Below are 144,179 nucleotides of genomic sequence, written 5' to 3'. Positions count from 1 at the left end.
AAATCCAACAACCCTGCACTCCCATTCATTCTATATAAATATAACAATATAAATCTTGAATCAACTGTTTAAATGTAGTAAGAAATATAAATGAAGACAATTGCAACAGATAAATATGTAGCTAGAACTCTAAAATCCAATTTCACAACAAAGCATAAACACCACCTACCTCCTAACGCAGAGAGGTCATCAGCCTTATTGCTGGTTACAAGCCATACGATGCATAGCTGGCTCATCGTCATCATCATAAGCCTCACGCTGTTGGTGCCGTTCCTTCCACCTCATCTCTTCCTCAATGTTGACATCATGCAAAGTGGTTTCCTCACACTCATCCAACATCATATCCGATAACTGCTTGTTTGGACTCGGTGGTAGAATTGCCTCTAAAGCCTGGAACTTGTCGGGGGAAAGAAATCCGGATTGTGGGAAATCCACATTGAAGTGGATGAAAAGCTGGCCCTTCATGAATGGCCTCTGGTGGTGTGGCATTCCCTCATTATTGATTGCCTTGGACTGACCTGTATTGTGAAAGATATGATGAACAAATATAGATTACGGGTTTCATGGAAAGATCAATCCAACAGAAAATGGGTAAATAACACAAATAGTCCACAAAGTACACTATCTATTTCAGTTTGGTCCCTAACCTTTAATTTGTATCAAATTCATCTCTAAACTTTACACATTAATTCAGTGTGATCCCTTCCAATAACTACTGTTGACTTTAGACAGAAAATGCTGATATCATGCTTATATCAAGCTTTGAAGGGTATATCTAAGCCAAATAATATTTGATCGAACAATTGACAAAATATTAGGGTTTGACACAGCACACAAAAATTGGTGTTTTGGGGTTGGATTTTAAGGATTATCTCAGCATATTAGACGAACAACGGATACAAATTAACTTCTTGTTGTGATAAGGGAGAATCAGAAAACTAATCCTCATCATTACAGTATGTACATCAGTTTTTAAAAATTAATGTGCTTGCATATGTTGAATTCTTGTGTTTGCCATATAGTTTAGTGCCTTTTTTTTTTTCTTTTAAATCCAAAATATGGGTCGTATATTATCTAATCAGCATTTCAGTCTACAGTTCATGACAGCTATAGGAGGGGACCAAATCGAATTCACGCGTGAAGTTTAAGGATGTAATTGAAACAAATTAAAAATTAGAGACCAAAATGAAATAAGTAGTTTACTTTATGGACCGTTTATGTAATTTACCCGAAAGAAAAAAAAAAAATCACGATGCTCTTCAGTCTTGTACCAGGCTTGATGATCTCGCCAGGATTTGATTTGATTAGGAGCTGTCTGCCATCAAGATGAGTTAGGGCAAACTGAAACCCACAAAGAGCTTCCGTTAAGCTGAGTGAGTGTTCTACATAGAGATCATCAAACTTCCGCTTGAACTTGGGGTGCTCCTTTTGATGCAATACAAAAACAATATCTCCCGTAACTGTATCAGGCTGTGGACCACCAAAGATAACAGAAAAGGTTAACAAATGTTGCTGCTGCAAATGAATCAACAATCACAAGAACAAAACAAATGTCAAAAAAATTGAACTTTCATCAGTCATCGGTAAGAAATTGAAAGCTGCATGTTTTGGCATTCTTTTATTAAGATGTGGTCGAAAGACACTCACGCAACATTCAAACCAAACTACGATTTTCAACACCAGATAGAACTTAAAACCATTCTCCAGTCCAGTGTAAAATATGGTTACCAGGTTTTTGGGAGTTGGACATGATTTCATGAAATTTCTGTGTTGGATAAGATAGAAGGATGAGTATCACTATTGAAACCCTGAGCAAACCAGTCAAGGCCAGTTTGTACAGCACAACACAATAAAAGAAGTCGGCTTTGGAGAGACGGAAATAATGGAAGACTATATAACTCCCTTTAGTTTCTTTGGTTACCTAAACTCTTGGGTTACGAGAGAATACTTACTTTCTTTCATTGCCTAGCCTCTCGGGTTGTGAGAAATTTTCTTTTGTAGGCTAGGTTTTGGTGATTTCCTTGTTTGATATTTTCTTTCCAAGCCCACCTTAGTCTAGGTTGGTTTTATGTGTCTCTCTCTGAGAGAAAGTTGCCACTTGGTGCATCTCGAGTCTCATTGTATATTTCTTATTTTTGGCAATAAAAAGCTTGATTAAAAAAAGAGAAGAAAAAAAGTAATTCAATAAAGATTGTGAAAATCTAAATTTTCTTACAGCCTCGTCAGCTTCTCCCTTGAACACAATCTTCTGACTATTCTGCATCCCTTTCTCAACATGCACCTCTAGCACTTTCTTTTCCTGGGTGACCTTGTTACCTTTGCATTGTGGGCATCTATCTCTCTCACTGATGACCTCTCCTGCACAGTTGAGAGACACAGCCAAGAACTTGAAAAAACAGAAATGAAAGGAGACAGAACAGAAATTGCGAAAGAAGTATGTGTTTGTTTAGCACCTGAGCCTCTACATTCAGGGCAGACATGCTGCATCTGTTGGATCATGCCTGGTGCTATCTGTCGTTTTGAAACCTTCATGCCAGTACCATGGCAGCCATAACATCTTCCAGATGTATCACTCTTAGATCCTTTCCTGATAAATTATAAATACAAATCAAAATTCAGTCACAAAAACTTATCACAAAGTTGAGCCCCAGCCAACGACCAAAAAAAAAAAGTGACAAAAACAGATTACGCAGTTAAATAGGCCTTGTATCTCACTTTATGACCACTGAAGAACAAACTTGTTCAAAGTTGTGATATAAATATAGGTAAAAGTTCTTTACTAAAATAACAGTTTTTTACGAAGTAAAAGTAAATCCTGAATATTTACTAAATTATTAGCAATGAAGTTAAATATCATAAATAATTCAGCAGCCTGCCTAACATCGTGCTGAATTTTTTTTTTAATTTTTTATGACTGATGAAAATTGCTTATTGTTATATAGTTAGTGTTAATAACTGTTTCAGGTACCCATGCAATGTTGATGTCATTTTTCCTCCATTTTTGTTTTTGCTCTTATTTTTTCCCTCTTCTATTTATTTATTCTTATTCATTTATATGATTTTTGGGGAGGCTGACGGGATTTGTGGGATGACCAACATCAGCCTTTCCACTTCTTTCGAAGGGGGTTAAAAAGATCAAACAAAAACATTTCACGTTTCTAAAAAAAAAAAAACTACTCTTCCTTGTACTCCTAGCCTTTGTAGCTAAGGTCACTTACTTTAAGATGCTATTCAAATATGAATTAAGCCACAGACAATCACACCATATCTTTAAACATGACAGTATATTTTTTATTTTTCATCAGATCCTGACCCTAATTATAAAATTTAAAAAAAAAAAGAGGGAAAAATAAATATATTAGGAAATATCATTAGTATCAGGATTTGCTATACATGCATCATGCAAGTGTTCTCAATGCTTTTACAAAAAACAAAAACAATTTTTTCTTCTATATAACCATCAATGTCCACAAATCACCACAACGATTTTAAAACAAGGACCACATGTTGATTAAACCAGACTGGAAAGAAAGGTAAAAATATGTGCCATCCAGCAGCCAACTTCATACATGCACCCACAGATTAATCCACATTAAGATTACCTTACAATAATTAAATAAATCAAAATGGACCAAACAAACATGACCAATAATAGTATAAAAATAGAATAATCAGCTGAGACAGAGATCATACCCTTTACATTTCAGGCAGAGTCTATTTCTCGAAAGAGAGAGCTTCTTACTTGTTCCATTATACAAGTCCTCTAAAGAAACCTTTAGACTATGCATTACATCTTCACCCTGTTTCTTTCTACCTCTTGAACTACTGCCTCCTACAAAATTTGGGATCATTGTAAAATAGTAACAAGTCAATATAAGAATACCAACAACCAAGCCAAAATTGAAGAAAAAACTAAATAATTAGTAGCCTCGCACCACTAAAAGCTCCACCACCAAAAAGTTGTTCGAGTATATCGAATGGATTATCAGAAGCACCAGCTGCTCCCATTCCCTCTTTAAGGGCATCTTCACCATATTGATCATAAATTTCTCTTTTCTCTGGATCATTAAGAACTTCAAAAGCTTGAGCCAGCTCTTTGAACTGATTTAGAATAAAAACAAAGTGGTAATAAATACTAGATGTTTACAGAAATGTAATTGAGGTACTAATCAAGATATAACTTTGTACATTGTTATAATCCATCTTAATTCTAGGCTTTTGTTTTTAAAACAAAAATATATTTGATTTTGATATCAAGAGCAATGTGGCCATGGGATAAAAAATTTCCAACATGTCAATGAAGCATCGCACGATCTATGGTAATAGTACATAAATTCACCTTCTCGGGATCTCCACCTTTGTCAGGATGGTTCTTTATAGCAGCTTTTCTATATGCCTTCTTGAGCTCATCTTGATTTGCACTTTTTGAAACACCAAGAATCTCATAGTACTGGGTGTTATCACTTCTCTTTGGAGCACGCCTAAACATTATGGAAGCCCGTCAATGCAATTGCAGATGAACTACAAATCAAGTTGCCAAATTTAGCTTCACTCCAAGGTAGAGTAGGAAGAATTAATACTGTGATCTTAATAACTGCAAGTCAAATAATTCATACTAGATTTAGCAAGAAGGAAAACCCAAATACTAGCTAATATGTATAAACACTAAAAAAATAGCAAGAGCTAACATTATCCTTTTCCAACTTTAACTCAAAGCCACTTTACTAATGATATATACAGCAAGAGCTGGGTACGTATCTCCTTTGGTGCATTTATAAGACTATATGGGTACGGATGCAATGGGTACGTCGATGCAATACAATCGAAAAAAGTTAGGATACGGGTGTGGGTACAGTTAGGTACGTTTGTAAAAAATGTTTATTTTAAATTTAAAGTAATGTAAAAATTAGTTAAATGATTCAGGTTGTTACGATCCAACCTACAATTCAAATTTGATGCCAAAACTAAAGGTATAAATCAAAATTAAATATCATTATATTAAATAATTTATAAACCATAGCTTAATTTTTAAAATCACGTTGAGCATAATAATAATAAATAAAAAATTCCACAAAAACTAATTTTTACCTTCGAATTAGAAAGTTAATGAAACTAATCTTATAAACGCACCAAAGTAGATACATTCCCTTTTTCCAACTTTAACTCAAAGCCATTTACTAATGATATATAACAAGAGCTACCATTCTGCTCCCAATGAAGAATTCTGCTACAATTAAAGCTAGAATCCCAAGTCTGCATGCCAAACATTTGTTGGAAGCCCACATCACCACCCGCAAACCATTAGCGCTATCTCACTTTATTCACCATTAATAATTCATGAAACAGCAAAAGCTTCAAGGAATGTCAACACCATCCAAAGTTCCAAAAGAAAACCAAATTCGATTCCACACACAAAATTTGAGCAATGCACTCTTATAAATCTCCATTCATGAAAATTAAAATCTTGTTCAAAACTCCTTTAGCCCTATCTACCAGTCTACTTAATACATTCATCAACATAGCAGACAAACACAGAATAAAAACCAAGAGCGGCATACATGCACTCCTCCATTATGTATCCCATCTAATTCAAGGTTCTTTTTGGCAATGAATTCAAAATGCTTAGATTAAACAGCAACAAAACAAAACAAATTGTAGAATCTTTGCATGCCTTTAACTCATTTAAAACCCTAAAAGCCCAACTCTGAATGCATTTTAGGGAAATTCTAATATACACCTATGTAAAAAGGGTGTACCATATGCACCCCTAACTATGTCATTTTCTTCTTTAGTTATAATCAAATTTATTCTTTAGTTATGACATTATTTTAATTATGACTCATGAGTTCTATAGTTATGCCTTATATTGTGTTTAGTTATGACCTTTTTTTTTTTTTTATTTTTTTAATTTTTTATAGTTATGACTCAAAAAATTGAAATTTATCATTTTCCCTTTCAGTTATAAGGTGCACACCCTCACCATATTGTTTCCCTGCATTTTAATGATCTCCATATCTGCTATCCTTATCAAGGACACATCAAAAACTAACATTAACCATTGAAATAAAAACTCACCAATCAGGACAGCCTCTTCAACTAGAGATAACAATTGTCTAACTATCTATTACACACTCCCCACCAAACTAAACATCATCTATATTCAAGGAGATAGGGTAACACCATCTCAAAATTTCACAGAAATTTTACTCAAAACCCAATTAAAACACATAAACGTAACCTGCAAATCAAAGAACTCGATAAAAAGAAAAGGAACAAAACCCAATTTGATTTGAATTTAGAAAAAAAAGAAGATTTAAACCAATTAAAATCAGCAATGTTTTCACATACATGAATCTAAACAACTGTAGCACCATAAAAGACTACGAATCTCAGATACATACATGTGAAAACAAAGAAAAGAACATGCAGAGAATGAATGTGATATCAAAAGAATTGAAGAGGAGATTCACATACCTTGCTTACTAAGAATTCGAGAGAGAGAGAGGGTTTGCTTTGTGATGAAGTAGTGGGATTTAGGGGGAGAATAAACGATCAAGAATGGATGGTGACATAAGTGTCTGATTTGGTCCCACTTAGCAAGACTGCCTTAATTAAGAAGTAAAAAAATAGTATAATTACATTTGATGTCTCCTATAATGAAATAAATTCCAAACAGCCCCATATTTTTATGAAATTACATTAATATTTTTTTATTAGATTTTAGGGTAAATTACACTTTGCTCCTTTTATATTTGGTCATTTTTCTACCTTGGCCCTTGAATTTTTTTCCTTCTATTTTGACCCTTAATGTTTCATGTTTTTTTCTATTTTATTTCTAAAGTTAACTTATGTTCAGAATTACACAGAAAATGCAACATTAAATATCACATAATATAAAAAAAATATTATTATATTAAAATTTGAGTTTGTGTTAGATGTGTAAGTTACATAATAAAATATTTTTATATCACTTGACTATCAATGTGTCATTTTTTTATCTAATTTTATACATAAGTTAGTTTTGAAAATAAATTAGGAAAAACTTGAAACATAAAGAATTAATGTGAGAACAAATAAATGTTAAAGGTCAAAATAGAAAAATAGAGAAATAAAAATGGGACAAACAAAGTATAATTTATCCTAGATTAGCCAAATAAAAATGGGACAAAGTATAATTTATCCTAGGTTTTAAATAAGAATTAAGTGGGAGGAAAAGTTTCTATTGCATACCTTACACCCTTTTAGTTCACATTAATTTGATTTTTTTAATTTTTTTTTTTATCAATTCACACTATTAACTTTGAAATAATATCAAAATATCTTGATTTTATTCAATTTTCAAATCCTAACCCTAACTCTTTTCCACCACCACCATTCCATGACACTGCACCACCTCTTATTCCCCTTCTTTTTCATTATTTTAATTTGGAAAATTTTCAATTCAATTGATATTTTAAAAAATAATTACAAATAAGTGACAAATTTTATAAGTATTAATTATTAAAATCATAATCTTTACCATGAAATTGTAATAATTTTTTAGAAATACCAGTGTACTAATTTCTCCTTTTAGTAATTTTATTAATTTAAATTTTGCACTTTTAATTTCGTTTTAATGTAGTCTGTCCTTTAATTGTCATTAATATTTTGAACAAAAAACAACATGAGCAAAATTAGAGGACTAACGTGAAATTCAAGAAAAAAAAAAAACTATATGAACAATAATTGCAATTTATTCATTTTTTTGGTTATGCAAAAATAATTAAAAAATTTATGTGAGTTACACGTGACTTTTTTGCCCAAAATACTGACAGGATAAAAATAAAATTCAAACTAACAAAATTCAAATTAGGAGAATCAAAATAAAATTTAAACATCACTCAACTTACATAGACAAACAATACTCAAAATATAATTTTGGATAAATTAAAAACTTGCCCCTAAGATTTTTTTAAAATATAGATTGTCCCCATATAATTTTGGAAATTATAAAGACTCCTGTAACAAAATTTGTCATTTAAAGAGTTGATAGAAAAATAAAATTCTTAACTATCCTTTTACGACAATGAATTACCAGAATTGCTAATTGAAATATATTGCTAAAATCATTAAATTTTATTAATTAACTTAACGATGAATTAATGAAAGGGATTATTTGTTATGCAATTTGAAATTTTAAGGAACATAATATAATTTTCAAAGTCACATAAAACAATTTGTATTTTAAACAAATTTCAAGATATATTTATAATTTATCTTATAGTTGGTCTCTACACCATCTATCACTTGACACTTGTAAAGTTGTTTCCCAAAAATCTAATAAAAAGTATTGACTGACACTATTTTAACCAATGAATATTAGTTGTGGTACAATATGGATTTATTCCGGGAGCAAAAAATAATTTATCCTACAACTTAAAAGTTAGATTATTTACACGGAAACCTCCTAAACTAATGAGAAATATCTTTGATCCTCTAAACTATAAAAGTGTAGAAATTGATCTTTTAAACTAATCTTTTAAACTATTGAGAAATATCACTTTGATAGTCTAAATCATAAAAGCGTACAAATGGACACCCAAAACTTTAGCATATTTCAATTTAACCACTTACGTTACACATCTTCTAAATTATTAAGAAGTATTACTTTGATCATTTAAATTACAAAAATATACAAATGGACCCCCTAAACTGTAGCGTGTTTCATTTTGACTCCTTTCGTTACTGCACGGTAAGTTAAACCAAACTTTTAAACTTTTTTGGAAAAAAAATATCTTTTAGCACTCTTTACAATTTCATTGTTATTGTTTCTTATTTATTTTTGTTTAAATATAAACATTCATCCATTATTATTGTTTTATTATTGTATTTTTAAATATTCTTTGTAAATATATTTTTATAGAAAGAATATTTAAAAATAATAATAATACTAAAAAAAATGAGAAAATGAGAAAAAATAAAAAAAAGTGTTATTGGGTGTTATATAGAGTGTTGAAAGATATTTTCATCTAAAAAATATTAAAATTTTAGTTTAACTCATAGTCCCGTAACAGAAGAGATTAAAGTAAAATATATTAATAATTTTAAATTTTTATTTATATATTTTTATAATTTAAGAGTCAAAATGATATTTCGTAATAATTTAAAAAGTTAGGCCTCGTTTGGGAACAGACTAATTTAGTAATTTTTTGGCTATTTGGCTAAAAAGGTAGGTAAAAAAAATTTGTATGTTTGGGATGACTTTTTGGCTAATTATGAAAAGATATGCAAAAAGTAGAGAGAAAAGAGAATCTTTGACTTTTTGGTATGAGTTGTTAGTTTTTTTGACTAATTTAGTAACTTTTTAACTAATTAACTAAAAAAGTAAGTACCCAAACTAGCCTATGAAGTTTACTGAGATCAAGGTAAAATCTGAGACGTCCATTGTGAAAGATCAGACGGCATTAATGTTTTGACAAAACATGGGCTGCTTCTGCATAAGAATGAACGGTGGTTACGTGGATGTTGAAACAGGCCTCCCGTGTGGTCGCCTTTGACTGCTCGACGACACAACGTCGTTTTTGGCAGGGTAGTGTTTTGGCCTATACAAGTTTAATTTCCATTAATTTTGAGTAAAATGTCGTCAAATTTATTAAAATTATATTGATTTGTATCAATTTGTATCATTTTATTTGCTAATCGCAGATTAAATTTTAAATTTTATAATTTATATTTAAAATCGTTTCGTTCCATTATAATTAATATATATATATATATATTAACTTCTAATAAAACATTAAAGTAAAATTGAGTGTGACAGATATTTAAGACATAAAATTTGTTACAAATTAGTAGTTATATATAAATATAAAATAAATGTAAAATTAGTTTATGTTATATATATGAAAAATATTATATAAATTAGTGTTATATATTATGAAAATGCTTGATAATTGATTAAGAATATTCTTTAATCCGTCGTTCCGTCCCGAACCTCGATTTGGTTAGTTGTAAATCCTCCAATCCTCATTTAATTTATAATTTTAGTCTTGAACCGTCTGAACCGTATTATGTACACACACTCCTAAGTTTCATTAACCATTGATAGACGAAAGTATCACATTATAATTTAATGGATTAATTGAACTTAACACTCTGGGGCGCACAAGTCTTTGGGCAATGCGCTATACTCCTGTCGCAAAATTCTACGAACCTTGTTGTGGACTGGATCTAGAGCCCACTTTTTACCTCGGTGGGGGTCCCTTCCTTTAGGTTAGGTTAAATCTAACTGCCAACGGATTATTCTGGAGTCAGGGCCTGTGAAAGTTATGATGCCCCCACAGAGCTTTCTTTTTTGGTTTTTGTTCAAAATTTTTTTTACACTTAACACTTATATATATATATATATATATATATATTATTTATCAAAATCTTTAGTCATTTTATTTTTAGTTGTGACAATTAATTAGGGTGCTTAGTTTCAATTTTCTAAATTTAATTTTCTGAATATTCAGTTTTTTGTTTTTCGTGTTTTTTTGTTTTTAGTGCATATTTTTAAAATTTTAAACAATTTTTTTACTTTTTTAAATGCACCTTACTTTGATGTATTTAAATAGTAAGATATTTGTGAAAAAATAATTTAAAAAATTAATAAATACACAAAAATATGAAAAATGTACTGAATTTTCATATATATATATATATATATATTGTATTTTTAGTATTTAGTGAAATTTTTTAAGATTTTTTTCACAACTATTATACTTTTTAAGTATATTTATGTGTTTGTCTAAAAATTGCTTAAAATATTAAAAAAAATCATTTAAAATAAGAAAATATGGATAATAAAAAAATAAAATTTTCTGAAAAGTGTTTTCTAGAAACCTTTATGTTAGGTGTGTCTAAAAATTGTTTAAAATATTAAAAAAAATCATTGAAAATAAGAAAATACAGAAAATAAAAAAATAAAATTTTCTGAAAAGTGTTTTCGAGAAACCAAAAACCAACAAGTTGAATATTTTTCTTCTTAAATTAAATTGTCTACCATTAATGAGATTGACATAAATTGAAAATGTAAGGACAAAAGTAAAATTGTAATAAAAGTGTAAAAATTTAAATAAGATTTTGATAAAAGAATAAGGATGCTAATGGGAGGAAAAAAATCTCACATATATGACAAATTCTATCAACCCTATTAAGTTTATATGGACAAAAGGGTGATGTTATAATTTAATTGAAAGTGTGAACGTTGACGGTAATAATTGAAATTGAGAGATCAAAATAAGATTTTAGTGAAAGTAAAATTAGTCCCAACTTAACTTTAAAGGGTTGTTTGGAATGACCTAAATAAGTGTATTTTTTGTCTTTTTATGAAAAAATATGCAGAAAAATAGAGAGATGATGTGATAAAAAAAGATAAAAAGATAAAAAGTGTGTACTTATTTAGGGTAGCTAAACTTGGCCTAAATATAAAAAATTAGCTATGACAATTAAAAATGAAGAGATTAAATTAAGATTTTAAGTATAATTAACCAACAATTTATTTGTGTAACATTTTCTAACAACTAATCATATCTGAAAAGCAAATGTCAAACTAATCCGAAAATCAAATGTAAACTTAACTTCCGCCTTACTTCAAATCATTACGATAGCATGGCCATATTCACCAACCCCCTCTATCTCTATCTCTACATCATAAGTATAAATAATAATGGAAAAATATAGTATCGATACAAAAAAAATTATAAAATAATAAAAATATAAATAATTTATGTATTAGCATCACCACATTCACCAAACCCCTCTGTCTACATGCATAAATATAAGTAGGACGAATTACAGTACCAGTCCCTATAGTTTGAGTCTTGGATCCTTAACTATTCAATTGTGACACATTTGACTCTAAATTTTAAATCTTGTAAATAAGAATAATTGAAAATACTATTACTCAATTTAAAGGACAAATTCGTCAATTTAATAAAATATAAACTAATTTAACAAAAATAAATGTCAAAAATATTTTTAAATTTTTAAAAATTATTTTTACCCACCAAGATAAAATTATGTAAAATTGATAAATCTTTTACACGTTTATTTATTTTTTTTACCAAATTAATTTTTATTATATATTTGGGTGATGATCATGTAATGAGTAGTTGTTAGGCTTTAAATGTATAGTCGACATGCTTAGTATATGAAATGTTTTTAGTTTTGAATTTTTGATTTAATGGATTTGTTTAATAATGATATAAAAACTGTCGCCATATTTGATTTTTAGAAAAATAAAAACTAATTTAATGAAAATAAAACAACCACTTATTACATGATCATCATCCAAACATATAATAAAAATTAATTTGGTAAAATAAATAAATAAATAAATGTGTAAAAGATTTATCAATTTTACATAATTTTATCATTGGTGTGTAGAAATAATTTTTAAAAATTTTAAAATATTTTTTGACATTTATTTTTGTTAAATTAATTTATATTTTATTAAATTAACGAATTTGCCCTTGAAATTAAGCAATGGAATATTCAATTGTCCTTATTTGGAACAAGATTTAAAAATCAGGGTCAAATGTGTCACAATTAAAATGTCAGGGATCAAAATAACACAAGTCTCAAATTATAGGGACATTTAGTATAATTCGCCCATATAAGTGATAATAGCAAAATATAGTATCAATACAAAATAATTATAAAATAATAAAAATATAAATAATTTATGTATTTAATTGTGTAAGTAAATAAAAATATATGAATTTTGAAAATTGTCTTCTATTCTTGAATATAAAATATATATATATATATATATGAAAACAATATCTAAAATGTATTAATGAACTTAATTTTTTTTATTAAATATAACGCCTTTCATTGGCACACTTTAAAATTGTATCATGTGAAAAAAAAAAAAAAAAATTATTTGTCATTGTTGTTATTTTGTGTTCTTTTACCTTTTTTAATAATAAGTTTCCTCCATATGTTGTCTTCTCTCCTTTTGTATTTATTCTCTTTCGATGAAGATCGTAAATATATGATTCTTCCATATGTTGTTTTCTCTCTGTTTGTATTTATTCTCTTTTGATGAAGTCGTAAATATATGAGAGGGAGAGGGAGAGGGAGAGGGAGAAGAGGGGGGGGGGGGGGGGGAAGGAGATGAAAAGAATATTAATAGAAGACAATATTTTTATATTTTTGAAATTTTATAGTGTAATTTTTGAAATTTTATAGTGTATTTTTTGATTGGACAATTATAGTTTAATTTTCAATTGAATATCATTTCTAAAATTGTCTTCTTTATTCTTGAAAAAAAAGAGAGAAGTAAATCAATGCCTAACATGCATTTGTGGAGCTATATTAGCAGATTGTTTTACTATTTTTTTTAAATAAACTATTTTTAGAAAATAATTTTGAACTATTTTCAAAGTTCTACACAGAGAGAGAGAGAGAGAGAGAGAGAGAGAGAGAGAGAAGAAGAAGAAGAAGAAGAAGAAGAAGAAGATGAAATTAAAAATAAATTTGTTAAAAAAATTGAAATTGAAAGCAAAAAATAAAAATAATACTTATACATGTTTCAATTACAGGAATTCATAAAAATTTGTGTTCATATCGTTGCAGTTTTACTAAATATTTGTGTATAATAATAAGTTAATTTATTGTCATTGTGATTTTCTACTTGAATTCATTTATCTGAATTGTAAAAATAAATTAATTTACTATTTGCATGTATTGTGAAAATTAATTCATTGTTAAATTTGTTAAGAACGTCACTTTTGAATTTATGTTGCTTCTAGTCTTTAAATATATGGCATCAAAAGAGAGTTTTTACACTATTATTGAAAATTCATATGTACATAAAATTAAATTTTGAACACAATCTGTATATAGTAAGAATATAAAACTAGTTCTACATAATAGTTTTGTTGACTATGTTGCGATCACATGTGAATTATTTGTTCAGTAAAAATCAACAATCTCACATTTGTTCACGTAGATTATTTGTTTGAGTTATGTTGGGGATCCTAAATAAATTATTAAAATTTTTACAAAACCTCACATGGGTGTGGAATCTACACACATGATTTGTGTGGATCTCACACCTATGTGAGAAATTTAATAATTTATTTAGCGTACATAGCATTTTTCTATTTGTTTTTGCAAGCAACTTCCTTTATTGATTATTTTGTTGGTAAGGAAAATTAAAGTCCACACTAATTATCCATCATTGGGACATAGGCCCTCTTTGGTAGAACTTATAAGCAGCTTATTTCAGCTTTTAACTTAATTTAAGCTGAAAACATGTGTTTGGCTTAGCTTATTTCACCAATTTATAGCTTAAATGAAGCTAATTTTCAACTTATTTGGAAAGTGGGTCTGGGGATGCTTAAGTTTATAGCTTAAGCGCGTAGCTGAGGGTTTGAGAGGTAAAATGACTTAAATGCCCCTCACCATTTCAAGTTATTACCAATGTGCCACGTATATAAGCCAAACTCACTCATTTCTCTCCCTCGCCCGAACCAGAGAGGCGATTTCCGACGAGAGAGGTGATTTTTGGCGAACCCTAACTCTGTCTGTCTCTCTCTGTCTCTGTGTATTTGGATTCAAATCTAAAGGAAGACAATCAATTGAGAGTGACAATCACCGCCCTAGAGAGGCTCGTGGTGGCGAAAGGCGACGGCATGCTGAAGATCTGGCCTTCGTCATGACAGCCTCCGTTGCGATCTAGCCTCCGGCAAGGTTTCTCTGTGTTTTTATCATCGCAATCTGAACCATCGTGATCTCAGAGCTATGGTCGTAGTGATGATCAAAGATGTTACAAAATTCTAGGTTTATCATCGCGATATGAACATTTCAACCATCGCGATTTGAACATTTCAACCCTAGCTCTCTCTCCCTCTTCGCGATTGACGCCGGCGTGACAACAGCTCTTTCTCTGTGGATCAATCTGAAACCCTAGCGCCGGAGCCAGGGTTTTTAGATTAGTTTTTTTTTCCCCAGTGTTTTTATAATTAAAAATAATAATAATTAATGAATAAAAAATAATAATGCTAATTAATTTATAATGAAAAAATGAAAAAAGAAAATTAATTAATGCTAATTAGGCCATTAATGAAAAAAAAAAAATTTTACTATAATAATATTTGTCAAATAAATTACTAAAAATGAATGACTATAATAAATAATAATAAAGAATTAATAATAATAATAATAATAATAATAATAATAATAATAATAATAATAATAATAATAATAATAATAATAATTGATGGAAAAAATGATACTAATTTTAATAACTGATGAACAAATTAATAATAATAATAATAATAATAATAATAATAATAATAATAATAATAATAATAATAATAATAATAATTGATACTAATTTTAATAATTGATGAGCAAATTGATAATAATAATAATAAAGAAAATAAATACAGATATAAATAATTAAAATGAATATATAAAAAATAATATGTAATGAAATCACAACATTAATATAAATTAGAACATGAATATTAATTTTAATGAATTAATAAATTAAACAAAATTAACACAAAAAGAAGAGAAGAAAAAAAATTAAAAAAAGAAAAGAAAATAAGGTGAAAAAGAAAAGAAAAGAAAATAAAATAAAATGAAAAAAAAAATGTATTATAAATGAAATCATAAATTTTATATCTTATGAAAAATAATAATTATACAGCAAAAAACTATTTTACAGCTTATTTACCAAATACTATTCTGCTGTTTAAATCCATAATCTCACAGCTACACCAAACAGATTACCAACTTATGTTCACAGCTGTAAGTTATAATCTATTAAATTATGATCTATAATCACTTTCTCACAGTTCTACCAAACAGTGCTATAGTATAAGTGCGATTTATAACTTCTCTCTTTTCTTCTTATATTTATTTATTTAAAAAAGAAAGAAAGAATGTCACTATCAAAATATTTGATATAACCTTTTCTTGTAGCATATAAAACAAAATTAACGTAAATGAACTAAAAAAAACTAAATAAAGAAAAGTTGGGAAGAATACTTTTTTTTTTTTTTTTTTTTTAAAAAAACTTTTATTTGTCTACTTTCAATTTGTATTATCAGAAATTCCTTATAGCTCGAGTTTTCCTTGTCTGAATTGGCTCAAACCCTCGGTGAACATACATCTCACCAACCTAAGCCACCTCATCCAGAGCCTAATCATCAAAAAGTTTGAAATTATAAATTAACCCCCAAAACTTGAAAAAATTACAAAAAATAAAATAAAATAATAAATAGTTATTAAAAAATTATATTTTCGTATAAAATTAAAATTAGTATCTATATGCGTTTAATTACAGCACTAAGAGTTAAAATAAAAGATAGTTTAGATTATAATTTTGAATTAGAAAATGAGGTAAATAGATTAAATTCTCCTTTGACTATTACCTCGGGACAATCTATATAATAAATTATAACCAAAGAATTGTTAGTATTAAAAATAAAATATCATTAGAAAAGACAAGTGTAGATTATCAACAAATTTTTTTGCAAGAATTGATATTAAATTAGATCCGTAGACTCGCAAAAGGAATTGGTATCAAAGCTTGGTTTCTTGACCTTGCCAATAACATTTGTATAAGTATTAAATATAGTAAAGAAGTAGAATCTGATGGCTTAAATAATAATACTTCTTCACAAATAATAATATAACAAAATAATACCTTAATTAGACTATTAAAAGAAATTAATGAAAAACTTAGAACTAAGCAATTAGAAATAATAAACAAAGCTAGACATTTTATGCAAGATTCAGAAAAATAAGTAGCCATTTTTTAAGAAAACAAAAAGAATTAGATCTATATCCCTATCCATATAAAAGGAATAATCCAGGGGAATCCTTTGAATTAATTTTACCTACAAACGAAAAAGATAATGGAGTTAAGTAAGTATAATTTAATAAAGTTGGAAGACATGGTTGAAAAGAAAATGATAATGAAATAAAATACAAAATAATATTACAAATAGCTGAATAATTATGGTAGATGAAGAAACAAATAATGAGATAATAGAATTAGAAGAGGATATCTATAAACAATTAGTGTTAATTAGCTTGGGAGAAATGAAACACATTTCCCTTGAAAATTTAGAACAAATAATGGGAAATAACAAGGCAAAAAAAGAAAAAAGAAAAAGAAAATATTATCTTAGAAAACCTCAAAGACGTAGAAAAAGGAAAAAAATATATATATATCTTAGAAGATTTCAAAGAAACAAATAACGTTAATGATATTGAAATGACAATGGTAAAATAAGAAGGAGTAGTTCATCCACCCCACCAAATCCAAATCACTCAGATTTTAGAAATTTTACCAGACAGCAACTAGAAAATAATAGTAGAGATTATAATTATAGAAGAAGAACGAGACACTATATTTATCTAAATAGAGAATCTTTTACTAGGGGAACATCCAATTATGCAAATTTTACCCCTAAAAATGAAATATTTTTAAGAGAAGTACTACTGAAACTAATAAGTAATACAAGATATTTATTAGACATTGATTGTGCTACAAATACAAGTGGGGTAATAAAATAATGGAAGAAAGGCATGCATAATGTCTTAATATCCATAGCAGCAGCGCATAAAGTTTTCAAAATTATATTGAACATAGTTTTATCAATATAATAGCAAGCTGGTATGACAACTTGAAAGAAAGTGACAAAAAAAATTAACAGCAGAAACTACCGCAAAAGGTATGTTAAACCTATTTGTAAAATATATTGAAGATGAATTCGTAGGAAAAGAGTGGGACAAGGATAAAAGAAAACAGAATGGGTCAAAAAATTAAGTAACATAGAAATATATAATATGGAATATATAGAAAATTACACATGCGAATACTCCTATTACTATTATCAAATAGGTAGAAATAAAATTCATTTAATTATATTTTTTCATAAATGACCATATTCTACAAATATTAATATAGAAGAAAAATATAAAAATGGTTAAAAGAATTAGAAGATGTTGCAAGTGACACCTTGGGTCATAGAATTAGATATCTAAGAGAATAGGTAGAATAGGGATGCATGAAAATGAAATAAAGAAGAAAAATGAAAAAATAATATTTACATTGCTGACAAACATATAATTCATGAGGATATGAGCCTTCAAGAAGAAAAACATACAAAAAGAAAAAGAAAACATTGAAAAATTTTAATAAATAAAGGGGAGAAAAATATAAAAGAAAATATTATAAAAAATCCTATAATTTCAACAAAAGAAGAAGATTTTTTTAAAAAAATAATTATTGTCCAGAAGGAAAAAAGATTTGTAAATGTTGGGCATGCGGAGAAATATGTCATTTTGCTAATCAATGTAAAAATAAGAAAAATAATAAAATAATAGAAGAATAGGAAGCTTGGATTACATAGAGTTAGAATAAGAAGAAGTATTAGAATTGGCTCTAGAAAATAATAAAACAATAATAGAATTAATTGAAGAGGAACTAGAAATAGAAGATAAAAATTATAGCGATGCCAATAAAGAGATAAATTTTGTGATAACAGAAGAAATAAGTATATAAAATTTAAGAGGAGAAAAATTTACCATAGAAAATTCTCAAGAAAAAAATGGATATTACCAATTATATGAAAAGACGAAATATATCAAAAATCAATATTCAAATTAAAAGTAAATATATATGTGAAAGAATGCAAGGATATATTAAAATTAAGAATTGTGAATATGATGTAGGAGAAATAAATTTAATAAATTATAAAAATGTATTAAAAAATAATAAAGATAATGAGTATAAATATATGCATATAAGGAGTGTACAAATACAAATTACACCGTTGTTTGATAAATGACAAGATATAGATATATATGTATTTTTGTGTGATATTAGATAACGAAATTTTGGAAGGTCCATAATTAATGGAATAAAAAGTATTCTATGTGGGGACCATTAGGTTTTAATTGTAGACTAGAATATTATATTATCTTAAAAGATGTATTTATAAATAGATTTTTAACTTAAAAAAAATAAAAACTGTAGGAATCGATATATAAGAAACCACCTATCCATTAAAGATATTTTGAAAAATAATACATAAGCTAGACAATATACCATAAATCCAAAAATACAACATAAAATTATAGAAGCAGATAAATTTGAACCTACTGATAGAATACCAATTGATAGAATTATACCTAAAAGAATAAATCCTAATGAGATTATGTTAGATGATCGATGGATAGCAAATTTTAATAACCCTAAAAATATTACAAAAAGAAAAAATATAATTACAATTGATAATATCGGAAATATTAAAATAGTGACTCCTAACACGATAGAAAATAATGATGAAATAGATAATGTAAGTATACCATCAAGAAGACACTCTATAGATAATTCTAGTATACAATCTGTTAGGAGTTCAGTTAGTAAAAGAATAGTAGGATATAGAATTATGAATGTGCCAATATATGAGGATGAGGAAAATCTTATGGGTTGGACAAAAGACGATGAAGAAGAGGCGTAGAAAGAATATGACACATTTGTAAAAAGATATAGCATAAAGAATGAAGAAAAAAAAATATCATTATCATATACTAATGTTAATAGTATATATATATATATATCGAAAAAATACGCATAGAAGAATTTAATACTTACAAACTATGTGTTTACTCAAACAGTGGATACTCAGCGTGTTTTGAAAAAAAGAAACTCTTTCCTAAGTATATATGGAAAAAGCAAAATCCACTATTAATAGTTCGAATAGCTAATAATAGTACGATGATACGTAATGATGCTATAGAAAACTTAGTTATAGAAATTAATTCCATCACCTTAATCATTCCTAAACTTTGGACAACTGATCAGCCATCACATGATGTAATCATATGAAATAACTTTCAAATATTATATAAGCTTTGTAATCAAACGTTACACTCTGTTATCTTTACAAATAATAATAAACCAGTTGAAGTTAAAGCTAAAAACAACTATTACACATCACAACATTGACTTCGTCCACAGCAGGTGTGGTGATGAGATAATCTCTCCAATTGGGTGCGAAACTGCACTAAGTATTAAAGAAATTATTATTCATGAAGAAATTAAAAAAGAACAACACGAAAGATGTAAAAATCTATATTGCGACAATCTCTTACAAAGATAAAAGTATAGTTAAATTAGACGTAATCGACCTTAATAAAATAATTAGAGTAAAACAAATGGTATATACTTATAATAATATATAGAATTCAGAAAAGATATGGAAAATCTCAAATGGAAAGGTCTAATCAGAGATAGTAGTAGTTCACATAATAGTCCATCCTTTATGGTTAGAAACCTTGTCGAGATTAAAAGAGAAAAAGCAGGAATGGTAATAAAATACAAAAAATTAAATGATAATATCAAAAGGGATGGTTATTTTATTCCAAATAAGCAAGTCATTTTTAACATAATACAGGGTGCTTCCTGCTTCTCAAAAATAGAATGTAAAAATGGATACTATCAAATCAAAATGGATAAAGAAAGTATATCACTAACAGCTTTTATTGCGCCACAAAGACATTATGAATGGCTGGTAATACCATTTGAGCTAAAAAAATACAGCTAAAATATTTCAAAGAAGAACAGATAACATCTTTAAGGAACTAAATAATATTTGTCTTGTTTATATAGATGATATTTTAATTTTATCTAAATTCATAGAATAACATAGAATATATACCAAAATAATAACAAAAAAATGTGAAAACCATGGAATAGTGTTATGTGAAAACAAATGTGTGTATGCACAAAAGGAAATAGAATTTTTAGGACTTAAAATCAAAACAGGATCAATAAAAATGTAAAGTCATTGTAGCTCGCTTTTCGTGCTCCTCGGAGGGGTTTAGTCTCATCGGATATGATAGCCATACAGTTCGGACTCTTGTGGTTCTGAATCTGATTTCTCAAGTGCAATGTGAAACAGAAAGAACACAAATGAGTCCAAAATCGACAAATCTTTAGAAAATTCATTTATTATTGGAGATGCCAAAAATGGACTACGTTGCTAGATTTTAAATCTAAATATTCTTGAAAAATTTAGAAAACCCGCGACTCATGCCAAATGCCACTTGTCCGTCATTACCAAAGTGTCTCTGTTCGGGAACTTAAGTGTGAGAGGGGAAGGTCATGAATTGAGCACCTCACTCACCTGATCAAAAATCGGCCTCTACTAATCATGATGTGATTTTTATATACAATATATGCTCTTGTTTTAATTATTAATGCTAACTTACTGTGTGAAACACACAAGTATAGACTAAGTCACTTACGTTGGAATGTTTTGATTTAATGTTTGTTTTGAAAAAAGTGTTTTGAAATGTGTTACTTGAAAAGGCAAGCTCATATGTACATTTAATCAAATCATCCCAACGTAAGCGAAAAAGCTTTTATCCACAGGTATTCACACTACAAGAAAAAGCATCTTTGGCGACTAAAAAGCACCTTTGGTCACTGAAAGTATAGGTTTTGGTGACTAAAAATAATTTAGTAGACAAAAAGTAAAATTTTTTGCGACTAAAAAAATTTAGTAGTCAAAAGTATAGCTTTTGGCGACTAACAATCTGTTTGGTCACCGATATAAGGCTTTTACCGACTAAAAATATTTTAGTAAAAATAATTTAGTAGCCAAAAGTGAGGCATTAGGCGACTAAAAAGATCTTTAGTAGCCAAATGTGATGCTTTTACCGACTAAAAACATTTTAGTAGCTAAAAGTGAGGCTTTTGGCTATTAAAAATAATTTAGTAGCCAAAAGTGAGGCATTGGGCAACTAAAAAGAAGTTTAGTAGCCAAATGTGATACTTTTACCGACAAATAAAATTTGAGTAGCCAAATGTGAGGCTTTTTGGCGACTAAAAAGAAGTTCGCCAAAAGTGGTAATTTTAGCGTGGGAATTAAATTTTTTAGCGACTAAAAAAATTAGTAGCCAAAAGTATAGAATTGGCGACTAAAAAGAAGTTTAGTCGCCAAAAGTGGTCTTTTTTTTTAGTAAATAATTTATTTTTACAAAAATTATGTTCAATAAAAAATTATCATATTTATATATATACTTTTATATTAATACGGGTCTATGTACTATATAAATAATATATGTTGCATATATAATCATATAGTGTTATAGAGACGTAGTGGGAAGAGTGTGTTGTATAAGGTTTATGGTGTGGGAGGTTGATGGTTTGAATCTCCACAAGAGCAAATAAGAAGCTAGTGAGTGTAATTTTGTTTTTTCACGAATGACGTTTTGGCGACTAAAAGGTTTGGTCGCCGATTCCTTGGGTTTTGGTCGGTAAATGTTTAAATGAAAACATAAAATTGACTATTGGCAACCAATAATATAGTAGCAAAAATATTTATTTTTGCCGATCAAATAAAATTTAGTAGCTAAAAGGTAACATTGCCGACTAAAAAAATTGGTAGCCAAATGTTGCACTTTCAGCGACCAAACACGCGTTTAGTCGCTAAAACATTTGCCGATAGGGTTTAGGCGACTAACTTGGCGACAAAAAAAAATCCGACCTTTGGCGACTAATATTTTGGTCTGCAAAACTGTTATTTCTTGTAGTGTCAAGAGATATATCAAATAAGCACGTAGCCTCATGGTAATATGCTTGATATGGCAACACAAACATACATGCAATATGCTAAAGCAAATATGTTCACCTAGTACTCAACCGAGGCAAGCCAAAAAGACAAAATAATTAGAAAAATGCATGCTCTAATATGCAAGTGATTAATGCAACACATACAAAATGCAACTAATAGGTTCGGTTTATTAACATGGCATATGGCTCAACTCAAAGCATGCGATAGCTCATGTATTCAATTAGATAGGAAATAACAAGAAGTTTAAAATGATGAATTGAACCCAATGCATGTAAAAATGGATATAAGGCATGACAATGATATGAAAATGTAAAACATGATACTACCATTATAAGCATATAAATACAAAGGAGAAAGAAATGGGGATTGGAAGACATACACGAATATTACAAATATGTTCTCATGCAAGAGGGTCCAAATGAATGTTCTAATTTAAACTAATTATTACAACACCAAATAAACTAATTTAACTAGCCATTATAAGTAACTAAATGTAACATGCCTAAGGGGTACCCGTGCGCGTTAAACAGTTCAGACTCTCGAGATCTCTTTGATCTAGTCTCACGAGTGCAATGTGAAATATAGATGAGAATCCACATTTGGCAACTTTATCGAAAATCTATTTTATTACAAAAATATTTGCCAGAAATGGACTGCGTCACCAAATCTCAGAGTCGCCGCCTAATATTTATTTTGGGAAAATTAAGAAACCCATGACTTGTGCCAAGGCCACTGTTCATTGTAACTAAAGTTGTCTCAGTTCGGAACCTTAGGTATGAGAGGAGAAGGTCATTAATTGAGTACCCCCGCTCACTCGATCAAAAGATCGGCCTTTACTAATCATGATATGAATTTTATTTTCTTTATATGTTCATGTTCTGATTATTTAATAAATCCTAAAATTTACTATATGAAGCATACAAGTTGTACGGGGAGGAAATAATTCTCCTTGTATAATCCTGTTGACCAATTCCACGCTCCTCCGTACGACGTCGCTTTATCACCTGAAAACACAAACGTGAGCTAGCCGGCGGGTGTGTGCCGGAAACCTCTCCGATGCCTAAGTCAGTAAGTTTGACAAATAGACAAAGTTTTATGTTCTCGGAAAGAATTATGTTCAATTACCTCCTCCAAGGTGATGCTTGTGGGCTTTTATAAGTTTTCCGTGGCACAATCCTTGTAGGACTTGTACTTCTCCATGCAGAGTCCTCCTAGGATTCATTCTCCTAAGGATAATGCTTATCCTTTTACACCCTCCCCCACTGCTTAAACCAAGTGGGATGGTTTTCTCCATGGCCGAATTACTATTTGACCGAAGTAACATTAGCTATGCCAAGCCACAAAGTGGGCCGTACTAACAGTAGTTTGGTTTTTCTTCATGCTACACCATATCTCGGTTCTCTCATACACGAACCGTGGTATGCTTGGACCGATCTACTGAGTAGCTACATTCCGACCGACCTACCCTGAATTCATCATGACCGGACTACCTTTCTTGGGACCGTACTAACTCAAGTTGTCCAAACCGAAGCAGCTTTACGATTCCTTAGCCGAAGTAACTTCATCTCTTTTGACCGTAGTAAGTCAACATCTCGGAATAAATCTATCGTTCTTCAACCGGAGTAACTTTAACAGCTTGGGCCGGAGTATCTTTTATCTCTCCTGGGCCGGAATAACCTTGCGGCCTTTTCACCAAGTCCTTGGTGCTTTGGGCCACGAAGCCCACCACATAGCTCGACCCAATTTTTACCAAAAATTACCCTCTCAATTGCCCCTTAATTCCATCTGCATTGCATGATTGGGATTACCAGTCCACCAGCCGAGCTGGCGCCTGTTTTAAGCTTTTCCAGCCGAACTAAAAATACTTTAGCCTCTCCAGCCATGCTAAAAACTCTCAAACTTTTAAGCCGAGCTAAATTTTACTTCGGGCTCCGTTTTGTCCGGTAAAAAACGTCTCTTCAATCGTAGCGTCTGTAACGCTTCCCATTCCAGTGACACGTGGCAGGCTCTGATAAGCCGTGGCCAACTGTTACGCTGCCCTGCAGAAATTTTGTACAATTCCCGCCTCTTTTTGCCGCCTTTTTCTCTCCCTTCTTTCACAAAACAACCTTTCTTTTTCTTGAATCACTTCACCTTTCATTCTTCACTTTCTCTTCTCCTCTGTTTCCTGAGCTTTTGAGCTTTGAGCTTGCTGTGTTCGTGCCTCTATTGCTGCCATTGCCTCCATCTCTTAGCTTCTCTCTTACTCGGGTAAGCAAGCGTATCCTTCTTGCTCTTTTGCCTGTGTTATCATCTGTTTCTGTTTTGTATGTTTTTTTTGAAAACACTTTTCTCCATTTGTTGCTTTGCTTTCGTACTTTTATGAAAAAACCAGTAGAACTCCATGTGTGTATGAACTATTATGTAGAAAACCACTCTTAGATCCAAAATCACATAGCAACCGAACTAGGATCCTGTTTGCCCCCAAATAGATAGATCTGTGTAGTCAATAACCGAACTAGAACTTCGGTGGTCAACCGAACTAAGCTTTAGCCAAAAGGGGTTACCAGAGTCTAACTCGCTTTAGCCGAAATAAGATCACCAAGTTTTGAATATAGCAAACTAGGAACCTCGGTGGTCAACCGAACTAAGCTTTTGGGGCCAAGTCGGCTCTCTTGGTTCCTAAACCGAACTCAGAAAGCCGCCCCCAGAGGCTTAACCGAAGTAACTCTATTCACATTGCTGCCGATTTAGGCCTTGGGGCTAAACCAGCTCTCTTAGTCTTCTAGACCGAACTCAGAAAGCTGCCCCTAGACGTTAAACCGGTCTACCGAGCAAACTGCTCAAACCGAGCTGCCAAACCTTTTGATGAACCGAGATAGAACCAGTTAATTTGAGGCCGAAGTAGGGCTCTTATACCTTGCTTTTAAATTGTAGCACGGTCCATTGATCAGTGCTTTAACCCCCTCTGTTTTTACTTTGCAGACTTAGGTTACCCAGGCACTTCTGCGTGCGCTCAACCGAGTTACTGAGCACGATTTTTGCACCGAAATAACTTATCCGTAATTTATACAACAAATGGGTAAGTATAGGTATTTAGTTGAGACCCCTGGTGGGATGGCCGAATTCAGGAAGGACTATAACATACCGGATGACGTCCATTTGACTTTGGCAAAAAAGAACGTTATTCCATGGGACAACGAAGGTTTTGTCCCGTTTACCCTACAATCCATAATAGAAACCGGACTACGGTTTCCTGTCCAACCATTGATCTGTGAGTTCCTTAGGCAAACTAGGCTATGCCCCACCCAACTGTCCACCAATACATACCGTATTATTATGGGAATAGCCGCACTAAACCACCAAACCGGATTAAACCTTGGCCTTGCCGAAATATTCCATCAATATTCCATCGGCTCGAAAGATGCTGGGTGGGTCTATTACCTTAGGATCCGCCGCCGCCGAGAGAAGATAGTTAAACACACACCGGACAAAGATCTTAATGATGATGATTTCTTCTGGGTCTCTGGGAACTTTGAGGATTTTCAAGCTCAAATTCCTGGCCGACCTATAAATTGGAAAATGGGCGAGCCTGGTAATTTAACTTCGGTCTTGTTCCTTGTATGTTATCTCGGTTTTTTTAGTCTATTGACCGAACTAACACTTCTCTTTTTTTGCAGATTTCGCCCACCTCCGTTCCCTGTATAGCTATCCCAACCTTGCGGTTTTGCGAGCCGCACTACGGATTAAAGAACGAGGTTGGGCCAAGCTTCTAAATTTTGAACCGACCTACCGATATAGCGGTCGCCGAAAAGCAAGAGTAACCGATTTCCTACTTGAGGAAGCACCAGAACCAGACCCAACCTTGCCAGAAATACGACTTGTCCCATTAACTGCTGAAGAAGAGATGGCAAAGAGAAGCAGAGTTAGGGCCCTTCTGACCTCGACAACCAGAGCCGAAGTACCAGCGACGATTGAGGAGCAGCCTGCCGTTGTGGCCCTCCCCTCTCAACGGCCTTCTTCATCTCGCCCCTCCAAACGAGCCCGATCTACATCGACCGAACAGCCACTTGTTGATGAGGTTGAATCCATCCCCCGAAGTCCTCAACCTTCCCCCCAACCGGAGCAAACTGACCGAGCTGAATCTCCAAAGTGGGCTCCGCCGCTGACCTTCAACGACCGAGACATCAAAGCTACTGACTCGGTCGTGGCTGAAAAAGACTACCAATTGGCCTTTAACCTGGCCAAAAGTGTGTGCCTCCCCAAGGACATGGAGCACCACTTGAAGCAACTGAATACCGAAATGAAGTCAATTCGGTCTGCTTCCAAGTCCATGATCTTGGTAAGTAGCTCTGTCTGTTTTTTCTGTCTAAATTTTTCCAACTTTTACTTCGGCTGAAAAGAAATCTTTGTTTTGCCAGGCCTTGCAAAAGAACAATATTACATACAAGAAAGTCCAAGAACTAAGAAAAACTACAAGGCAAGCAATGGCGGAAGCTGAGGCCAAGGCGGCCGAACTTGCGGAGGCCGAAAGGAAACTGACCGAGCTTCAAGCAGAGAACGGTCGACTTACCGATCTGGTTAGTTCGGCTGAAGCGGAGAGGCAAAAAGCGGCCATTGTAATGAAAGACAAATATCTGCGTGAGCTGCTAAAGCTAGAAAAGAGAAAGGATACCGAAATAAGCCAACTAAAAAAGAGTGTGGAGGTAGCCGAAAAGGAGGTTACAAGCAGGGCTACAAGAAGGCGGAGGAAGCCTATGTGAAACAATGTGATGCTGCCAAGGAGTTGTTCTTCAAATGTGGCTGGAGGGCGGCTGTTGAGCAGCTCGGTCATGACCAACAGACCGAGGTCTTCAACCCTCCAGACTACTTCATACCGAAGTCCCTTGCGGAGTATGCCGATACCCTGCAGCAAGAGTTTCTGGAAGACTCAGGTTCCGATGACTCCTCTTCTGAAGATACTCCGGTCGATAATGTGGACCAGCCAGTTCGGTCGGTGCCCACTGTTGAAGACCTAACTGTTGATCTTCCCAGTGAGACCGTGGTTCCAGCCGAAGTGACTCTCCTCGTTGTGAATGAGCTCCCTCCAGAAGCCGGTCTTCAAGTTGGTGGTGACGCAGGTTTTGATGCTGATATTGAAGAACTTTTTTCCTGATTTTGTACTTTTTTTTTCTTTGTAACCGAACTATGCCCCTTTGTATTGACTTTTGTTTTGAATGAAAATTTTACGCAACTCTTACTCCGGTTTTGACTTGTATGTCTGCACTTTGTAATGTCTTCTATTACTCCAACTGTTATTCCGGTTTTAGATGGTTAAACTATACTTGCCAGCCAACCACTCCTTAGTCGATATGCTTACTCCGGCTGAGGAGTACAAAGTGTTGTTTTATTCCGGCCAACCACTCTTCAGCCATGCACTTACTTTGGCTGAAGAGTAACAAGAGTTGGTTTATTCCAGCCAACCACTCTTCGGCCATACCCTTACTTCGGCTGAAGAGTAACAAGTGTTGGTTTATTCCAGCCAACCACTCTTCAGCCATACACTTACTTCGGCTGAAGAGTAACAAGTGTTGGTTTATTCCAGCCAACCACTCTTCAGCCTTGCACTTACTTCGGCTGAAGAGTAACAAGTGTTGGTTTATTCCAGCCAACCACTCTTCAGCCTTGCACTTACTTCGGCTGAAGAGTAACAAGTCTTGGTTTATTCCAGCCAACCACTCCTTAGCCATGCACTTACTTCGGCTGAAGAGTAACAAGTGTTGGTTTATTCCAGCCAACCACTCTTCAGCCTTGCACTTACTTCGGCTGAAGAGTAACAAGTCTTGGTTTATTCCAGCCAACCACTCCTTAGCCATGCACTTACTTTGGCTGAGGAGTAACAAGAGTTGGTTTATTCCAGCCAACCACTCCTTAGCCATGCACTTACTTTGGCTGAGGAGTTGCAAGAGTTGGTTTATTCCAGCCAACTATTGAAGTTAGTTTTTCCAGTTAACTTATAGTATTTGGTTATTCCGACCAAATGTCCTGCAGCCTGGATCCTTATCCTGGGCTTAGGAAGGGTGTTGGTTTAATCCAGTCAACCTCTGAGTTAGTTTTTCCAGCTAACTTAGAATAGAATGCTTGCAATATACTTAAGTCTTGAAAGCTAACTTTTACAAAGAGTAATTTGTGCTAAAAAGAATTTCTTATTTTATTGAAGGAAGAAAAAAAATACACATGTTTGAAGAAAGAAGAGCTAAAAGTAAAATAACTTGAGATTGGCCGTATTCCATGGCCTAGGGATTGCCTTGCCATCCTTGTCTTCTAGGTGGTATGCCCCTTTGCCTGCTAACCCAACCAACTTATAAGGACCTTCCCAATTTGGGCCTAACTTGCCGTCTCCTGGGATCAAGGTGTTTCCCATTACTTTGCGTAGTACCCAATCCCCAATCTTGAATTGTCTTGGATGCACCTTTTTGCTGTATTTTCTGATTAACTCTCGTTGGTATGAGGCGATGTGGACTAGCGCTCTTTCTCTTCTTTCTTCTGCAAGGTTGAGTTCTAAGGCTATGGCTTCTCCATTTAAGTCTGGATCAAAATTTTCGCTTCGAATTGTGGGGAGGCCAACTTCTAGTGGGATTACTGCTTCCATTCCATAGGCCAAGGAGAATGGTGTTTCTCCAGTTGATCGCCGAGGCGTGGTGCGGTAAGCCCATAAGACGTGAGGAAGTTCATCTGCCCACTTCCCTTTTGCTTTCTCTAGCCTTTTCTTTAGTCCATCCAAGACGACTTTATTTGATGCTTCAGCTTGCCCATTTGCTTGAGGATATGCTGGTGTAGAATTGTAGAATTCTATCTTGTATTCTTCACAAAAGCTTCTAAAGATTCTGCCGTCGAACTGAGTTCCATTGTCTGAGATCAGTGCTTTTGGTATACCGAACCGAGTGATGATATTCTGCCAAACAAACTTCTTCACGTCTTTTTCTTTGATTGATGCCAATGCTTCTGCTTCCACCCACTTTGTGAAGTAGTCTGTTGCTGCGAGAAAGAATTTTCTGCCCTCGGGCGCTGTTGGAAGTGGTCCTACTATGTTCAAGCCCCACATTGCGAAAGGCCATGGGCTAGTTAAGGGTAGGAGTTCTCTTGCTGGTTGATGTATTTGGTGTGCGAATTTCTGGCATTTTTCACACTTCTTCACATATTTCTCTGAGTCTGCTTGCATATATGGCCACCAATATCCTTGCGAAATAGCCCTGTAAGCGAGCGACCTTCCCCCTTGATGACTTCCACACACCCCTTCGTGTATTTCAAACAGGAATGTTTCTACTTTGCTGGGATGAACGCACTTGAGGTAAGGCCTAGAGAACGACTTCTTGTATAATGCCATAGATGGAGATAGCCAAAATCGCTGCGACTTTGCCCTTATTCTGTTGGCTTCTTTTTTCTCTTCTGGTAGGATGCCGTCTTTTAGGAATAGGATGATGGGATCCATCCAAGAAGGGCCTAATTCTGTGCAACATACTTCTTCTGCTTCGGGGTCTTCTATGCTTGGTCTTGGTAAGAAGTCGATGAGTAATGGATGAGGGATTGATGTATCTGCCAGTGAGGCAAGGCCTGCTAGCTCGTCCGCTCGGCTGTTTTCCTCCCTGCCAATTTGTTCTAACCTTACCACATCAAACTTCTTGATTTCTGTTCTGACTAACTCTTGGTACTTGGCCATTCTGTCGTCCTTTGCTTCGTATTCGCCATAAATTTGGTTTACCACCAGCAGGGAGTCACTGTATACCATTAGTTCGGTTGCTTTCATGAAGTGTGCTGACTTGAGTCCTGCGAGAAGTGCCTCATACTTTGCTTCATTGTTGGATGCTGGGAAGCCAAGGTTGATTGCTTGCTCCACAACCAGGCCGTCTGGTGAGATGAGGACTATGCCAAGCCCTGCGCCATGTCGGTTGGATGCTCCGTCCACAAAGAGCTTCCACATCTCTCCAACGAATAATTTCCAGCAAGTGGAAGGATCAGATGATGCCGTGAGGTCTAGAATGGTGTTTTCTTCAAGGTCCATGTTGGCTATCTGTCCTTCGTCCTCTGTTTGAACTGTTGGTGAGCCTTTGTTTGTCTCTTCCTTGTTGTCCTTAGTGTGGTTTGCCTTGGTGCTTGATTGACTACTTTTTACTAGGGGTTGCGCTATTCCGGCGTCAACTTCCGTCCCTAGTTCGGTTGTGTCAGTTAGGTCGACTGGGCAAATATGATGACTTCCAGGAGTAAATTCTGCGACGAAGTCTGCCAAGGATTGGGCTTTTATTGCGATTTTAGGTTGGAATTTGATGTCGAATTGTCCCAACTCTACTGCCCACTTCAAAATTCGCCCACTAAAGTTCGCCCTTTCAAACAGAGCTTTTAATGGAAAGGCTGTGAGGACGACTATGGTGTGGGCGTGAAAGTAATGCGCCAATTTTCTGGATGCCATCATTAATGCTAATGCTAGTTTCTCCAAGGGCAAGTACCTCGTTTCGGCTCCCAACAATGTCTTGTTGACATAAAAGATGGGCAAGTGTTGTATTCCTTCTGCACGAACCAACACTGCGCTGACTGCGTGCTGAGAGACTGCCAGGTACAAAAAGAGTTCTTCACCAGGTACTGGAGTAACGAGTAGTGGTGGGGAAGACATGTACTCCTTCAAGCTTTCCAGAGCTCGGTCGCATTCCTCATCCCATTCAAACTTGGCCTTTAAAGCTTGGAAGAATGGTCGTAGTCTGTCTGATGACCTGCTTATGAACCGGTTGAGTGCAGCCGCCATGCCAGTGAGATGTTGCACTTCTTTGACTGAGTTTGGTCTCTCCAACTCCTGGATTGCTTTAATCTGAGAGGGGTCTGCTTCTATACCTCGGTTGGTCACCAGGAAGCCCAAGAATTTGCCAGATCCAACTTCGAATGCGCATTTGGACGCATTGAGGTGCAACTTGTGTTTCTTCAGGATCTGGAACATCTCGCCTAGATCTTTAAGATGGTCATTCTCATCCTTGCTTTTGACCACCATATCGTCGATGTAAGCCTCCATTGTTCTGCCTAACAATGGTTCAAACATCTTAGTGACCATCCTTTGGAATGTCGCCCCTGCGTTCTTTAGGCCAAACGGCATGACCTTGTAGCAATATAACCCCCTTGGAGTTGTGAAGGATGTGACCTCCTGGTCTGGTTCATGTATGGCGATCTGGTGGTAGCCTCTGTACGCATCCAGAAAGCTAAGTCGGTTATGTCTTGCCGTTAGGTCCACTAGTTGATCTATCCTTGGTAGAGGAAAGCTATCTTTTGGGCATGCCTTGTTGACTGTTTTGTAGTCAACGCAGACACGCCATTTACCATTCTTTTTTGGCACTATAACTGTGTTGGAGATCCATCTTGGGTAGTGCACTTCTCTTATTGCTCCTGCCTCCAGCAGGTTGCCTACCTCTTCTGCCACTATTTCGGCGTGGTGGAGTGCCGACCTGCGTGTGCGTTGAATGACTGGTCTGGCGGTTGGGTGGACATTGAGTTGGTGACTGATGAAGTTTGGGTCAATACCTAGCATGTCGTAGGGTGTCCAGGCAAACACTTCGATATTAGAGGTCAAGAATTCCAAGACCTCTAATCTCTCAGTGCTGGACAATGATGAGCCAAGCAAGAAGAACTTATCCGGGTTCTTCTCATCTATTTTTACCTCCACCAAATCCTCCACCGCTTTCTGATCGGTCTCTTTGCCGACGTCTGCGAATAGTTCATTACTTTCTGGTTCTTCCACCGAATGAACGCATCCCTTGGCAGCTCGGCTTCCATTCGTTGTGGCGAAGCATTGTTTTGACATGATCTGATCGCCATAGACTTCTTAAATTATGCCGGTGTCGTTGGGGAACCGCATTACCTGATGGTATGATGACGCTACCGACCGCATGGCATGCAGCCATGTTCTGCCCAGGATGATGTTGTATGTGGAGGGGACTTTTAATACCCAGAACTCCACTTGTTTTGTTACACTCCCTGCTCTGACTGGAAGGATTATTTTGCCGACAGGCCACTCTGGCATGGAGTTGAATCCAATCAGGGGAGAAACTGCAGGCGCCAAGTCTTTGTCTTGCAGCTTCAGTTGTTTGAATGTATCGTAGTACATGATCTCGCATGAACTACCTTGGTCAATCAGAATCCGCTTGACGTCAAAATCCTTGACTCGGAGAGTGACGACCAAGGCATCATTATGGGGGCAATATATTCGATCCAACTCCTTATCTGAAAAGGACATGACATTTGTTGCCTCTGTCTTCCCCTTCTTGGCGGCAGGTTGGGCACTTAACACTTCCCTAAAGTGCTCAGCCTTCTTTATCGATCCCCTGAGCTCGCATACACGCTCAGGTTCAAAGACTCCATGTATTACATTGATGATGCCTTGTGGTGGGGCGTCAATTGGCATTCTGTTGGGATGATTATTATGATCTTGGGGGGCTGGTTGCGTCCCTCCTTCAATGTATTCGTCCAAGTGGCCTGCTGCCACCAATTCTTCCAAGTGCTGTCTTAGTGGCGTGCAATTCTCAGTTCGGTGCCCCTTTTCTTTGTGGAAGGTGCACCGTGATCTGTCATCGTAATTTTTCTGACCTTCCCCTAACTTGGCTGGCCACTTGACAAAAGGCTCGTCTTTTATTTCGCTCAGAATCCGATATATTGGGTTTTTGAACACCGTTGTTATGGCAGTGCAGATTCTCAACCATCTTTTGTCTGGGTCTTCACTGTTATCTCGTCTGCCACGCCCGTTTTTGTTCTGCCTATCTACTGTATTGACCTTTGCTGAGGCCTTCTTTTCTGGCACCGTGGTTGCACTAGATTTTGCTTTTGCACGTGCGCCATCCTCTTCTACCCTGATGTGCTGATGCACTCTTTCCATCAGGGCCTCCATGGTGAGGGGTGGCGTCATGGTAATCGAATCCCTTAGTCTGTTCCCTACTGGTAGGCCTCTTTTATATTGCGCAATGGCTAGATTGGTGGGGCAGTCTCCAATCTGTTTGAATGTCTCCCAGTAGCGACCGTTGTAAGATTTGAGGGTCTCTTTTTCACCCATGTCGATGGAGAGTAACTGGTCTATCTCCACCGGTGTTTTAGTGTTTGTTCAAAACCTTGTTACGAACGCTTCTGCCAATTATGCCCAGGAGGCTATGCTGCCCTCTGGGAGCTTTTCGAACCAAGTCAAGCCTAGGTCGCCAAGACTTGACGGGAAGAGTATGCACATTAAGGCCTCGTTTCGCCTGTACACAGCCATGACTTGGCGAAAGTGGCTTAAGTGTGAATACGGGTCCGTCTTCCCTTCATATGTGGTGAATTTCGGCTGAAGGAAGCCTGATGGTAGGGGCGCGTTTTCGATTGCTGGGACAAACGGTGAAGTCTGTAGTCTTGCCAACGCCTTGTCCGTTGGTTCGTAGGCCGGTCGCGGTATCGGCATTCCAACCTCGACGCTTTCATGCGTCCGAGGAGCCAACCGTTGGAAGGCTGAAACTCGGTGTGGATCCCTCGCCCTAGCGTCCTCCTTGCATCGTGCTTTTTCTTCGAGCACGGTTCGTAAGTCGGATGACCTGGGCAGCTCGGTTTGTCTAGATCTGGTTTGGTGTGAATGTGAAGGCCAATACGTGCTTCCTTCAGTGTATGATCTTTCGGATCTCGTCCTCTCAGACCTGGAGTGACGAGTCCTTGATGATAAGGAATGAGTGTCGCCTGTCCTGAGGCTTCTGCTCTCTCCTTGGGAGGGTGTAGTATTCCTACTACGATTCTCTGAGTGGCGAGGGGGCGTCTTGTGCTCGCGCCCTTCTCCTGTCGCCACCTCTTTAGTCTTCATCTGGCGTTTTAATGCTTCCATGTCCACCGCCATCTTCCGAATTAGTTCATCTTGTTCCTTCACGCGATCTTCCAGGGCTTGTGGATCAATCCTCCTCCTTTGCCTGTCAGGACTTTGAGAGTGACGAGGGCTGCTATTCCGCCTTCCCCTGCCACTCCTCCTGGAGCTATGTTGTTAGGGCTCCAGATCCGCCATAGGAGGGACAGAGGGTAATCCTTCTCGCCTTGCGCCCCCGTCAGGAGTTAGCCCGTCGACGGCGGACTGCGGTAGTTCTTCAATGTGTGCCATTGATTTTAGAAAAAGGAGAAGCTTAGTCAAGAGGTTTTTGTTCTTGTCTGTTCTTCCCACAGACGGCGCCAATTGTACGGGGAGGAAATAATTCTCCTCGTATAATCCTGTTGACCAATTCCACGCTCCTCTGTACGACGTCGCTTTATCACCTGAAAACACAAACGTGAGCTAGCCGGCGGGTGTGTGCCGGAAACCTCTCCGATGCCTAAGTCAGTAAGTTTGACAAATAGACAAAGTTTTATGTTCTCAGAAAGAATTATGTTCAATTACCTCCTCCAAGGTGATGCTTGTGGGCTTTTATAAGTTTTCCGTGGCACAATCCTAGTAGGACTTGTACTTCTCCATGCAGAGTCCTCATAGGATTCATTCTCCTAAGGATAATGCTTATCCTTTTACACCCTCCCCCACTGCTTAAACCAAGTGGGATGGTTTTCTCCATGGCCGAATTACTATTTGACCGAAGTAACATTAGCTATGCCAAGCCACAAAGTGGGCCGTACTAACAGTAGTTTGGTTTTTCTTCATGCTACACCATATCTCGGTTCTCTCATACACGAACCGTGGTATGCTTGGACCGATCTACTGAGTAGCTACATTCCGACCGACCTACCCTGAATTCATCATGACCGGACTACCTTTCTTGGGACCGTACTAACTCAAGTTGTCCAAACCGAAGCAGCTTTACGATTCCTTAGCCGAAGTAACTTCATCTCTTTTGACCGTAGTAAGTCAACATCTCGGAATAAATCTATCGTTCTTCAACCGGAGTAACTTTAACAGCTTGGGCCGGAGTATCTTTTATCTCTCCTGGGCCGGAATAACCTTGCGGCCTTTTCACCAAGTCCTTGGTGCTTTGGGCCACGAAGCCCACCACATAGCTCGGCCCAATTTTTACCAAAAATTACCCTCTCACAAGTATAGACTATGTCACTCACTTTGGAACAACTTGATTTCATGTAGTTTTGAAAGAGTTTTAGAATGTACAACCCAAATAAATTGAGTTTACGAATATGAAAATCAACACTATTCCAAATTAAGTGACACAACCTCCATCCACTAACATTCATATAGTTATATAAAGTAAGCAATAATAAGAAAAAATACACACAAACGGGATACTAAAACATAACAACTCAGATATTTACCGACATCCCGCGAACAGCTATAAAACAAAGTTAGTACAATATGCATGATCTTATATATAGAATGCTAATACAATACATACACAAGAAAGCTTCTAAAGATCCGACTTCTAAAACATGACATGTGAATCATCAAAAACATGAGGTGACGCACATAATCATATAGAAATTGATTAAATTCACAAATGCAAACTTATTTGAATTAAGATGCATGAAACATGGATGCAAAACATGGATATGCATGGCACGTCAAATATATACATATGTACAGTTAAGGAAAGCGATTAAAGAATAGGATAGAAAGAAGCGGGGTGCAGAATTATTACAATACTTTAAATATTACAGATCCAAGAGAGATGAGGAAAAAAACAAATATTACAACAAAATAAAAAAAAAATCTCACAAACACTCAAAATAAAAATAAAAATTTTAAACTCCCAGCCATTCATTAACTAGCAAAGATCCATGTGTCTTTAATGCAGCAGGCCTGCACACCAGCAAATTACCATGGGCCCAATGACCCACTTGCAACTCATCAGCACATATTATGATATGCACAAATCCTAAAAGCAAAAACAAAAACCTCAGCCCATGTACTCATCTTCAATGGAGGGCCCACCTAAGCCACTTAAAATTTGAAATTGATCAAGAACTTCAAGTGGTAATATATACACTCAAATATTATAATTAAGAGAAACTTCAAGTGGGAATATATCCACTCAAATAATATATCCACTCAAATATCCACCCATGATTCAGATATCACACATATAACATACATATAATTGAGAAAAATGGCATGACTCATATATTATAAATATAAAATATATATAAGTAAGAGAAATAGCAGGCAACACCATGACTCAAATATTATACATATAATATATATATATATATATATGTGTGTAAAGAAAATGGCATGGCTCAAATATTATACATATAAATTATATATAAGAGAAGAGAAATGGCAGATAAACGTGGGGTGGGGGACTTTTCCCATATTAAGCCTATTTTGTATTTTAATTTTTAAATTAGGCCTAGTTTGGACGGAATTTTCAAACTAGGGTAAAACGCTATTACAAATCGCGCTTTCACTGTTTGGAGACCAAAATGTGATGAATAGTGAAAGCGCTATTGCAAAGCACGATTTTAATTAAAAAAGTGTGGTTGCAAGTCACGCTTTTAACATAAATTTTTTTTCTGAAGAAACCACGCTTTCACTGTGCATCTCGTTTAATTCGTTTACTGAAGAAAGCACTATGCATATAATTTTTTTTTTTCTGAAGAAAACGTGATTGTGAATCACGCTTTCACTGTTCACCTAAAGAAGCGTGGATTGTAACCACGCTTTCATTGTTCACTACAGTAAGCGTGGATTGAAACCACGCTTTCACTGTTCATTTATTTTATTTTTTATTTTTTTTAATATTTTGTTTTTTTTCCTGTTCTCATTATTTTGGTGATAATGTAATTTATAATTTTTTTTTTGCTTTACTAAAGCCGTTCTCATGTTAATTTTTTTTTCTTTTGTCTTTGTTTTGGTTTAGAAGGTGTAATTCAGAAATTTTACATAATATGGGAAAAACCTCTTTTTTTCATATATTAATTTGTGTTACATAATATGAGAAAAACCTCTTCTTTATATACTAATTTTACATAATATTTTTAACTAATTACCAAGCATTTGGGAATTAAGCCAATTTATATATCATTTAAATTTTTATGGGAAAAGCCCCTTTTCATATATTAATTTTACATAATATTTTTCATATATATAATTTTAAAATCATGTTCATTTAGATATTATAAGGCCAATTATGTTCATTTACAAAATTCATGCTTTCACTGTTCACTATAGTAAGTATGGATTGAAACCACGCTTTCACTGTTCATTGAAATTTTATTTTATTTTTAAATTTTTTTTTCCTGTTGTCATTGGTTTGGTGATAATGCAATTCATAATTTTTTTTTGGCGTCACTAAAGGCGTTCTCATGTAAATTTTTTTTTTTCTTTTGTCTTTGTTTTGGTTTAGAAGGTGTAATTCAGAAATTTTTTTTGTCTTTACTAAAACCGTTTTCATGTAAATTTTTTTTTGTTTATTGTCTTGTCTTTGTTCGGGTTAGAAGGTGATAATGTAATTAATAATTTTTTTTTGGCTTTACTAAAGTGGTTTTCATGTAAATTTTTTTTTTCCTTTGTCTCTATTTTGGGTTAGAAGGTGTTATTCAGATAATTATTTTGGCTTTACTAAAGCCGTTTTTATTTAAATATATATATTTATTCTTTTGTCTTTGTTTTGGGTTAGAAGGTGAGAATGTAATTCAGAAAACCAGTTTAGTAAAACGTTTTGTACTCGTTTTCATTAAAAAAAATAAAAATTTTCTTTCGTCTTTGTTTTGGGTTAGAAGGTGATATGCATGCTCTACAGTCCGAAGCACACCCACACATTGTGTAGTTCGATGAGCAACGATGAAGGGTGAGACGCGAAGAGCACCGCGGAGTAGGCCAAGAAGACGAAGGCCACCGCGAGAGCTCCTAAAATAAATTTTGTCAACATTTTTGTAATAAAACTGAATACATAATATACGAAGTCACTAATTTACTAAATACTCATACAGGCATGAAAAGAACATAACTGAAGTTGCAAATGTAACAGTTTTCAGTTACATAGGTAGTACAGACATAAGTCTCCCACAAAAATACATTCTGGACACCATGAACTGAACACACATTACATACATCTTGGACACCCTGAACTGAACACACAATACATAAACATAACAGTTAGACAGACAAATATTAGGCAGACAATCTAACAAACTCATTACGGAAACACTTAGTCTAACACAGACATTACATATTAATGCATGACCTAATATTGCCGAAGTGTAGACATTAACACCTAATTCGCACTTAAATCGACAGGTGGTTCAGAGTCTAAGTAATCCGAAAGCTCAGCGTCAGAGACAAGTTCATGATCTTCCATGATACCCTTGATAGCCGCAACATTTGGTTCTGTTTTGTTCTTGTGGGCATCCTTCTTAACTATGTATAGCTGCATATCGCGGGCTAACCTACGGCGCATTTCAGAAATCTCACGTTGTAGTCTTTCACATAGTCTTTCACGTTGTAGTCTTTCACATAGTTTGGACGAAATTTTCAAACTAGGGTAAAGCGCTATTACAAATCGCGCTTTCACTGTTTGGAGCCCAAAATGTGATGAATAGTGAAAGCGCTATTGCAAAGCACGATTTTAATTAAAAAAGTGTGGTTGCAAATCACGCTTTTAACATAAATTTTTTTTCTGAAGAAACCACGCTTTCACTGTGCATCTCGTTTAATTCGTTTTCTAAAGAAAGCACTATGCATATAATTTTTTTTTTTCCTGAAGAAAACGTGATTGTGAATCACGCTTTCACTGTTCACCTAAAGAAGCGTGGATTGTAACCACGCTTTCATTGTTCACTACCGTAAGCGTGGATTGAAACCACGCTTTCACTGTTCATTTATTTTATTTTTTATTTTTTTTTAATATTTTGTTTTTTTTCCTGTTCTCATTATTTTGGTGACAATGTAATTTATAAATTTTTTTTGGCTTTACAAAAGCCGTTTTCATGTTAATTTTTTTTTTCTTTTGTCTTTGTTTTGGTTTAGAAGGTGTAATTCAAAAATTTTACATAATATGGGAAAAACCTCTTTTTTTCATATATTAATTTGTGTTACATAATATGAGAAAAGCCTCTTCTTTATATATTAATTTTACATAATATTTTTAACTAATTACCAGGCATTTGGGAATTAAGCCAATTTATATATCACTTAAATTTTTATGGGAAAAGCCCCTTTTCATATATTAATTTTACATAATATTTTTCATACATATAATTTTAAAATCATGTTCATTTAGATATTATAAGGCCAATCATGTTCATTTATAAAATTCATTAATAGCATGAAATTTAGAGTACAGGTAGATGAAGTGCACCGAGAGAGATTCGGAAGGTACAAAGTACCCCTACTACTGCTACTCACACCCAAACAACCAACCCCTCAGCCTCACAAATTTTTTAAAAGATAAAATAAAAAACAAAGGTTAAGAAGAACTTAACTCAACAAAAATCATGACACCCCACAAACAACCCCCACAAAATCTAATTAATACACACCACATATGTAAAACACCCACTAACAGAACACCCAATGGAAGACCACCCACTACCAGAACATCCAATTAACCCATTTAATACTACTATCCAAACAGAATACCCCCTAACAAGCTTCGAACACCCATAGCAACCTAATACACCCCAGGACAAACAACCAACCAAAACACCCATTGTACAAATCTTCTACTCCGGTCCAAACTCCACTCACCCACTGCAGAAGCTCCATGTTAACAACCCGAACTCCGAGATATGTTCCTCCTGGTGCAGCCCAGCACACTGCTCTTACAGCTAAGTGGTTCCATCCTTTAAATACCTCTCTTTGTCCTTAAGCTCCAGCTCAAGAATCTTCTCAACCACACCCTCTTCTTGCCCACAGAAATTAATTCCCAGCTCTTTTCCTAATTTGACAGTGGCCTGCGCTTCCTTGAGAAGATAGCTATGCGTGCTTGATTCCCCCTCGGACAGTTCAGAGTTTGCAAGGGCCACTGCTGCTGGCCTGAAAATAACCGATTTGGAGGGAAGCCTACCGAAAGCTGTAGATTGGTGACCATAAAGTCGAGCAAACCGAGAAAAGCCTTCCATCTGAACCTTCTTTTTCCCAGCTTTCTTGGTCGACCGATTTGGGTTGAGGAAGGAAGCAGGACAATGAACAGGGCCTTGATCATGTAACCTCAGAGTGCCTGACCCATTAGAGCCACCATTTAAGAGAGGCCCAGGTAATAAAGGACCTTGAACTCTTTGCTCATTATTCGGAGAGCCCAAAACAACCTCCAAATTAATTCCAGGCCCAAAACCATCTACCAACCCGCTGAGACTCTTGAACAAACCAGTTTCAGAATCGTGCTCAACACACCTCAATGAATGGTCATCTCTCTTTGGGTAGGGTGCAGACTCCTCCATCATTGCTTCTTCCCCACCTAACACAATAGGTCTGCTGACATCTACATCACATCGAGTCTCCTCAACAACTGTGTCCACCGCCTCTGAACAGTTACATTGAGACAGCTCCTTCCTTTGTGCCTCTTCAATGGAGGAAGGTAACACAGCATCAACCAAGGCAAACTTATTTGCCACTAAACCAACATCGTCCTTCCTCTTGCAAACCCCATCTGTGGAGTCTTTTTCCTCAGCTCTGCTTAATTCCACATTGGAGCTACTATTGCAATCACCCAGCCCACTTTTTCTCATCCCAGTACTCTCCACTGGATTGACACAATGTTCTTCACAAACAAAAACTGGGTGTAATTTACCCTTGCATTCCAGATGAATGGTTTTATTAATGAGCTCCATGCATGTTGTAACCACTTTAATTCTGGAGTATGAAAAAGACTTTGGTTGGCTAAGATCACCCTCCAAATGAAGAACTGACCCCCACAAAGCTCCAATGTTATTAAGGTTGCTCCTATTCCAGAGGTTTAGAGGAATACCAAGACATTTCAACCAAACACATCTCTCTTGGACTATTTGGATTCCTGGCCTCCATTCCAAAATAAACTTACTCCAATCTTTGAACCAGTCCTTGATCTTCTGAATATTTGATTGAAGCTCCTCCTGGGATTTGAAAGTCAAGATAGCATCCTTGCCGCCCCCTTGTTTGACCACCACTTGATCTAACCCGATATCCTTCAAAGCAGATCTGATACTGTTAATGGAGAAATCCGAATTGAGCCTAATAATTATGCTTTCGTAAAGCCACCCGTGACCATCTTCATTGGCTTTGACGGTCATGCCAGCTTTAACATCCACCATGTTCGAGTCCCCTTGTAGTACCTCTGCATATGATTTGTGGCCGAAAAACTGGGTTGTAACTTTACCTCTGTTTGGGTTAAAGTCTTCTCTAATGACCTGGGGCCTTCTTATGCTAAGCACACTCCTGTCATGAGTTGCATACTTGACTGCAAGTATCTCATCATCCACCAAAAGTCCATTAGTTTTCTGGACTGCCATGTCTGATGCAACATGACAGTCGAATCTCACAAAACCGAATCTTGAATTCGTCGCTTTTCTTCTTTTGAAAGGGATGAAGACATCTTTGACTACACCAAACTTATTGAAGAGTTTGAACAAAGACTTTGCATCGAAAGAACTTGGGATATTGTCCACGAACACAGTAAACAGACCACTCCTTTCGTCATAGCCCCGAGATCCACCTCCTCGCCTTTGATTCACAACCGGGATCCAACCACCATTTCTTCCTTGCTCCATAACAGATATAATTTTTTTTAAAAAAAACCCCAACAAAATGAAGAGGACTAGAAGAATTATAATGGGGGAAAGAAGATCAAAATGCAAGAGGAGGATCCTTACAGGGGCATTATTCCATTTATAAAATTCATGCTTTCACTGTTCATTGAAATTTTATTTTATTTTTAATTTTTTTTTTCTGTTGTCATTGTTTTGGTGATAATGTAATTCATAATTTTTTTTTGGCTTCACTAAAGCCGTTCTCATGTTAAATTTTTTTTTTCTTTTGTCTTTGTTTTGGTTTAGAAGGTGTAATTCAGAAATTTTTTTTGTCTTTACTAAAACCGTTTTCATGTAAATTTTTTTTGTTTATTGTCTTGTCTTTGTTTGGGTTAGAAGGTGATAATGTAATTAATAATTTTTTTTTGGCTTTACTAAAGTTGTTTTCATGTAAATTTTTTTTTTCTTTTGTCTCTATTTTGGGTTAGAAGGTGTTATTTAGATAATTATTTTGGCTTTACTAAAGCCGTTTTTATTTAAATATATATATTTATTCTTTTGTCTTTGTTTTGGGTTAGAAGGTGAGAATGTAATTCAGAAAACCAGTTTAGTAAAACGTTTTGTACTCGTTTTCATTAAAAAAAATAAAAATTTTCTTTCGTCTTTGTTTTGGGTTAGAAGGTGATATGCATGCTCTACAGTCCGAAGCACACCCACACATTGTGTAGTTCGATGAGCAACGACGAAGGGTGAGACGCGAAGAGCACCGCGGAGTAGGCCAAGAAGACGAAGGCCACCGCGAGAGCTCCTAAAATAAATTTTGTCAACATTTTTGTAATAAAACTGAATACATAATATACGAAGTCACTAATTTACTAAATACTCATACAGGCATGAAAAGAACATAACTGAAGTTGCAAATGTAACAGTTTTCAGTTACATAGGTAGTACAGACATAAGTCTCCCACAAAAATACATTCTGGACACCATGAACTGAACACACATTACATACATCTTGGACACCCTGAACTGAACACACAATACATAAACATAACAGTTAGACAGACAAATATTAGGCAGACAATCTAACAAACTCATTACGGAAACCCTTAGTCTAACACAGACATTACATATTAATGCATGACCTAATATTGCCGAAGTGTAGACATTAACACCTAATTCGCGCTTAAATCGACAGGTGGTTCAGAGTCTGAATAATCCGAAAGCTCAGCGTCAGAGACAAGTTCAGGATCTTCCACGATAGCCTTGATAGCCGCAACATTTGGTTCTGTTTTGTTCTTCTGGGCATCCTTCTTAACTATGTATAGCTGCATATCGTGGGCTAACCTACGACGCATTTGAGAAATCTCACGTTGTAGTCTTTCACGTTGTAGTCTTTCACATAGTTTGGACGGAATTTTCAAACTAGGGTAAAACGCTATTACAAATCGCGCTTTCACTGTTTGGAGCCCAAAATGTGATGAATAGTGAAAGCGCTATTGCAAAGCACGATTTTAATTAAAAAAGTGTGGTTGCAAATCACGCTTTTAACATAAATTTTTTTTCTGAAGAAACCACGCTTTCACTGTGCATCTCGTTTAATTCGTTTTCTGAAGAAAGCACTATGCATATAAATTTTTTTTTTTGAAGAAAACGTGATTGTGAATCACGCTTTCACTGTTCACCTAAAGAAGCGTGGATTGTAACCACACTTTCATTGTTCACTACAGTAAGCGTGGATTGAAACCACGCTTTCACTGTTCATTTATTTTATTTTTTATTTTTTTTAATATTTTGTTTTTTTTCCTGTTCTCATTATTTTGGTGATAATGTAATTTATAAATTTTTTTTGGCTTTACTAAAGCCGTTCTCATGTTAATTTTTTTTTTCTTTTGTCTTTGTTTTGGTTTAGAAGGTGTAATTCAGAAATTTTACATAATATGGGAAAAACCTCTTTTTTTCATATATTAATTTGTGTTACATAATATGAGAAAAGCCTCTTCTTTATATATTAATTTTACATAATATTTTTAACTAATTACCAAGCATTTGGGAATTAAGCCAATTTATATATCATTTAAATTTTTATGGGAAAAGCCTCTTTTCATATATTAATTTTACATAATATTTTTCATATATATAATTTTAAAATCATGTTCATTTAGATATTATAAGGCCAATCATGTTCATTTACAAAATTCATGCTTTCACTGTTCACTATAGTAAGTATGGATTGAAACCACGCTTTCACTGTTCATTTAAATTTTATTTTATTTTTAATTTTTTTTTCTGTTGTCATTGTTTTGGTGATAATGTAATTCATAATTTTTTTTTGGCTTCACTAAAGCTGTTCTCATGTTAAATTTTTTTTTCTTTTGTCTTTGTTTTGGTTTAGAAGGTGTAATTCAGAAATTTTTTTTGTCTTTACTAAAACCGTTTTCATATAAATTTTTTTTGTTTATTGTCTTGTCTTTGTTTGGGTTAGAAGGTGATAATGTAATTAATAATTTTTTTTGGCTTTACTAAAGTTGTTTTCATGTAAATTTTTTTTTTCTTTTGTCTTTATTTTGGGTTAGAAGGTGTTATTCAGATAATTATTTTGGTTTTACTAAAGCCGTTTTTATTTAAATATATATATTTATTCTTTTGTCTTTGTTTTGGGTTAGAAGGTGAGAATGTAATTCAGAAAACCAGTTTAGTAAAACGTTTTGTACTCGTTTTCATTAAAAAAAATAAAAATTTTCTTTCGTCTTTGTTTTGGGTTAGAAGGTGATATGCATGCTCTACAGTCCGAAGCACACCCACACATTGTGTAGTTCGATGAGCAACGACGAAGGGTGAGACGCGAAGAGCACCGCAGAGTAGGCCAAGAAGACGAAGGCCACCGTGAGAGCTCCTAAAATAAATTTTTTCAACATTTTTGTAATAAAACTGAATACATAATATATGAAGTCACTAATTTACTAAATACTCATACAGGCATGAAAAGAACATAACTGAAGTTGGAAACGTAACATTTTTCAGTTACATAGGTAGTACAGACATAAGTCTCCCACAAAAATACATTCTGGACACCATGAACTGAACACACATTACATACATCTTGGACACTCTGAACTGAACACACAATACATAAACATAACAGTTAGACAGACAAATATTAGGCAGACAATCTAACAAACTCATTACGGAAACACTTAGTCTAACACAGACATTACATATTAATGCATGACCTAATATTGCCGAAGTGTAGACATTAACACCTAATTCGCGCTTAAATCGACAGGTGGTTCAGAGTCTGAATAATCCGAAAGCTCAGCGTCAGAGACAAGTTCAGGATCTTCCATGATACCCTTGATAGCCGCAACATTTGGTTCTGTTTTGTTCTTCTGGGCATCCTTCTTAACTATGTATAACTGCATATCGCGGGCTAACCTACGGCGCATTTGAGAAATCTCACGTTGTAGTCTTTCACATAGTCTTTCACGTTGTAGTCTTTCACATAGTTTGGACAGAATTTTCAAACTAGGGTAAAGCGCTATTACAAATCGCGCTTTCACTGTTTGGAGCCCAAAATGTGATGAATAGTGAAAGCGCTATTGCAAAGCACGATTTTAATTAAAAAAGTGTGGTTGCAAATCACGCTTTTAACATAAATTTTTTTTCTGAAGAAACCACGTTTTCACTGTGCATCTCGTTTAATTCGTTTTCTGAAGAAAGCACTATGCATATAATTTTTTTTTTTCTGAAGAAAACGTGATTGTGAATCACGCTTTCACTGTTCACCTAAAGAAGCGTGGATTGTAACCACGCTTTCATTGTTCACTGCAGTAAGCGTGGATTTAAACCACGCTTTCACTGTTCATTTATTTTATTTTTTATTTTTTTTAATATTTTTTTTCCTGTTCTCATTATTTTGGTGATAATGTAATTTATAAATTTTTTTTTGGCTTTACTAAAGCGGATGCTCATGTAATTTTTTTTTTCTTTTGTCTATGTATAGCTGTATATCGCGGGCTAACCTACGGTGCATTTAAGAAATCTCACGTTGTAGTCTTTCACATAGTCGATCAACATTATCAGGATCTTCCTTTTGGATCTCAACAGAACATGCTTTTGGCATCTTAAGTTTATTCTCCCGACTTAAGGTTTCTAGTATTACCCGCTCTATAAATAGTGCGGGCTACTTGAGACGAGCAGCGTCAGATAAACCATATCCTGTTTGATTGTCAGATAGCTCCATACATGAACCTCCTTGAACTGGATAATACTTGGGCATCAAAAAATGTCGCTTCCCAAACCTACCACGATAACCACATGCATAATCTAAAACAGGTATTCCCACTCCCTCCCATGAATCGTCTTCAGCATCGCCACGTCCCCTTTCCCCTCCTCGTCGTGAACTATCACCCTTTTGTAAGTTCCTACCACCTCTACGATTCTCACTCCCTCCTATGAATCATGTAGCCATGCTAATTTTTTAAAACAAATGAATGATAATTTCGTAGGGCGAAATGAGTTGTAAAGTTGTGTCTTCACCTTTAGTCGTTTATATAGTTGGTTATGAACGGCTTTAGGAAGATGCCTCTGCCTGACAATCCCACATATACGAACAAGGTATGAGTTGTCACTAGAATGAAAAAATAGAGAAAAGCAAATACTGTGTACCAAGTCACGTGACTTGACAATCCATCTACATATACCGACAAAATAAGGGCATGCTCAATGTAAGGTAAATCAGTGAATTCACTGTTGCCATGTGACTTTCTGAATTGAGAATCCCACATATATCAATAAGAGATGAGTTGTCACTGTAATAAAAAAATCGAGCAAAAAATCGAGAAAACCAAAGCCTGTGCACCAAGTCACATGACTTGACAATCCATCTGCATATACGGACAAAATAAGGGCATGCTGACTGTAAGGTAAATCAGTGAATTCACTGTTGCCATGTGATTTTCTGAATTGAGAATCCCATATCTATCAATAAGAGATGAGTTGTCACTGTAAAAAAAAAAATCGAGCAAAAAATCGAGAAAACCAAAGCTTGTGCACCAAGTCACATGACTTGACAATCCATCTGCATATACGAACAAAATAAGGGCATGCTGGCTGTAAAGTAAATCAGTGAATTCACTGTTGCCATGTGACTTTCTGAATTGAGAATCCCACATATATCAATAAGAGATGAGTTGTCACTGTAATAAAAAAATCGAGCAAAAAATCGAGAAAATCAAAGCCTGTGCACCAAGTCACATGACTTGACAATCCATCTGCATATACGGACAAAATAAGGGCATGCTGACTGTAAGGTAAATCAGTGAATTCACTGTTGCCATGTGACTTTCTGAATTGAGAATCCTACATCTATCAATAAGAGATGAGTTGTCACTGTAATAAAAAAATCGAGAAAACCAAAGCCTGTGCACCAGGTCACATGACTTCACAATTCATCTGCATTTACTGACAAGTCTCTCCACGATTTGACTACTCAATGTGTGAAAAAATGAAACTTATGTAGGCAATGTTGTGTTTCACTTAGCTATGCATCATTCGTTGGTACGACCTACTATTTGTATTTCATTGAAAAGTATGACTATTTGAATTTTTGTTGTCATTTGGAATTATTTTAAAATCAACTTTTGAATATTCAATGTGTAATATTTTGGGAAACATTTACAATCTTAACTTTTGAAATCAACTTTAAAATAATGGTGGATCTTGTGAGTGAAACGTGGGTTAGGTAGGAGTACTTGGCCACCAATGTTTGTGAATATCATGGTGCATTCAAATCTGTCCAGAAAACTGGTGCATGCAAATCTGTCCAAAAAACTGGTGTTACATAGTAATTTCGGAAGTGTTGTTCTCTTTGGGTATAAATCTGAAAAATAACAAATCAGCGTCATTAGAACTGGTTACAAGTCTAGTTTCTTACATTTTTGGCCTTGCATTGATTGTTATTTTATACTAAGAGAATTGTCAATTTCTTTAAAAAGGTGCAGAAAACAATCTGTTTGGGTATAATTAATTGTAAATAGTGATTTTCACAAGCAAATCAAGTAAAACCAATTGGGTTTTAAACTTAGTCCCCCAACTGGACCAACTACTTGGCTTTGAGCTTGTTTGTCCAGCCCCCGAAGTTTAGTTTTCTGTCAACCCCCAATTCCTTACCAGATTCATCATTTGTACTGGACTTACAGGAATTGGAAGGTGACTCTTTCTTCTTTCCTGATGGAGATTAAAATTTTTTACGCAGAGGATCTCTATTTGACGAGGCCCAGTTAAGGGAAGCTTTTCACCGAGCTAACTGTTCTGTTTTATGTGTTATTGAAGGCGGTAGTTCGTTTGTTTGAACTTTATTAGTCCCCCAACTGGACCAACCACTTGGCTTTGAGCTTGTTTGTCCAGTCCTCGAAGTTTAGTTTTCTGTCAACCCCCCATTCCTTACCAGAGTCATCATTTGTACTGGACTTACAGGAATTGGAAGGTGACTCTTTCTTCTTTCATGATGGAGATTGAAATTCTTTACGTAGAGGATCCCTATTTGACGAGTCCCAGTTAAGGGAAGCTTTTCACCGAGCTACCTGTTCTGTTTTATGTGTTATTGAAGGTGGTAGTTCGTTTGTTTAAACTTTATTAGTCCCCCAACTGGACCATCATTTGTGGGTATAAACAATGGTGAGGATCCCTATACTGTTTTTGTTTTTCAAAAAGACCATGTATCCTACTAAGAGATGCACGCAACCACCATCTGCAATCGTGCTTGCAAGCACACACCCAAACGTCTCGCTTGGAGGTTGCAACTTTATACTCTCGATTATTTGTTGCATGGTACAATTTCACAGCATTTACGAGTTGCTTCTTATCAACGAAGACCATCCCTTTATCCAACTCTGGATTTTCAGCATTCCATATTCAGTTACGGGGAACGACATCGCGGTTACTAATGTCAAAATCACCACCCATGTGAATATTTTCATAGAAAGGGATTTCAGGTCTAGGTGGAATAGGGGCATTCTGAATATCAACGAGAGCGTCGGCATCATCTTCTTCATCATCATCATCTGATCCGCCCAATAAATTTTCTTCATTACACATTTCGTTCTCATCATTGTCTAGGGCGGCATCAGGACCGTACATGTCACTGTCAGCAAACTGCACAGAATTAACCGTTTCAGCCATATTACCAACAACTTCAACTTGAGTGGGATGATGGCTGTAGGTGGGCACATCTTCGGTGTTATTGTGAAATTCAGTCTCATATCCACCACGTGAACTTGATTCTCCACCATGGCCTTGAAATGTTTGTTGTGTGTAGCCCGCTGCATAACATTCATTTGATTCATACATAGGAGACTAAAACGCTGTCGTGTCAATCCCATGTGTCAGCAATGTAGTGAATGGACGAGAATCTATGTGTGTCATATTCGGGACATTGTGTACAACCACTTTATCAATGTACACTTCCAAACAATTTGGTGGTTGGAAACTTCCACCGATAGTTAATACGGTGTTCAACGCCTCATCGTCATTGATTGGTAATATTTTGTATTTGCTGGTTGCTTGCCACTGGCGATAAGGATATCTACATTTGAAGATCAATCGGACAGTTTCCCTGTAACTTGCCACCTTGGACATAAACATCTCCTCCAAATTGGTAAGTGTGGTACCAAGTTGCACCCCATATATCCCTTTCGGCTCAGCATCATATGACACACCTTCATTGGGATCCCGAATTATGTTTCCCTCCCAGTAGAAGATAATTGGAACAATTGCTCTATACTTGCTTCAATGAAACAATAAACATTAAAATATCAACAATATCCGTATATCGAATTTTACTTCTAAAATAATTATATGAATTTTAAATCATTTAATTAGAATTACTTGTGAGGCAATAACTTTAACTAAGTAATCAGTAATTGGACAAGCCATACAAACATTTTAAATCATAGTGTAAGTTTTGTATGAAATTATTATTTTTCTCATTGAGTTGAAAGAACTCGATTGATTTGGACAATATAAAATAGAGGTTTCAAACACTGTTCTTCATTTTTTAAAACTGGTGATCCAATTCTTCAAATTTATGGACAATTAAAGATAAGTTAATTTGATTTGCTCAAATTTGTACCATTAGGGACCTTAATGACAAAGTTATTTCCTATGTGAAATAGTAGCCCTCGTCCACATTTTAGATTTTTAGATGTCATAGAGGCTTTGTTATGAAATTCAAACAAAAAGCTCATTTTGGCTCGTTCAATACCCATTTCAAAAACTTTTTCAAATTTTCTTAAGTTTTGTGACGAAATTTTAATTTCTATTATAATGCTATTATATGTATTACAAATTCAGTTCATTAAATTTTTAAAAATTTCTTTTACAATATTATAAAATTAAATGCTAGCATTTTATGATATTCTCACCACTATTTGAATCAATCTCCATTTCTTCGCATTCAAAAATTACAGTCCAATATTCATCAACCATTTGCAGTTTCTTTATCAACAATGCAAGTCTAAAAAACAGAATGAGTTTTGCTTTTGAAAATAAATTTTTTTGGTATTAAAAAACAGCTCTGGAGTACCCTTTCAATATTATTTTTTTTCTTGTAAAAATCAATTCATAATGCAAGCTCTAGTATTGAAATTTGATTACAATTTCCAAACAACTCAAAATCTAAAAAACAAAAGGCAATTTGTCAACAACTACTACATCAATGTGCATATCTTAAACCTAGAAATTAATATTCCACAAATATGGTAAAATAGAAAATAGAAGGGGGTTTCTCCTGACGAAATTTCAAGAACTTCATATAACTCGAAGAATTGTAACTTAGAATTATACAGTTTTAGTAACAAAATTCATATTTCAGTATTCAAAGAGGGTACAGAAAAATAAAACTCATTAAAGAGAGATCTCTAGCCTCTAGCAATCCACGATTGAATCCTTAAACCTCTTTTGATGCTTCTCTTTAATTCATTTATGTGAAGAAAAAAAATATATATATATATATATATATGATAGAATTGTTGTCTTAAAGGCATAAGAGCAAGGATGATGGACCATTGAGATAAGGCATGAAAAATCAAAAATTCTTTAACTAGTTATAGTTACTACATTAAAACAGAGAAATGATGATGGATCAGTATTCTATTTTTTTTCTAATAAAATAGAGTTAAAATTAAATATATTTTTTTGAAGAATTTCATTTAGTAAAGATTAGTTTCATGAAATTTAACTTAGGAAAAAAAGTTAATCTTTCCATACACTTAGTATTTTTAATTGAAATTCATATTGGTCATTTTTTTGAAAGATAAAATTGACTTTAACCCCCTTTGCTTTACTCCATGTGTGATTTACCTTTGATATTTGAAAATAAGAACATAACCCCCTTATGACCTAGCACATGTTTCACACTTGATGTGAACTTGGATTGAACGTCTGACGGTATACTTCATTTAGTTCACAAACCAAAAGAACATTATAGTTATTTCCAAATTATATGGGTAGTTTGCACATGCACATTGAAGTGAAATTTGCCCTTTATTAAATATGCACAATGTCTTGAATTGAATAAATACACCTACAGGGTAAAATAGTATAGTCAAATAATAGACGGCAGATTCAAGTATACAACCCCACCTTGATATTACCAAGTGAAATACTGAATAAAGGTGTATATATATCTAGTACTATTATAAAGAGAAGTCTTCTCTGGGTGTTTATGTCTCATATTTTGGGTTTTCGATTACATAATTAGATAATTTCCTCAGTTTTATTAGATAATTTCGCAAGCTGAGAAATTGTTAATTTTGTATAACTAAAAAAATAACATTTTATTTTTATGAAATTTTATATTCAATATTGGTCATGTTTGATAAATCTCATTGTGTAGACTCCAAAAATATATATTTTATTAAAAATAAATGTGTATAATAAAAATTATGAAATTTGTAAGTTTTGAAAAAAAAAAAAAAAAGTAAAATTCCACATCAGCAATACTATTTGAATAACAGAAAATATCTAGTACTTTTGAGGCATGGTTAGGTGATTTTCAAAATATTTATGATTGATGGGGAGAGTGGGGCCTACAATTTTGTATTAGGGCATAAGGTATAATGCTTGGTGATTAGTGGATAACATTGTCATGTGGTGCACTTGTAACACCTAATAATTTTCTACTAACACTCAAGGAATTGACACAATTCCTTCTTCTTTTAACAAAGAGATGAGTTTTATATAAATAAATATTTTTAAAATAAGATTTTATGGGTTAACAAAAAAGAAAGAGAACTTAGCCTCCGTTTGGGAAGTGGGTTAGTTTTTTGGCTTTTTTGGCTATTTGAGCCTAGGCTCAAAAGCTTGGTTTGGGAAGGGCTTTTTGGCTTTTTGGACTTTTTTTTGTGAGAGAAGAGTATAATGATTATGGGTTGGATGTGATGTTTTGTCTGTTGTGGCTCAAATAGCCTATTTTGTCTTTTGTGGCTCAAAGAGCCAAAAGAGCCCAAATGAGCTCTTCCCAAACGACACCTGGAACATGAATATTCCCAATAGGACTTTTAAGTAATTAACCCAATTATTAGGACTTATTCCTTAAAATTTAAGAAAAACAAAAAGAAAATTTGATATTGAAGATTAAATTTAAAAACAAAAAATTAATAGAGTAGCAATGTGTACTGACAAAATTTGTATAATTTTTTTTGGTTTGATGCGGATCTTTCCCCTAAAAGAAGTGTTGATGATTTTCATCTGTAATAAAAGGCAAATTGAAACCCTAGCCGTGCAGTTTGCTTCTTGTCTCAAATCAATTTGATTCTTGAAGCTCTAATTGTATCAACTTTTATCCTTTAATTTTACACAATGCATGAATTAAGTGCAACGGATAATATCTATTAAGAGATTAGACCAAAATCAAATGCAAAATAATTCATTCAAAGGGGAATAGATCACTCACACTAATTCCTTAATTAGTTTGAGAATAATAAATTGACTATTTTAGTCTTGGTTTTAATCCAATTTCTAAACACTGAATAAAGGTAAAATACTGAATAAAATTGACTTTAAGAGAGCATGATTTTTTTTTTTAAAATTGACTTTATGAGAACATGATCTTTTTTTTTTTTTATTGTCAAAACTCTCAAATTTTGAATTTTTCAGATTCATTTCAATTTTTAGATTTTGAATTCAATCATACAGTTTACAGTCTTATTTTCTAGAACAAAATGATCATATATATGTAAGCATGTGGACCTCGAATTGAAATTGCCAGTCCATCTTAATTCTCAAGTCCACCTTAATTCTCAATTCATGAATTTCATAATATGAATTTCAATTCTCAATTCTCAATTCTCAATTGTATGAATTTCATAATATGGCATTAACAATTCTGAATTACATGAATTTCAATTCGCATAATTTTATTCTTAATTAAAAAAAATTCCTTTTATTAACAAGCAATTTTATAAAATTTTCAATTCAACAAATATATGTTGGTTTATTCACAATACAAAATTCTAAACCCTAATTTCAAAAAATATACAATAATTTCAACAAATTGAAAACCCTAATTTCAAATCCTAATTTCAACAAATCGAAAACCCTAATTCCAAACATTAACAATTCTGATTAACAATTCAAAACCCTAACACATTTATAATTTCATTTTGATCCAAATATTAACAATAAACCAACCTAATCATAATTTCTGATTTCACAATTCAAAACCCTAACATTTTATGATTTCATAATTTCATAACCACACATTTAAAACCCTAACACATTTCATAATTCCAAACCCTAACACATTTAACCACACATTTCATAATTCAAAACCCTAACACATTTATAATTTCATAACCCTAATTTCTAATTTCAAATTCAAAACCAGACATTCACAAACACAATAAACACATAAGATTGAAATGAGACACAGAGAGATAGATGTCATACCACGGACAGAGAGAGAGCAGAGACAGAGAGTGAGAGCAGAGTGAGTGTAGCGACCCTAATTTTCTTAAGTCATTTATTTATTATTATGATTATTATTATCTTATTTTATTTTTTATTTTATTAATTTTGTGGTCACATGAGAATTTAATGCGGTATTTAATTAATTTAATGTGTTGTGTAATTAATTTAATGTGTTATTTAATTATAGGTAATTAATTATATTGTTTATAAAAAAAAAAAGAGAGTGTTACATATATTGATTTTATAAAGCATATTTATATATATTGTAGTTATTTAATAAAATAAAATATATATCATATTTATTTGTGTTATATTTACATTGTATTTATGTTTTATGATATAATAGCCATTTGTTATATTGTAAGTGATTAGGTCATAATTTTAAGAGGAAAATAACGTGAGAAGCGGCTGTACGGCGAGAGAGAGAGGGAGAGAGAGAGAGAGAGAGAGATTGACCATCAAAGTGAAAAAAAAAGAGTGCTATGTGTGTGTGGCGTGAAAGTGAAGAAGAAGAAAAAGAGCAAAAAGAAAAAAATAGATTATGGTTTTATTTTGGTGGCTCCATTAGTTTTTCAAATATTTATTGGATCTTCAAAAAAATATAGTGAGTACAAAACCCACTTTCCTTGATTTATGTTTAATTCGCTGTTTTATTTAATTATTTATTTTTATTTGTTTGATGTTAGTTTGATTTTGTTTTATATAAAGATGATAGATTAATTTAAATTATTTTGATTAGTTGTGAATATAAGATTTAGGGTTTATAGATGATAGATTGATTTTAAGTATTTTGACTAGTAGTATATGTAAAGTTTAGGGTTCTTAGATAAGTGATAGATTTTAATTACTTTGATTAGTTGTGTGGGTAAACTTTAGGGTTTTTAGATGATTGATTAATTTTAATTACTTTGATTAGATGTATATGTAAAGTTTAGTATTTTTAGATGATTGATTAATTTTAATTATGTTTATTAGACGTATATGTAAGGTTTAAGATTTTTAGATGATTAGTTGATTGTAATAATTTTAATTAGTTGGGTATGAAAGGTTTGGGATTGTTTTAGTCGATTGATTAATTTTAATTATGTTGATTAGACGTATATGTAAGGTTTAGGATTTTTAGATGATTAATAGATTGTAATAATTTTAATTAGTTGGGTATGTAAGGTTTGGGATTTTTTTAGACGATTGATTAATTTTAATTATGTTTATTAGACGTATATGTAAGGTTTAAGATTTTTAGATGATTAGTTGATTGTAATAATTTTAATTAGTTGGGTATGAAAGGTTTGGGATATTTTTTAGACGGTTGATTAATTTTAATTATGTTGATTAGACGTATATGTAAGATTTATGATTTTTAGATGATTAATAGATTGTAATAATTTTAATTAGTTGGGTATGAAAGGTTTGGGATTGTTTTAGTCGATTGATTAATTTTAATTATGTTTATTAGACGTATATGTAAGGTTTAAGATTTTTAGATGATTAGTTGATTGTAATAATTTTAATTAGTTGGGTATGAAAGGTTTGGGATTGTTTTAGTCGATTGATTAATTTTAATTATGTTGATTAGACGTATATGTAAGGTTTATGATTTTTAGATGATTAATAGATTGTAATAATTTTAATTAGTTGGGTATGTAAGGTTTGGGATTTTTTTAGACGATTGATTAATTTTAATTATGTTTATTAGACGTATATGTAAGGTTTAAGATTTTTAGATGATTAGTTGATTGTAATAATTTTAATTAGTTGGGTATGAAAGGTTTGGGATATTTTTTAGACGGTTGATTAATTTTAATTATGTTGATTAGACGTATATGTAAGATTTAGGATTTTTAGATGATTAATAGATTGTAATAATTTTAATTAGTTGGGTATGAAAGGTTTGTGATTGTTTTAGTCGATTGATTAATTTTAATTATGTTGATTAGACGTATATGTAAGATTTAGGATTTTTAGATGATTAATAGATTGTAATAATTTTAATTAGTTGGGTATGAAAGGTTTGGGATTGTTTTAGTCGATTGATTAATTTTAATTATGTTGATTAGACGTATATGTAAGGTTTAGGATTTTTAGATGATTAATAGATTGTAATAATTTTAATTAGTTGGGTATGTAAGGTTTGGGATTTTTTTTTTAGGTGACTGATAAATTTTAATTATGTTGATTAGATGTATATGTAAGGTTTAAGGTTTTAGATGATTAATTGATTGTAATAATTTTAATTAATTGAGTATGTAAGGTTTAGGATTTTTAGATGATTGATTAATTTTAATTATGTTGATTAGATTTATATGTAAGGTTTAAGGTTTTAGATGATTAATTGATTGTAATAATTTTAATTAATTGAGTATGTAAGGTTTAGGATTTTTAGATGATTGATTAATTTTAATTATGTTGATTAGATGTATATGTAAGGTCTAAGATTTTAGATAATTAATTGATTGTAATTATTTTAATTAGTTGGATATGTAAGGTTTAGAATTTTTAAATGATTGACTAATTTTTAATTATTTTGATTAGACGTGTATGTAAGTTTTAGAGTTTTTGGATGATTGCTTGATTTTAATTAATTGCATTAGTTGGGTATGCAAGGATTAGGGTTTTATTTTGGGTGACTTTATTAATTCTTTGAGTGATTCTTTAATCTTCAAAAATAATTGTGAGTACAAAATCCACTTCCCTGGATTTATATTTAATTCTTTTTATTTATTTATTTATTTATTTGATATTAGTTTGATTTTGTATTCACACAAAGATGATAGATTGATTTTAATTATTTTGACTAGTGGTGTATGTAAAGTTTAGAGTTCTTAGATAATTGATTGATTTTAATTACTTTGATTAGTTGTGTAGGTAAAGTTTAGGGTTTTTAGATGATTGATTGATTTTAATTATTTTGATTAGTTGTATATGCAAGATTTATGATTTTTATATGGATTGATTTCATAATTGTAATCATACTCATGATTATATAAAATTAAAATAAATTTAGAATCCATAGATATTGGTTAGAGGATGGATTGATTCATTGTTTTTTTATTTATTTATTTATTTTTATTTGATGTTGGATTGATTTTGTATTTGCATGTAGATGATGAATTGATTTTAATTAGATTGATTAGTTGTGTATGCCATGTTTAGGATTTTTATATGAATTTATTTTATGATTGTAATTACACTCATGGTTATATGAAATTGATATTAATTAAGAACATATAGATAAATTCCTTATACTCCACCATGACTCCATGGATTGTTGTTTTATTTGAGTGATGGGGAGAAAGAGTGTATAAAAAAAGTGAGGATTATGAGAGTTATTTAATGCCTTATGCCCGGCATTGTTATATTTGTCTCATGATGTTGATGAGATGTTATTTATATTGTTGCCTCGTTCTCATGAGTAGACGAGTGCTTTGATTTGCGCGCGTACGTATATGCTAACCATCCGGGGAGTGTGAGTCAAACTCGGGACGATATCCCCGTGCAAGTTTGGCTTCGGAGCGGTGTTAGGTATACGGGAGGCACATGGGATATATGTGTAGGCCGGAAGGGGAGAGCCGAAGTGGTGGAGTTAAGGAACAAAGAATTTAATTATGAATTTATTAGCATAGTGTGTATGGTACTGTTATGTACATGATAAAAAAATAGTAAACGATCTTGATGAATTATGAAATTTGAGGAGAGGCGTGTATACGTAATTTTGGACAACTCTTGTGTTGTACCTTTTTATTAAAAAGATCGATTAGAACTTATAATCGGATGACCTTGGTTATTGTCGGTTTGATTCACTTTGGTAATGCAGATTTTATAGGCTGTTTTAACCCATGAAACGAGTTCATTTTTATTGGTTTCGCGTAAACTGAAGTAAAACATTATTCTGCATACTTTTCATGTTTTGAACTTTTTCGGAAAAAAAAATCATCTTATGGCAGTTTTTGTTCGTTTTCAGCTTCATATTTTTCGATTGAATTCCGTCTAGATTTTTTTTTTAGATCAAGTCTTTCTCTTAATCTGTTCAGTTTCTGTTAAATTCATTCACGTTGTCTTTTAGGAAATTTGATTTGGTACAACTTTCGTTCTTTGAGTTTGATCAATTCGAATTATTTAAGTATGAAACGATGTAATTTTATATTTGTTTCAACAAGTTACTTATGATTAAATTATACTAATTTTATTTGTTTTGCAGGATGGTGGGTCTTACTAACTTTTTATGCAGGGCTGACCCACCATATTTCTATTTCTATTTTGTTTATTTTATAATAAATTCATATTTCGTTGTGTACGGACAAGAAACTAAATGCCACCGTGTCTCGAGAAACTACCCATTCGTCTCGGTGCGGTTGGAACTACTTGTCTTGTCCCGTGATAAGAAATAATGTACTTTTTGTTTGTGTCTGGTGGACACGTGGGTGTCAATTCTTGTACTCATACCAGTATACTTGTATACTGACCCGTTTTGTCTCTTGGCAACTCGGGTGCGTTCTGTTGGGGCGCAGCTGAGCTTCCTTTGCAGGATTAGTAGAGGCTTTGGTGGTGACGAGAAATAACCGTGATCGTAGGACATGTCGTTTGGAGTTCTTTTATTTTTCTTGAGCTTAGGGTTGATACTAATTTATGTAATTATTATTTTTTTTTAATGACCTTAGTATTTTGAAAATTTTGGCTTGGGTTGTAACCTTACATTATTTAAGTTGTTTTGAAGTATTTATTGTTACTGTAACGTTGGATATATTAGATAGTTTATGAAATTATGGTGCATGGTATGATTGGTGTTTTGTTAATTACCTTATTGAGACTAGAATGTTTAGATTTTTGTTTCACCCCTAGGATTTGGATGATGGAATATTGATTGGAGTTTAGTCTTAATTTAATATTTAATTGTCCAAATTTTGGGGCATGACAGTGAGAGTCTGAGAACAGAGGGAGAGGGAGAGTGCGAATCAGAGAGTAGAGGGAGAGCTCGAGCAAGCAGAGGAGTCGTCTAAGAGAGAGGAGATCGAAATAAGTGTAAAAACGTGATTGCAAATGACGGCTTTTCCGTGTTTTATATAAGTTGTAAAAGCGTGGTTCCAATCCACGCTTTCATTAATGAACAGTGAAAGCATGATTGTGAATCACGTTTTTTTAACAAAATTAAATGAACAGTGAAAGCGTGATTCACAATCACGTTTTCTTTAGAAAAAAAAAAAATTATATGCACAATGAAAGCGTGGTTTCATCAGAAAACGAAGATGCACAGTGAAAGCATGGTTTCTTCAGAAAATTTTTTTATGTTAAAAGCGTGATTTGCAACCACGCTTTCTTAATTAAAAGTGTGATTTGCAATAGCACTTTCATTATTCATCACATTTTGGGCTCCAAACAGTGAAAGTGCGATTTGTAATAGCGCTTTAACCTAGTTTAAAAATTTCGTCCAAACTAAGTCTACTTTAGAAATTAAGATACAAAATAGACTTAATATGGAAAAAGCCTCGGGTTGGCAAAACCCATGTTCTGCATGCATGCACTGACATGCATGTGCCCTAAATGCACACACAGCTTCATCATTCCATACACTCCGTCTCAACAAAATCCCGGCCAGCATCAGAACGCCCGGCGACAGCAACCAGACCAGCTCTGAAGTCGGAGAACCCTGCATAGCTCCAAAACTGTCGCTCGGCAACAGTGGGGTAGCCTCCGACATGGCTACCGGCTGAAACCATGAACACTGGCGCAAAACACCAAACTAGAACCACCACCGCCGCACTGGATGATCACGATCATAAAGTCAAAACTGTAATGGATGTGGCATCGAAGGCTTGGTTTGACAGGATAAAGGTTGCCTGGCATGGATTGGATCAGCATGCATCAACAACTTGAACAACAATGGAACCGTCCTTGCAGTGTCTCTTCCGGCCACTGATGCACCTCATCCGATATCTCCGGCCACAGGAAGCTCCATTGTCCCATACTCCATCACTTGCTGCTACAAAATAGCCTCTGCAACCAGAGCTTCGTGGTCAAGAACTCAGGAACCAGCACATCGGGGACTTGGAAGCGTATTTTGGGGGGATCAAGACTTTGGTCTTCGGTTTGTGGGTTTTTAGGGATGAGCTTGGCGGTGAGATCGCCGTCGAGGATGGAGACATGGGAGGCGATGAGGGAGGAGGAACCGGGTTCGCGGGATCGAGCTCGCTTGCAGAATGGGGTTTGATTGCAGTTCCTGAACTCGTCTCTTTTCCAGGAAGAGACTCAGGCGGCCAAGCGAGTGATCAAGAGGAGATATAGGAATAGAAGATGATCGGGATTTAGACTTGTTATTGAGAGAGAGAAATAGAGCAGAGGTCGGTTTCGAGTTGGGCATCTGGTGTTTTTGACTTCAACATGTTGGCCTGGCCTTTGAACGCCTCTGCTATCTTTTCGGAGGCTTTTGATCATCATCAACACACTGACCCAACTCATTTGCACAGCTTAGATGACATCAAGCGGGGTTGTAGGAGCTTGATCACACAGCGTAACAAGCCTTCTAACCCATGCAGCTGGGTTGACCAATACCGCGCTGAGTCGGCGATGTGGTCGGCGTTGGCTGGTCAAGGCAGGAACCAACGGTGGTGAACGCGAAGCAAGCTGTGCGAGCTGTGTGAGCCGGGTAGTCACATGCACAGAGTAAGGCTTCGGCTGACTGTCGCATGGGCCGACGGTGTGCAAGGTGGCGTGGGTCTTCGCTGACAGAGACAGCGTTACTTTGGAGCTACAATGGAGGTCCGTCTACCAAACGACAGCAGCCTCTGGTTTTGTTGAAGAAGAGCAATCGGTTTTGGTCTCTCGGTTTTGAGAGAGAGAGAGAGAGAGAGTTTGTGTGTTGATCATTACCATCAAACCCGCGAGAGAGAGCTTGTCTGTGTTAGAAATGGTTTTTGGGAAAACCTAAAAAAATAGATTTTTTCTTAAACTTTGGTCTAATTTTTAGGTGGGACTTATGCTCCGATTTTCGCAGATCAAAGTGGTAACACGTTCTATGCTGCGTTGTAATTCACGTAGTATATTTGGTTGCTCAAAACCATTATCGGGTGAATGAGAAATTAAAGCCAAAGTGAGCTCTATGGAAATAGAATTTTTAGTGAAAATTCCATAAGATTTAAACAATGGTTTGTTCCATATTGATTTGGTGGGAAACTTTGAGTGAGTTTATAAGGCATGAGATTGGAACTTGGGGTAGGCCCCAAAGTGCACCCAAGTTTTGTAGAGAGTGAGATTATGGGTAAAGTGGGCTAGACTCATTGGATTCAAAATAAACACACCCGTCGCCGCCATCCGGTTGGGCGGGTCTGGGCTGGACTTGGACGCAAGTGTGTGGTGTATGGTTGGGTTGGGCTTGTCCGGCCCAATGTCTATCTTTTTGGGCAAAAAACATTTGAATTTTATTTTTTAAAATTAAATTTTAATTTTTTGGAATTTGAATTTCGAAAATTAATTTCAAAATGGGCTTCGTTTTATTTTCCCGACCCAGACAGATTCAAATCTGATCCATTCGGACAGATTCCAAATCTATTTAAATTTCAAACCCAAACAGTTTATCTATTGAAACAGTGTCTTACTTGTTTAATTCAAACCATACCTGTTCAAACATGTTTGCACCTGTTTAATTCAAAAATTAACAACCACTACTCCATCTATATAAAGGCAGTCCCTCATTTGGATATTCATTAACAATTTTCGTCCAAATAATTCTGCAACTATTCTCTACATATTACTGCATTATTTTTTTGTGAGAAAGAGTGTAAATACAAAGTATGCTCGTTGTGCCAATAAATTGTAGTGCTGCATTTATTCGTTGTTAATTATTTTATCCTGAGAGATAGACGTCCACATTTTGAAAGTACCGTGGAGAGGACGAATCTGTTTTAAGGACACAGTGTCTAACACTGGACTTGATCAGAATATTGTTTTAGAAATTAATCAAGTAAGTTGTTAATTTATTTTCTTTTTTTTTTTATTTATTTAAATCAGATTTTGATTTTATTTATTGGTTTGATTTTTGTAATCAAACAATCTCTTTCCTTTCCTATATTTCTTTTGTATTTCGTTTGTTATTTAGTACACAAACAGAATTCATTTCATTAAATATAGTGAAGATTGTCCAACATTCTTAAGACAAATTATTTTTTGGTGTTTTCATTGTATTTAATTTTCTATGTTTTCACAAAGTGATATTCTGGTTGGAAAACAAATAGTAGTAATATACTGTTTGATAGATAGTAGTAATATACTGTCTATTTTCTTTGACAACTAGTAGTAATATACTGGTGTCATTAACAATTGTAGAATATTAATTTGTGTTACAGAAAATTATTGTAGTATTTTATTTTTCTAGTTTTAGTAACAAGGAAAATAAAATTATTTTGTGTTATAATTTATTTTCTAGTTTTAGTAACTAGAAAAGTAATTTGTGTTTTGGTTTTTTCTAATTTTTGTAATCAGATATTATGACTGCTGCAGCTGAAACTGCAACTGGAAGTGGTACTCCAATTTTTACACCAACTCTGATCCCTATCCAGAACCATGTTCAAGTTCCAATAGATCATAGAGAAAAACTGGAAAAATTTAATGGTACTGAGTTTAAGAGATGGCAGCAAAAAATGCTGTTTTATCTTACAACTCTAAATTTGACCCGATTTTTCCGTGAAGAGGCTCCAGCACTTAAAGAGGGTGAAAGTGATCGGCAAGTTGTTGCCGCTGTAGATGCTTGGAAACATTCAGATTTCTTGTGCAGAAAGTACATCCTCAATGGCCTTGACAACATGTTGTATAATGTTTACAGCCCTCTAAAAGTAACAAAAGAATTATGGGATTCTTTGGAAAAAAAAATACAAGACAGAGGATACCGGCACAAAGAAATTTGTTGTCGGTAAATTTTTGAAATTCGTTATGGTAGACTCCTAAACGGTAACTTCTCAAGTTCAAAATTTTCAAATAATTTTGCATGATATTCATTCTGAAGGTATGTCTCTTAGCGAGTCTTTCCAAGTCGCTGCTTTAGTGGAAATGTTACCACCAGCTTGGAAAGATTTAAAAAATTATTTAAAATAAAAACGTAAGGCGATGACCATGGATGAATTAATTGTAAGATTGAGAATTGAGGAAGATAACTGAAAGGCTGAAAAGAGGAATGAGAAAAATCCCATTGAGTCCAAGGCTAATGTGGTTGAACAAGTTCACAAACCATATAATAAAAAGAGGAAGTTTACTGGAGATGGTCCTAAATAAGGCGACAACAATGAAAATAAGAAGTTCAAAGGAAAATGCTATAATTGTGGCAAGACTGAACATCGAGCTTCTGATTGTCGCCGCCCTAAGAAGGATCGTGGAAGCACAAGTAAGAAGACTACCAATCAAGCCAATGTGACAGAATTAGATTACATCTCTGACAGGGCAAATGACATCAACCTTTCTGCTGTGGTGTTTAAGGCTAATTTGGTTGGAAATCCCAATGAATGGTTGGTTGACACTGGAGGTCAGATCTGTGTAGATAAGAAAATGTTCACAACTTACAATGAGGCTGCAAATGGTGAACAAATTTTCATGGGAAATTCTTCTACTTCTACTGTGGCTGGACAAGGAAAGGTGATCTTGAAGATGACATTAGGGAAGGAAATGACCCTCAACAACGTACTGCATGTACCAGACATCCCAAAGAATTTAGTTTCTGATCCTTTGTTAAATAAAAATGGTTTTAGGCTTGTTTTTGAGTTTGATAAATTTGTATTAACAAAGAGTGGTATGTATGCTGGTAAGGGATACATGAGTGATGGTCTCTTCAAATTAAATTTAATGACGGTTGTACCAAAAATTACTATTAATAAGAATAACATATCTTTTGCTTATATTCTTGAGTCAAATTTATGGCATGGTAGATTAGGACATGTGAATTTTGATGCTTTGCGTAGATTAATTGGTTTGGATTATATACCAAAGTTTGAAATTGATCCTAATCACAAATGTGATATTTGTGTAGAAGTGAAACTAACTAAGGCTCCATTTAAGTCGGTTGAAAGAAAAATCGAACTTTTAGAATTAATTCATACAGATGTATGTGATCTTAAATTTGTTCAAACTAGAGGAGGCAAAAAGTATTTCATAACATTTATCGATGATTGCACCAGATATTGTTATGTTTATTTACTTAGAAGTAAAGATGAAGCCTTAGAAATGTTTAAACTCTACAGAACAGAAGTTGAAAATCAACTAAGAAAAACCATTAAAATGGTTAGAAGTGATAGTGGTGGTGAATATGATGCACCATTAAATGAATTTTGTGCACAACATGACATTATTCACCAAACTATAGCACCCTATTCTCCACAGCAAAATGGAATTGCTGAAAGGAAGAATAGAATCCTTAAAGAAATGATGAATGTTATGTTACTAATTTCGGGCTTACCGCAAAACTTGTGGGGGGGGGGGAGTAATATTGTCTGCTAATTATGTTCTTAATAGAATACCCTACAAGAAATCCAACAGCACTCCTTATGAATTATGGAAAGGTTGACCACCTTCCTATAAATACTTAAAAGTGTGGGGATGTTTGGCAAAAATTGAAGTTCCTGTTCCGAAAAAGATAGAGATAGGACAAAAAACAGTGGATTGTGCATTTATTGGTTATGCTAAGAATAGTAGTGCATATCGGTTTTTGACTTACAAATCATAAATACTTGATATAAATGTGAACACTATTATAGAGTCAAGGAATGCTGCGTTTTTTGAACATGTCTTTCCTTGCAAGAAAGGACAGGAATTAAGTTCACAGAAAAGAACTTATGATTGTACACAAAGTCAAGAGACTAATGACAATCAAACACAAGAGACTAATAATGGTCTCGATCAACAGGATTTAACTGATGATGAACCAAGACGAAGTAAGAGAGCAAGAACATCAAAATCTTTTGGTCCAGATTTTCTGACATATTTGTTAGAAAATGAACCTCAAAACTTTAAGGAAGCAATGACAGGTCCTGAAGCACCTTGGTGGAAAGAGGCTGTTAATATTGAAATTGAATCCATTATGCAAAATTATACTTGGGAATTGGTGGATCTTTCACCCGGATGTAAACCTCTTGGATATAAATAGATATTCAAGAGAAAAATGAAAGCAGATGGTTCAATAGACAAGTATAAAGCAAGACTTATAATAAAAGGTTATAGATAAAAGGAAGGTTTGGATTATTTTGACACATATTCTCCTATGACAAGAATAACATCCATCCACATGCTTATTGCTATAGCATCGTTGTATAATTTAGAAATACATCAAATCGATGTTAAGAAAGCTTTTGTAAATGGTGATCTAAATGAAGAGATCTATATGGAGCAACCCGAAGGGTTTATAGTGCCGGGGCAAGAAAAGAAAGTTTGTCGGCTTGTAAAATCTCTTTATGGATTAAAACAAGCACCTAAGCAATGTCATGAAAAAATTGATCATGTTATGCTTACTAATGGGTTTAAGATAAACGAATGTGACAAGTGCGTTTATATTAAAAACACTGACCAATGATATGTCATAGTTTGTCTTTATGTGGATGGCATGCTTATCATTAGAAACAGGCAAGACATGATCAAATCAACTAAGCAAATGCTGAATAAAAGATTTGATATGAAAGATATGGGGGTCGCAGATGTAATATAATGAATGAAAATTACTAAAACATCTGACGAATATGCATTATCTCAATCACATTATATTGAGAAAATTCTTGGTAAATTTATTAAGGATGATATGAATTTAGCTAGAACACCTGTAGACATCATCTTTATTTATCGAAAAATAAAGGTGATGCGGTGTCTCAGTTAAAATACTCCCAAATCATTGGAAGCGTAATATACCTAATGAATTGTACTCGTTCTGACATAGCTCATGCTGTTAGTAAATTGAGTAGGTACACTAGTAACCCCAGAGAAGACCATTGGAAAGCGATCATTCAAGTTCTTAGATATCTAAGATTTACCCGTGATCATGGTTTGAACTTTACTCGATATCTAGTAGTACTCAAAGGTTATTGTGATGCCAATTGGATATCATATACTAAAGATTCAAAATCCACTAGTAGATATGTCTTTACTCTGGGAGGCGCTGCTGTTTCTTGGAAATCCTTGAAACAAACATGCATCGCACGATCCACAATGGAATCTGAGTTCATTGCTTTAGACAAAGTAGGAGAAGAAGCAGAATGACTTCATCATTTCTTATAAGACATTCCAATGTGGCCAAAACCTGTGCCAGCTATTTGCATTCATTGTGATAATCAATCTGCAATAGGTAGAGCACAGAATCATATGTATAATGGTAAGTCACGACATATTTGTCGTCGACATAATACCGTAAGGCAATTGCTCTCAAATGGAATAATCTCAATAAATTATATAAAATCTAAAGAGAATATTACGGATCCATTAACAAAATGTTTGACAAAAGAGTAAGTGTATAGTTCATCGAAGAGGATGAGATTAAAGCCTATTACATAAGAGTCATCATAATGGTAACCCTACTTATATGACTGGAGATCCCAAGAACTAAGTTCAGACGGAAAACCAAGTTATGTGTGGCTCGCCAGAAATCACCAAGGGATTAAAAATCCCTACCCATTCCTATGGTGAGAGTGATATCTGCAACATGTGTTGTATACAGGGATTTAAGGATAATCTTTGCTTTTAATGATTACTTATATCTTGATTTAGGCATAAAAATCAAGACGAGCATAAGGAGATACTCACAATAAGAATCACCTATATGAGTCTCGTACTGGGGCCGATTCTATGAGAATGAAAAGGCTAAATTCTCTAGAAGCACTCATGAACAACCATGAGTGTTCAAGGCCAAAATGAACACAACAGTGAGAACCATGATATGTCAGAAGATATTTTGTGTGAAATCTATTGTCTTGGCTTACACAAACGGCTAAGCAATTCATGGCATCACGTCCATTGGTTAGCTAGTAAGTCCAATAGGTTATCACTAGGGAAGGTTCAAGGCTGAAAGCTTCCTATCCTGATGCAAGATATTTTCGATTTATATACTCTTTCGAAAAATTTTGCATATTGTTGCATTTCCGTTGTCATCAAATTCTATTCAAGTGGGGGATTGTTAGAAATGGTTTTAGGAAAATCTGGAAAAACTGATTTTTTCTTAAACTTTGGTTTAATTTTTAGATGGGAGCCATGCGCCGATTTTCGCGAATCAAAGTGGTAACGTGTTCTATGCCGTGTTGTGATTCATGTAATATATTTGGTTGCTCAAAACCATTATCGGGTGAATGAGAAATTGAATCTAAAGTGAGCTCCATGGAAATGGAGTTTTTCGTGAAAATTCTTTAAGGTTTGAACAATGGCTTGTCTCACATTGATTTGGTGGGAAACTTTGAGTGGGTTTATAAGGCATGGGATTAGAACTTGGGGTAGGCCCCAAGGGGCACCCAAATTTTGTAGAGACGGAGGTTATGAGCAAAGTGGGCTTGACCTATTGGACCCAAAATAAACACACACGCGCGTACTGCCATCGCCATCCGTCCGGTCTGTTGGCGCGGGTGCGTGGTTGTGTTGGGCTTGTCCAACCCAATACCTATCCTTTTGGGCCAAAAACATTTGAATTTTATTTTCTAAAATTAAATTCTAATTTTTTGGAATTTGAATTTTGAAAATTAATTTCAAAATGGGTTCCGTTTTATTTTTCCCACCCGGATAGATTCAAATTTGTTCCACTCGGACAGATTTCAAATTTGTTTAAATTTCAAACCCAAACAGTTTATCTATTGAAACAATGCCTTACCTGTTTAATTCAAACCATACATGTTCAAACAGGTTTGCACCTGTTTAATTCAAAATTAACAGCCACCACTCCATCTATATAAAGGCAGTCCTTCATTTGGATATTCATTAACAATTTTCGTCCAAATAATTCTGCAACTATTCTCTACATATTGCTGCATTATTTTCTTGTGAGAAAGAGTGTAAATACAAAGTGTGTTCGTTGTGCGAATAAATTGTTGTGCTGCAGTTATTCGTTGTTGATCATTTTATCCTGGGAGATAGACGTCCACATTCTGAAAGTACCATGGAGAGGATGAATTTGTCTTAAGGACAGAGTGTCTAACACTGGACTTAATTAGAATATTGTTCAAGAAATTAATCAAGTAAGTTGTTAATTTATTTTCTATTTTTTTATTTATTTAAATCAGATTTTGATTTTATTTTTGTAACAAAATAAAAATTTGTTTTTATTTATTTATTTTTATTTATTGGTTTGATTTTTGTAATCAAACAATCTTTTTCCTTTCCTATATTTCTTTTGTATTCCGTTTATTGTTTAGTACACAAACAGAATTTATTTCATTAAATACAGTGAAGATTGTCCAACAATGTGTTGTCTCCATGTGTGTGTGTGTAGCTCAAACTCAAGGCTCTGTTCTCCTCTTAACTCCAGAGAGAGAGAGAGAGAGAGAGAGAGAGAGAAGACATTGTTCCTTTTTATTCTCCCCCACCAAAGAGAGAGAGATTGTGGTTACCGTTCGTTAGTCCACCAAAGACTAATTTTTACAGAGAATTCTACGAATTTTCAGGTGAGGGAAAGCCATGCAGTCTGGAAAGGAAAGGAAATTAGAGAGAGAGAGAGAGTTTGTCTGTTCATCCCCCCTAGACCAAAGAGAGATATACTTTAAAAACTCTTTTTTTCTTCACCCTTTTTTAGCTTTTCTCTCTAAGACATAATGGGTATGTTTGGTTTGGCTTTGTAGAGTGATTTTGGGAAAAAAATCTCTAAAATACTTGTTTGGTTTGTAATTTTTCCAAAACAATTTCCAAAATCACTTTCTCTCTCTTATATATCAATCAATCTTTTTTTCTCTTTCCTCTCTCATTTTCAATCACTTTTTCTCTTACACACATCTACTTAATTACAATAAAATATCAAATCATTCCAAACTCCCTAACTCCAAAACTACTTTCAAAATACACAATCAAATAAACCAAAAAAATTTCTAAACTCTCTCCCCAAAATAAATTTTAAAAACTACTCTCTCAAAACCAAACCAAACATAAATATCACTAATCTTTTTTCTTTTTTTCTCCTTGCTGCCTCCACTCTCTTCTCAGCTTTTTCCCTTTAAACAAATAACTCTACATTCCCTCTGACCATGCATGCTCATTCTTTCTCATATTCGGTGTTCACCACATATATTCCCACTTAAAACCTTATCATTCCTACTAACTTCCATTTTTTTTTAATCTATCATTTTCCATCCACTCGTCTTCATAATTGTATTCTCTAGCACCAACATAATCATTGAAAAATCTAGAAATCTCCTAGATGTTGATTTGTGATTACGTATCAATTTTAAGCAGTATATAACAATCCCAATCAAACAATCAAAACAAATCGACACAACGATTTTACGTGAAAAAATCACAATTGGACACCTCCAATTGTGATAAAAAAATCATGGACAACAGCCACAAAACAATCCACTAAGAAGATATAAAGGAATTACACAGGTATACTCTCAATTACCTAGCGAATCCACGCCTGAATTGAACTAACCTCTACGTGCCTCTTCCAACCCTGTCTTCACCTCGGAATTGTCTTGACGATGAGCCACTCCGTAATCCACCAAAGCTTCAAGCTCGAATTTTTCAGAATCCACCAAAAAACAACTCTCTCTTTTGTGTAGAACAAACAAATAATCCTTTGATGTATGCTTTTTAAACCATGAGTTGAATACTCAATCAAAACATCAAAGAAAACTAGCAAAATATTCCCAGATATAAACCCTAGAACCCAAGAAGAAGATCTGGAGAAGTTATCCTAGATTTGGAGCAACTTGCGAATTTATAGAATCTGAAATCGCGAGGTCCGCTCGAGAGTGGGAATGGGCGCTTGAGCGCGGACACCATATGAAGTGTTCCGCACTAGGGTGTACGCTCGAGCGAGGATATTGACGCTCGAGCGGGGACACTATACGACGTGTTCCAAACCAGGATGTACGCTCGAGCGGGGATTTCGACGCTCGAGCGTGAAAACACGGATCATGGTATTTTTGCAGGCTCACTAAACTTCTGGAACTCAGCATTCTCCGCTTGAGCAGGGGAATGGACGCTCGAACGGACAGGCAACTTTGAATGCATTTTTGCATTTTTCTTCAGCCGCGGGCTGACCGGGCAGCTCGACCCCCGTCATATCAGCGAAGTGGCAATCTTGAAAGCATTAACATCACAAACTTCTCTGCAAGGCACAATTCGGGTTGGATTCGCATCTAATAAACTCATAGCCTCACTGAAATAAAAGTGCGAAAACAAATACAACTGAAAGGAGTTTTGTCAAACGGGATTGCCAAAAATAAAAACTTAACACATATCTTCCTGACCCATCTTCTCTTTTCTTTTCTTCCACCCAAAAACATTTTCATAATAATATTATCCCTATCTCTTCTTTCACTTCCCCCTCAAAAATACCCTGACCATACTCTATTTTTATTTTATTTATTTATTTATTTTTATGATTTTCTTTTTTTTTCTTTTTATTTTTTTATTATGTTCTATTTATCAAAATAGCTAAAATGTACCAGTTTCTATAACACCACCTAAAAATATGTACACACGCATAAAATTATAAAATATTAAAAATTAATAAAATAATAAAAAAAGATTTGAGTGATATAAAATAATTTGGCCAAAATGGATGAGGTTTGGGATTCAAGCTTCAATCTAATTTTTCTATTGAGAAATTCATAAAATAGCATATTTCAATTTTCATCAACGGGTGTTCAAAAGAAAATGCCCAAGTCTTAAGGCCGGTCAAAATGGGATGTCTACACTAAATTTAACTAGCTATTGCAATTTCAAATGAATATAATTAATTTAAACATACTACTATTAAAGTATTAATTTTAAAGGGCCACGAGAAATGAAGCGTCGCATGTGTACAAATATGAATGTCCTTCTGGAAACCTCTCTATTTTGCTGCGAGAAACTGTTTTGCTTGCAGTCAGAAGGTTAATTTGTTTTTGCCCCAACTTCTGCTCTATTCTGCCATGAAAATGACACTGCTTGCACAAAACAGGGTGGTTGGCTGGCCTTAGAATGTGGTCGGTGTAGACCGCCTAAAACTCCGCCCCACGCGCGAGGGCGCGAATTGTAGTTCTAGCTACTACAATTCGGACTCCTGTCACGGTTCTGAATCTAATCTCACAAAGTGCAATGCAAGACTGATAAATCACCAAAGAGTCCAAATCCGGCAAATCGTTTTGAAAAATCGATTTTAATCAAAAAGCGCCAAACATGGACTGCTTTGCCATATTTCAGAATCGCCACATAAATATTTTATTTTGGGAAATTTAGGAAACCCTGACTCGTGCCTAAGGCCACGTGTTCGTCATCACCAAAGTTGTCTCAGCTCAGGAACTTGGGTACGAGAGGGGAAGGTCCTGAAATGAGCACTCCCGCTCGCCCGATCAAAGGATCGGCCTCTACTAAACATGATATGTTATTTTGAAAACACATGTGTTCTTTTTCCGATTATTTAGCTAACTTACTACGTGATGCGCACAACACACAAGTATAGACTCAATCACGTGAATTGGAACAAAACAACTCATGTTTGTTTTTGAAAGTGGTTTGAAAGTGCTACTCGCAAGTAGGCTAAAGCGCGGATTTGCCACCCTCAAGTGGGCTTAAAACTCACATTTTGATGAATTGTACCAATTCAAGCAATGAAGCCTTTATCTACAGGCATTCATGCAGTTAATCAATTAAGCAATTAGCCTCATGGCAAGCATGCTATCATGGCAGTCACTTACACACATGCAAGGATGCTAAAGTATAAACACTCACAGTGTACTCCGAGCCAAAATAAAAGTTATGTTAGAAATCAATGTATGATCCTAGCTATGTTAAGATGCCTAACGCAACACATGCAAAAATGTAACTAAAATAGGCTCGGCTATCTAGAATGACATATGAATGCAACACTTGATAACATGCTTTGAAACACGTATTCAAGAAAGTGTATTGAAATACAATGCAGTTTGAATGATGCGCCGAGCCCGGTGCATGCAAGACAAAATGAATGATACACGCATGCAAACATAAGTATGGTAATTGAAACATGCCCTAAAACTAACCATCAAAAGCTGGTAAATAAAAAGGAGAAAGACGTGGGGTTGGAAGACATGCATCACACACACGCACGCTTGTTACAACATTGCGCCCTCTCGAAGGAGGGTCTGAATAATAAGCTAACTAGCTACACTAATTAAACTAATTATTACAAACCAAAACTAATTAACTATTCCTAGCTAACTAATTATTAAAAAACAAATTGATTAATTAAACACATTAACTAATCAATTACAACAACGACTAAGCTAACTTAGCTAAGCAAAACAGTTAGAAGGCCTTGAGACAAGGGATGCATGCATGCTCGATCGCCTCGCTCAGAAATGCATTGCTATGCCCAGAATTGCTTCTGTTTGCATTTGATTTAATCTCAGAACACTACACAAACTTCCAGATTACTTCTGCTCCAACATGGGGACCTCCTGGTGGGTTGCCGACCAGAAAAAGGGGCTGTAGACCAAAAAAACTGGTCAGCCGACCACCCTTACTGGTCGGTCGACTACTTCCTGTGGTCGGTCGACCAGTTGATTCTCCAAACTCCAGTTTTGCTGCAACAGAGAACAACAAGAAGCATAGCAGTGTATTTGCAAGATATGTGTGCACAACCACTCTCCTTATCATTTCTCAGGCTCAAGGGAGTGTGGTTCTCGACTCTCGGGCCGCCAACCAAGCATCACAATGCACGATGGCCGAGAAGCCAAGATTACACGAGTCAATGAATGCACAAATAACACATAAGTGCCTCCACCTCTATCATACATGATCAAGAGGGTCGGCAACCAAGAAATGCTACACGTTTCATCACTTGGAGTATGAAACGTGCCACATTCCTTGTGTTTGGATTAACGTCCGATCCAGACACAATTCAATGCAAACAACATGCTATGCTTGGCATGAAACACAAGACTCTAACATGTAAACAACGCATGCATAACATGTTAAGGGACTAAAATGATGAAACTAGTGAAGGACACAACACTAGAGACATGTAATATAATGCTCAAATGATCATACCAGCTATGGATAGACCTAGAACATGCCAAATCAGTGGCCTAAACATGCCGAGATGATGGCTTGAAAGGTAAGAAAATGATGCTCATGCAATGGCTCACAAACAAGGCATAAAGGTGCAACTCTCAAGAGCACTTAAAGAGTGAAAAACATGGAAGTGTGACAACACTATATGCTCTGAAATAACTTACCAAATGATGCCAAGACATGCAAATACCTTAAGCCAAGCATGCATGATGTCTCAAAACTCAAAGCTAGTCAAGGTTATTGCACTACAAGCATGCATAACAAGCATCATACGACCAAGAAGGTTCAAAACAGAGCTAAAGCATGCCAAAATATGAACAAAAGCATGCTGGAGTATAGCCAAAATGAGCTAGAACAATAGGCTAAAGAGACAAGCATGCAAGGTTAGCTAGCAAGGATTACACTACAAGTGTATAAAGCATGCAAGAGGTGAGTCGACCAATCAAAATCAGAGTTATAACATGCCAAAATAACACCAAAAACATGCTTTAACTAAGCTAATTCAAACCGCAAGAGCATGTTACTTTGTAAGGCTAACAAGGCTAGTGAGCAAGATTGCACTACAAGTGCAAGAAGCATGTAAGAGATGACCAAGATGACCAAAAATAGAGTTATGGTAGGTCCCAAAAATCACAAAAATGTGCTCAAACTAAGCCACAAAAAGAGAGAAAAACATGCTCATTTGGTGGGCCAACAACACAAGCAAACAAGACAAGAGGAGGAGGGACCATCCCCTCCTATTTTGAGCCTCAAAACAGGTTTTCCACCACTGAAATTCCTCTGGATTTTAGTGGTTAAAAGGCCATGAAAATTTGTTTTGAAAAGCCTTGAAAGATAGCTCAAAAGGCTTTACAAGCCAAGGAGCAAAAGGGAGAGACAACCCCCTGGACAAACAAGGCACAAACCAACACTTTTAGGACTGAAAAACAAAGGAAAAATAGAGGTTTTTGTAGTTCAACACCACCCCAAAAACAGCCCCAAAGTAGTGTGAAAAGATGGCCAAGCGAGCATGCAAAATAAGTTAAAGGGAGAAAGTTCTTACCCTTGATGCACAACTGCAAAACAGGCACAAATCTGAGCTCAAATCACCTTTTGGAGCTCAAACAAAGTCCCAAAGAATCTCAGCCCAATGGTGGTCAAGTTTGGTTGAGGGTCTCTTTGCAAAAGTGTAGAGGATTCTAAGCTTAAGGCTCAAAACAAGAAGAGAGAATGGCTTCTAGGGAGAGAGGCTCAGATTTTGCTCACAAAATCTTGTAGAGAGAGAGGGATTTCAGAGAGAGAGAGAGTCTCAAAACTTCCTAACCCTTGCCAAAATGTTCTCCCCCTTGCAAAATGAGAGAAATGCCTCATATATAGCAATATACAAGAGTTTGGTCGAAATATCTGATTATAGGACAGCTGGAGGTTGTGAAAGACAGTTGGAGGGAAAATAACTTCAAAATTTGGGCTTTCTGGGCATAAGTGGTCGACCGACCACCTCAACTCGTCAGTCAGCTACTTTTTCTGGTCGACAAGGATCATTTCTGGTCGACAGCCCATTTTTCTAGTTGACAGGCAAAATTCTGCTTTCCAAGTCCAACTTCAAATGGGCATAAATCCTTCGTCTAGACTCCTTTTCAGGTCATTCTTGTGTCCAAATTGAAGCCCCAGAAGTAATCTTTCCAATAGTGGTAGCCTTGAATCAAAATTCTAACTGTGAAAAAAGTTATGCCTGTTTTGGTGAAGCCGCTCAGTTTCGATCCTACCCGGATTCATGCCGAACTGCTTTTCCAACTTGTTTTCTTCTCTCCTCTCCTCATTCATTTCCACTTTGTCCTTGCTCAGTTTATCAAAAAGCGCGACATTTAACAAAATGCGAGCGTTGGAACATCGTAGGAATCTATTTTCAAAAATGTTTTGAAACAGAGGTTTTTAAGGTCTAAAAACCATTCAAAATAGTTTTGGTCCAAAAAGGGGTGTGAACTTGGGATTTGACTCTCTCATTGCCGAAGAAATCGAACCCTTGCACTACACAAATTTCACCACCAAGTAAACCATGAGTAGCGCCCAAGTCTTAAGGGTGGTAAAAAATGAGGTGTCTACAATCGGCCAGGCAGAAAGTTAACCGGCCGGCCATTGTTTTTAGGTACTGCCCTACTGCCACAGAAATAAAACAGAGCAAAAACAGAGTGCTTCCAGGAGATGTTTGTCCTTTCTACCTCTCCCTATCATGAAACTAATCAAGGGAGAAATATATTTGGTTTGCAAATCATCAATATTCGCAGAGTTGTTTCGTGATGATCTCTGAACCGATAGGACAAAGGCTTAATAAATGGAAATTAAAGACCAACAAAACCATTTCCCTGTCATGGAGTTACCTTAATGGAAGTGGTATACATTGGTTCTCGAATCATTAATATCACTAAAGAGTATGTAATGACTCGAGACGCAATAGGTTCAATATAACGTCCGATTGAACCTAAACCAATTTTATTACTCTTGTTAACCACTTTTAGTCCAATTTTAACCTCTTTTGCATTACCTTGCCATTCTTTATTCATTTTTTCCAAAAGTGATAACTACGTCCACTAATGAAAAGAAGTGTCAAACAAGAAGTTGTGCTTAGCATGAGAGAGATGTAATGCCCTGGTAATGAACCTCCGAAGAGGTTAAACCATTAAGCATGGAAGGTCTCTTTCTCATGCCTTAAACAAAAAACAATTGTTAGAAACAACGCTTAAACAGAGAAAACTAAGAAAATGAGGGAGGTTGCTGAGATGATTATTACAAGTGTGAGTACATGTAAAATAAGAGCTATCAACTCAAATAGATTGGTATCTAAGGCCTAAACCGCCAAATTTATGAGGACTTACAACAATACAAGCATTATATTCAAAGCATAAATTAAAGAAACAATTGAAACAACCCCAAAAACTAAAAAAGCAGTGCTGAAAATTAATTGGAAAAGCTGGAAAAAGTAAGTAAAAAAAAAGGAGAACAAAGCTAGTAAGCAAGCCTAACGAAATGTAGCTAACCCTTCCACTTTTTGGACCTTAAAATCACATGTTTTAGGCTCTGAAGACTTTGAAAATTAGTGGCTAAAAGTTGAGAAACAAGTGGGAAACACAAGGATATGAGCTATGGAATAAGGTTTAAGGAAGTGTGGTTAACCCCTCTACCTTTGGTAGCTTTTAAATCACAAGTTTCAGTCCACAAAAACAATCCAAAACAGTATGAAAAATAGCAAGAAAAGAGAAGGAAAGAGTAGTGTAAAGATGGCAAAAGTTATACCTTTGAAAAGAAGATATTCTCATAAACCACAAAGTGTTCACCCTTAAAAGCTGAAATTTTGGCTCAATAATCTCAGCAAAGAGCCTCAAATTTTTGGTTTAGGAAGTGTATGTATAGTGTATGTATATTGCAAGATAGAGATGGAGAGTGTTTGACAAGTTTTTGGCTCTTGGCAAATTTTTCTAACCTAAAATTAAGAGGGATAGTCATCTATTTATAGAAAAACAGGTTCCTTTGTTGGAAATATCTGCATTTAGTCAGCTGGTGCAAGGCATGCACATGGGGGGAACAACTGGCAACAAATATCTGTCTGCTACTGAACATGGCTGGCCAAGAAAGGGGACGACCGCCCAATAAAATTGGCCTGCTGGCCACCTTTTGGCCAACAAGCCTCTAAGTGGTCAAGCTAGAAAAAAAATTAGGTTTTGGTGCGAAGGGGATACAAGGTTTGGGTTCTGAAGTTGGAAAACCAAAGCCTTTTGTTGAGGAAATTGAACAATTGTACAGCGTACTATTCATCATTGAGTGTTCACCATGAGGTGCCCAAGTTTTAAAGGCAGTCAAAAATGGGGTGTCTACAGTCATGTTCTCGAAAAAATTAATAAATTTCATGATAAAATCACGAATAGAAAACAATTAGAAAGATTTTTAAGATGTTTAACTTATGCCTTAAATTTTATAAAAGGCTTAGCCAAAATAAGAAAATCTTTACAAAAGAAACTAAAAAAGGACGAGTTGGACTTGGAACTCAGCCAAATCAGTTTTAGTAAAATTCTTAAAAGAAAAATACAAAGATTTTCCTATCCTGACTCTTCCTAATGAAAATGATGAGTTAGAACTAGAAATGGATGCAAGTAACAATCATTGAAGCACAATATTAAAAATAAAAGCAAATAATCAACTATGTAGGTATTGTAGTGGAAGTTTCAATCAAGCTAAATGTAATTATCCCACCACAAAAAGAAAATTATTAGTCAATAAAAGGAATAGAATTTTTTAAAAATATTTTTAGCTCCAAAACTGTTTTTAATAAGAATTGATTGTAAAGTCCTACTAGGCTTCATAAATAAGAATTTATCTGACATGAAAGCGGAAGGTAGGTTTTTACGATGACAACTCTGATTAAAACAATTTACTTTTGATATAGAACATATTAATGTTAACCAAAATAGTTTAGCAGATATATAATTCGAGAACTTACAGATGGTATCCATATCCACAAGACTCACATTGCCAGATAAAGAAATTTTCCTGGCAGAGAACAAGAAATACTTGACTTGATGACACAAGACAGTGCTAAAATTATTAGAAAAATGTAGGCAGTAGAGAAGAGTTGTTCCATGAATGAGCTCATTAGGACAACCCATTTTGTTGCCAAAACTTTTTTTCAATTAGAAGTATTATATTTGTTTCTGCAACTCTCCTATGACATGCAAGATAAAACAAGAAGATGTACTTTTGTTAAGTTATTTTTGAAATGATATGAAGAAAGTGTCACCTATCTAGGAACTCAGTGGTGCTATTTCAACATACGGACAACCTTGTACAATTTTATATTGTTAAATGTTTCATTCAATCCAGACAAGGTCATCAGCCCAAAAGATCCTTTGGTTCAAATGTGGAAATTGGGAATAGTTAATACACACGACTTTCCATCTCACCCACAGAGTACCATATTATTTCAGCTCACCAAATTCCAACAATTCATGATCAAGAGAATTTATAAAGTCTATAAATAATATCCAAACGTGGCACCCATCACAATTACAACTGCCCAAACGGAGGTAAAGGATGAACGTTTAATAGATCCAACAGAAGCTAAAGCAAGAGGGTTTTTCATAATATCTCATGAAACTACAGAATTAGCAAGGGTAGGGTTTAACTTAGTTTATTATGGAAGGACTACCTGTTCAATAACATCATTCTTGGCCAAAAAAAAAAAAAAAACTTGTTCTAGGATTGCCTTATGAATCAGTATACAATTACTTGGAACAGGTAGATTCTTGAACATATTTATCAGAAAGAGGATATAAATTTTTGAAAAAATATCTGATGGAGCAAGATCTAGAAGGATGGGATGAAATGTTTAAAGAATATGATGAAAATTATGATCTTAGTAATGTCATGGGTGATGAGAGGGTATGGAATCTAGAGTATGCAATAGATTAACAAAACCATGGGCAGTTTGGCAAAACCATGAGTTTACACCTCCATGTGACTACACCACCAGGTGTCTCTTGTTTATAAATAATTTGTGATCACCATGTCATCACACTACTTGTCTGCTTGTCTTTTGTTTGTCTTTTAGCAAAAATAAAATATAGCATGTAAAATTTTTATGTTTATAGTAGGGCTGTATAGATAACCGATTCATCCGAAAAACCCAACTCACACTGACTAAACCGAGCTTGCTGCGAACAATTTCGAAATTTCAACGGCTGGAAGCGGGCCTTATTCTGCAAATTCGTTCATTTTTTGGTCGAGTGACGAGTATGTCAAAGGAAATTCGTCGAAACCGACCGAACCGATATATATATCTGATGCTAAGTACGCTACGTCACAGTTCCACCGATTATATTAATCTTTTCCAAGATAGCCTTATCACCTTACCACTTTCTACTCAAACTTTGAATCTCACTCTCGTCTCTTTCCCTTTCAATCTCTCTCATCTTTCTCATGGTCTCACCTTTCACCTTCTCATTTACTTTTCACAGTTCCCTCTCATGCTCTCATTCTCTAGTCTCTATTCCCATTAACCTTTTTTCCCTTTTAATCTCCCACTCTTGGTGGCGATTGCATGAAATTTGTAGTCGACGATGACAATGGTGCTATTCAATGTTGACGGCGATGATGATAATGCTTAGCTCTGCTCAAATGTATGATGAAGGTGACGATAATGCTCAAATCTATGTTTAGATACATCTTTATTTTATTTTTTTTACTCAAATCTGTATATTGTTCCATCTCTCTCTCTCTCTCTCTCTCTCTCTCTTTTATTTTTTTATTTATAATCTCAACTCTTTTCTCAAATCTATGTGAAGATTTATAGGAATATGTATGGATCGATCTATGTGTTTTTTTTTTTTAATCTCAAATCTGAACATCTTTATTGTTTTCTTTGTTTTATTTTTCTTTTTCTCAAACTCTTTTCCCAAATCCATCCAACTTTGGGTTTGAAGATAAAGAGAGAAAGAGAGAGAGAGAGAGAGAGAGAGCAAAGATCATTGTTTTTGGCCTAACGGTTCCGAGTGAAATCCGACCAGCGATGTCGGTTTCAAATTGTACGCTTTTGACTACTGGTCCGGTCAAAATTGGTTGATGAAATTTTCTACCCCACAAAATTGGTTCAATTGACCAGCTGTGCAACGCAAAGCCGTGTTATAACCAGTCATAGAAAGTCATTCACTTCAAGGGCATGCCATAGTACACCGTTAAAAACCTTTTAAGGGAAAATCTTGTATGCCATGTTTGATTATTATTATTATTATTATTTTTTATAACTACTTTTGCACGTTGTTAATTCAAAGGACAAACACGACGTTCATTTCTAGTCGTTAAATATTTAATACAACGACTTATTTTTCTTGCCGTAGATAATCCAAATTTCACAACTTTTTTTTGCATGCCGTAAATTATGTATATATATATATATTTTATTTGTAGGTTCTATTTCATTTGTTCTATAATCTAAAAAAAATTTGCAGAGAAGCTTCACTAATATATATCTATATATATAAGTATCAATTAACCACTAAAATATTATTTCAAACATTAAAAATATATATATATATATATATATTCATAAGTTCTGAATATCCAAAAACTTTACATTCAAAACCGTCCAAAAATTATATTTCTGGACATCAAAAACTATCCTCAAGTTCAAAACCATCCAAAACATTCTAAATCATCCCCTCCCCCCCTTAAAAAAAAAAAAAAAAAACTATCCTTGAGTTCTAAACCATACAAAATTCACTTAAATATCTTCTTGTGAGTGCACTATCATGGACTGATTTAATTACATCAACACTCGGCTTGTGACCTTTATATATTTGTATTAGACAATTTCTAGCAGCTTGTATTTCGTCTTCAAAAGCTTCCCTTCTTAAAGCAACCAAGCTTGAAACAACATCAGCAGAAAGAGCATATTTTGAACCATAAATGTCATGACCTGAACCCGCCCCCGTGGGTTAAGGACATAACCAGCCAGTAATCATGAGATTACCTACGGCCTGAAACCAAACCAGACGTATTTTAACAGAGTTAACGGGGGCCAAACGGAAGCAATTTAAAACTTTATCCATAGAGTCGTGCTTATATGCACATCATAACATTCCATACATACATATGTTAATAAATCACAACAGAAAGTATAGTAACATAAAGTTCTATACAGACAGGTTCGTTCAAATCTAAGTCAGCCAAAACAAAGCTATATGTGAACGTACACCAAAGTCCTCGCCAACATGACAAAATAGCATAGAATGGCAGGAGGGTGAAGACGTGTCTCGTGCGTGAGATGCAAGGGCTGACTCTTTAAAACCTTAGTTGTTTCATACAGACTTCACTGGGGCTGGGTTTGGACCTCTCTTGGCTCACATACAAACACATGAATGAACGTGAGCGAAAGCCCAGTGAATAATATCAAATAAAGAAAATACATTGGAAAAATATACATCAGACGGCCTTTGGCCTAATTCATATTTCTATCTAGCATATAAATAGATATAGATCATACTGGCCTCTGGCCCATTCATTCTATCATGTCAAACTGGCCTTCGGCCCATTCCAACTTTCATGTCAAACTGGCCTTCGGCCCATTCATTCATTCGTATCAAGCTGGCCTTTGGCCCATTTATACTTTCGTATCAAACTGGCCTTTAGGTCTTTCAAACTTTCATTTGTGTCGAAACGGCCTTTGGCCCATCCATTCATCTCAAAACGGCCTTTGGCCCATTCATTTATGTCAAAACGGCCTTTGGCCCATCCATTCATGTCAAAACGGCCTTTGGCCCATTCATTTAGTATAGCAAACATCGTCCACCAATCGAATCAATGAACTTATAAAACTTACATAGAAGTAAGCAATCGGACAACAACATATTTCAAATATCTCTGTTAAGATATTACTCATAGTGATCGGCTTGTGGATTTGCCCTGGAGTTTGACCCTAGGAGCTTTAATTCTCACAATCTATGGCAAATTCTTGGGTAATCTTCAAGGTTTCCAAGCTTTGAGCTAAATTGCACAATTCGCTCCCTTTCTCTCTCTATAGCAGACTTCCTCTCTCTCTCTCTTGGAGCCAAAATCAGCCAAATGAAAACAATAGAGAGTTTTTGAGTGTATAGTGCCTTTAAGGTAAGTCCCACTAATCAAAAATATCAATATTAAATAATTGGGCACTTAACTAATCGTTCTGAATCTAATTATTTTGATCCAAATTAATTTCCAATTAAATTTCACCATAGGCTCTAAAAATTATGCCAATCACAATGGCTCAATCAATTCTGGGTTCTGTGGCTGATAAGGCCTTCAATTTAATTTCGAAAGCAGATAATTAAACAGATATTTCTATGGTGAACAGATAGAAATTCAAAACCACATATTTTCACACAATGGCACATGAAATCATATCAAACACATAATCATATTCATATTAAGGGCCAATTAGCATAATAGGGGACAGGGTTATCACAGTCTTCCCCCCTTTAGGAAGTTTGGTCCTCTAAACTTATTTTACCTTTAGTCGAACACAATTCGGAACACTTTTCATTCAATGGTTCCAATCCTTTTTGATAGTCGTTTACTTAGTTTCAAAATCAAGCAACATTCCATTCTTAATCAATCAGAGGCTTACCTTTTCTGCCATACAAGGTTTTGCACGGTGCCACACCGATACCAGAGTGCAAGCTGTTATTGTAAGCAGAGTCTGCCAACAACGAATATACTTTCCAAATTCCCTGAAAGATCTACTGAATGTATTTGGAGCATTTCTCCCAAAAGTTCTTTCTAATTATACATCGATTTTCGGACGGCAAGCAGCGTCGAATTATAATATAGTCCCCATTACCTCTTGAAGGCTTATCAGAATTCGGGCACATTTAGGATTCTTGTCTAAAACAATAGATACTGGGACCCCATGCAAACAAGCAAATTTTATCGATGTAACTAGTGGCTGGTCTATAAGCATCATACAAAAATTTTATGAGGAGGAAATGAGCAACTTAGTAATTCTACATACAATAATCCAAATGGGACTTATACCTTGGGTGCTCAAGGTAGCCCACAATGAAATTCGTAGACACACATTCTTATTCCCATTCCAAAATAGAGAAAGGTTGAAGTAGTTCCGCCATTGTCTGATATTCGACTTCGACCTGTTGGCACCACAATTCAACAATTTTCTTCTTCACAGTAGGTCGCCAACATATTTATTTCAAATGTCAACTAACTTTACCATAGGAGTTCGGTCTATTCCCTTGTTACAAAAGTTCAATTCATTCTTCGATAATTCCACAATTCACAATCCGATTCGGTATTTAGTTTAGCGACTCATCACAGCTATCCAAGGTCAATAAAAAATCTACAGGAATTTAAAATGAACCCAGACACTGATTCCCGAGTCAACAAAGATAACAACGAAACAATCAACCACACGACATACATAGCTCATATATGCCCATAGTACCAATTAGAAAGTACAATAACACTGAGGCAGTCGACTTCTAACAGAATACACGTGTTCTTAATTCATTCAATAGTTTATAGTTTATAATTCAGTTCAACATTCAATTCCCTGTTCCATCGAGTCTTTCTACATTATCTCATAGTCATCAAAAGCATAAGGCAATTCACATACTAATCCCCATGGCGTTAAAGGTAATATTAGAAGCAGCCAATCACATGTTAAACACAATTTTCACATCCTCAGAGTCTCAATTGCAAAATATAATGGCACTGAGCAGTTATTTACACAAGGCGTACTGAATTCCCACACTTACGAATAATCAAGGTTTTTCAAGGTTTCTTGGATGTCAATCACATCTACATAATACTAAATGATGACATTCCGGATAAAACAAGGGAATAATCGTCTTGGAATCAAGGCACACCCGTTCACGACCGTCGGTGGCCGACCCGCGATTGATTAGACAAACCCACCCATACAAAATCGTCGGTGGCAAAAGAGATATCTCAATTAAAGGTGCTACATAGGCTTAACGTCCCCTAGCACGAAAGGACGCCCCAAGAATGTCATCAAAACAAACATAATACCACTCACCATAACCTGATTTCCCAAAATCTGACAACACTGAAGCAACTACTCTCCTTTACAAAATATATTCTGATCAGTCAAAGACAAATGTTCAGTACTGCTTATAGTCAAATCAATCTGCCGTCATCGGTCCCCATAGCGTCAAACAAACAAGAATGGGACAATACACAAGCATTGTTCCTTAAAACACCCAATCACTGGATTTGCACAATTCAGTTCATTCATAACACACATGTCCTCAATAGTTGGGGGTTGGTTCTCAATGGTGTCCTTGGTTAGATCAATCTGTTGATAGCCCACAAAAAGTCTTTCAAATAAGTCAGGTATTCCAAACGAATTCAAGTTTTGGGTCTATCAATTTTTTTTCTGCCAAGAAGAATCTGGCTATCTAGTCATAAACACAATTCTTAATCCCCTTTAACAAGATCAAATTAGATAGAGGGTCTTATCGATCGATCTAAGCAAAGGTCTGGTCAAATCATATCCAATGAGGGTTCTATCAGGCCAAATCGAACATAAGTTCTATCAAATCAAATCAGATAAAAGTTTTCTCAAATAGGGTACATTTGGTTCTGCAAGGTATACTTCGTTTGCTTAGGTGCATGGTTGATAGTCTCACAACTGCCTTAAGTTTATCAGTTCTCAAAGTCACATCGGAGTCATTCATCACATCCGTTCATATCAAAATATTTCGAGTTATGTACAATACGGCATTGTTCACATAAGTTCAGGTGTAGTTGCATATGCATGCAGTTGGTCATATCAGGAGGTATGTATCATAATCAATATAGCAGTTCCCAAGTAGGTCTTATATGCAAACATATGGTACATAACAACACATTAAACAAAGTCTTTCGGCTACACATAACATACAGGATTTGTCACGCAGGGGTTCCAAATCAGTCACAACAATATAGGTTTACGAGTCAGGCTCAGTATAGTCACATAATTCGGTCAATTTTCTACCAATCCACATACATGATCTCGTAATTTGCAGAGTTTATTATTTGGGGTGCTCAACTCAGTCATACAATCACAAAGTCACGATTCCAGTAGTTTATTCATTGAAGACAACAATATAACAAATGACCCCAAGCATAGGTTTAGATGTACATATGCATGTGCAGAGTTAATCAATATCCCAATCCGCATTTCACAATTTCCCCAAATGAAGCATATACATTCAATGAATACGGTCTCGATCTGATGGGTCTAACCAATCTAGATACATATGCAGCAGATATGAAAGAATGTGCCGACCCGAATCAAATAATATCCCAAGCAAGGATGTACACATGTACTAATTCAGAATCAATCAACACATAAGCATTCGTTTATAGACAGTATAGATACCTGGGATAACGTCCGCAGTATTTTGAGCACTTTCTGGGACGAGTGCAATTACTCTATCTTGAGTAGCAACTCCTACCACTAGTACGAATCTAGCTGAGGCAGAACATTCATTCACATTTTGCTCAGTTCGGGGACAGGTCTTTACCATATGGTCCATCTTACCACACTTGTAACAAGCCTCAGAAATCCGATGACATATTCCTCGGCGTTTCTTACATTGGTGGTGGCAAGGGTCCTTGCCACAGTGGCAACTGACGTTGTTGCTTTAAAATCTCTGCCATTTCTTGTACTACTCTTCCAGTCTATCAAGTCGGGCTGTGGAAGAGTCTGCCAACTCGTGTGCCCTCACTTTATCCATGTTCTACACAATTCTTATTAAGCCTTGCCAAATGCTGGGATGCCCAATACAAAGATAAACACAGATACACATGCGTACATTCGCACATAGGCACATTGTTATATCCTCATTTTATGTGTCGTTAAGACACAATTAATCACATACGTAACAGATGATTGCACACTTATCAGATATCGCATGCTGAACATTTACTAAGTAATTATATACTCAAATCATGTTCATATTTCACATAGACACCCATTGGCGGAATTGAATGCACAAAGGCAACTTTTCATGATTCATATGTTCATGTATGTGCATTATAACAAAACAAACTTGTTGTACACACTAGTGCAACAATTCATATCTCATATAATCACATGTTCTCAACATTTGATTAAACTTGCATTATGACTTATACAGAAGATTCACAGGTATGCATATACTAAAGAGCATACTTATTCAAATAATTTACAATGAAAGAAGATCACAAACTTATAACGTAAAACCGTTCACATTAAACATTTGAGCGTATTCTTGATGCCTTCAGATTCATACTTATCACATGAATGCATCCTAGATCTTATCTAGACGCTTATTGCTCTTTTGGACAAGTGTGTGAGTTATTAACTCGTGCTCGGATACCACTCTGTCATGACCCGAACCCGCCCCCGTGGGTTAAGGACATAATTGGCCAGTAATCATGAGATTACCTACGGCCTCAAACCAAACCGACGTATTTTAATAGAGTTAATGGGGGCCAAACGGAAGCAATTTAAAACTTTGTTCATAGAGCCGTGCTTATATGCACATCATAACATTCCATACATACATATGTTAATAACTCACAACAGAAAGTATAGTAACATAAAGTTCTATACAGACAGATTCGTTCAAATCTAAGTCAGCCAAAACAAAGCTATATATGGACGTACACCAAAGTCCTCGCCAACATGATAAAATAGCATAGAATGGCAGGAGGGCGAAGACGTGTCTCGTGCGTGAGACGCAATGGCTAACTCTTCAAAACCTTAGTTGTTCCATACAAACTTCACTGGGGCTGGGTTTGGACCTCTCTTGGCTCACCTACAAACACATGAATGAGCGTAAGCGAAAGTCCAGTGAATAATATCAAATAAAGAAAATACATTGGAACAATATACATCAGACAGCTTTAGGCCCAATTCATATTTCTATCTAGCATATAAATAGATATAGATCATACTGGCCTCTGGCCCATTCATTTTATCAAGTCAAATTGGCCTTCGGCCCATTCTAACTTTCATGTCAAACTGGCGTTCAGCCCATTCATTCATTCGTATCAAGCTGGCCTTTGGCCCATTTATACTTTCGTATCAAACTGGCCTTTAGGCTTTTCAAACTTTCATTTGTGTCGAAACAGCCTTTGGCCCATCTATTCATATCAAAATGGCCTTTGGCCAATTCATTTATGTCAAAATGGCCTTTGGCCCATCCATTCATGTCAAAACGGCCTTTGGCCCATTCATTTATGTCAAAACGACCTTTGGACCATCCATTCATGTCAAAACGGCCTTTAGCCCATTCATTTAGTATAGCAAACATTGTCCACCAATCGAATCAATGAACTTATAAAACTTACATAAAAGTAAGCAATCGGACAACAACATATTTCAGATATCTCTGTTAAGATATTACTCACAGTGATTGACTTGTGGATTTGCCCTGGAGCTTGACCCTAGGAGCTTTAATTCTCACAATCTATGGCAAATTCTTGGGTAATCTTCAAGGTTTCCAAGCTTTGAGCTAAATTGCACAATTCTCTCCCTTTCTCTCTCTATAGCCAACTCCCTCTCTCTCTCTCTCTTGGAGCCAAAATCAGACAAATGAAAACAATAGAGAGTTTTTGAGTGTATAGTGCCTTTAAGGTAAGTCCCACTAATAAAAAATATCAATATTAAATAATTGGGCACTTAACTAATCGTTCTGAATCTAATTATTTTGATCCGAATTAATTTCCTATTAAATTTCACCGTAGGCTCTAAAAATTATGCTAATCACAATGGCGCAATCAATTCCGGGTTTTGTGGCCGATAAGGCCTTCAATTTAATTTCGAAAGAAGATAATTAAACAGATATTCCTACGGTGAACAGATAGAAATTCAAAACCACATATTTTCACACAATGGCACATGAAATCATATCAAACACATAATCATATTCGTATTAAGGGCCAATTAGCATAATAGGGGACAGGGTTATCACAATAAACGTGGATAAAGAGCTGGTCCCAACATCAGCAGAAAGAGCATAAATTAGACCAAAAATAGATACATTTTAGTTTTCAATGTATATAATAATCCCATATACTCACCTTGTGCACACTATGTCTTAGTCGAGGCTTACCTATTTCTTAGGCTAAACCGAAGTAAGTATAGGACTCTGTACACCTAACATAAGCCATGCAATATGATGCAAATGAGTAATAATTCAAAATGCTTATAATCTTGAATCACAATGTATAATTTCACCCAAATTTATATTATGAACACATATGGTAATACACGGATGCATTATGCAACAGAACAACGACAAGTCTATAAATTTTTGGATATTATCCCCTTGGAATTAATTATTGAATTTTTTACCCAATAAGACTCAGGGTAGAACATCATACTAAAATTTCATGATTTTCTTATGTCATAAACTATTTTTAAAAAATTCAAAATAGTAAGTTGAAAATAAAATTTTGCATAACAGTCAAGCTTATAGCAACTTAGTGCTTGATTTTTATATTTCCTGGATATCAATTTCAACATTAATAATTATCTACCTACCACTAATTTATGAGTTTCTCGAGTTCTTAATCCATAATTTCAGTATTGAGTGACATTGGTCCTTTAGTTATCAATTCCAACAATAAAACACATTGCCTCTACTTTAGAACACCATTTCAGCACTTAAAAAAACAGCAACAAGCAGAGGCGGAGGGAATGAGGACCCGGGGGGGGGGGGGGGTCACATGCCCCCCTATATTTTTGGATTTTTTTTATTTTCTTATTTTGAAATCATAAAGAAAATATTTTAAATAAAAAAATTAAAAAAAAAAATTATTAGAGTGAAATGTCAATGACATTTTAAAAATTATGAGAACAATAATGGTTGTTTTGATTGAAAATGAAGATACTACTATAATCCATATTATCTATGAAAATTTTATGAAATTTTTTGAATGTAATGGTGATGTCATTATTATTGACATGCAAGTATAATCTCATTATAAAGATATGGAATTTATTAGATTGTTAGTTACATTTGACATGCGAGGTTCACCCTCTATGTGTTTATTTACTATTAGTTTTTGATATCACATAACAATGATGACGTGGTATTACCATTATATTAAATTTTTAATCAAATTTGGTATACAAAATAATTTATCATTATATAATTTATTTTAAGACTTATATCCATATTTTTTTAATATTGTCCATGATACACTAGTTACAAACAACATTATTTTTTTTGATGTTTCTCGAAATCAATCCTAAAAACTTGTGTGAAATATTTTTGTAAAAATTTTCGATAATGTAATTAATAAGTGCCCTCTCTAATTTAATTTTCTGACTCCGCTACTAGCAACAAGTCATATGATGATTTCAGCAACTAAGTTTTTCGAAAGCATACTATGTTTTCCAAAAGCTATCAGACATCACACATTTATAACAAGTGCAATATCAAGTTCTCAATTTTGTTTCACATTACCGTAATAATCCATATTCCAATTACCATTATGCCAGAAAGAGGAAGAAAATTTACCTTGGGGGTCCCTTCACAGTTAGGTAAACACCTTCACACATGTCTCAAAAATAATGGGACATCCTTCGTTGTGGATACATCTAATTAATATCAAGATTCGAAAACACAAAAACAATCTAAAAGGAATAAGAACTAGATAAAAACTAAATCAGAAATAATAAATATACTAGTGGAACATTTTAGGGCTTGTATACCTTTATAACAAGTTCAAAGTAACCAACAAGTTCATCCTGACTATCTTTTCCTTTGTTCGAGAAAACAATGAAGTTAAGAATAATAAACTCATATATTTTATCTTAAGCAAACAAAGATAACAAACAAAATGAAAAAAAAAAAAAATTGTTATCTAGCCAAAGTAAGCAAAGAAACCATTTATTGAATTCATTCACGATTATTACAAGGTTATAGTTAATTTCACATAAAAGAACTAACCCAGCATACTCTTCTTGTTGAATGAAGGAAGCTTCAAAAAAAATGGTGAAGTGTAGATTTGCCAAATTTGGAGTGTAGATCCAACTTCATTCTCTTCTTTTAATCCTAAGTTTGCCCCTTCATAATTACTAGTACATGAGCATAACAACATTACCAAAACCTTACAAAATGTCAGATCTTAATTTTATAGATAACTACATGTCGACACCCCTTTTATGCAATTTATCAAATGTGGGGATATATTTTCTGAGTACTAACACGTGGCATGGTGACGCCGACGTGTCAGCCGAGGTGCCACGTATCCTGGTTGTGACGCCGAGGTTATCTCGGCGAGGCCGAGGTTATCTCCGAAGATATCGGAATCCGAGATAAATGGATAAAAGATAAGGGACAGGAGTCCTAGAGTAAAGAGAAGACTTTGCTAAAGATAAGGATAAAGCTCTTAGGGAGTTTATCTTTATCTCTTGAAGAGTCCAAAGTAAGTATTAAATTGGAGTCCATAGAAGTCAAGCTTCTAGTGGGACTAAGATTGAGTAAACTATAAAAGAGAGGCACCCCCGTGGGTCTAAGGTATGAGTTTTATGCTTTGAGCAGTGATTTTGGCAATTGATTATCTTTGAGAGATATACTGACTTGATCGTCGGAGTGCCCCCGGGTGGAAGAGCCACCGCCGGAGCCTTTTCTTTCTGTTACAGGTTAGCTGAAGCCATCTATTCTGCCGGTGCTCTCCAGTTGATTACTAAGCGGGTAGTGTGGTTGGAAAATCACCCACACAATTTGGCGCCGTCTGTGGGAACTTAGAAGAATAGATGGCCAGTGACGGACAGAGGGAAAACATTGGGGGCGACACTCCTACTGGGAGTGGCAGACCAATTGATCTTGACGTTGAAGGAGACAACCACAACACAGAAACTCATGGCCAGGGCCACGGAGAGAAAGACGTCGGCCAAGAGGACAGACCAAAGCAAGTATTATAACGAAGATAACCTTCAGGTATGGAGGGATAGGTGCCTACGAAGGGATGAGGAAGTAAAAGACTTGGCAAACAAGCTGGCAGACCTTCAGTCGGTCGTCAACTTCATGATGCAGAACAATGTTATGCAGCCACCATACCCGCTGCAAGATACACCGATGCCAGCAATTAATACCCAGAAGGGAGGAAGGAAAGCAATCCCCGAAGCCCCTCAGCACACAGGGAGTGGAAGGCACTCTCACCGACCTTCCAGGGAAGTCGGACGAGAGGAGCCAAGGCAAGAAGAGTCCCGACGGACACATCACATGAAGGATCCAGGGCCCAAAGAACATCGGCATATTCAAGGGCAAGCACTCTGCTTTGACACAACCCATGGAGAAAGATCGAAACGGGCCCACCACGAGACCGAAAGTAGTGTGCCAAAAAGATTGAAGTCCAGAGATAGCCGAGCTCCAGGTAGGAGTAAAGAAGACTTGAGGGATTACCTCAAAAGGAGGCAGCAGAATGTTAAAGCCGAGGTTACTTCCCCAGTTAAGCCGAGAACACCATTCTCGGTGGAACTGGACAAATTTGAAGCACCAAAGAGATTCAGTATGCCGAGGTTCCAAATTTATAATGGTAAGTCAGATCCCAACTTTCATGTCGGACTATACCTGAATTCAATGGCATTATATAGTGGGAACGAGCCGTTGCTCTGCAAAGTATTCCCTTCATCCTTCGGGGAGATCGCATCCGATTGGTTCCATAAACTACCGAAGGGAAGCATGAAGAACTGGGAAGGCCTGGCCGAGATGTTTGTGGCCAGGTTTGTAACAAATAAACTACAACCCTTGAGGGTCGACGCACTGATGGCTTTAAAGATTGCCAAGGACGAAGGCCTTAGGGCCTATGCAAAAAGGTACTACGAGGTGTTCAATCGAATATCTGATTGCAACCAAGAGGTGGCGGTCGTGACCTTCAAGAACGGCCTGAAAGATGACTGCCCACTACAGAAATCTTTGGCAAAAACATTGCCAAAAAGCATGGAAGAACTCATGGCGAGAATAGAGAAGTACGCCAAAGCCGAGGAAGATACGTCGGGAAATAAAGAAACAAAACAGGAGAAAGGAAACGGCTCGCCGAAGCGAAGCCGAGGCAATAATGGACCAACCAAACAAGAAATGGAATTGAGGGGTAAACAGGCAGTAACAACTATATTCCGAGTCCCAATCCACAAAGTCTTGGATCAAATACGAAACCAACCCTATTTCAGAGCTCCAGCAAGAGCACCAGGGGAATTCATGGGAAGAAACGTTGGTAGGCGTTGTGCTTACCACAATGAACAAGGGCACCCAACTCAGGGTTGCAGAGCCCTAAAAGCACACTTAGAAGACTTGGTAAGGCAAGGCCATTTGAGGGACCTTGTTGATGAGGCCAGGACAAGAGAAGAACAGGCAAGATTGCCTCAAGCACCTGCAGCTCCGCCTCCCCCAGCACAATAACCACAGGCAGGAGGACCACGGGTGGTTAATGTAATTCACTCAAAGGTGAACGAAAGCGACATTCAGGGAGAAACCCAAAGAGTAAAACACATGCAGCACGTGAACCAGGTTGGACATAAAAGACCTCGGCCTGAAGAGTGCCAAGGACCGATGATAACCTTCACTGAAGCTGACCTAGAGATGGTCCAGCATCCGCATAATGATGCCTTGGTAGTATCCCTCCAGGTTGGGGAGTGCCAAGTGAAACGCATCCTAATAGATCAAGGCAGCTCTGTGACATCATGTACGTTAGATGTTACAAGGAGCTAGGCCTTCACCCTGACGACCTGGAACAATCCAGCAGCCCGATGGTCGGCTTCAATGGAACGCCGACGTGGCCACTGGGCGCAGCAAGCGTGGAAGTACAAGCTGGTACTAAGAAGATCAGGACAGAATTCATGGTGATTGACACACCTTCACCATATAACATCATCTTGGGAAGACCATGGTTGCATGCAATAGGGGCAGTTCCCCCAACATTGCATCAACTACTGCGGTTCCCAACAGAGCATGGGATTGAAGAAGTCAGAGGAGATCAACTGCAGGCAAAAAGTTGCTCCATGGCAGCAATGAAGTCTACTTGCAGCATTCGAGAGCCAAAAGAGGAAGAAATTGAAAATGAGGACATGGAAGTACTAGAAGACGTCGGCAAAGAACCAGCCGAGAAGAGCGAAGAGACACTAAAGAAAATCCTCGTCCAGGAGGGTGACGAAGAGCGCTTCTTTCTTCTCGGTTCAGACTTAGCCGAAGAAGAGGAAAGATAACTGGAAGATGTTTTGAGAACAAACATAGAGGTGTTCGCCTGGACACCTTACGAAATGCCTGGCATTGACCCCGAGGTCACTTGCCACAGACTGAATGTCGACAGGTCGGCAAAACCTGTGATTCAACGGGCCAGAAGACCGACGTTGATGCATGTCGAAGCAGTAGAAGAAGAAGTAGATAGACTTCTGGAGGCCAGGGCCATCCGAGAAGTTCACTACCCAACATGGCTGTCCAACACAGTAGTGGTGAAGAAGAAGAACGGCAAATGGAGGGTTTGTGTAGACTTTACCAGCCTCAACAAAGCCTGCCCCAAAGACAGCTTTCCTCTGCCCAAGATTGACCAGCTCGTAGATGCTACTTCAGGGCATGAAAGGATGAGTTTTCTGGATGCATACAGGGGGTACCACCAGATTGCCATGTACCCTCCAGACGAGGAGAAGACCGCGTTCATCACCCCTAAAGGCCTACTGTTACAAGGTAATGCCTTTTGGGTTGAAAAACGCAGGAGCAACTTACCAAAGGTTAGTAACAAAGATGTTCAAGCACCTGATTGGCAAAACGGTAGAAGTCTACATCGATGACATGGTCGTGAAGACCAAGGAATCTAAGGGTCATCTTGCCGACCTAAAAGAGGTCTTTGATATACTCAAAGCATACCGGCTCCGACTCAACGCATCAAAGTGCGCGTTTGGAGTTGGATCAGGTAAGTTTTTAGGGTATCTGGTAACAAGAAAGGGCATTGAGGCCAGCCCAGACCAATTCAAGGCCATCCTAGAGCTGAAGAGCCCGACGTCGGCAAAACAGGTTCAGATGCTTACTGGAAGAGCCGCAGCCCTAAACAGATTCATCAGCAGAAGCAGATGAGGTAATAGTTTTTTGTGATTCACAGCTTATTGTTAACCAGTCAACAGGAGAATTTGCAGCCAGGAACGAAAGGATGTCGGCATATGCAAAAGAGGTCATCAGATTAGCAGCCCTATTTCAGAACTGCCGACTACTCCAAGTTAGCCGAGATGACAACACCCACGCCGACGCGTTGGCTAACCTGGCAAGTTCAATGCAGACTGGAAAAACAAGGACAATTATGATCGACTATATGTCGGGCCCGAGCATAGAACCACAGAGCACAGAGTAAGAAACAATGTGCGTGGACTTGGGACCAAGCTGGATGGATGCAATCGTTGCATTCCTACAAGAAGGAAAGCTGCCAGAAGACCATAAGGAAGCACATAAAATCAGATTGAAGTCGGCCAGATTCAATCTGATAGCAGAGGGCCATCTCTACAGAAGGTCCTTCACTGGACCCTTTTTAAGGTGCATACACCCTTTGCAGGTTGAAGATTTTCTATACGAGATTCATGAAGGAATTTGTGGAAGCCACGCTGGGGGCAGATCATTAGCCCATAGGGCCATTATCCAGGGGTATTGGTGGCCATACATGCAAAAGGATGCTGAAGCCTACGTGAAGAAGTGTGAACAATGCCAAAGGTTTGCACCTTTGATACATCAGCCAGCTACTGACCTGAACCCAGTATCCAGCCCTTGGCCGTTTGCCCAATGGGGCATGGATCTTGTTGGGCAACTTCCCCAGGCAACTGGGCAGAGAGAATACTTGCTGGTAGCAACCGATTACTTTACGAAGTGGATAGAGGCAGAACCTCTTACCAAAATCTGAGATGTGGACGTCAAGAACTTTATATGGAGAAACATCATCACCAGATTTGGGATTCCAAGAGCAATAGTTGCCGACAATGGAACACAGTTTGACAGCAAACTCATCAAGAACTTTTGTGCGAAATTTAAGATCAAGAATTACTTTTCAACACCAAGTTTTCCCCAAAGCAATGGGCAAACAGAAGCATCCAACAAAGTAATTTTGGATGGAATAAAGAAGAGGCTACAGGCAGCAAAAGGAAAGTGGGTAGACGAGTTGCCCAACGTACTTTGGACATATCGGACTACGCCGAGAAGATCAACAGGGGAATCCCCCTTTGCCATGGCTTATGGCACAGAAGCAGTCATCCCATTGGAGATCGGCATCCTAGGGATCATAACCCAGGGAGTAAAGGATGGCACCAATGACATACTCTTAGTCCGAGATCTGGATCTTTTGGAAGAACGAAGAGAGAAAGCTGCAGTTCAGCTCGCAGTATACCAGCAACAGTTTGCTAGAGCCTACAACAAGAAGGTCAATCCAAGAGATTTTCAAGTCGGCGACCTAGTCTTGAGAAAAGTCATCGGCAACAAGAAAGATCCCAGAGAGGGCAAGCTTGGCCCAAACTGGGAAGGACCCTACAGAATTACTTCGGTATTAGGCAATGGAGCTTATCGGCTTGAAGATAACGAGGGCAAAGCACTGCCAAGACCTTGGAACACTTGTAATTTGAAATTCTTCTATCATTAGATGTGTAGTATTTTTGGCCGATGTCATCAATAAAATCTTTTCCCTTTTCTTTAAAACACATATGATTGAAAAAGTTACATATTGGTGTTTTTGGAGACATGAATAATGAGAACCCAAGTAGAACTCAGGTTCACATTGGGGGCAGAGAGAAGACTGAGACACTTAATTTACTTGTTGAAATTTGTAGCAATTTACAAGTTGAAGTTAAGCCGAGATTATTCCTTAATTCACTTGTTGAAATTTGTAGCAATTTACAAGTTGGAGTTAAGCTGATTCCTTATCTTCACTTTGTTGAAATTTGTAGCAATTTACAAGTTGGAGTTAAGCTGATTCCTTATCTTCACTTGTTAAAATTTGTAGCAATTTACAAGTTGAAGTTCAGCCGAGATTATTCCTTAATTCACTTGTTGAAATTTGTAGCAATTTATAAGTTGGAGTTAAGCTGATTCCTTATCTTCACTTGTTGAAATTTGTAGCAATTTATAAGTTGGAGTTAAGCTGATTCCTTATCTTCACTTGTTGAAATTTGTAGCAATTTACAAGTTGAAGTTAAGCTGGTTCCTTATCTTCACTTGTTAAAATTTGTAGCAATTTACAAGTTGGAGTTAAGCCGAGATTATTCCTGATCTTCACTTGTTGAAATTTGTAGCAATTTACAAGTTGGAGTTAAGCTGATTCCTTATCTTCACTTGTTGAAATTTGTAGCAACTTACAAGTCGAAGTTAAGCCGAGATTATTCCTTATCTTCACTTGTTGAAATTTGTAGCAATTTACAAGTTGAAGTTAAGCTGGTTCCTTATCTTCACTTGTTGAAATTTGTAGCAATTTACAAGTTGAAGTCAAGCCGAGATTACTGTTTCTCTTCACTTGTTGAAATTTGTAGCAATTTACAAGTCGAAGTGAAGCCGAGGTTATTGTTTGCACACTTGTAGCAATTTACAAGATAATGTTAAGCCGACATGAGATCATATGTTGAAATTTGCAACGGTTTACAGGTTGATTAAAAAGCTAAGTATATTGTTTAAACACTTGTTGAAATTTGTAGCAATTTACAAGTAGATCATTGCTTAAACACTTGTTATAACTTGAGAAAAGTTTACAAGTAGTTTAGACTAAGATCACTGTCTAAACACTTGATTGAAACATTGAGAAACATTCGCAAAGTTGACATTTAAGTATATGCTTTACACTTGTTGAAATTTATGAAAAGTTTGCAGGTCAGTATCTTGCCGACGTAAAACTTGTAGTTATTATGCCCGAGATATGTGACCCCGAGAAGATTGCACAAAGGTGGCAAGATATGAGAGGCATACAAAATATTCTAAGTATAGAACCATGCAGAGGCAAATCAAGAGAAATTAAAAGATTGAAGCATCCATAGAAAAACAGTTGTAGTTGTATACAAAAGAAGGCACTACGGCCTACCAGAAGTAAATTGTTTCGAAGTAACAAAGAAAGGCACATCGGCCATGAAAGGAAGCTTACATTGTCCAGAAAACAAAACAAAGTACAAGGGTGCAAAAGAAAAGACATGAAAGTTAAGACTTTTTAACATCAGCATCTGGCTGGATCTGAACCTCAGAAGTCTCCTGAAGAGATACCTCGGCTTCCTTATCTGCAGCAATTTTGGCATCAATCTCGGCAAGGGTTTCATCAATACTCTTGTTGACCTGAGGAACGTCGGACGAACCCTGCTCCGGGGAAGCTTCCTTAGCAACTGCATCACCATCATCATCTTGAGTCAGGTCCAAGACCTGCTCATTTAGAGAAGGAGGCTTAGCCCCAACAGCCTCCCTGGATTTCCTTACCAAAACTTCAGCCTCATCCTCGTCCTCACCTCCATCTTCATCCTCAGATTCAGAGGCATCCTCAGGTTGACTTGAAGGTAGAGGTAGTGGGAAGGGAAGAGGGATAGCATCGGCATTGCGGAAGGGTGAATCGGTAGGAAGATCAAGTTTCTTTATCAGGGACATCCAACCAAGGGAGAAGCCCTTGTTGCATGCCTGCCTGACCTCAAGTTTGTATTCTTCAGTGACGTCAGCCATACCCTGGGCGTATGCCTTTTCGTCGGCCTCCTTAATTTCAACATCCTTGGTGGCCAGGGCCTCATGCAGTTCCTTTTCGTCTTGGGCCTTTCTGTCCTCGGCCTCTATCTTTTCTGCTTCGGCGACCTTCCTTATGGCCTTGGCTGATTTAGCTTTTTCCTCGGCTATCTGTTGGGCCTTAGTTACAGCCTCGGCCTGGTCTTCCAGCTTCTTCATTTTTAGTTGAAGACCTTTGTTGGTCTTTTGCAGGGCAGAAAAATCCTTCTTCATCTCGGTCATCCTTTCCCGGTTCTTAAAAGACTGCACTGAAAACGAATGAGCATGCTGGATGGCCTGAGAGAAAACAGAAGTGTTAGAAAATATTTTAAGTATGAAACAGAAAGAAAGTCAAAAAGTAGGAACACTTACTTGAACGGAGTGCTGGAGCATTAAGGCGTAGTTCTCATACTCACTCATCTTGGCATTCCGCTCAAGATCGCCTGGGAGGAGTAAAGCAGTACTGAGTGCCACGCCGACGTTTATATCATCGGCGCTATCGCTGGCAAGGACATGCTTATCTTCTAGAGTAATCTCAGGTGTCCAGGGGACTTTTGGTATTCTGGAACCCGAGGTCGTCGCAGACGATGACCTCGGCTTCTTTGACTGTGTGGACTCAGAGGGTTGGGTTTCAGCAGACCTTTTTGCAGGAGCAGAAGGAGTCTTCTTACTCCCAGCCAATTGTGAAATCGGCAGAGTATCTTCAGTCTCAACTACAGTGGCTTTGGCCTTGGGCTGAGCCTTTTTGATTCTTTTTGGCTTTGGTAGGGGCATGGATTAAGTTAGAACAGCATCAATGTCGGCAGGTAGGACGGCTAAGAGATCAACAGCAATAGGCTTCGGGCGACCCATCTCAGCAGTCTTGACAAGTCGTCGCCGACGTTTTCTTTCTGGTATTGGGATTAAGTATGGGACTGAAGTAGATGGCAGATCAGCTGGGTCAGAAGTGGATCCTTGGTCTGCTCGTGATGTGGAGACAGTGGGAAGAGTTGTGGCAGAAGGTGGAGAAAGACTCTTCTTCTTCTTCTTCGGGACGTCGGGCAGAGTGGATTTGTACGTAGGAATAAAGTTTAGAAGAAGAGGTTCTTTTCTTTTGTGGACAGGCAAGTCCAGGAGCTTTTTCAGGTCCTTGCTAGGAACGTAAGATTGGCGAAAGTCTTTCGCTGGCTTGCGAACGTCTGCAAGAAGAAACAGACATTAGAAATAGATAAAATGTTGAAGACTTGAACAGAAACAACTAAGTATTGACACTGGGCTCTTACCCTTGCCCTCTTTAATTGATCGGGGAAGAGGGTAGAGATGGGCGTCCTCATCTGCACCAAACTCCCAATTTCCCGAAGCGATAACATAGTCATCTCCAGCCCCTTTGTTGGAGTCTGGAAGGTCGGCTACGATTTTGAATTCAGTGGACCTCGGCTTGAGGTAATAGACGTAACCTTTTTCCTTCAGGTTAAGGGGGCACATGGTGTAACAATACTGTATATCGGCTAGGGTGATTCTAACGTTTTGTTCTCTGGCTAAGGCGATGATACCAAAAATCACTCGATAAGAGTTTATGGCAAGTTGCATAGGGTTCAACTTATAATAATGCAGAATCTCGCGAAAAAGGATGTTGAGTGGGAGCCGGAGTCTACACTCAGTAAAAGCTACAATGGGAAGGGGCATGGTGTTTTCTGTAGGCATGACAGAGTCATTATCCCGAGTAAGTCTCAGGTGGACATCGGCAGGGATGGAGAACTCCTGCCTAAAGTACTCAAGTTTGGTCGGGGTGTCTACCTTATGTCTCCACATTCCCATAACGTTGGCCTAAAATCAGAGGGCTAGGTTTCAGAAAGAAGATGCTCTTAAAGGGATTGTCTGGACCTCGGCGAAACCCTAGGTATATGCTGGTAAGGATTGTTTTAGTTTTCCCTAAAAATTGAAGGTTCTATAGACAAAACCCAAGACTAAATCTATGAAGGCAAAGATTGAAAGCAAAATTTAAAGGCAGAAATCTGGAAAACAAGAAACAAAGAACGACGTTTCAGAATCAAAGAACAGAGGTATGGTTCTCAGAAGCGAAAGAAACACAGAAGTAAAAGGTCAAGAACAGTGGCAAGAAAAGTGTTGAAACAATGCAAGTGTTCAAAATACGAGTAAAATCATGGAATAGACGCATCCAGATGAATAGTTCAGCAAATCAAAGGTTTGAACAGAGCAATAATGGCAGTAAGTAAACAAAAGCACATAGAAGAAATTGGGAATGAGAGAAACAGAGGCTTACCAGAACAAATGAAGCCGAAATGAAAGTCGCCGAGGTAAGGCAACGGTTACAGACATGACGGAACGGTGAAAGCTTCGCTGAAATGGAAGAATGAAGACGGTTGCAGAGCTTGAAGCTAGAGTAATGGCGGATTTAGGGAAAGTTTAAGAGAGAGAGAAAGCCAGAAAATCAAGTGCAAAAGTAAAGAAACGAAGAAAGAGAGTAAAGTTTTATCAAAAACTTGAAACGGCGGCAAAACAGGGCATTTATTGCGCCTGGAGGAACGTGTGCGTCAGACGGCGCAGATGGATGAAAGACAGCTTACAAGCGCGTCACAGACACGGGCAAATAAAGATAGAACACGTAAGGGGAACGGTTGAGAAGAGATGCATGACTGCTCATGCGCGTAGGGGAATTTGTTTGAGTTCTTGTTCTCCGAAGAGAGCACGTCGACCTGAAATGAATGATCTCGGCTAAACAGTTTTTGAGCCAATATGCAGAAAGAAATATCGATATAGGTTCCATCACCTCAGAATGCCGAGGTAATAGAACCTAGGGGGCAGTTGTGGGGATATATTTTCTGAGTACCAACACGTGGCATGGTGACGCCGACGTATCAGCCGAGGTACCACGTGTCCTGGTTGTGACGCCGAGGTTATCTCGGCGAGGCCAAGGTTATCTCCGAAGATATCGGAATCCGAGATAAATGGATAAAAGATAAGGGACAGGAGTCCTAGAGTAAAGAGAAGACTTTGCTAAAGATAAGGATAAAGCTCTTAAGGAGTTTATCTTTATCTCTTGAAGAGTCCAAAGTAAGTATTGAATTGGAGTCCATAGAAGTCAAGCTTCTAGTGGGACTAGGATTGAGTAAACTATAAAAGAGAGGCACCCCCGTGGGTCTAAGGTATGAGTTTTATGCTTTGAGCAGTGATTTTGGCAATTGATTATCTTTGAGAGATATACTGACTTGATCGTCGGAGTGCCCCCGGGTGGAAGAGCCACCGCCGGAGCCTTTTCTTTCTGTTACAGGTTAGCTGAAGCCATCTATTCTGCTGGTGCTTTCCAATTGATTACTAAGCGGGTAGTGTGGTCGGAAAATCACCCACACATCAAACATGCAGAATAAATTTTAAAATTACCCAAACTATGTATTTTGTAAATGACCATCTTCTTTAACAAGGGAAAACATATTGCTAGAGAACTCATAAGTAAATACCAACTAAACAAAAAACATCAAATCTTAGAGTTCTTTTATATTTTATGAATAGAAGCAAACCTCAAAAATTGAGTTCAGAAATCCTGAGATGGAAATGTAATAGAACCCCACCAATATGGATCTTGAAATGAAGCTAAGGATGAAGAGGACATAATACCAAGACACCTGGAGACAAAGAGTACAACAATAGGTCATGAGTTATGCCCAAAAGCTACTACTTATTTGAATTAGGTCAACATGCTTACAACACTAGAGGTTACAATTATTTAAATTAAACAAAATATAGTTGGAAGTTGCAAGTACATATAAATTGGTTAGCTATTTTGCTTAGCCATATATTCCATGACTAGAATTAAGTGTGCAAAAATATTGAGATGATTGGTTTCAAAAGTAATTAACTAAGGGCTTCATGATTGATGGAACTCTTCCTTATGATGATTGATAAAAAAAAGTTTTTTTGAACAGATGATTGATAATAAATTGAAAAACACTATTGGCACTCATTAGTATACATATGATTAATGAGAGTAAGTAACTAAAGCCTTGAAAAGGAAAAAACTTAAGCCAAGGTGGTTATGGCAATCCCAATTGCTACTCTATACATCAATTTAGGCATATAATAGTGAATACAAACACATACGGCAAATTGGTATAATCCAATTCCCTTAATCATCTTTTAGTTGTATTAAATCATCATTGATCCTTGGCATGTACTATTAATTATTGAGTTAATTATCAAAAAGTCCTGTCTACATATTTGGTGGTAGCTTAGGTCCTGTCAAAAAGTTTTTAAACCAATAAGTCCCATTTATAGGTAAAAAGACGTTTTGCCCTTTAATCCCAAAACTAAGAATGTTCTCAATTTTAAAACTAAGAATATTCTCAATTTTCAAACAGAGAATGATTTCAGTATATAATTATCAAAATTAAAAAATTTCTGTTTGGCTTCTGAGAAAAGTATGGGATTGAAAAGAAAGATAATTCTACAAATATTCTAAGAAATTTATAATTATCAATTTTGAGAAATTTCTCAATTTTTCATGATTAAAATTGAGAATATTACAAACTGAGAAGGTTCTCAATTTAAAAAAACTATATCTCTCTCTCTCTCTCTGCAATCTGTCACAATCACCCAATTGGTTCTCTCGTCTCACCAATCTCTGCTCCTCAAGTTTCTCTCCATCAACCCCATTGATGGAAGGCGAAAGTGTACCTTACGACAACACTCAAAGTCAACCCCCCAAAACAACAACAACAACAACAACAACGGATACGCTGAAATTGAGGAGGATTCTGAGAATGATGATGACATTCTCATCCCTAATATACTTATGAGTGAAGATATAATCAAGGGGTTTCAAGAGCTCAGCAGAGGCTATCCTGGTGGTACTGGTTTGGATTCGAGGTATGACATCGGCGGCAAGTTTTCGACTCGATTTCCGGCTCCATGAACACCTCCTCCACCGCCAAATCCACCTCTTCCGCCGATGGAGGTGGTTGTTGAGGGCCGCTAATGTCTGGAGGCTTGGATTTTCCAGAGTCCGTATCTTTAGGCACCATATCTGTAGGCACGACTGTAAGCTACCACCTCTTTCGCCGATGGAGGTGGTTGTTGAGGGCCGCTAATGTCGGTTCACCTCCTGTCTCTTCACCTCCGTCGCTGCCGCTGCCGCCACAAGCGGCTATTGAAGCCGAGCACGACAAAGATGATGAGGAGGAGGTGGTGGAGAAGTCAGATTTGATGATCTCTCAGGCGATCTCACCGAACACAATTCACTCTTGGAAGGATAAATTAGGGTATTAAAAATTAATGAGACTTGAAGGAGCAAATAATTTTATTTGGGTCTTAATGGAGTATAAATTCACAAAATGGGACTTGTATGTAAATGCCTCTTAATTATTATATATGTATGTGTCATCACCACTCATGAACTATTCAAAACATCTTTAAATGCCAAGTATAAATGACCAAAAAGAGCCCCCTTTAAAGCTAAGTTTGTCAAATACAAGCTTATGTGCAAACGAACAACATATTGACAATTCTATAGAGTACTTTAAATTAACATAAAAGAGAAAATAACAACTCTTATTACGTTAATTTGTTTCGTTTGTGCAATTAGTCCAGCAATTCATAGAAGTGAAATAAATGATAAAAAATAATGAACATAATATTTAGTGCACAATATATACCTAGACAAAAAATTTGAGAATATAGAATAATAGCAATAAATTGGATGATAATTTTATAGTCAATATAAGCATGAGTATATGAATAAAAAAAATAACATTTATTTGATTATACGAAAGACAAAATGTATCACAATAACAAAATATAGAATGGATAACCATAACACCCATGCTATCTTATGTTCTTTTCAATCATCATGTCAACTTACAAAACATATGCAATACAAGTAATTAGTGTTTCAATAAGTGTCAGTTAATCACCCAAACAGTATAGACCAATGCTACACCCAACCAAATTGTAATTAGAAACTGTTTTAAAATTGAAATATAAATTATTATAGATTCTATAAATTATAACAGACCAATTATAAGGATAAAAACCTAAAATCAATTTCTCACAAACTAAAATATTTAACTGTTTTAAGTCCTTGAATACACACAACAAGAGAATGTAACATATTAGAAAATTGTAATAGTAATTTTGTAGAATAAATAAGAAACAAGCATATACTTAATAATTACACATTAAGAAAGTGAGTGGTCAAAATAAAATTTCATTCTAAAATACTCTGAAATTAACATTTAAAACTACATGTCAATATTTATATTATTGAACTTATTTATGAATTTAACTTTAATAAAGTGACTAAAGACCCAAACAAAAGTTACAAAAAACTTTTCAGGAGCACTAATATATAAAGCGACAATGCTACGTAACTCAAATTTTGTGGCTCAAAAGTGGCTCAAATGGACAAAACGACGTCGTTTTGAGTACAGAACAACATAAAAATGGCCAAAACGACGTCGTTTTGACCATTTGAGCCACTTTTGAGCCACAAAATTTGAGCTACGAGACATTTCCCTATATAAAGCCAACTTGGATTTTCATAACTGTTTTAATTTCTAGGAGCACTAACATTCAATAAAATTTATAATACACAAAATTGAAACTCCTTTACCCATACTGTTTGTTTTGTTTTCCAATTTCTAGAACCCATTTTCTTTTTTTGCTTTCCAATTCTCCTTTACCCACACTCTTTGGAGAACTGTTATTAATGGGATTTTTACTTGTAGCAGAATTTTCAAATTTCAAGTATATAAATCGCATTTGATTTAGGGTTTCAAGGTTAAACTGTGAGAATACTCACATAAAAACTTCAAATTTTAAACCCAAAAAGAAGAATTGAAGAACAGAGAAGGATAAAAAAAAATAGAGAAGAAGACCAAATTTGCGTTAGTTTAGAGAGGGAGACTCATTTAATAGTGAGTGAATGAGAAAACCCATTTCTCTACCAGTAAAACAAACAAAATAGAAGAATTAAAAAGAAAACCCTAGTTTTCCAACTCACATTTACAAAGAAAAAAGAAAAAATAAAAAATAAAAAAATCATAACCTAAAGTAGAACCCTAATTTTTTAGTTCCTCAATTATAATCCTAATTTTTCAATGGGAATACCCAAATCAAAACCCTACTTTGAATCTTCAAACCTGATTTAAGAGTGACAAAATCTTAATTTTTGAATTGCTCAATCAAAATCCTAATTTTTCAATAGAAATTCACAAATCAAAACCCTAATTTTTGCCACATCATCAAGTCACATCATTTGGGTAAAGTTGGGCCACCTAATTCTCTACATCAGCCTTGTATTATAATGCCAAAACCGACAACACAGTATTTATTAAATTATTTATAATCATACTACAAAATCATAAAAATCACTCAAAAAATAATGAAAACTTGATTGAAAAGTCTTATTAGGAAGATGGAAGTCTTCTAAACTTTTTGGTGCATCAAAAAGTCCGGTTTATTTTTAATTGTTACCACAAATTTATTTTATTTTTAAAAAAAATTTAGTGGTGTTTTCATAAAAAGTGTTATTAATTGTTAGTTTTTAGTGACAGTTGAAAAATTCATTATAAAAAACATCATTATTGTCATTTTTAGCGATAGATGAAAAACATCACTAACACTTGTGGGACTTTTTTGATCTATACAAATACTTCTGGGACTTGATGGTGCACAAATTCTTATAATAAGACTTGTGAATATTTATCCCAAAAAATATTTAGAAAACTATAGTCATGGATCACAATCATTTTTTATATAGCTCACATTCAATAAACTTTAATTTTACATCATACAGTTTCATAATTAATTTCAAATTAAAAATTCATAATAAATATTACCATTTTTTTAATTATTTTATCTCAAGCTTGAAGAATTCCCCATAAATCTCACGTCGGAACGGACGTCATATGTATTTAATAATGTCATTTTTTTCCCCCACGACACTTCATCGATTCTTCTCTTTATTACTGTATTAAATAAAGGTATCAAAAGGTGAATTGATATTTGCTGATATTAAGATATTATGATAAGTATGATATTATGATAATTAGAAATTAGAGAATAGGATAATGTGATTTGGGGTTGGAATGCGAATTGATATTTGCTAATATTTTATCCCTAGTATTTTTCTTTTTGAAATTTGTGATTTTTATTTTTTTGGTCTGTAAAAATCTAAAAGGTTAAAAATTTTGGTAAAAATTCAGAAAAAGTTTACAAAAGGAAAAAAAATTGTGTGTATGTGTAATTTTTTTTCCCCTTCTTTTTCTTGGTTTGTTTAATTGTGTAGAACTTAAAAAATGTAAAATTTTTATATTTTTTTTAAAAATTTACTAAGAATAAAATTGTGAGTAAAAAAAGTTAATCCCTAACCACATCATAGTCAACAATGAATATCTTGTAATGCTGAATGATTAGTCCATTTGTAAATCAAATTTTTAGTGAGCCAAATGTCAAAATGTTCATTTTGATAGAATGATTATTCTATTCTGTTTTTATTTTAATGAATTAAACACCAAAAGATTTTTCTTTCAAAAAAAATATGGGAAAGTTACCTATAAATCCTAAAAGTTAAAATTGTATTCTATTTGGTCCCATAAAAATTTTGTTGCCCCGTTTGGTCCTTTTCGTTTTGGAAAGACACAAATACCACTGGTGAAAATATTTAATAGTTTTTTTGTGTAACATGATTGCTTGGTGTGCGTGTGGGTCACGTGCCACAGTTGAAGTTTGTTGAATGGGCAATGCTTCACAGTGCCTTGTTTGGTGCGTGTGTTGGGTGCCACATAATAGGAAAGCACACTAAAGCTTTTTATGGATTTTGGGTTTGGTGTGCTGATTTCACATGCCACAAACCTCGATCCGACTAGGTACAAACGATTGGGTTGCCATATCCAAGATATACAACATTTGAATTTGGGTTATGTTTGTTTTTTATTTTTTTAGGGTTACATAATATCCGTTACGTAGGAGTGTCACATGTGACGTTTGAGAAAAATACACTAAGGAATTTTTAATTTTTTTAGGATGTCACGTCATACTCGCTACGTTGTCACATTTAAGAAAAGTACATTAAGAAGTTTTTATTTTTTCTGAAGTGTCACATCATATCCGCTACATTGTCACATTAAGGAAAAGTAAACTAATTTTTTTTTATTTTTCTTAAAATGTCACATACCCATCACGTTGTCATAGTAGGGAAAAGTACACTAAAGAGTTTTTATTTTATTTTTTAGAGTAAAAGTTTTGGAGTATCACATCATACGTGCCACGTTGTCACATTTAGAAAAAGTACACTAAGGAGTTTTTAATTTTTTGGAATGTCACATTAATACTTGTCACATTATAGTATTACATTATACATGTCACATTAATAAAATAGTATAATTGTCTACCAAAACACTACCAAAATTAAAAATAGGGCCATACAAAAATAAACTATTCACTAATAGGACTTAACAGACCAATAAAAAAAACTTGAAATTAATTGGAGTAGTGTCATAATGATAACGTTTATACTAAAATATTCAAATATCAAAAAGTGCACATGTAGTCCCACCAAAATCGTCCGCCAGCAAATGAAAGGGTATAATTGACTACTAAATACTAACAAATAAAGAAAACAGGATCAAATGGGATGTATTCCCCAACTAATAGGACTATTAAGAACAATAAAAATAACAATGGGACCAATTAATACAACTATTTATGAGATAAGATTTATCAATAAATATTTCAAAAAATATATATATTCACGCATACATGAGCGCGCGCATATATATATATATATATATATTTAAAATGGGCCCAGACTCACCCAGTACCTACATTATAGGAAGTCATTTGGTAATGTTAAAATAATATTTTATATCATTTATTACTAACAATTGCCACGTTATTTTCTAAAAACTTGATAAAAAATGTTAAATCCCACTATTATATGAAATAAATATCAGACGCTATATAAATTGGTTGCGGTTTGAATTAGAGTTTGTTATTGAGCCTCTATAAATGCATCATAAAATTATATCAATTATTTAAATTGTTCAATCCTGTTAGAAATTGGGTCCCCATGTGGCATAACCCTTTGAACCTGAACCTTTTGAACCTTATCCATATAAGTTTGAATTTAAATTCAAAACTTATTTGGATAACCATTCAGGATATCTATATCTATCATATCAATAGATATGGATAGATGGATAGATTGATATATATGTGGTTATATATCAAATTATATGGTTAATTTATGAGATACGTATATCAGATATATGTTATGTGGTTTTTACCCATAACCATTTTTCCCATACTGTCTCTCTGACTCTCTCCCATAAAACAACGATCAAGTCATTTTGCACTGTGACTTGTGTGGGTGATACTCATTTTGTAGTATCACTCCACTGCTAGGTTCGTTATTCAGATTTTGGAAGCACGTGATTTACCCACGAGGTTCTTCGCTACAAGGTATGATTATGATATTTTTTCCCGCTGTAATATAATACTTTGATTTACATTGGTATCAGAGCCTAATATAGGTATTTTCGTGCTTAGTTGTATGCGATAAAATATGTGTATAATTTTATACAAATATACATACATATTATTTGCATGAAAATTAGATTGAGAATGTGATACATCTCATTTTTATGTCCATTAAATGTCATTTTTGAGACTATAAATGTATTTATTGCGAAAAGTGGAGTCCTACAGTACCAAAATTAGACCAGAAAAACACCGTGGAAGGCGGCGCGTGTACCTCACGCATTATATAATGCCGCCCAGCGGTTCCACGTGCTTCGACGCGCCACCACGGGTGCTCACGCGCCACCACGCGCTAGGCGCTCTTCCCACGCGCTCCACGCGCGCTGTCTGTGCCCTTCCCACGCGCTCGTTAGCCGCGCCGCGCCACGTGCGCAGCCACGCGTGCGCCATGCGCCGCGCTGCCGTTGAGCCGCCTCGTGCCGAGTTGCGCTGAGTTGAGCGGCGCGAGCCGAGCCGAGCCGAGCCGTTTTTCCCAGCTGGCTTGGTTCTAAGGCTCTGTTTGTTCTTTTTTAATTCCGAATTACGTTAAATGGTCATAAGTAATTCGTTATAGCTTTGTTTTAAGCATGGTTGGTACTGTTAGATTCAGAATTACATTTTCTATCTTCTGTAAAATTTTGAAAATTTTATGAAAATAAAAATATTTTTTCTGAAATAATAATTCATTATTTCTGCTTTAAAATGCATCTGGTGTTGCATGATCAAGTTTCTGAGGCTGAATTTTTTATTGTAGACTATTGTTGTAGTTTACTATTTACTGGTATGGTTATTACATTTTACCAGATTTTGAAATATTTATTTCTAATTTTATGTGTGTTTATTATTATTTAAAATTCTAGAAAAAATTCCAGAAAAATTTCAGAAAATTTTAGAATGATACACTTTCTGTTAAGGCATACTCTGAATATTAAATACAGCATATTGTTATTTTTTGCATATGTTGTAAGTAGAATAGCATGATTAATTATTTTTTATTTTAATTCCGTTATTAAATGTAACATAGCATGAGTTGATTGTGAATCTACATTATGATGCTATTGTATGGAATTAGAATATTTTATCATGCTTTTAAACATGCCATAGTTAGTGGGAGGTTGTTCGGTTGAGAGAAATCTTTGTAGATTTACTTCTGAAAACCAATATTTTGCGTATAAATTAAATTGAATTTTGGATAATTGTCACCTGTGGCGCAAGAGATGATTATGAGCATAGCAGATTTTCGATCTTGCGAGTTGTGTAATATTGTTGCGAGTTGTCACTATTTAATTTAGATTTTTGCGGCAAAATTATATTACTAATCAAATTAATCCCAATGCGAATTTCTCTCTAAATTAACTTAGCTTATGGAAGTTAATTGGTTGACCTAGACTTAGTAAAGATATCCAAATGTGAATAATGTAATCCCATTCTTTAGATGAGCAAAAGTCTTGGAGACTTTAGGTCAAGTCTTAATTGAGCCAAAGTAAGGAAACATGACTCAAAGTCGCTGTGGTTTTGTTGCCTTGTTTGGCATAATAAAAACTAATGTGTGCGCTATGGTTAGCGGCACGCTACGTAGTTTTGGTTGGCGAGTTTTGGAGTTATGAAATTAGTAAGCCTTGAATAGATCTGTATATGATCTTGACTATTGAGCTGTGCGGATTGACTTTGTAATTTGACTTGTAAATAATGTTACATCATTAGATGAAGTAACATTCAAGAGTCACGTCATCCAAGAAATGCGAGCTTAAATAAATTAGTCATTAAGTGTAAGTCGAGTAGCCAGTATGAGCAGTGTTTTTCTCTCTACCCAATTATTGGGAGTGGATGGAGCAAAATTTCATGCACTATAATAGTGTGCGTTGAAATATCACGTGAAGTTAAAAGATTAGCTCTTAGAAGCTGCAAAATCTATTAACACTAAGTGAAAAGATTAGCACTTAGAAGCTGCAAAATCTATTAACACTATTTGATAAGATTAGCGCTTAGTGGCTGCAAAATCTATTAGCATTGCCAACTTGTCTTAGTCTGGACACTTACTGTTTCCACACTTGTATGTGAGACATGAGGAGGGGCTTCTTTGTATGATTCCTTAGCTAGGATAACATTTTTGAATAACATTTAGCACTAAGCGCAAACGTTGCGGCATAGTGATGAAAAGGTCAAGGCCGACAAGGTTGTTATGACTCTAAGAATTTGACGTATCGCTTCTGAGAGCATTGTGTTGAATTAGACTCTTTAGCCTAATTCGCGCTTAAGTTACTTTGGAGCTGTCATAGTTGATAGCTTATTCTCTCCTTCTCGTGAATAGTAGAATTAATTGCAAGTAACTATGAAGCGAGAAATAGATATGGCAAGAGGAGTATCGCCATCTTTCAACTAGATACAGTAAAGTGTATGGAGAATAAAATTGACTTGAAGGTGCAGGGGATTAGCACTTACTAGTTAAATTTGCGACTTAGGCGCACTTGATATCTCCATGACATCCTTTTATGATCTAGTGAATATGAATTAGTCGTGAGTCATTACCTAGTTGGGCCTAAACCTTTAAAACTTGTGTTCGAGAACTCACACATTACGATGATTGGAATTAGTTTATGACATTGGTCATGAACCAGTGGCTTATTATACTTAATCACATTAATGAGATGATGACACGATGGTTTGAGTAGGCCTTCTCGGGCCCACTCGCTTATGACATCCTGCTCTCATGTGAATGTGTAACTTTGTTCGCAATGGGTGCACACAAGTAAGTAGGAAAGCCGTAGAAGGTCATTTGTTTTGGCGCATTTAGTCCACTATGATATTTGTGACTAGATATGTGTAAGGGTATGATAGCTAAGCCTCAATCTCGACACATTTATAGATTACGATATGCATCTGATTCAAGACTATTTGATCTCCCATAAGTCAAAAGTTTTGAGATGATTTTTGACATCGCACATATGAGGTTGAGATCAATTAGATAACAGCTTTCGTGCTTTTAGTTTTGACCAAGGTGGCGAGTATCTATTTGAGTTATTTTTAGAAAACTCTGTGAAGAGAGATGGATGCTTAGAAAATTGATTATTCCTAGTACTCAACAACACAATGGTGTAGTAGAGATAAGGAATTAAATATTGTTAATGTTAGGTGGATAATGGCGCAAAATGTTTCCCAATTGGAAATTGCACTAGTTTGTTGCCTATATCCCTAACGAAGTGCCCTCCATATCAGATTTTACACTCCATTTGAGTAATAGGTTAGCGGAGAGCCATCTATGGGCGATCTGTAACCATTAAGCAACTTATCTTTATTTTACTTCTCATAAGATTGCAAAGTTAAGACCTAGGGTTCTATAGCGCATTATTGTATGCTATCTTGTAAACATGAAGGGGTGTGTGGCGCATTATTGTATGCGGTCATGCAAACCCTCCGAGTCATGTGCATATAGGTAAGCAGCTTTGTGGTAGTGTAACTAAGTCACATAAAGTTTTATTAGTAAAGGTGACGTGAATAGAGTTTTTTGGAACTCTATAAGATAGAGAATTCTAAGCATAGCGCTCCATGTAGCCTAGTTGAGAATGGAAAGAAATTTTCAATATCCTAGGGACAGTGGGAGCGATGTGCCTACTAATGGATTACTCCATTAGAGAAGAATACTCTACATTCTTAGTTGCGTGGTAGCGAATGTGAAAATTTTCCACGTCATCACTGGGTGATTGAGAGGGAAACATTCATGATTGCTCCGCAAGATGATAAAGAGCCTAGGATAATGCCTAAGGCTCTAGTCTCCTATTTTTAGAAAGTGGATCAATGTTGCGCAGTTTAAGACAAAGTCTTTGAGGATTAACCATTTTTTATAATTTGGTTGACTTTCCATTATGACGCAAAATTGTTATAAAGTTATGCGTAATTTGGATAGTCATTGTTGAGGCATAAGGCTCGCTAGATACCGAAAAGTCGCACCATTGAGGAAAGTGTAGACCATGAGAAGACTTCTTCCTGGGGAGTGAGGTTATTTTGACTTAGGCTATGATTGACATAAGTTCGGAATATTGATTTGTGGACATTGTGACCCAACTTTCTCGTTAGAGAATTGGATAAGTAGATCCGTAGGGATTTACCTTTTGCTTTTATGGTGAAAAGTTAGGAGCGTAAAAGGTTGCTAGTTCCAATAAATCTTTTACAGCCTAAAACAGTTATCCAAATAGTGGTTCTTAGATTTCGTCAAGCCATGATAGGCCAACGATGATCGATGAAGACCACTGAGGCATGATCAATGGTCCAAAAGAAGTTTTTCCTTACTTAGTTATTATGAGCCAGGAATTTATAAGGTTGTCGCCACCTAGGGTGGGCAGTTCTCTATTTTAGATATGATGGACATAGGTGATGTAATTTATATGCTCGGATGTACGATCCTTAGGGATTGCTTTGGGAGAATTCATGTTTTGTCTTCGATGACTTACATAAGGAATATCCTAGAACGATTCTAGATGTAAAATTGCAAACCCATTGACTTACCTATCGGTAAAAGCCAGAGCCTTAGCTATTAAGTGAATCCTCGGATTGTCTTTGAGAGAAATAGATGACCTATATTCCTTGATCTTTTCTTTGTTGTGGGAGCCTAAAGTACGCTATGTGGGCGTATTCGGCATGATAAGTGTTATCTTTGGTAAATGGTCAACTGAATTGTTTAGACATTGACCTTGCTCATTAGACTGTGGATAAAATGCTTTACTAGTAGTATATTAATTTGCTCATTGTAAGATTCAATGCGCTAGTTGGGCGCATCAAGAATGAACGTAAATTGGTCACCAAAATATCTTTAGAGAGGTTATTGCGCAAGAGGTAGTGATCTTAAATCACTTCATGTGAGGCGCACATGGTGGATTCCGTTATATATACTTATTGCAAGAGGTGCTGATAAGGCTTATGTTTGGAATCTATAATTGCGCAAGCTGTGGTCAAATTTTTTTTTTTTAAATCGATCACTTATTTTGAGATGATGGGATGTTGACACTATTATGGTTTGTGTCATAATGATTAGCAGATGATGATGTCAGCAGGCAAGATTGGCTCACTCACACAAGCAATCGCTCTTGGCGCTTGGGAGCGAGCAAGGATGAGACTAGTGATTTATTTGATTTGGAGCCAAGAGAGGCTTAAATAATCCACTATACATGTCGCCTTAGTTACAACCAAGATGAGGTCGTGTTAAGGACCAAACATGGATGTTAGTACCCACTTTCCATGTTGTGCCTGTTATGATTAGCCAGATGCGAGATCTCATTTGGTGCTTGGAAGGCGAGCAAATAGAGAATTCGAGTTAGGCGCTAGAAAGTGACTAGACTAATATCTGTACGGTGTATTGAGTATGACGTCACTCTTTATGGAAGAGTTACTCCATCGTAACATGTATTCATACTATATGTGCTTGGCGACCGAGCAATGAGGTGAGAGAATGGATCCCTGTTTCCTCACCGTGTGAATCTTACGTGTCATTATTAATATGACTTTCATTTATGTACCCTTTTGTGACTTTTGACTATGTCATAAGGTAAGGGGTTGATGTTCTGCTACTTTGGTATGTTGCTTGCGGTCATGTATGATTCGGCCTTAAGGGACATCATTGGGAAAGCGGTCAATCCTAAACTAAATGGCATGAAGGCAAAGGGAAGATCATCTAGTATTACACCACTGTTGTATATTCACTGCCGGCAACTCACATCGCTCTGTATGAGAGGCGGATTGAGTGTGAATATATTGCAAGAATTGAGAGGGTCAAACATGTTCATTTTTTAGGGATTAGAGATGTTTTATTTTTTGGACCGGTGTAATTAGATGGGTCTGGGGTATATGAGACACTATTTCTGTTCTTTTTGGGTTGATGTCTCTATGTTGGCTCATTTTGAGTTTCTAGTATAGAGCTCCCACATGCAGGTGTTCTCAACAGTCGCACGGTGCATTAGCTAGTATGAGATTGTTCTTTTTGGGGGAGATTGAGATAAGAGATGTGGCAGTGTCATGTTAACTCATGTGCGAGTGAGAGATGTTAGAAATTGGGCGCCCATGTGGCATGACCCTTTGAACCTGAACCTTTTGAACCTTATCCATATAAGTTTGAATTTGAATTCAAAACTTATTTGGATAACCATTCAGGATATCTATATCTATCACATCAATAGATATGGATAGATGGATAGATTGATATATATGTGGTTATATATCAGATTATATGGTTAATCTATGAGATACGTATATCAGATATACGTTATGTGGCTTTTACCCATAACCATTTTTCCCATACTCTCTCTCTCTGACTCTCTCCCATAAAACAACGATCAAGTCATTTTGCACTGTGACTTGTGTGGGTGATACTCATTTTGTAGTATCACTCCACTGCTGGGTTCGTTGTTCAGATTTTGGAAGCACGTGATTTACCCACGAGGTTCTTCGCTACAAGGTATGATTCTGATATTTTTTCCCGCTGTAATATAATACTTTGATTTACAAATCCAGACCTATATAAATTTACAATGGAATCATCCCAATAATTTTTCTAGCATACTAGTCATAAGCCAAGTATTAGATTGCTCATCCGTGAAAGCTTGACTTATTAGATTGTTCATCCGTGAAAGCTTACGTTTGACCATGCATCACCTTCCTGGCTCTACCTGAGCTTCAAGAGAAGTTATTGGTTACTTTAATAATAGTAGCACGTAGTGTTTTTGTGACAACCCTCGCCACTGTTTACTGATATACCTCTGATTATTGCTAAACTGTGATTAAGCATGTTAAGTAATTGATCTGACTGAAATTCTGAACTGATTGATTGAGTGTATTAGTTTAAATGCAAATCTATCTGTTTGACTGCTAAATGATCTGTTTATGTTTTATGTTTTAAACTGCAAATTGAAGGCCTTATCGGCGACCGAACCCGAAACTGATTAGTGTTTTATGCCAATTAGAATTTATGTGATTTGATGGTATATTTAATTGAAATGTGATTTGGAGCAATTAAATTAGATTAAATAATGTTAAATTACATTAGTTGCATTAATTACAATTTTGCCATTGAGTGGCCATTTCCCTATACACTTGTTTGGGACTTAATTAGTTCATTCCATACTCATTTCATCATCCTTCTTGAGACCAAAACTGACTAGAGAGAGAGAGAGAGTTAGGAGAGCTTTGGTTTCATCAAGAATTGTTTGGAAAATTAGAAGAATTGAAGAGTAGATTGCATAATTGAGCTTCTAGACTTGAAATTGAAGACCTAAGGTAGAGATTTCACCTTCTTCATTGTGAATTTGAGTTGTATCTTGCAAGGTTCATGGTAATTTAGAGTTTAAAGTCAAGGATTAATTTGAAGAATTGAATTATGAGCTAATTCATGCATGCATGTCCATATTCTTGCATTTTGAGGTTGTTTGGCATGAATTCCTTCCATGCATGTGTATATTTTGAATGTGGTCCATGAATTCACCATGTTCTTAAGCTAAGACTTGCATTTGATCATGTATTTGAAGCTTTGAATTCAACTGAATATATGCATGTTATGTTTGAGCTTTGTTCTTGAAGTTTATTTAAAAATGGTGTTCAATTGACTCATCCTTGGGTTTTGATTTTACAAATTGATCTTCAAAACATGTTATATTATGGGTTTAAAGTGTTTTTCCAGAAAATGGGCGCAAGAGGTTGAGTTTTGATGTATTGAATGCTTGGTTTGAGCTTGGGAGGCAAATCTGGAAATTCCAGATTTTGGCTTCCACGCTCGAGCGACCGTCTTTTGTTCAGAGCTCCGCTCGAGCGAAGGAATGGTGGCTCGAGCATAAATTGCAAGCTCTCAGGTTTTTGGTGTACGCAGACACACGCTCGAGCGAGGACTGTGTCTTACGCTCGAGCGAGCGTCAAGCGAGTATCGAGCGGGGATTTTCAACATCTAGCACTTTTTGCGTTTTTACAGACCGCTCAAGTGAGGAAGTCCACGCTCGAGCGACCCCACTATTTTGACAAGCTCGCTCGAGCAAAGAAAGACATGCTCGAGCGAGACCCCTATTTTCTGAAAATTTTGAAAAGTGTTTTAAAGTACATATTTTCATCCTCATTTCATCCTAGGCATTCTTAGATCTAGTTTAAGGCATCTTAATGAGGTTATTGATGTAGAACCACACCGAGTCAAGATAGGGACTAAGTCATTGATTTCCAAGTGTGTAACTTAGTGTGTGTTCATTCTATAACTGTGTAGGGTTGACATCCGAGGACGCTCATTAGCTGCTTATAACCCAGTGCTCTGTGAGTAACAATGCTGTAAAGATATGTTCAATTATGAATATTTTCCGAATGATCAACTGTTCTATTTACTGAAACGTTATTGTTTAATGAATGAATGTTTGTCCTATTTGTAAACTGTATTCGTGGTATCCATAGCAATTTACTGTTATTGTACTGTTACTGCTACTGTCACAGAGATCTCTGTCGGTTCCCATGTTTGGAACCACTACTGTTTACTGTTATGATGGCCATCAACTGACTGTTCGGTCTGTTAAGACCTACTGTACTGTTTGCTATCGGATGTACCACATATAACTGCTATGGTTTCTAAATGACTGATATGACTGCTTATTGACTGAATGGACATTCATTCTTAACCTCTTTACATAACTGTTATTCGCTGGGCTTTAGCTCACTGTTTATATATATATGTAGGTGTCCAGGCACCGGATCGGAGCTAGGGGCGTTGGGTTAAACTCCCTTTTTGTCAAGCCAACCAACGTGCCTCACTGCGAGGTTCCAAGTGTGTTCAAGCTTAGGCTCGTTTGGGGTGTCTCAGTTCACCCTAGTATCTCTGTTTTGCAATACTGCATAGACTTGTACTGTACTGTTATGGTAGGCATTTGGTCCCTAACCTGAATGTCTGTATATGATGTATGTACATATTGCTTTTGTTCCGAATGTGAATATGTTATGAAAAGTCTTTTTGCATACAGACTGTCACAGCTCATTGGACATCTTTCATTTACTGTTTTGGCTTCCGCCAGCCCCTGTACTCTGTATTACTGTTATTACTGTTAAGCAGGCCTTCAGTAATCACGGATTACTGGCCGGTTACAGTGCTAAACCCATAGGGTCGGGTTTGGGTCGTGACCGAGTGGTATCAGAGCGATATCAAACCACGAGTTATACTGCACGCACATGTCCAAATGAGTTATAGGATGTCCTAGAAAAGTGATTAGGGCATTGCATGAGCATTGAAAAAGTGTGTATGGCCATGACATGAATATATGTGCTAATGTGCTAATGTGTTTAAGTAAGCAATTCCTATGTTTATTATTACTGTGTTGCATATAGTGAAATGGACAATGCAAGGAATGCCGATGAAACAGAATCATCTGATGCCAGAATGGCAAGATTGGAAAGAACAGTTGAACTGTTGACTGAGGCCTTGAGGCTACAACAGAACCAACAGCCCCACCTCCTCCAGTTCAACCCGAACAGAATGTTAATGAGGATATAATTGCTTTAACACAGAAGTTCAGCATAATGAAACCACCATCCTTCCAAGGAGGCCTGGAACCATTAAAGGCCGAAGCATGGGTACTAGAAACGGAGAAGTTGTTTGAAGTGTTTCCGTGTTCTGAGGCACACAAGGTATTGTTGGTTACCTTCACTTTACAAGAAAAGGCCAGACGGTGGTGGATGCTTGTCCGTGACACCGACACTGTTATGACTTGGGCTCAGTTTAAGGGAGCCTTCTTTGAGAACTACTTCCCTCAGTGTGTCAGGGATCGCAAAGTGACTGAATTTGAGCAATTGAAACAAGGTACTATGTCAGTGGCAAAGTATGAATCAAAGTTTATCAAACTCGCCAGATATGCACCACACATGGTGGACACTGATTACAAAAAGGCTAGGAAGTTTAAAGGCGGCCTTAATGTTGAAATAATTGACAGAATCAATGTTCTGAAACTGCTGGAATATGTAGATGTTCTTGACCGAGCAATAATGGCCGAGTTGAATATCGAAGCACTGAAACAGACTGAAACACCGGGAACTGAATGGCATGGTAAGAGACAAGGCTTTAAGTTCAAGAAAGGCCGAAATAACTCATCGAATAAGAAGCAAAATGCAGGGTCAATGACCAGTTCTAGTCAGGGGAGTGGTTCCATACCACCCTGCTCCGAATGTGGGAAAAGACATAAAGGAGTTTGCTATAAAATTTCTGGTGCTTGTTACAGGTGTCGCAAGGTAGGCCACATGGTTAAAGATTGCCCTTCTACTTCTCAAGGCAATAGTAAAACTGCACCAAGCGCAGCAGTATCAACCGCTCCACCGAAACCCAACCCCAAAGCTACTGGAAAAGAACCTATGAGGCAAAGCCGAGTGTTCGCACTTGTACCGAGAGATGTGCAGAATACCGAGACCGTTGTGTCAAGTATACTCTCAATTTGTGCTCAAATGCTTATGTTCTGATTGATTCGGGGTCTACATATTCATATGTCTCGCATGCTTTTTTACGGAAATTGAATAAACCATTGGAACCCATGAATTATCTGTTAGCTGTATCTTCACCTGTTGGGGGATCCATGACTTGTGCTTATATATACCCTGCATGTGAGATTATTGTTGGAGATGCGCATTTGTATATTGATTTACTGCCATTGAACATTGACCATTTTGATGTAATATTGGAAATGGACTAGTTCATAAAATATCATGATACCATAGACTGTGTAACAAAACAAGTTATTTTCCATCCGCCTGGATTGCCTGAATTTGTGTTTAGTGGAATTGGTGTAGTACCTCCCCTGTATCTGATTTCATTCATGAAAGCTTTTAAACTGATTAAAAAGGGGTGTAAAGAGTATCTGTGTTGTGTATTAACCGTACCTACTGATGCTAAACCTGATGTGAACAGTATTCCTATAGTCAGAGAATTCCCAGATGATTTGCCAGGGGATTTGATTGACAGGGACATTGAGTTCACCATTGATGTGATTCCGGGTACACAACCAGTATCTAAAGCTCCTTACAGAATGACACCGACTGAATTGAAAGAACTGAAAGTTCAGCTACAGGAACTGTTAGACAAGAAGTTCATCAGGCCTAGTACTTCGCCATGGGGCGCTCCACTTTTGTTTGTAAAGAAGAAAGACGGCTTATTGAGACTTTGCATTGACTACCGTGAACTGAACAAGGTAACAGTGAAAAATAAATATCCAGTGCCTCGTATTGATGACTTATTTGATCAGTTACATGGTGTCCAAGTTTTCTCTAAAATTGACCTTAGATCTAGATACCACCAGTTAAAAGTCAAGACAGGGGACATTGAAAAGACTGTCTTTCGAACGAGGTATGGACATTACGAATTTCTTGTTATGCCTTTCGGAGTTACTAATGCACCTGCTGCATTTATGGACCTTATGAATAGAATTTTTAAACCATTCATCGACGAATTTGTAGTTGTTTTTATAGATGACATTCTGATTTACTCCAAAAGTGAAGAAGAACATGAACATCATTTGAGAATTGCCTTACAGACCTTAAGAGAACAGAAACTCTATGCAAAACTGACAAAGTGTGAATTTTGGCTTGATAATATTATGTTTTTGGGTCATGTGATTAGTAAGCATGGCATTTCAGTTGACCCACAGAAGATTGAAGCAGTAGTGAATTGGCTCAGACCGTCTAATGTTACTGAAGTCCGAAGTTTCTTAGGTTTAGCCGGATACTACAGAAGATTTGTGAAGGACTTCTCCAAAATTGCCCTACCATTGACTCAGTTGACTCAAAAGGGGATATCATTTGATTGGACTGACTAGAGAGAATAAGCTTTTCAAGAGTTAAAGACTCGACTTGTGACTGCACCGATTCTCACCTTACCCTCAGGTACGGATGGATTTACTATATTTAGTGATGCTTCTCATAAGGGTTTGGGATGTGTATTAATGTAGAATGGTAAAGTGATTGTGTATGCTTCCCGACAACTGAGACCACATGAAAAGAACTACCCCACTCATGATCTGGAATTTACTGTAGTAGTGTGTGCACTGAAAATTTGGCGTCACCACCTTTATAGGGCGACATGTGAAGTGTATACAGATCACAAGAGCTTGAAATACTTCTTCACATAGAAAGAACTGAACATGAGACAGCGGAGATGGTTAGAACTGATAAAAGATTATGACTTGCAAATTTTGTACCATCCAGGGAAGGCTACACCGTTGCCAATGCACTGAGTCGGAAATCAGTTAGAAATTTAGCCTGTTTACTCACCGGGCAGAAAGAATTGCTTTGTGACCTTGAAAGATTTGAAGTTGAGATCGTTTTACGTGAACAAGGTGGAACAGTAGCTACTATTTCTCCTTAACTGACACTTATTGAAGAGATTAAAGAGAAACAGCAACAGGATGACTTCTTGAAGAAGATCATCGATGAAGGAGAATCTAAACCGAGGTCGGGTTTCAAATTTGAGAACAATGTGTTGAAATTCCAGGAAAGATTATGTGTACCGAGTGATTCTGAACTGAAAAGAAGAATTCTGTAAGACGGCCACAATTCGAAACTGTCTATCCATCCAGGAAATATGAAAATGTACCAAGACTTGAAACTGAATTTCTGGTGGCCGGGAATGAAGAAAGAGATCGCTGACTTTGTATCGAAATGTATTCATTGCCAACAAGTTAAAGCTGAACATCAACGACTTACGGGCTTACTGCAGCCCTTACCCATACTGGAGTGGAAATGAGAACATATCACTATGGATTTCATTGTTGGTTTACCTCGCTCGAGTAAAGGTATGGACTCAATTGGGTTATTGATGATAGATTGACTAAATCTGCTCACTTTTTATCTGTCAAAACAATTTATAATGTGGACAAATTGGCTATAATCTATATTGATAAGATTGTTAGATTGCATGGAGTGCCAGTATCCATTGTTTTTTATAGGGACTCAAAGTTTACATTGAGATTTTGGCAAAGTCTGCAAACTGCATTGGGTACTGAACTGAGACTGAGTAGTGCATACCATCCTCAGACAGATGGCCAGTCAGAAAGAACAATCCAGACTGTGGAAGATTTACTGCGGATGTGTGTCCTTAATTTCCAAGGAAATTTGGAAAGCCATCTACCTTTAGCTGAATTTGCCTACAACAACAGCAAATTTTGACTTGCAAATTTGAAATGATAAAAGACTTACAAATTTTGTACCATCCAGGGAAGGCTAACACCGTTGCCGATGCACTGAGTCAGAAATCAGTTGGAAATTTAGCCTGTTTACTCACCGGGCAGAAAGAATTGCTTTGTGACCTTGAAAGATTTGAAGTTAAGATCGTTTTACGTGAACAAGGTGGAACAGTAGCTGCTATTTCTACTCAACCGACACTTATTGAAGAGATTAAAGAGAAACAGTAACATGATGACTTCTTGAAGAAGATCACCGATGAACGAGAATCTAAACCGAGGCTGGGTTTCAAATTTGAGAACAATGTGTTGAAATATCAGCAAAGATTATGTGTACCGAGTGATCCTGAACTGAAAAGAAGAATTCTGCAAGAGGGCCACAATTCGAAACTGTCTATCCATCCAGGAAATACAAAAATGTACCAAGACTTGAAACTGAATTTCTGGTGGCCGGGAATGAAGAAAGAGATCGCTGACTTTGTATCGAAATGTCTTCATTGCCAACAAGTTAAAGCTAAACATCAACGACCCGTAGGCTTACTGCAGCCCTTACCCATACCGAAGTGGAAATGAGAACATATCACTATGGATTTCATTGTTGGTTTACCTCGCTCTAGTAAAGGTATGGACTCAATTTGGGCTATTGTTGATAGATTGACTAAATCTGCTCACTTCTTACCTATCAAAACAATTTATAATGTTGACAAATTGGCTATAATCTATATTGATGAGATTGTTAGATTGCATGGAGTGTTAGTATCCATTGTTTCTGATAGGGACTCGAAGTTTACATCGAGATTTTGGCAAAGTCTGCAAACTGGATTGGGTACTGAACTGAGACTGAGTAGTGCATACCATCCTCAGACGGATGGCTAGTCAGAAAGAACAATCCAGACTCTGGAAGATTTACTGCAGATGTGTGTCCTTGATTTTCAAGGAAATTTGGAAAGCCATCTACCTTTAGCTGAATTTGCCTACAACAACAGCTTTCACTCGAGTATTGGGATGGCGCCTTTCGAGGCTTTGTATGGCAGAAAATGTCGATCTCCTATTTGCTGGGCAGAAGTTGGAGATGGGCCTTCGCTTGGGCTCGAGATTGTACAGGAAACTACCGAAAAAGTGAAACTGATTCAACAGAGATTGAAAACCGCACAAACACTACAAGAAAAGGGGGTAAAAAACACGGAAGCATTAGCGACGGCGCTTGTCCCGTCGCAAAAAATGGTTTTTTGCGACGGCAGCTTAAACCGTTGCAAATGAAGGCTTTAGCGACGGCGTTGTCCCCGTCGGTAATAAAAAATGCGCGGACAGGGGAATAAATGCATCAATATTAGCGACGGATGTTTTTACTGTCGCCAAAAAAATGTTTTGAGACGGCATACGTTTGCTGTCGCAAATAGTTTACATATTGCGACGGCAATTGTCCGTCGCAAAAAAGTCTAATTTAAATGGCGTCGTTTTATGAACAAAATACTTGCCATTTGCGACGGTGTAAAACCTACCGTCGCAAAAAGTGAAATTTTTTTTGCCCCTGCTCTTCCTTATTCATCTTGCCGCTCAATCAAAACATAGTCCAAATCCCTAAATGTTTGAAACCAATTTCTTTCCTCCAAATCCCTACGAAGCCGAACGGCTGTATTGATCATTTCAACCAAATCCCTACGAACGGCGAACGGCGAACGGTGGTGCGGTGGTGCTGCGGCGAGGACGACAGGTATGCTCTCTCTCTCTCTCTCTCTCTCTCTCTGTATATATATATACAGATCTGTATCATCTATATATATATATATATTGATAATATATACATTATTAAATCTATATATATATAAATCTGTATCAATATATATATATATTGATAAATCTGTATCATCTATATATATATATTGATATATATATATATAAATATGTAAATTATATATAAATATATATATACATTATAATTCTAATTACATTGATATTATTCCCAACTTAAAACTAAAATCTGTTTTCATTGTTTTCCAATCATTTTATTTTTTTGAAAATAAATAATAACACTTAATTTGTATATTTAAATAAATAATAATAACATTTATGGAAACACTCATTATTTCCAATCATTTTATTTTTTTGAAAAATAACAAACTTTTAAAAATTCACAACCTATACTTGGCATATACTTGTATGTCTTATTCAATACAGGATGAGTTTAATCGTCAACTCTCTATGCTACCTGAGGATGGTCGGACTTTGGAGGCTAGGAATGCCATTTTCCATGAGTTGATAGGTCATGACGGACATGGATATTGTCGCACATACGGGAGAATTGTGCCTCGGAGAGCGGTGTATAAAGATGGTGCTGGGCCATCACAATCAACACCCCAGCCATCGACTATTGATCAGATCACGCAGAAGGTTCGTGCAGAGCTAAGGGATGAGTTGAGGGAGGAGCTGCGAGCAGAGTTCTCTACACATTTACAGCAGATGAGAGCTGAGATGATGGCCTTAGTGTCACAGGGGGCAAGTGTGGATCCCAACAGACAGGTTCGATATAAATTAAATTGTTTGATAGTTCAATTTTCACACAAGATTATGTATAAAACTCGAATATGATTAACACATTATGTATTGACTATCACAGGTACCTGATGCATCGAGTGGCCACCGGGCATTTAGGGAATCTGCAGAAGACGAGAATCCATATACACCACCACCAGAAGACCAGGTATAAAATGTATCTTTGCATTCTAAGCTAAAATGTATCTTTACATAATTTAGACATTCTAAGTTAAAGCGAGACTTGTGGGAGAAAACGGGGCTCGAATCGGGTTCCCGGTTTGGGAGTTAGAGCCGGATTTCACTTTAGGCAAACTAGTTCCTTAAGAAACTTGAATTCAAGGAGTTAACGCCCTAATATCACCAAACGGCGTCAGTTTAGCACAAAACCTGGAACACAAGACCGCCTAGGCACGAGAGACTTGTGGGAGAAGACAGGGCTTGAATCGGGTTCCCGTTTTGGGAGTTAGAGCCGGATTTAACATTAGACAAACTAGTTCCATAAGACACTTGAATTCGAGGAGTTAACGCCCCAAAATCACCAAATGGCGTCGGTTTAGCATGAAACTTGGCACACACGACCGCCTAGGCACGCGAGACTTGTGGGAGAAGACGGGGCTCGAATCGGGTTCCCGGTTTGGGAGTTAGAGCCGGATTTCAGTTTAGGTAAACTAGTTCCTCAAGAAACTTGAATTCGAGGAGTTAACGCCCCAAAATCACCAAACGGCGTCGGTTTAGCACGAAACTTGGCACACACGACCGCCTAGGCACGAGAGACTTGTGGAAGAAGACAGGGCTCGAATCGAGTTCCCGATTTGGGAGTTTGAGCCGGATTTCACTTTAGGCAAACTAGTTCCTCAAGAAACTTGAATTCGAGGAGTTAACGCCCCAAAATCACCAAACGGCGTCAGTCTAGCACGAGACTTGGCACACACGACCGCCTAGGCACGTGAGACTTGTGGGAGAAGACGGGGCTCAAATCGGGTTCCCGGTTTGGGAGTTAGAGCCGGATTTCACTTTAGGCAAACTAGTTCTTTAAGAAACTTGAATTCGAGGAGTTAACGCCCCAAAATCACCAAACGGCGTCGGTTTAGAATGAAACTTGGCACACACGACCGCTTAGGCATGAGAGACTTGTGGGAGAAGACGGGGCTCGAATCGGGTTCCCGGTTTGGGAGTTTGAGCCGGATTTCACTTTAGGCAAACTAGTTCCTTAAGAAACTTGAATTCGAGGAGTTAACACCCCAAAATCACCAAACGACGTCGTTTTAGCACGAAACCTGGCACACACGACCGCCTAGGCAAGAGAGACTTGTGGGAGAAGACGGGGCTCGAATCGGGTTCCCGATTTGGGAGTTAGAGCCGGATTTCACATTAGGCAAACTAGTTCCTTAAGAAACTTGAATTCGAGGAGTTAACGCCCCAAAATCACCAAACGGCGTCGGTTTAGCACGAAACTTGGTACACACGACCGCCTAGGCACGAGAGACTTGTGGGAGAATACGGGGCTCGAATCGGGTTCCCGGTTTCGGAGTTTGAGCCGGATTTCACTTTAGGCAAACTAGTTCCCCAAGAAACTTGAATTCGAGGAGTTAGCGCCCCAAAATTACCAAATGGCGTCGGTTTAGCACGAAACTTGGCACACACGACCGCCTAGGCACGAGAGACTTGTGGGAGAATACGGGGCTCGATTCGGGTTCCCGGTTTGGGAGTTTGAGCCGGATTTCACTTTAGGCAAACTAGTTCCTCAAGAAACTTGAATTCGAGGAGTTAATGCCCCAAAATCACCAAACGGCGTCGGTTTAGCACGAAACTTGGCACACACGACCGCCTAGGCACGCGAGACTTGTGGGAGAAGACGGGGCTCGAATCGGGTTCCCGGTTTGGGAGTTAGAGCCGGATTTCACTTTAGGCAAACTAGTTCCTTAAGAAACTTGAATTCGAGGAGTTAACGCCCCAAAATCACCAAACGGCGTCGGTTTAGCACGAAACTTGGCACACACGACAGCCTAGGCACGAGAGACTTGTGGGAGAAGACGGGGCTCGAATCGGGTTCCCGGTTTGGGAGTTAGAGCCGGATTTCACTTTAGGCAAACTAGTTCCTTAAGACACTTCAATTCGAGGAGTTAACGCCTCAAAATCACCAAACGGCGTCGGTTTAGCACGAAACTTGGCACACACGACCGCCTAGGCACGCGAGACTTGTGGGAGAAGACGGGGCTCGAATCGGGTTCCCGGTTTGGGAGTTAGAGCCGGATTTCACTTTAGGCAAATTAGTTCCTTAAGAAACTTGAATTCGAGGAGTTAATGCCCCAAAATCACCAAACGGCGTCGGTTTAGCACGAAACTTGGCACACACGACAGCCTAGGCACGAGAGGCTTGTGGGAGAAGACGGGGCTCGAATCGGGTTCCCGGTTTGGGAGTTAGAGCCAGATTTCACTTTAGGCAAACTGGTTCCTTAAGACACTTGAATTCGAGGAGTTAACGCCCCAAAATCACCAAACGGCGTTGGTTTAGCACGAAAGTTGGCACACACGATCGCCTAGGCACGCGAGACTTGTGGGAGAAGACAGGGCTCGACTCGGGTTCTCGATTTGGGAGTTAGAGTCGGATTTCACTTTAGGCAAACTAGTCCCTTAAGAAACTTGAATTCGAGGAGTTAACGCCCCAAAATCACCAAACGGCGTCGGTTTAGCACGAAACTTGGGACACACGACCGCCTACGCACAAAAGAATTGTGGGAGAAGACGGGGCTCGAATCGGGTTCCCGGTTTGGGAGTTAGAGCCGGATTTCACTTTAAGCAAACAAGTTCCTTAAGACACTTGAATTCGAGGAGTTAATGCCCCAAAATCACCAAACGGCGTCTGTTTAGCACGAAACTTGGCACACACGACCGCCTAGGCACGCGAGACTTGTGGGAGAAGACGGGGCTCGAATCGGGTTCCCGGTTTGGGAGTTAGAGCCGGATTTCACTTCAGGCAAACTAGTTCCTTAAGAAAATTGAATTCGAGGAGTTAACGCCCCAAAATCACCAAACGGCGTCGGTTTAGCACGAAACTTGGCACACACGACAGCCTAGGCCCGAGAGGCTTGTGGGAGAAGACGGGGCTCGAATCGGTTTCTCGGTTTCGGAGTTAGAGCCAGATTTCACTTTAGGCAAACTGGTTCCATAAGACACTTAAATTCGAGGAGTTAACGCCCCAAAATCACCAAACGGCGTCGGTTTAGCACGAAACTTGACAGACACGACCGCCTAGGCTCGCGAGACGGGAGAAAACGGGGCTCAAATCGGATTCCCAGTTTGGAAGTTAGAGCCGGATTTCACTTTAGGCAAACTAGTTCCTTAAGAAACTTGAATTCGAGGAGTTAACGCCCCAAAATCACCAAATGGCGTCGGTTTAGCACGAAACTTGGCACAGACGACCGCCTAGGCACGAGAGACTTGTGGGAGAAGACGGGGCTCGAATCGGGTTCCCGGTTTGGGAGTTAGAGCCGGATTTTACTTTAGGCAAACTAGTTCCTTAAGACACTTGAATTCGAGGAGTTAACGCCCCAAAATCACCAAACGGCGTCGGTTGAGCACGAAACTTGGCACACACGATCGCCTAGGCACGCGAGACTTGTGGGAGAAGACGGGGCTCGAATTGGGTTGCCAGTTTGGGAGTTAGAGCCGGATTTCACTTTAGGCAAACTAGTTCCTTAAGAAACTTGAATTCGAGGAGTTAACGCCCCAAAATCACCAAATGGCGTCGGTTTAGCATGAAACTTGGCACACACGACCGCCTAGGCACGAGAGACTTGTGGGATAATACGGGGCTCGAATCGGGTTCCCGGTTTGGGAGTTAGAGCCGGATTTCACTTTAGGCAAACTAGTTCCTTAAGACACTTGAATTCGAGGAGTTAACGCCCCAAAATCACCAAACGGCGTCGGTTTAGCACGAAACTTGGCACACACGACCGCCTAGGCACGAGAGACTTGTGGGAGAATACGGTGCTCGAATCGGGTTCCCGGTTTGGGAGTTAGAGCCGGATTTCACTTTAGGCAAACTAGTTCCTTAAGAAACTTGAATTCGATGAGTTAACGCCCCAAAATCACCAAATGGCGTCGGTTTAGCACGAAACTTAGCACACACGACCTCCTAGGCACGAGAGACTTGTGGGATAATACGGGGCTCGAATCGGGTTCCCGGTTTGGGAGTTAGAGCCGGATTTCACATTAGGCAAACTAGTTTCGTAAGAAACTTGAATTCGAGGAGTTAACGTCCCAAAATCACCAAATGGCGTCGGTGTAGCACGAAACTTAGCACACACGACCGCCTAGGCACGAGAGACTTGTGGGATAATACGGGGCTCGAATCGGGTTCCCGGTTTGGGAGTTTGAGCCGGATTTCACTTTAGGCAAACTAGTTCCCCAAGAAAGTTGAATTCGAGGAGTTAATGCCCCAAAATCACCAAATGGCGTCGGTCTAGCACGCAACTTGTCACACACGTCCACCTAGGCACGAGAGACTTGTGGGAGAATACGGGGCTCGAATCGGGTTCCCGGTTTGGGAGTTTGAGCCGGATTTCACTTTAGGCAAACTAGTTCCTCAAGAAACTTGAATTCGAGGAGTTAATGCCCAAAAATCACCAAACGACGTCGGTTTAGCGCGAAACTTGGCACACACGACCGCCTAGGCCCGCGAGACTTGTGGGAGAAGACGGGGCTTGAATCGGGTTCCCGGTTTGGGAGTTAGAGCCGGATTTCACTTTAGGCAAACTAGTTCCTTAAGAAACTTGAATTCGAGGAGTTAACGCCCTAAATCACCAAACGGCGTCGGTTTAGCACGAAACTTGGCACACACGACAGCCTAAGCACGAGGGACTTGTGGGAGTAGACGGGGCTCGAATCGGGTTCCTGGTTTGGGAGTTAGAGCCGGATTTCACTTTAGGCAAACTAGTTCCTTAAGACACGTGAATTCGAGGAGTTAACGCCCCAAAATCACCAAACGGCGTCGGTTTAGCACGAAACTTGGCACACACGGCCGCCTCGGCACGAGAGACTTGTGGGAGAAGACAGGGCTCAAATCGGGTTCCCGGTTTGGGAGTTAGAGCCAGATTTCACTTTAGGCAAACTAGTTCCTTAAGAAACTTGAATTCAAGGAGTTAACGCCCCAAAATCACACAACGGCGTTGGTTTAGCATGAAACTTGGCACACACGATAGCCTAGGCACGAGAGGCTTGTGGGAGAAGACGGGGCTCGAATCGGGTTCCTGGTTTGGGAGTTAGAGCCGGATTTCACTTTAGGCAAACTGGTTCCTTAAGACACTTGAATTCGAGGAGTTAACGCCCCAAAATCACCAAACGGCGTTGGTTTAGCACGAAACTTGGCACACACGACCGCCTAGGCACGCGAGACTTGTGGGAGAAGACGGGGATCGAATCAGGTTCCCGGTTTGGGAGTTAGAGTCGGATTTCACTTTAGGCAAACTAGTTCCTTAAGACACTTGAATTCGAGGAGTTAACGCCCCAAAATCACCAAACGGTGTCGGTTCAGCACGAAACTTAGCACACACGATCGCCTAGGCACGCGAGACTTGTGGGAGAATACGGGGCTCGAATTGGGTTCCCGGTTTGGGAGTTAGAGCCGGATTTCACTTTAGGCAAACTAGTTCCTTAAGAAACTTGAATTCGAGGAGTTAACGCCCCAAAATCACCAAACGGCGTCGGTTTAGCACGAAACTTGGCACACACGACAGCCTAAGCACGAGGGACTTGTGGGAGTAGACGGGGCTCGAATCGGGTTCCTGGTTTGGGAGTTAGAGCCGGATTTCACTTTAGGCAAACTAGTTCCTTAAGACACGTGAATTCGAGGAGTTAACGCCCCAAAATCACCAAACGGCGTCGGTTTAGCACGAAACTTGGCACACACGGCCGCCTCGGCACGAGAGACTTGTGGGAGAAGACGGGGCTCAAATCGGGTTCCCGGTTTGGGAGTTAGAGCCAGATTTCACTTTAGGCAAACTAGTTCCTTAAGAAACTTGAATTCAAGGAGTTAACGCCCCAAAATCACACAACGGCGTTGGTTTAGCACGAAACTTGGCACACACGATAGCCTAGGCACGAGAGGCTTGTGGGAGAAGACGGGGCTCGAATCGGGTTCCTGGTTTGGGAGTTAGAGCCGGATTTCACTTTAGGCAAACTGGTTCCTTAAGACACTTGAATTCGAGGAGTTAACGCCCCAAAATCACCAAACGGCGTTCGTTTAGCACGAAACTTGGCACACACGACCGCCTAGGCACGCGAGACTTGTGGGAGAAGACGGGGATCGAATCAGGTTCCCGGTTTGGGAGTTAGAGTCGGATTTCACTTTAGGCAAACTAGTTCCTTAAGACAATTGAATTCGAGGAGTTAACGCCCCAAAATCACCAAACGGTGTCGGTTCAGCACGAAACTTGGCACACACGATCGCCTAGGCACGCGAGACTTGTGGGAGAATACGGGGCTCGAATTGGGTTCCCGGTTTGGGAGTTAGAGCCGGATTTCACTTTAGGGAAACTAGTTCCTTAAGAAACTTGAATACGAGGAGTTAACGCCCCAAAATCCCCAAACGGCGTCGGTTTAGCACGAAACTTGGCACACACGACCGCCTAGGCACGAGAGGCTTGTGGGAGAAGACAGGGCGCGAATCGGGTTCCCGGTTTGGGAGTTTGAGCCGAATTTCACTTTAGGCAAACTAGTACCTCAAAAAACTTGAATTCGAGGAGTTACCTCCCCAAAATCACCAAACGGCGTCGGTTTAGAATGAAACTTGGCACACACGACCGCCTAGGCACGCGTTACTTGTAGGAGAAGACGGGGCTCGACTCGGGTTCCCGATTTGGGAGTTAGAGCCGGATTTCACTTTAGGCAAACTAGTCCCTTAAGAAACTTGAATTCGAGGAGTTAACGCCCCAAAATTAGCAAATGGCGTCGGTTTAGCACGAAACTTGGCACACACGACAGCCTAGGCACGAGAGGCTTGTGGGAGAAGACGGGGCTCGAATCGGGTTCCCGGTTTGGGAGTTTGAGCCGGATTTCACTTTAGGCAAATTAGTTCCTTAAGAAACTTGAATTCGAGGAGTTAATGCCCCAAAATCACCAAACGGCGAAACGTGGCACACATGACCGCCTAGGCACGCGAGACTTGTGGGAGAAGACGGGGCTCGAATCGGGTTCCCGGTTTGGGAGTTAGAGCCGGATTTCACTTTAGGCAAACTAGTTCCTTAAGAAAATTGAATTCGAGGAGTTAACGCCCCAAAATCACCAAACGGCGTCGGTTCAGCACGAAACTTGGCACACACGACAGCCTAGGCCCGAGAGGCTTGTGGGAGAAGACGGGGCTCAAATCGGTTTCTCGGTTTCGGAGTTAGAGCCGGATTTCACTTTAGGCAAACTTTTTTCTTAAGACACTTAAATTCGAGGAGTTAACGCCCCAAAATCACCAAACGGCGTCGGTTTAGCACGAAACTTGGCACACACGACCGCCTAGGCACGAGAGACTTGTGGGAGAATACGGTGCTCGAATCGGGTTCCCGGTTTGGGAGTTAGAGCCGGATTTCACTTTAGGCAAACTAGTTCCTTAAGAAACTTGAATTCGATGAGTTAACGCCCCAAAATCACCAAATGGCGTCGATTTAGCACGAAACTTAGCACACACGACCTCCTAGGCACGAGAGACTTGTGGGATAATACGGGGCTCGAATCGGGTTCCCGGTTTGGGAGTTTGAGCCGGATTTCACTTTAGGCAAACTAGTTCCCCAAGAAACTTGAATTCGAGGAGTTAATGCCCCAAAATCACCAAATGGCGTCGGTCTAGCACGCAACTTGTCACACACGTCCGCCTAGGCACGAGAGACTTGTGGGAGAATACGGGGCTCGAATCGGGTTCCCGGTTTGGGAGTTTGAGCCGGATTTCACTTTAGGCAAACTAGTTCCTCAAGAAACTTGAATTCGAGGAGTTAATGCCCCAAAATCACCAAACGACGTCGGTTTAGCGCGAAACTTGGCACACACGACCGCCTAGGCCCGCGAGACTTGTGGGAGAAGACGGGGCTCGAATCGGGTTCCCGGTTTGGGAGTTAGAGCCGGATTTCACTTTAGGCAAACTAGTTCCTTAAGAAACTTGAATTCGAGGAGTTAACGCCCCAAAATCAACAAACGGCGTCGGTTTAGCACGAAACTTGGCACACACGACAGCCTAAGCACGAGGGACTTGTGGGAGTAGACGGGGCTCGAATCGGGTTCCTGGTTTGGGAGTTAGAGCCGGATTTCACTTTAGGCAAACTAGTTCCTTAAGACACGTGAATTCGAGGAGTTAACGCCCCAAAATCACCAAACGGCGTCGGTTTAGCACGAAACTTGGCACACACGGCCGCCTCGGCACGAGAGACTTGTGGGAGAAGACGGGGCTCAAATCGGGTTCCCGGTTTGGGAGTTAGAGCCAGATTTCACTTTAAGCAAACTAGTTCCTTAAGAAACTTGAATTCGAGGAGTTAACGCCCCAAAATCACAAAACGGCGTCGGTTTAGCACGAAACTTGGCACACACGACCGCCTAGGCACGAGAGACTTGTGGGAGAATACGGTGCTCGAATCAGGTTCCCGGTTTGGGAGTTAGAGCCGGATTTCACTTTAGGCAAACTAGTTCCTTAAGAAACTTGAATTCGAGGAGTTAACGCCCCAAAATCACCAAATGGCGTCGGTTTAGCACGAAACTTAGCACACACGACCGCCTAGGCACGAGAGACTTGTGGGATAATACGGGGCTCGAATCGGGTTCCCGGTTTGGGAGTTTGAGCCGGATTTCACTTTAGGCAAACTAGTTCCCCAAGAAACTTGAATTCGAGGAGTTAATGCCCCAAAATCACCAAATGGCGTCGGTCTAGCACGCAACTTGTCACACACGTCCGCCTACGCACGAGAGACTTGTGGGAGAATACGGGGCTCGAATCGGGTTCCCAGTTTGGGAGTTTGAGCCGGATTTCACTTTAGGCAAACTAGTTCCTCAAGAAACTTGAATTCGAGTAGTTAATGCCCCAAAATCACAAAACGACGTCGGTTTAGCGCGAAACTTGGCACACACGACCGCCTAGGCCCGCGAGACTTGTGGGAGAAGACGGGGCTCGAATCGGGTTCCCGGTTTGGGAGTTAGAGCCGGATTTCACTTTAGGCAAACTAGTTCCTTAAGAAACTTCAATTCGAGGAGTTAACACCCCAAAATCAACAAACGGCGTCGGTTTAGCACGAAACTTGGCACACACGACAGCCTAAGCACGAGGGACTTGTGGGAGTAGACGGGGCTCGAATCGGGTTCCTGGTTTGGGAGTTAGAGCCGGATTTCACTTTAGGCAAACTAGTTCCTTAAGACACGTGAATTCGAGGAGTTAACGCACCAAAATCACCAAACGGCGTCGGTTTAGCACGAAACTTGGCACACACGGCCGCCTCGGCACGAGAGACTTGTGGGAGAAGACGGGGCTCAAAACGGGTTCCCGGTTTGGGAGTTAGAGCCAGATTTCACTTTAGGCAAACTAGTTCCTTAAGAAACTTGAATTCGAGGAGTTAACGCCCCAAAATCACAAAACGGCGTTGGTTTAGCACGAAACTTGGCACACACGATAGCCTAGGCACGAGAGGCTTGTGGGAGAAGACGGGGCTCGAATCGGGTTCCCGGTTTGGGAGTTAGAGCCGGATGTCACTTTAGGCAAACTAGTTCCTTAAGACACTTGAATTCGAGGAGTTAACGCCCCAAAATCACCAAATGGCGTCGGTTTAGCACGAAACTTAGCACACACGACCGCCTAGGCACGAGAGACTTGTGGGATAATACGGGGCTCGAATCGGGTTCCCGGTTTGGGAGTTTGAGCCGGATTTCACTTTAGGCAAACTAGTTCCCCAAGAAACTTGAATTCGAGGAGTTAATGCCCCAAAATCACCAAATGGCGTCGGTCTAGCACGCAACTTGTCACACACGTCCGCCTAGGCACGAGAGACTTGTGGGAGAATACGGGGCTCGAATCGGGTTCCCGGTTTGGGAGTTTGAGCCGGATTTCACTTTAGGCAAACTAGTTCCTCAAGAAACTTGAATTCGAGGAGTTAATGCCCCCAAATCACCAAACGACGTCGGTTTAGCGCGAAACTTGGCACACACGACCGCCTAGGCCCGCGAGACTTGTGAGAGAAGACGGGGCTCGAATCGGGTTCCCGGTTTGGGAGTTAGAGCCGGATTTCACTTTAGGCAAACTAGTTCCTTAAGAAACTTGAATTCGAGGAGTTAACGCCCCAAAATCACCAAACGGCGTCGGTTTAGCACGAAACTTGGCACACACGACAGCCTAAGCACGAGGGACTTGTGGGAGTAGACGGGGCTCGAATCGGGTTCTTGGTTTGGGAGTTAGAGCCGGATTTCACTTTAGGCAAACTAGTTCCTGAAGACACGTGAATTCGAGGAGTTAACGCCCCAAAATCACCAAACGGCGTCGGTTTAGCACGAAACTTGGCACACACGGCCGCCTAGGCACGAGAGACTTGTGGGAGAAGACGGGGCTCAAATCGGGTTGCCGGTTTGGGAGTTAGAGCCAGATTTCACTTTAGGCAAACTAGTTCCTTAAGAAACTTGAATTCGAGGAGTTAACGCCCCAAAATCACAAAACGGCGTTGGTTTAGCACGAAAGTTGGCACACACGATAGCCTAGGCACGAGAGGCTTGTGGGAGAAGACGGGGCTCGAATCGGGTTCCCGGTTTGGGAGTTAGAGCCGGATTTCACTTTAGGCAAACTGGTTCCTTAAGACACTTGAATTGGAGGAGTTAACGCCCCAAAATCACCAAACGGCGTCGGTTTTGCACGAAACTTGGCACACACGACCGTCTAGGCACGCGAGACTTGTGGGAGAAGACGGGGCTCAAATCGGGTTCCCAGTTTGGGAGTTAGAGCCGGATTTCACTTTAGGCAAACTAGTTCCTTAAGAAACTTGAATTCGAGGAGTTAACGCCCCAAAATCACCAAATGGCGTCGGTTTAGCACGAAACTTGGCACAGACGACCGCCTAGGCACGAGAGACTTGTGGGAGAAGACGGGGCTCGAATTGGGTTCCCGGTTTGGGAGTTAGAGCCGGATTTCACTTTAGGCAAACTAGTTCCTTAAGAAACTTGAATTCGAGGAGTTAATGCCCCAAAATCACCAAACGGCATCGGTTTAGCACGAAACATGGCACACACGACCGCCTAGGCACGAGAGGCTTGTGGGAGAAGACGGCGCTCGAATCGGGTTCCCGGTTTGGGAGTTTGAGCCGGATTTCACTTTTGGCAAACTAGTTCCTCAAGAAACTTGAATTCGAGGACTTACCTCCCCAAAATCACCAAACGGCGTCGGTTTAGCACGAAACTTGGCACACACGACCGCCTAGGCACGCGAGACTTGTGGGAGAAGACAGGGCTCGACTCGGGTTCCCGATTTGGGAGTTAGAGTCGGATTTCACTTTAGGCAAACTAGTCCCTTAAGAAACTTGAGTTCGTGGAGTTAACGCCCCAAAATCACCAAACGGCGTCGGTTTAGCACGAAACTTGGGACACACGACCGCCTACGCACAAAAGAATTGTGGGAGAAGACGGGTCTCGAATCGGGTTCCCGGTTTGGGAGTTAGAGCCGGATTTCACTTTAGGCAAACTAGTTCCTTAAGAAACTTGAATTCGGGGAGTTAACGCCCCAAAATCACCAAATGGCGTCGGTTTAGCACGAAACTTGGCACAGACGACCGCCTAGGCACGAGAGACTTGTGGGAGAAGACGGGGCTCGAATTGGGTTCCCGGTTTGGGAGTTAGAGCCGGATTTCACTTTAGGCAAACTAGTTCCTTAAGAAACTTGAATTCGAGGAGTTAACGCCCCAAAATCACCAAACGGCGTCGGTTTAGCACGAAACTTGGCACACACGACAGTCTAGGCACGAGAGACTTGTGGGAGAAGGCGGGGCTCGAATCGGGTTCCCGGTTTGGGAGTTAGAGCCGGATTTCACTTTAAGCAAACTAGTTCCTTAAGACACCTGAATTCGAGGAGTTAACGCCCCAAAATCACCAAACAGCGTCTGTTTAGCACGAAACTTGGCACACACGACCGCCTAGGCACGCGAGACTTGTGGGAGAAGACGGGGCTCGAATCGGGTTCCCGGTTTGGGAGTTAGAGCCAGATTTCACTTTAGGCAAACTAGTTCCTTAAGACACTTAAATTCGAGGAGTTAACGCCCCAAAATCACCAAACGGCGTCGATTTAGCACGAAACATGGCACACACGACAGCCTAGGCCCGAGAGGCTTGTGGGAGAAGACGGGGCTCGAATCGGGTTCCCGGTTTGGGAGTTAGAGACGGATTTCACTTTAGGCAAACTGGTTCCTTAAGACACTTGAATTCGAGGAGTTAACGCCCCAAAATCACCAAACGGCGTCGGTTTAGCACGAAACTTGGCACACACGACCGCCTAGGCACGAGAGGCTTGTGGGAGAAGACGGGGCTCGAATCGGGTTCCCGGTTTGGGAGTTAGAGCCGGATTTCACTTTAGGCAAACTAGTACCTCAAGAAACTTGAATTCGAGGAGTTACGTCCCCAAAATCACCAAACGGCGTCGGTTTAGCACGAAACTTGGCACATACTACCGCCTAGGCACGCGAGACTTGTGGGAGAAGACAGGGCTCGACTCGGGTACCCGATTTGGGAGTTAGAGTCGGATTTCACTTTAGGCAAACTAGTCCCTTAAGAAACTTGAGTTCGTGGAGTTAACGCCCCAAAATCACCAAACGGCGTCGGTTTAGCACGAAACTTGGGACACACGACCGCCTACGCACAAAAGAATTGTGGGAGAAGACGGGTCTCGAATCGGGTTCCCGGTTTGGGAGTTAGAGACGGATTTCACTTTAGGCAAACTAGTTCCTTAAGAAACTTGAATTCGAGGAGTTAACGCCCCAAAATCACCAAACGGCGTCGGTTTAGCACGAAACTTGGCACACACGACAGCCTAGGCACGAGAGACTTGTGGGAGAAGACGGGGCTCGAATCGGGTTCCTGGTTTGGGAGTTAGAGCCGGATTTCACTTTAGGCAAACTAGTTCCTTAAGACACTTGAATTCGAGGTGTTAACGCCCCAAAATCACCAAACGGCGTCGGTTTAGCACGAAACTTGGCACACACGGCCGCCTCGGCACGGCAGACTTGTGGGAGAAGACGGGGCTCGAATTGGGTTCCCGGTTTGGGAGTTAGAGCCAGATTTCACTTTAGGCAAACTAGTTCCTTAAGAAACTTGAATTCGAGGAGTTAACGCCCCAAAATCACAAAACGGCGTTGGTTTAGCACGAAACTTGGCACACACGACAGCCTAGGCACAAGAGGCTTGTGGAAGATGACGGGGCTCGAATCGGGTTCCCGGTTTGGGAGTTAGAGTCGGATTTCACTTTAAGCAAACTGGTTCCTTAAGACACTTGAATTCGAGGAGTTAACGCCCCAAAATCACCAAACGGTGTCGGTTTAGCATGAAACTTGGCACACACGACCGTCTAGGCACGCGAGACTTGTGGGAGAAGACTGGGCTCAAATCGGGTTCCCAGTTTGGGAGTTAGAGCCGGATTTCACTTTAAGCAAACTAGTTCCTTAAGAAACTTGAATTCGGGGAGTTAACGCCCCAAAATCACCAAATGGCGTCGGTTTAGCACGAAACTTGGCACAGACGACCGCCTAGGCACGAGAGACTTGTGGGAGAAGACGGGGCTCGAATTGGGTTCCCGGTTTGGGAGTTAGAGCCTGATTTCACTTTAGGCAAACAAGTTCCTTAAGAAACTTGAATTCGAGGAGTTAACGCCCCAAAATCACAAAACGGCGTCGGTTTAGCACGAAACTTGGCACACACGACAGTCTAGGCACGAGAGACTTGTGGGAGAAGGCGGGGCTCGAATCGGGTTCCCGGTTTGGGAGTTAGAGCCGGATTTCACTTTAAGCAAACTAGTTCCTTAAGACACCTGAATTCGAGGAGTTAACGCCCCAAAATCACCAAACGGCGTCTGTTTAGCACGAAACTTGGCACACACGACCGCCTAGGCTCGCGAGACTTGTGGGAGAAGACGGGGCTCGAATCGGGTTCCCGGTTTGGGAGTTAGAGCCGGATTTCACTTTAGGCAAACTAGTTCCTTAAGAAACTTGAATTCGAGGAGTTAACGCCCCAAAATCACCAAACGACGTCGGTTTAGCACGAAACATGGCACACACGACAGCCTAGGCCCGAGAGGCTTGTGGGAGAAAACGGGGCTCGAATCGGTTTCCCGGTTTCGGAGTTAGAGCCGGATTTCACTTTAGGCAAACTGGTTCCTTAAGACACTTAAATTCGAGGAGTTAACGCCCCAAAATCACCAAACGGCGTCGGTTTAGCACGAAACTTGGCAGACACGACCGCCTAGTCACGCGAGACTTGTGGGAGAAGACGGGTCTCGAATCGGGTTCCCGGTTTGGGAGTTAGAGCCGGATTTCACTTTAGGCAAACTAGTTCCTTAAGAAACTTGAATTCGAGGAGTTAACGCCCCAAAATCACCAAACGGCGTCGGTTTAGCACGAAACTTGGCACACACGACAGCCTAGGCACGAGAGACTTGTGGGAGTGGACGGGGCTCGAATCGGGTTCCCGGTTTGGGAGTTAGAGCCGGATTTCACTTTAGGCAAACTAGTTCCTTAAGAAACTTGAATTCGAGGAGTTAACGCCCCAAAATCACCAAACGGCGTCGGTTTAGCACGAAACTTGGCACACACGACAGCCTAGGCACGAGAGACTTGTGGGAGAAGACGGGGCTCGAATCGGGTTCCTGGTTTGGGAGTTAGAGCCGGATTTCACTTTAGGCAAACTAGTTCCTTAAGACACTTGAATTCGAGGTGTTAACGCCCCAAAATCACCAAACGGCGTCGGTTTAGCACGAAACTTGGCACACACGGCCGCCTCGGTACGGGAGACTTGTGGGAGAAGACGGGGCTCGAATTGGGTTCCCGGTTTGGGAGTTAGAGCCAGATTTCACTTTAGGCAAACTAGTTCCTTAAGAAACTTGAATTCGAGGAGTTAACGCCCCAAAATCACAAAACGGCGTCGGTTTAGCACGAAACTTGGCACACACGACAGCCTAGGCACAAGAGGCTTGTGGGAGATGACGGGGCTCGAATCGGGTTCCCGGTTTGGGAGTTAGAGTCGGATTTCACTTTAGGCAAACTGGTTCCTTAAGACACTTGAATTCGAGGAGTTAACGCCCCAAAATCACCAAACAGCGTCGGTTTAGCATGAAACTTGGCACACACGACCGTCTAGGCACGCGAGACTTGTGGGAGAAGACTGGGCTCAAATCGGGTTCCCAGTTTGGGAGTTAGAGCCGGATTTCACTTTAGGCAAACTAGTTCCTTAAGAAACTTGAATTCGGGGAGTTAACGCCCCAAAATCACTAAATGGCGTCGGTTTAGCACGAAACTTGGCACAGATGACCGCCTAGGCACGAGAGACTTGTGGGAGAAGACGGGGCTCGAATTGGGTTCCCGGTTTGGGAGTTTGAGCCGGATTTCACTTTAGGCAAACTAGTTCCTTAAGAAACTTGAATTCGAGGAGTTAACGCCCCAAAATCACCAAACGACGTCGGTTTAGCACGAAAATTGGCACACACGACAGTCTAGGCACGAGAGACTTGTGGGAGAAGGCGGGGCTCGAATCGGGTTTCGGTTTGGGAGTTAGAGCCGGATTTCACTTTAAGCAAACTAGTTCCTTAAGACACCTGAATTCGAGGAGTTAACGCCCCAAAAACACCAAACGGCGTCTATTTAGCACGAAACTTGGCACACACGACCGCCTAGGCACGCGAGACTTGTGGGAGAAGACGGGGCTCGAATCGGGTTCCCGGTTTGGGAGTTAGAGCCGGATTTCACTTTAGGCAAACTAGTTCCTTAAGAAACTTGAATTCGAGGAGTTAACGCCCCAAAATCACCAAACGGCGTCGGTTTAGCACGAAACATGGCACACACGACAGCCTAGGCCCGAGAGGCTTGTGGGAGAAGACGGGGCTCGAATCGGTTTCCCGGTTTCGGAGTTAGAGCCGGATTTCACTTTAGGCAAACTGGTTCCTTAAGACACTTAAATTCGAGGAGTTAACGCCCCAAAATCACCAAACGGCGTCGGTTTAGCACGAAACTTGGCACACACGGCCGCCTAGGCACGAGAGACTTGTGGGAGAAGACGGGGCTCAAATCGGGTTGCCGGTTTGGGAGTTAGAGCCAGATTTCACTTTAGGCAAACTAGTTCCTTAAGAAACTTGAATTCGAGGAGTTAACGCCCCAAAATCACAAAACGGCGTTGGTTTAGCACGAAAGTTGGCACACACGATAGCCTAGGCACGAGAGGCTTGTGGGAGAAGACGGGGCTCGAATCGGGTTCCCGGTTTGGGAGTTAGAGCCGGATTTCACTTTAGGCAAACTGGTTCCTTAAGACACTTGAATTGGAGGAGTTAACGCCCCAAAATCACCAAACGGCGTCGGTTTTGCACGAAACTTGGCACACACGACCGTCTAGGCACGCGAGACTTGTGGGAGAAGACGGGGCTCAAATCGGGTTCCCAGTTTGGGAGTTAGAGCCGGATTTCACTTTAGGCAAACTAGTTCCTTAAGAAACTTGAATTCGGGGAGTTAACGCCCCAAAATCACCAAATGGCGTCGGTTTAGCACGAAACTTGGCACAGACGACCGCCTAGGCACGAGAGACTTGTGGGAGAAGACGGGGCTCGAATTGGGTTCCCGGTTTGGGAGTTAGAGCCGGATTTCACTTTAGGCAAACTAGTTCCTTAAGAAACTTGAATTCGAGGAGTTAACGCCCCAAAATCACCAAACGGCGTCGGTTTAGCACGAAACTTGGCACACACGACAGTCTAGGCACGAGAGACTTGTGGGAGAAGGCGGGGCTCGAATCGGGTTCCCGGTTTGGGAGTTAGAGCCGGATTTCACTTTAAGCAAACTAGTTCCTTAAGACACCTGAATTCGAGGAGTTAACGCCCCAAAATCACCAAACGGCGTCTGTTTAGCACGAAACTTGGCACACACGACCGCCTAGGCACGCGAGACTTGTGGGAGAAGACGGGGCTCGAATCGGGTTCCCGGTTTGGGAGTTAGAGCCGGATTTCACTTTAGGCAAACTAGTTCCTTAAGACACTTAAATTCGAGGAGTTAACGCCCCAAAATCACCAAACGGCGTCGGTTTAGCACGAAACTTGGCAGACACAACCGCCTAGGCACGCGAGACTTGTGGGAGAAAACGGGGCTCAAATCGGGTTCCCAGTTTGGGAGTTAGAGCCGGATTTCACTTTAGGCAAACTAGTTCCTCAAGACACTCGAATTCGAGGAGTTAACGCCCCAAAATCACCAAACGGCGTCGTTTTAGCACGAAACTTGGCACACACGATCGCCTAGGCACGCGAGACTTGTGGGAGAAGACGGGGCTCGAATTGGGTTCCCGGTTTGGGAGTTAGAGGCAGATTTCACTTTAGGCAAACTAGTTCCTTAAGAAACTTGAATTCGTGGAGTTAACGCCCCAAAATCACCAAACGGCATCGGTTTAGCACGAAACTTGGCACACAAGACCGCCTAGGCACGAGAGGCTTGTGGGAGAAGACGGGGCTCGAATCGGGTTCCCGGTTTGGGAGTTTGAGCTGGATTTCACTTTAGGCAAACTAGTACCTCAAGAAACTTGAATTCGAGGAGTTACCTCCCCAAAATCACCAAACGGCGTCGGTTTAGCACGAAACTTGGCACACACGACCGCTTAGGCACGCGAGACTTGTGGGACAAGACAGGGCTCGACTCGGGTTCCCGATTTGGGAGTTAGAGTCGGATTTCACTTTAGGCAAACTAGTCCCTTAAGAAACTTGAATTCGAGGAGTTAACGCCCCAAAATCACCAAATGGCGTCGGTTTAGCACGAAACTTGGGACACACGACCGCCTACGCACAAAAGAATTGTGGGAGAAGACGGGTCTCGAATCGGGTTCCCGGTATGGGAGTTAGAGCCGGATTTCACTTTAGGCAAACTAGTTCCTTAAGAAACTTGAATTCGAGGAGTTAACGCCCCAAAATCACAAAACGGCGTTCGTTTAGCACGAACCTTGGCAGACACGACCGCCTTGGCACGAGAGACTTGTGGGAGAAGACGGGACTCGAATTGGGTTCCCGTTTTGGGAGTTAGAGCCGGATTTCACATTAGGCAAACTAGTTCCTTAAGAAACTTGAATTCGAGGAGTTAACGCCCCAAAATCACCAAATGGCGTCGGTTTAGCACGAAACTTAGCACACACGACCGCCAAGGCACGAGAGACTTGTGGGATAATACGGGGCTCGAATCGGGTTCCCGGTTTGGGAGTTTGAGCCGGATTTCACTTTAGGCAAACCAGTTCCCCAAGAAACTTGAATTCGAGGAGTTAATGCCCCAAAATCACCAAATGGCGTCGGTCTAGCACGCAACTTGTCACACACGACCGCCTAGGCACGAGAGACTTGTGGGAGAATACGGGGCTCGAATCGGGTTCCCGGTTTGGGAGTTTGAGCCGGATTTCACTTTAGGCAAACTAGTTCCTCAAGAAACTTGAATTCGAGGAGTGAATGCCCCAAAATCACCAAACGACGTCGGTTTAGCGCGAAACTTGGCACACACGACCGCCTAGGCCCGCGAGAGTTGTGGGAGAAGACGGGGCTCGAATCGGGTTCCCGGTTTGGGAGTTAGAGCCGGATTTCACTTTAGGCAAACTAGTTGCTTAAGAAACTTGAATTCGAGGAGTTAACGCCCCAAAATCACCAAACGGCGTCGGTTTAGCACGAAACTTGGCACAAAGGACAGCCTAAGCACGAGGGACTTGTGGGAGAAGACGGGGCTCGAATCGGGTTCCTGGTTTGGGAGTTAGAGCCGGATTTCACTTTAGGCAAACTAGTTCCTTAAGACACGTGAATTCGAGGAGTTAAGGCCCCAAAATCACCAAACGGCGTCGGTTTAGCACGAAACTTGGCACACACGGCCGCCTCGGCACGAGAGACTTGTGGGAGAAGACGGGGCTCGAATCGGGTTCCCGGTTTGGGAGTTAGAGGATTTCACTTTAGGCAAACTAGTTCCTTAAGAAACTTGAATTCGAGGAGTTAACGCCCCAAAATCACAAAACGGCGTTGGTTTAGCACGAAACTTGGCACACACGACAGCCTAGGCACGAGAGGCTTGTGGGAGAAGACGGGGCTCGAATCGGGTTCCCGGTTTGGGAGTTAGAGCCGGATTTCACTTTAGGCAAACTGGTTCCTTAAGACACTTGAATTCGAGGAGTTAACGCCCCAAAATCACCAAACGGCGTCGGTTTAGCACGAAACTTGGCACACACGACCGTCTAGGCACGCGAGACTTGTGGGAGAAGACGGGGCTCAAATCGGGTTCCCAGTTTGGGAGTTAGAGCCGGATTTCATTTTAGGCAAACTAGTTCCTTAAGAAACTTAAATTCGAGGAGTTAACGCCCCAAAATCACCAAACGGCGTCGGTTTAGCACGAAACTTGGCAGACACAACCGCCTAGGCACGCGAGACTTGTGGGAGAAGACGGGGCTCGAATCGGGTTCCCGGTTTGGGAGTTAGAGCCGGATTTCACTTTAGGCAAACTAGTTCCTTAAGACACTTAAATGCGAGGAGTTAACGCCCCAAAATCACCAAACGGCGTCGGTTTAGCACGAAACTTGGCAGACACAACCGCCTAGGCACGCGAGACTTGTGGGAGAAAACGGGGCTCAAATCGGGTTCCCAGTTTGGGAGTTAGAGCCGGATTTCACTTTAGGCAAACTAGTTCCTCAAGACACTCGAATTCGAGGAGTTAACGCCCCAAAATCACCAAACGGCGTCGTTTTAGCACGAAACTTGGCACACACGATCGCCTAGGCACGCGAGACTTGTGGGAGAAGACGGGGCTCGAATTGGGTTCCCGGTTTGGGAGTTAGAGGCAGATTTCACTTTAGGCAAACTAGTTCCTTAAGAAACTTGAATTCGTGGAGTTAACGCCCCAAAATCACCAAACGGCATCGGTTTAGCACGAAACTTGGCACACAAGACCGCCTAGGCACGAGAGGCTTGTGGGAGAAGACGGGGCTCGAATCGGGTTCCCGGTTTGGGAGTTTGAGATGGATTTCACTTTAGGCAAACTAGTACCTCAAGAAACTTGAATTCGAGGAGTTACCTCCCCAAAATCACCAAACGGCGTCGGTTTTGCACGAAACTTGGCACACACGACCGCTTAGGCACGCGAGACTTGTGGGAGAAGACAGGGCTCGACTCGGGTTCCCGATTT

At 37.9% G+C, this 144,179-nt stretch overlaps 1 protein-coding gene across 7 annotated transcripts in view; it reads right to left on the bottom strand.

Moving 5' to 3' along the window:
• LOC114255766 (dnaJ protein homolog 2) overlaps positions 1 to 6,604 on the bottom strand; it is a 6,606-nt gene extending 2 nt beyond the window's left edge. Inside the window, exons 1-9 of one of the 7 annotated variants that reach the window (XM_082916485.1) lie at positions 6,475 to 6,543; positions 5,202 to 5,315; positions 4,340 to 4,594; positions 3,936 to 4,101; positions 3,694 to 3,832; positions 2,454 to 2,587; positions 2,216 to 2,358; positions 1,272 to 1,470; positions 1 to 518 (exon numbers count right to left, since the gene is read on the bottom strand). The exon at positions 1 to 518 is cut by the window's left edge and continues 2 nt beyond it. In XM_082916485.1, coding sequence (XP_082772611.1) covers positions 196 to 518; positions 1,272 to 1,470; positions 2,216 to 2,358; positions 2,454 to 2,587; positions 3,694 to 3,832; positions 3,936 to 4,101; positions 4,340 to 4,489 — 1,254 coding nt within the window. In that variant the 5' untranslated portion in view covers positions 4,490 to 4,594; positions 5,202 to 5,315; positions 6,475 to 6,543 and the 3' untranslated portion in view covers positions 1 to 195. The other 6 variants (XM_082916488.1, XM_028195287.2, XM_028195286.2 and 3 more) reach the window with 6 other exon arrangements.
• Between the last annotated feature and the right edge of the window lie 137,575 nt (positions 6,605 to 144,179).

Source organism: Camellia sinensis, chromosome 2 (genome assembly GCF_055761805.1).
Source record: "Camellia sinensis isolate YWXY chromosome 2, ASM5576180v1, whole genome shotgun sequence".
NCBI classification, from domain to species: Eukaryota; Viridiplantae; Streptophyta; class Magnoliopsida; order Ericales; family Theaceae; genus Camellia; species Camellia sinensis.
This window is presented reverse-complemented; position numbering and strand designations above follow the sequence as displayed.